The 121,896-nt window shown below is 34.3% G+C and overlaps 7 protein-coding genes, 1 long non-coding RNA gene and 2 other non-coding genes across 10 annotated transcripts; 1 reads left to right on the top strand and 9 right to left on the bottom strand.

The window, feature by feature from the left end:
• Nucleotides 1-1,007: 1,007 nt before the first annotated feature.
• LOC128202967 (carboxylesterase 5A-like) lies at nucleotides 1,008-4,063 on the bottom strand. Its single transcript, XM_052904174.1, has 2 exons — nucleotides 2,371-4,063; nucleotides 1,008-1,613 (listed from the first exon to the last, which is right to left on the bottom strand). Exons 1-2 carry the CDS (start codon nucleotides 3,945-3,947, stop codon nucleotides 1,400-1,402), a joined length of 1,791 nt encoding a protein of 596 aa, XP_052760134.1. The 5' UTR covers nucleotides 3,948-4,063; the 3' UTR covers nucleotides 1,008-1,399.
• Nucleotides 4,064-17,835: 13,772 nt separating this feature from the next.
• Nucleotides 17,836-21,049, bottom strand: LOC128245353 (putative inactive carboxylesterase 4). Its single transcript, XM_052963488.1, has 2 exons — nucleotides 19,142-21,049; nucleotides 17,836-18,394 (listed from the first exon to the last, which is right to left on the bottom strand). The coding sequence occupies exon 1, from the start codon at nucleotides 20,717-20,719 to the stop codon at nucleotides 19,727-19,729; it is 993 nt and encodes a 330-aa protein (XP_052819448.1). The 5' UTR covers nucleotides 20,720-21,049; the 3' UTR covers nucleotides 17,836-18,394; nucleotides 19,142-19,726.
• Nucleotides 21,050-29,569: 8,520 nt separating this feature from the next.
• On the bottom strand, nucleotides 29,570-48,600 carry LOC128203263 (carboxylesterase 5A-like). The gene is made up of 2 exons (XM_052904597.1): nucleotides 46,993-48,600; nucleotides 29,570-30,184 (listed from the first exon to the last, which is right to left on the bottom strand). The coding sequence occupies exons 1-2, from the start codon at nucleotides 48,567-48,569 to the stop codon at nucleotides 29,899-29,901; spliced, it is 1,863 nt and encodes a 620-aa protein (XP_052760557.1). The 5' UTR covers nucleotides 48,570-48,600; the 3' UTR covers nucleotides 29,570-29,898.
• LOC128203264 (uncharacterized) lies at nucleotides 32,472-41,159 on the bottom strand. Its single transcript, XR_008255905.1, has 3 exons — nucleotides 39,987-41,159; nucleotides 34,597-34,719; nucleotides 32,472-34,184 (listed from the first exon to the last, which is right to left on the bottom strand). It is a non-coding gene; the product is annotated as an uncharacterized LOC128203264 (long non-coding RNA).
• A 14,893-nt stretch (nucleotides 48,601-63,493) lies between the features above and the next one.
• Nucleotides 63,494-66,305, bottom strand: LOC128203298 (liver carboxylesterase 1F-like). The gene is made up of 2 exons (XM_052904642.1): nucleotides 64,616-66,305; nucleotides 63,494-63,976 (listed from the first exon to the last, which is right to left on the bottom strand). Exons 1-2 carry the CDS (start codon nucleotides 66,163-66,165, stop codon nucleotides 63,694-63,696), a joined length of 1,833 nt encoding a protein of 610 aa, XP_052760602.1. The 5' UTR covers nucleotides 66,166-66,305; the 3' UTR covers nucleotides 63,494-63,693.
• Nucleotides 66,306-67,942: 1,637 nt separating this feature from the next.
• Trnah-aug (transfer RNA histidin (anticodon AUG)) lies at nucleotides 67,943-68,019 on the bottom strand. The gene has a single exon. It is a non-coding gene; the product is annotated as a tRNA-His (tRNA).
• Nucleotides 68,020-94,198: 26,179 nt separating this feature from the next.
• Nucleotides 94,199-96,871, top strand: LOC128245869 (uncharacterized). The gene is made up of 4 exons (XM_052964090.1): nucleotides 94,199-94,610; nucleotides 94,962-95,106; nucleotides 95,756-95,941; nucleotides 96,520-96,871. Exons 1-4 carry the CDS (start codon nucleotides 94,199-94,201, stop codon nucleotides 96,869-96,871), a joined length of 1,095 nt encoding a protein of 364 aa, XP_052820050.1.
• A 7,716-nt stretch (nucleotides 96,872-104,587) lies between these two features.
• Nucleotides 104,588-108,404, bottom strand: LOC128202941 (liver carboxylesterase 1F-like). Its single transcript, XM_052904137.1, has 2 exons — nucleotides 106,754-108,404; nucleotides 104,588-106,112 (listed from the first exon to the last, which is right to left on the bottom strand). Exons 1-2 carry the CDS (start codon nucleotides 108,286-108,288, stop codon nucleotides 105,830-105,832), a joined length of 1,818 nt encoding a protein of 605 aa, XP_052760097.1. The 5' UTR covers nucleotides 108,289-108,404; the 3' UTR covers nucleotides 104,588-105,829.
• Nucleotides 108,405-108,916: 512 nt separating this feature from the next.
• LOC128203514 (liver carboxylesterase B-1-like) lies at nucleotides 108,917-112,099 on the bottom strand. Its single transcript, XM_052904959.1, has 2 exons — nucleotides 110,480-112,099; nucleotides 108,917-109,493 (listed from the first exon to the last, which is right to left on the bottom strand). Exon 1 carries the CDS (start codon nucleotides 112,053-112,055, stop codon nucleotides 111,105-111,107), a length of 951 nt encoding a protein of 316 aa, XP_052760919.1. The 5' UTR covers nucleotides 112,056-112,099; the 3' UTR covers nucleotides 108,917-109,493; nucleotides 110,480-111,104.
• Trnah-gug (transfer RNA histidin (anticodon GUG)) lies at nucleotides 109,873-109,949 on the bottom strand. The gene has a single exon. It is a non-coding gene; the product is annotated as a tRNA-His (tRNA).
• Nucleotides 112,100-121,896: the final 9,797 nt, after the last annotated feature.

The following is a 121,896-nucleotide window of genomic DNA, read 5'->3' as shown; positions in this document are numbered from 1 at the left end:
CAAGGACTTGTATCCGTGGATTTGTACCATCATCGGGGTCCTTTTGACCATGCTACCGACGTCGGTCACATGTTAAAGGTCATTTAGTGGTATGAAACGCATAAAGAACTAATTGCGAACAACAATGACGTCTGACAGGCTGACGTCGTTAGCCCTGATCCACGTACACAAGAACATGAACATTGATGTTGACCAAGTGATCAACGTGTTTGCCTCAGAGAAATGCAGAAAATTATACTTTTTTCTAAATTGACGTTGGATTATTGTTACTTTGACATTGACTTGAAACGCATTTAGATGTTGAAAGTTGATATCGCTAGTTTTTCCTCTTGTCTTTTACAATAATTACTAAATATTTTATGAATTTAAAAAAAAAACATTTATAAGTTATACAAAATACTCGACGGTTAAAACATATTGTTTAACATAACGGCATAGCATATATTTAAGTCATCAATATAATTATGTGTATGCAGAAAACAAACCTCAAGTGGAAAATAGCCAGCAATTAGTGTATTAATTAACAATATAAAATCAACGTTTAGTTGCTGGCAAATTCATTATAGTCACGAGACTTAAATCTAAGTAATATTTTATGATATAAATGGTCTATGAAACATTATTTTTTTGTACCAAATATACGTTAAAATGAACCTCTGACATTCTAGGGTGAAATAAAATCGGGGGGGGGGATGCGTCCAGCCCCCTCGAATTCGGCCTACACATTGATTCCATCCAAGCTACGCCCCTGATTCAGGTAGATATACTTACCCTAAAATTAACCTCCGACTCTAACAATTGTTTTGCTAAAAACAATTATTTTAAGGCACATATTTTTTGAGAAGGAAATTAACCAAAACAGCAATAATTTTTTTTATTTGCATACAAAATGAGCGGTGTCATGACGTGGGCATAGAAACTGTACTCCAACAATGGCAGTAGTAATCTTACTTCAATCATACCCATCCATTAAACTGGCGGGTTGTTAAAAGAAAAGAGTAAACAAATTTTTATCAACCGATTTATTGCAAATATTTTGTTAAAGCAAATGAGATCAAGAAGTAAGATTAATGCAATTGCTGCGGTTAATCATAAGCTTTAAATTTTCTTGAACACTGAATATACGCTTTAATCTAATAAGCAGCAGTAAAAAGACCATGATTTTATTACAATGACTTGTGCTACCATTCATAACGGCTTTAATACATGATTTGTACATGAATTCACCTTAACATATAGTCATAAAAAAATTCTCTTCCGATTACCTATGTTTTCAAGTTGTGTCATAAGTTGTTTTTAACATATCAAACGAGGACATTTTTAAACCACATTAGATATATATGTATACAAAGATAATGGCATTGCTTAGCAGCAATATATCCATGTTGCTCTTGTGCATTCAGGCAGATGTACCCGACTGATTTCCCGCCATTTCCATATTGTCGAATGCCTTGATAAGATCAGGGAACACCTTAAGCCAGAAGCTGGTTTCACCGGAATAAAGGTGTTTCTTGAGGGAATGCGGACCCATATCCTGGCTGAATTCGAGATAAATTTCCTGACTGTCATTATACGGAACCCATTTTGGAATGCTGTCGACTTGATTCGGTGACCTTTAAAATACAGAAGATACTCATTAGTTATTTGTTCAACTTTTTTATCTTGATATTATTGGAAAACCACAATAAGGTCAAAAGTGTTTGAAAAGGAAATATAAATTTCGAATAGAAATTAAAAGAAAAAACATAAAAAACTATCATCTTCTTCATAGCAAAGGCTTTTGAAATAAAAGCTTGTATCAACATTAAAAAGTAAGAATACATCTTTTCTTCTGAAAACAACTTGAATTATTATTTTTTTTCATAGTTTCTTTCATTTCATTTCGTTTTTATATGAATACATTTCTTTGATTGATTACAATTGCCATGCTCTTATGTCTTTCATTCGTTATCGTTATGTAATTGTATACAAATTGGATGTAATAAAAACTGTGTTCTGAGTTGATTACAAGAAGTATTTCATATTAACAAACTATGTATATACATAATGCAAACTTTACATCGTAGATAATTCACACGTTTTATACAGCATTATATAGATGTTATCAACAACGCCATTACTATGTATATCCTAAAATGATATTGAAAATAGTGTGGCTCATTGCCGAACATGTTCGAACTTGTGTTTTAAAGATTGAATTAAACTTTGCATTAAAAGTCTAGTTTGACAAACTTGTTTATACAAATAAAAATTAAAAAACAAAAACAAAATGAAAACAAACGCATAAATCGGACTTTGCATCGGAATTTAAACGCTCTGAAAAAGAACGTCTACTTCAACCATATTAATATAAATATTAAAATTACGTACCCGGTTTTCGCAAAGTTAGCCCAATATGTCATCATTGATACCGACAGTTGTCGCTGCCAGTCTGAGTAGTTGTCAAAGTTGTCCATTTCTACCAGAAATAATAGGTCGTCTGCATGAGTGGCACCCTTTATCCATGAGGGAGTTTCCATGACATGAACGGGTGGCTCAGCTACAAAGTGATAAAGGTAGTTTCCGGATCCGGTATCATACTCGTGCTTGAAGTGTTCACGGGCAGCACGAACTGCGGGAACATTGTATGCGACATCGCCGAGGAATTGGAGTAGTTGTTCCCGAACTGTTTCTGGACTTAACGGGTCATCCCAATTCGTATACCTATTCAAAACCAACTGTTTAATTTCGTTTGGAAACCTTCGTTTGAAAATGGATTTAATCAGTGAAGGATTAAGCCAGTTTTCGATAGTTTCCGAACGTGGCTGAGGTTTATATAAATCATTAATGTCATTTTGTATAATATGCATAAATGAAACACCCTCCCACTTCGTGATTCCATTAAGAAAATCTAATGATCCAAAAAAATGAAGACCATCGTTATTTCTAGTTTCTAACTGTTTCTGATCTCTCGGATCAACTTTTATTAAGTCGCCGTCCACAACTGGCAAGAATTCTGGTAATCCTCTGACTTGGTCTTTGTTCCTTATTGTAATCATAACGTCTTTTATTTTTTGCACGTCTGTTTTTTTTAAACATTGTACCATGTTTGCTAGTTTGCCTTTGTTGTTTGAATCTTCTTTGCTGATTTTGCATCCGACGTTTTCCGAAACCTTTATGGCATTAAGTCGGGCATCAATAGACATATGATTTAACAAGGACATTGCACTGCCGCTCTGTGTAATCACTCTCTGAAACAAATTGCGATTTAGCTCTGCCATGGCGTGTAACGAACAGCTGACAGCACCTGCGGACTGACCAAAGATTGTTATTCTGTTGGGATCTCCACCGAAGGAATGGATGTGTTTCTTGACCCATTGAAACACGAGCCTCTGATCCCACAAACCATAATTTCCCATGGCATTTTCATCCATAGTACTAAAGAAGCCAAATATACCAATACGATAATTGAATGTAACGACGATGACATCACCAAATGCAGCTAATATCTCCATGTTGAACTGGTCGGCTGAACCGGATGTGAAGCCACCACCGTGAATCCAAACCATAACCGCGAGACTACTTGCCTTTGCAGGTTTATATATGTTCAGGTATAGACAATCTTCTGACTCGCTGGTGGAAACAGGTTTATTTACCACGGACGAAAATTGGACACATGCACTCCGGAAGTAGTTTCCGTTATACTTTGTAGAATCAGTCGTGAAATTTAAATATGGTTCCGGCTTTTTGAATCGCAGGTTGCCAACTGGAGGCTTTGCATAGGGTACACCCAGAAACAAATGAACGGTTTTTGTCGTTCCATTGACGCTAACATTCCTGTGTGCACCATTAATTCCACCTAAATCAGTTTCTAAAAATGCAAGATATCCTGCATCGGTAAATGTAAACTGACCTAACACAACCAAAATCAATTCGACGCCTATCATCCTCTCGTTCGTATGTTGCATCGAGCAGTGTTAAGTATAATTTATATCAACGTGAATCTGATTACTTTATATTCATTTTGTTGACATTTATGGGCGCCAGAATGGTCTTCAATCAAACAATAAACCAGGTTTGTGATTAAATATTTAAACCTTTTTGTCTACAAATCGTTAAAACATAATATTGAACGAAACTCAATTAACCAATGTTTGCCAATGTAAATTTATAAAAGTTGAACTACTGATATGATTGTTTCAATTGATGTTGTTAACCACTACGTAGATGTTTCGGTCATGTCACGTGTAGCTTCCAGTGTATGCATGAAAGTACAAAAAATAATTATATTTAGATAGTCGAAGACTTATGTGCCAACTTTGATAAGACAATTATCAAAACCCTTAAAGTAATAAGATCAATTACCAATGGTCGGTATTGTCTGCAATATTAAGCATAAAGCCGTCTTTAATATTTAAAGTAGCATGCACCTTTGTCATTTTAGCATTTGTTCCTGCTACAATATCAGTTTAATACCACAAGATCTTAATGAAATTGTGAGTTGGAAGCTATATGAAGCATATATACAATGAGCTTATTTTTCCTTATAATATATTAATCTATTAACTAAATTCCATGACCAGGCGGGAAAATGGGTAATTATTGATATTATTTTGGTCATTTATCATCTGTTATCATCAAGAAGTTTATTGTTCTGTTTCTTTAACTATTGATATATCTAAACATGATTTCATAATTTGTATGTTTAATGATTGAATAAATATAGAATCTAATCTGAAGCTAAGTCGGTTTAGAGCGTTTAAATCGTGACAAATTGCTGTTAGTTTGATTGATGCTTTTCTATGTTATTTTGAGCCGTGCGGCAGAAAAATATATTCACGTGGCCGTAAATATCAAAGACCAAAATTGACACGACACAACGCAATTTTTGATATTTTGTTTCCTATCAATAAACAAATTTAAAACCAAAATACTTTTTCGTACACTACTTGATATCGGACTTTCATTGATGGTGTGGAATTTAAAAAAAAAAAGCATACAAAACTGGAATCGGTAATGCACTCGACCAGACAATTTATAAAAGTACTCTAGATTGTATATGTTTCCTTTTAAAAACGTTAAACGTTAAGAAACAGTTGCAACTATCGGTTGTGTTATTGTTTCATTAAAATGAATGCTCGTGTGCTTCGCCAATTCAAAAATGTTTTCAAAACCAACAACATTCTGAAAATCAGTGAAGTAACCACATTTATGCCGAATCTGTGTTATCTTTTATTCGAATAGACTGTAGCATCACGTTTTCGTCTTCGTCAGGTATCATGTAAAAGGTTATCATGGGTACTCGTACGGCAATAAGCAAACCTAGTAGCTGATTTATCAATTTGAAAAGTTTTCGGTTTAATATACGGTTCATTATTATAATAATGTGTTGAATTAGTGAGAGTGAAAAAAGGATTTTAAATACGCTGAAAGAAATAATAGAGCAATACTTGCACAAAGTATTATAATTCAATGAATAAGAAACATATTACACCGAAATTCTAAATAAAAAAAAACATCATGTGCTGTTATAATATGTTAAAATATAAAACAAGTTAGATGGTTACTATTAAGGAAGGAAGAAATATGCATATTATCATTTTTATGTGACAAAGCTAACCAAAAAGCATACAAAACAACCCTATTACCCTAATATAATCACACTGGTTGTCTTCGTTTATCTAAAGAAATCATCGAATTTTCAAAATTACTCTTTTTTAATTACATTATCCGGCCGAAACCTATGCATTCTAGGCGGATTACAACCCACTTCAAGGCTGCATAGGAAGGGTTGGAACGTTTTGAGAAATAGTATGGTATTATTTGGCCTGTAACAATGATACCATTAATAACAACAATACACAAACTATCGTATACATTTGTCAAAATTTGCCTTTGACAAACCCCTTATCCATTCACGTTAGAGTTTACATCGACTTCGCTGCTCTATAACGTATACACAGTAATGCCTATTTGTTATAAACAACAACAACAACAACAGCCGTTTTCTCTTCTATAAAAAATAAATCAAAGGCAAGAATTGCTTCATACAAATAAATTAAACAAGATTGATCAACGAGTTCAATTTTGTTTTACTTAAGCATATTCAATTATTTTAAATATAAATCCTTAAATAATATGAAACTGGCTATGTAGCGTGTTTTCGTTTTAAAGAAACAATAGGGAAAAACATTCATTCCGCAAAACAGAATTCGTTATTGATTGCATTAATTAAGTGATTAAGTGATATAACATAAATATCTTATTCTGTTTTGTTATTCTTTTTTTCTGTTTATTGTTTTCTAGATTGCCGTTCTTCCACTGAAATCCATTACGTGATTTGAAAAATGGAATTGTATACATTACTTCCCTTTGTTTCCCATGTAAAGCGATATTTTGCATATATGTATTAACAGTTAAAAATAGTAATTGTGGTCAATGTCAATAACTGTCTTTATAACAAAACGAATGTTTCGAGAAACTATTGTAAGGTGTTTTGAACCATTTCATGATCATACATTTGATTTTCGATAAATATACTGATTTTGAGACGGGCATGTACCAATCACTATTATAAAATTGTATGTGTTATATAGTAAACAAGTAGAAACCACCCTACTTTGTCTCTTCGACCACGTAAATTCTAGCTTGTAACCGCACTTTATTTATTTCACTTTATTCTGTTTCTGGTTGTAAAACTTCTTTCACAGTGTCCTAGGCTTGAAGTCTGTCATTAGTCATATACCGCCTGATTTAAGCGAGTTAAATTGTCATCTTTATATAAACCGGAGCCTTTCGATAATGTTGTGTTTGCTGTAAATCTCCTTCCTTTTCTTTCGTAATGTTAAATGCACAATGATATCTCTATTTTCATTCACCCTCTTGTTTAAACGATCGGCAATGTCATTTTTGTCAACAACGACGTAAATTTTCATCTGCTTATTCCATGGGTGAGATCTGTTTCTCTGACGTTTGCTGTTCAGTTTTCATTTCATTATTGTCTTTAAGTCTCCTATGTTTAGATTGTTAAGCGTTTAAAATTTTGTCGTATTTGTGAATTAGATATTGGCGGAACATTTGCATTGATAATTTTTCCTCATGGAGATGTCTCAGCTTTCTCTTACTGCTAAATTCTGTTTCTCACCTCAAAAGTCTTAAATAAATAGTTTGCTTTCAATAATTTCAGTTCCGCGGAGTACTGATTCTAGCCGCTTGTCTTGCTTCCGGTAGCACCTACTTTTTCGTGTATCTCATTTTTGCTCTATTATACCTATCCATAAATGCACTTGTTAATTATCTTTAACCGTGATCTTTGGTCTCTCATTTCTAAATCACTGCTTTTTTCGTCTGTTCTGGACTTATACAGTGTTTCTTTGCACGGTATACCGTAGTGATATATCCCTTATCTATACATCTTGTTGTACAATGGCTGAGTTTATAAATCTAGTATCCGACAATTGTTTAAAGATTTTTTTTATTTACTAAATATACCCGAAAACACTGCGTCAGAAAACACCCAATACATATCAAATAAAATGTTACCTGTTTAAAAACACAAGTGAATAACTATCCTATTCTAAATCCCATGTTTCCTCATCTAAAATGATCACCCAGGTCTGTGTAAATGAAGTTCATTAAAGATATTCAAATTTTATAACACTGTTATTTTAAGTTATTAATATTGCAAGTTCCAATGAACAGCAACATGTTGTTGAACAGCTGAAAGTAATTTCTTTGACATTATTTTAACGATACTGAACATAAAGTTAATGATATTTGACCACTATATTTTATGTTGTATATGCATTGAAGAAAGAAATGTTGACATGACCTCATCTCGTATACGAGCGTATAAATGAACACACCGGAAATTGTGATTGAAAAAACAACAGTGAAACATAACCATAAATCAATGATTAGGAAACAAACAATCAGTCACATTCAAAGGTATGTCTTTAAAGAAACCCACTCTGATATGGTGATTGCAATCATTCGCCAAGAGTTAAACTTGACGGAATTTTAAACGAGGTATCAGTTATTTTAGAGATTGGTTGTGAAAGGTACAGTTACCTATAAAGGTCGTGCGCGTTTGTTTTTCATTCATTTTCTTGTACGAGTGAAATGTTTTTATTCAAAACAAAATGTTTCCTAGTGGTTTTAGTTTGTGTACACCATTAATTTAGCACAAGCCTACTCATACAAACCTACATAATTATGACGTAAAGTGCCGATTTTACATGTGTCTTGGATACTGAATAAACGCTTTAAACTGATGAGCTGCATTAAAAAGACCATTTATATTATATTGACTTATCCTACCATTCATTACGGCTTTATTGGATGATTTGTACTTAAAGTCATCTTAATATATATAGACATAACATAGATTTCATTTCCGATAACCTAGGTTGTCAAATTGTATCATATGTTGATGTTAACACATCATACGGGGACAGATTTACAAACATCTTAGATATTTATGTATACAAAGATAATGGCATTGCCTAAGAGCAATATAACCATCTTGGCCTTGCGCATTGAGGCAGATGTACCCGACTGATTTTCCGCCGTTTCCATCTTGTGGAAATCAAAAGGGGTCATCTACAGATCAGGCCCAACCTCAAAGTCAAGTTTGAGGGCCATGTGTGCAGGCATTGGTGAGCTATCACTCAAACAACATTTTTGCACTTAAGGTAACCATGACATTCGATCAGATGACTCTTGAAATCCAAGGGGTCATCTACTGGACTAGCCCAACCTTCATGTCAAGTTTGAGGGCCATGGGTTCTGGCATTGTCGAGTTATCAATCGGACAACCTTTTATCATTCAAGGTCACTGTGACCTTGACCTATGGCCTGATGACCCCTAAAATCAATAGCGGCCATCTACTAGTAAGGCCTAAACTCCAAGTCAAGTTTGAGGACCATGGGTTCAGGCATTGTCGGTTTATCACTCGGACAGCCTATTACCATTCAAGATCACTGTGAACTTGACCTTTGACCATGTGACCCCTTAAATCATTATTGGTCATCCACTGGTCAGGCCGAACCTTCGCGTAAAGTTTGATGACCATACGTATACGCACTGTTGAGATATCACTCGGAGAAGCTATGGTCTATGGACCGCATACGTTATATATTTCAACCGGCAGTGATAGTTATAATTTATACCATCATTATGTCTGATTGATAAATATTCACTGTTTTGAAACTTACGGGCGCCAGAAATGTTAATTAATCAATAAACCGGATTTTTTTATTAATCTTTTAAATAATTAATTGAGTTTTTTCTACGAATCGTAAAAACAAAACAGTAAACACAGCTCAATCAAGCCATTTTTGCCAATGTTTTATTTATCAAAATTCAACGACCAGTATGATCGTTTCAAATGATGTGGTTAACTATTACGTAGATGTTTCGGTCATGGTGTGGAAACTTCACTTGTTTTTGTACTAGTACGTGTGGCTTCCAGTTAAATGCACAAAATAAAGTTGGCTTAAATAGCTAATTGAACTTATTGTTCTAGTATGAACCCGCTGCCGTTTTTATGAAATTTAAATAAAACAAAGTTACTGTTGAATTTTCAAAATTTCTCTGCATGATGTATTTAGAGAATGAAATAATACGATGTATAATTCCCTACCAATAACTTATGCGACCAAAAAATGATAAATTAGCACGAGATCAAGCATTAAGCATACATGGCACCTCTATGCCACAGTAATAAGACCAATCAGTTGAGGACATATTAATGAATATCATTCTATTACCTCCTATAGAAAAAATACAATCAGTAAAAGAGGAACACGTAGGCGCATTTGGGACATTGAAATATCCTATTTTCTTGCGCATTTCGTTCCATCTTTGCGGACGTTTTCTATCCCTCAAAAGTCCGTCTTATTGTTATGATGAAACAATGAGGAGGCAATGAGGAGGGATGACGAGGCAATGAGGAGGTATGAGGAGGAAATGAGGAGGTATGAGGAGGAATGAGGAGGTATGAGAAGGCAATGTGGAGGGATGAGGAGGCAATGAGGAGGGATGAGGAGGCAACATAACATCAGATATCGTTACTGTTTTAAAACTTATTCATCTTTGTATGCCCTTTGTGACACGATTAATATCGCGAAATCAAGGAATGTCTCTTGAAATTTATGAGTAATCATAACTTTAAAAGAGTCGCAGTTTTAAAGTTTACATTAGAATAAAAATGAAATTATCGCCTCTTCTTTAAGCCTCAACATGATTGTACTCTGATATTCACTTCAGTGGCATACGCAATTTGCGTCATTCCAGCGTGTTATAACATTCAAAAAAGGAAACCGAGAATATCATTACGAAATTATTAAATAAGAATAATTGAATACAAAAGAGTATACGCGCGAAAACGAAATCATAAGTATCGTTGACTCATGAAAGCTTATCACGCGAATATCATTCTGAAATATCAAATAATCGATTCGAAATGAGACGTCTGATTAATGTATTATTAGTATTAACTTTAGCCTAAGATACGTTTTAAACAGCCGTATAATTATGTTCCTTTATTATACATAAACCCGGAAATAATACCCTTAGGTTAGTTTAAAACGGCTGTTTAGATTCCACTATTATACATTGCATTTTCCTTCGTTAAACGGGAAACAATCGCTTATATTTTAACATGAAAATTAATTTATAATAACTCGTTCAATATCTTTCAACCGAATCTGTTTTATCAATGAGTAAAGAAACTTAACACTGTTTAGTGTTGAAAACCAAGGTAAACGTAACCGCAGAAAGTAGTATGAATAGATAACATGAAAACTGGGTCAATACACATTTTACAAAGTATGACAAATACTCAAATTACTATCTCATATTCTTAAACCCTTGGCTATTGCATGACTTCGTATGAAAAAAGTATCGCATCATCGCCCTCGTTGCCCCTTAAAATACTTTCTTCATAGCGCTTAAAACCTCTTTTGCAATCTTCCTTTTTAGCGGTTACACCCAAAGCCTTCTCGATAGTATGTCAATTGCACACAGCAGATATCGAACGTCATCATTCTGCTCGGCTAGGTTAAACACCGACAAAAGATCTATATCTAACTGCTCACCGATGGGTGGTCCTACATTCCAAGTCACAAAGGACAGGATATAGAAAAGCGTTTTCATTTCAAATACTTTTTAAAGTAGTTCATTTATGTGGGTGTAAACTAGAACGCGGTCATAGATCACCTTATTTCGACTCATATATTCACTGCCACTGTATACATGGTAAAAATGACGCATCTTTGTATGCCCTTTGTGACACGATGACATTGTAAAATCAAGGAATGCCTTTGATATTGTTTTTTTTCTAAATAAAATATAATTATAAATATAAACTTTTGTTTATCTAAACGAATTGGAAAATAGTTGTCTGTGAGAACGTTTTTTGGAAATAACAGTTAATATACACTCATGGATTAAGTACACTTAGTTATAAACATATTTAAGTTTATACTGCGTTAATACATTTAACCGAGTTCATAAGCTATATGATCTAAGATAAGCGACTCTACTAGGTGTTAAACAAAATCGGAGTACGCAGTTAGCTCTCCTGGTATTACGCTCGTCACGTATGACAATATACATCCCCACCTCTAGGGTTAAGGTCGAGGTTAAGGACTCGAGTAAGGGTTAGCTCGACTACGTCACAGGTGGCTTTTAGCCCCCAGGTGGCTTTTGGCCCCAAGTGGTTTTTGGCCCCAAGTGGTTTTAGGCCCCCAAGTGTTTTTTGGCCCCAAGTGGTTTTTGGCCCCAAGTGGTTTTTGGCCCCAAGTGGTTTTTGGCCCCAGGTGGTTTCTACCCCCCCCATTCCTACACTACTTATAGAAATGCGATAATTCGTGGTTGTCATGGATATGCGCGCAGTGATTCTGAGTATGTTAATAGTTCAATCGGTCTTTAAATAGTTCTAAGGCGAGTGAATCATTATTTATTGAAAGGTGCGTGAAAACTGTTTTATTTTGACATTTGAATCGAGAAATAATTAATAAACGTCCTAAATAAGACAAGATTTACATGATGCTACAGACGACAGTCTTCAACAAGGGAGGTTATTACAATGTGGTGACTATTAAGTTCCATACGGGCATTTTATCTTCGCCCGTGGGCGAGATAATAATTTCTTGAATGGTAAAATTATTGGATCTACTTATCTGAGGTGGGAGAAAACCCCATCTTTTTGGGGAAAACTCATAAATCTCCGCCCATTTGACATTCCTATTGACAGGAATTTTCTAATACTACTAGATGTCGGGCCTCATTACCCGTAAGCTCCATAAAAATAACATTTGGAGAACAAATCAAATTATATGGTTTATATGTACGTGCGATATCGAATTTATATTGTATCGCTCTTCGAAGACAGGTAGAAACAATTTTGATAATTCATATGATGAACATATTTTGCAAAGAATAACAATCAATTAAATCGATGACAATGTATCGGTTCCCAAAAGCTGAACGCATTTACATGAAACGGGCATATAACGCCACCAGGCAGTAATTACGTCAGAAACAAGGGAGATCAATTTTTCTCCAAAGTAGAAGATTATATAGCTCTATGCAATACAGGTAAAAAAAGGTGGCAAAATAATGCGCGATTTCATACACCAGTGCGTGCAAAATTAATCACAATATTATAAATGCATGCGTCAATTTGTAGAGTTAGATAGGATTTCACTTTTAATAATGTATGTTATATATCACGCTCATATGACTGGTTGCATAGGTGCTCGGTACTGGGTGAGTACCTAATTATGGAACACCCGTTATAAAAGCGTTTTCCGATCGCGATCGGTTTATTTACGTTTTTAATCAATAAAGACGCTTGCCTTAGATACAAGTTCTAAAGAACACGATATTCCGGTAAATATTTCAAATGCTGCTTTCATTTAACGTTTTTCATATCAATACATGCCACGCGGGGGAATACCGTTCATGCTTGCCACAATCACAGCATATTGGTACAGTCTGTATTGTTTTACTTAAATCGCCAAATTTACTGACAAAAAGGACAAAAAAACAAGCTGGAAATAAAATAAACTATCTATTTTACTAAAGCAAAACATATAGCAATAATTTTAAAAAGATACATAAAAATAAATAACGAATTAAACATGTTACATATGTATGTACTCCGAAGACAAAAAAGTAAAATAAAATAAATTATCAATTTACTAAAACAAAACGTGAAGCAGTAATTTTAAAATGATAAATAAAAATAAATAACGAATTAAACCTGTTCCATATTTAGGTACTCCGAGAACAAAATAATGGCAGTCCTTGAATGTGCGATTAATAAAGTACTTTCCATGCAGATTAGTAGTATCTTGGAAAATACCATATATAAACCAATTGGTCTTGAATAATGTTAAGCTGATGGAAAATTTTGCAGTTGAGGGACAAGTATGTTCCGATTAATGTACTCGAGCAATACAATTAATCATCTAGATATTTAGTCAAAAACAAATTTCCGTTCAAATTACCTATGTGATTAAGTGGTGTGATATACTGTTGCAAACATATCGAATGAGGACTATTCTATCCAAACACATTAGATATATATGTATACAAAGATAATGGCATTGATTAACAACAATATATCCATGTTGACCTTTTGAATTAAGGCAGATGTACGTGAGCGATTTCCCGCAATTTCCATATTGTCGAATGCTTTAATTAGATCAGGGAACACCTTTAGCCAGAAGTTGGTTTCACCGGAATAGAGTTGTTTCTTTAGGGAATCTGGACCCATATCCTGGCTGAATTCGAGATATATTTCCTGACTGTCATTACACGGAACCCATTTTGGATTGCCTTCGACTTGATTCGGTGACCTTTTAAATACAGAAAAAATAATTTGTTATTTGTTAAACATTTTCATATTTATTTCATTGAAAAACCACACTGAGGTCAAATGTATTTAAAAAGAAGAATAGAAATAAAAAAAAAACATACAAAAATATCATGGTCTACATAGTCAAAGGCTTTTGATATATAAAACTCAACATTAAAAAAGTAAGAATACGTCCTTCTTCAAACACAACATGTATTTTGATATTTTCATAGTTTCACTCTTTCAGTTGCAATATCAATACATTTCATTGCTTGGTTACAATTGCCATGCTTTATGTATTTCATTCGTCATCGTTTTTGTATTTTTATGCAAACTGAAGGTAAAACAATCTGGATGTAACAAAACACTGCGTTCTGAGTTGTTTACAAGAAGTCTTTCGCATTAACAAACTATGTAAATTAGTAATACAAACTATATATGTAGAAGGTTACAGGGAAAATCCAGTGATCCAAAGAATTGTAGACCTTCGTTATTTTCAGTTCCGAACTTTTTCTCATCTCTCGGATTAACCTTTATTAAGTCCCCGTCGACAACTGGCCAGAATACTAGTAAACCCTCGTCTTTGTCTTTATTCCCTGTTAATTTCATTGTGTCCTCTATTTTTGTACGTCCATGTTTCTTACACATTTTACAATGTCTGCTAATTTGCCTTTGTTGTTACAATCTTCTTTTCTGATTTCGCTTCTGACGTCTTCTGCGATATTTATGGCGTTGCGTCGGGCAACAACAGACATATTGTTTAACACGGATATTGCACTACCGCTATTTGTGATCGCTCTCTGAAACAAATTTCGATTAATCTCTGCATGTAAAGAACAGCCGACAGCACCTGCGGACTGACCAAAGACTGTTATTCTGTAAGATCTCCACCGAAGGAATGGGTGAATTTCTTGACCCATTGAAACACTTATCTTCGATCCCACAAACCATTATTCCCCATAGCATGTTCATCCATATTACTTAGGAAGCCAAATATACCAACACGATAATTGAATGTAACGACGACGGCATTACCAAATGCAGAAGCTAATATTTTTATGTTGAACTTGTCGGCTGAACCAGAAGTTAAGCCACCGCCGTGAATCATAACCGCGAGACCACTTCTATTTTTAGGTTTGTAGATATTCAAGTATAGACAATCTTCTGATTCGATGGTGAAAACAGGTATACTGACCACGGAAAAAATGGACACACGCACTCCGGAATTAGTTTCCGTTATACTTGGTAGAAATTGAAAAATGGTTCCGACTTTTTGAAGCGCAGATCGCAAACCCGAGGCTTTGCATAAGAGACCCCCAGACACACATGCACGGTTTTTGTCGTTCCATTGGCGATAACATTCATGCGTGCACCAGTAATCCCACCTAAATCACTTTGTTCAAACGCACTGTATCCTGCATCGGTAAATACAAACTGGCTTATCTCAACCGAAATTAATTCGACGCCTATCATCTTCACATACGTAATATGATGCCGAGATAATTATAACTTATATCAACGTGAGATCAGATTCCTTTTTATTTATTTTGTTGACATTTAAGGGCCCGCGAAAGGTTTTCAGTCAAGCATAAACCTGTTTTATTAATATCTTCTACGAATCGTTAAAACAAAATAGTAAACAAAACTCAGTGAACCAATGTTTGCCAATGTTTTATTTATAACTACCAATTATTGTTCAATTGATGTAATTAACCATTACGTTGATGTTATGCTTTTGATTGTAAACTTGGTCGAATACTAATGTCATATCACAGAAACATCTTAAATTTTAAGTACTGGATCAGATTAGCTACTTGAAACCAGATCTCTATAATATTTAAAACTATTGCTAGTTGATTCTGTTTCATATGCTAATATTTTTCTTAGTGTTTTAAATCAGCATATACTGGATTATTATCCACAGAGATGATATTCATCAATTTATAACTCTGGACACCTTAAAGTGTATAGTCTTTTTTTTAAAGAAAGTCATCTTGACATTTTAGAATACTTAAAGTTTTGAATTGTTTTCTAAATTTAGGATGACATCACACGATTGACATACTGAACGTGGTCGGTACATAAAAAATGTGCATTTACACTTTATTTTCTGTACGATTAAAGTTGCGTTTATTTTGCATGAACCGGTCGAACTATCTTTGCAGGCGTAGTTTCGCAAAAAAGCAACGTTCTTTGTGAACGCTGGTGAGGCACCGCGCGTTCAGATCATTCTATGATATACTTTATTTATCAATGCAGCAACGCACATGTACAGTAAACTGCGCGTTTACAGCTTGTGCGATTCATGGATTTGCACAATTCCAAACGAGCGTTCAGGTTGCATGAAAGCCATCAAAAAAGAATAATCCTTAAATATTCCGAGACCTCAAAGATTATGTGCCAACTGTTATCAAAGATTGAGATTATCAAAACAAGTTATTAGATCAATTACCATTGGTCGGTATTGTCTGAAATTATAAATCATAAGGCCGTCTTAAATATTTAAATGTGCATGCAACTGTGTCATGATGTCATTTGTTTCTGCTAAAACATCAGTTTCATGGCAGCAGATCATAATGAAAAGGTTTCAAGCTATATGAAGGCCGCCTTTCCCATGAGCTTATCTGTCCTTATAATCCTTGAATCTATTAAATAAATTCCAAGACAAGGCGGGACGGGATGGGTAATTATTAATAGATATTGAAGCTCTCTTAAACTGTCTAGTAACCCAAAAGTCTACATGTCTAGAGGGAATAGGATTATTTGTTTATTTGTTTGTGTTGTTAATGTTAAAATATGGGGGTGGGGGTAAAAAAGGCTTGTTGATTAGCATTTATAATATGTTATCATAAAGGAGTTTGTTGTTTTATTTTTCAAAATATTGATAAATCTAATCCTGATTTCTAACTTTGTATGTTTAAATATTGGCTAAATATATCATTTTAGCTGAAATTAGTGTGCATTCAAAACTTTATCTTACATGCCACCTTTAATGCGACCGTAATAAAAAACAATCATATAATAATAAAAGAAATAGGTATTCATTACTGCAGTACACAAATAAACGCTGTATAGACAGAAAGGGGCCGAAGTAATGTACCCTTTAATTAACAAATGCATGCTTAGTTGATTTCAGTATAATAAATGCATGCATCAATTTGAAAGGACTAAATAGAAGGAATCTGTCAATGATTTATGCTACTAGTCATCCTCATATGACTAATTTAATATATGCTCTGTACATGTAGTCATCTAGATATTAAGTCATCAAACTTATTTTCTGTTCAGATTACGTATGCGTTTAAGTTGTGTGATATTCTGTTGCAAACATATGAAACGAAGCAATATTTTACAAACATATTAGAGATATATGAATTTATAAAAACACATTGACATTGCTCAACAGCAAAATATTGCTGTTGAAATAGGAGCTTAATTTTCTTCAAGTGAATGTTCATTTGGATTTTTAATCAATAAAAGAAACAATAAAAAAAGTTAAAACAATCAATCTGTGATAGTGCAGCTTTATCAATTTCAACAGTTTATATCCTGTCTTTTGAGCCTTATGAGTTGTCTGGCAATCAAAGAATCTCGGATAAAAAGATAAAACAATGAAAATACCTGTTGATATTTCTCGACACCAGGTTAAAACATTGGTAAATTCAATACATTTCATAATTACAGTTTAAAATGTTGAGATAGGGCTTTGATACTCTAAATTATGACAATTATTTGAATATATTTTAAAGTAAATACATATATGTGATTCAGGTAGATATACTTACCTTAAAATCAACCTCCGACCCTAACAATTGTTTTGCTAAGAACAATTATTTTGAGGAACACATTTTTTGAGAAGGAAATTAACCAAAACAACAATAGTATTTTTATTTGCTTACACAATTAGCGAAGTCAAGACGTGGCAATAATCTCACTTCAATCATAGTCATCCATTAAACTGGTGGGTTGTTAAAAGAAAAGAGTAAACAAATTTCTATCAACCGATTTATTGCAAATGTTTTCTTAAAGCAAATGAAATAAAAAAGTAAGATTGATGCAATTGCTGCGGTTAATCATAAGCTTTAATGTTTCTTGAACACTGAATATACGCTTTAATCTAATAAGCAGCAGTAAAAAGGCCATGATTCTATTACAATGACTTGTGCTACCATTCATGACGGCTTTAATATATGATTTGTACATGAATTCACCTTAACATATAGTCATAAAATAGATTTCTCACGAGGACATTTTTCCAATCAAATTAGACATATATGTATACAAAGATAATGGTATTGCTTAACAGCAATATATCAATGTTGCTCTTGCGCATTGCGGCAGATGTACACGACTGATTTTGCGCAATTTCCATATTGTCGAATGCCTTGATAAGATCAGGGAACACCTTTAGCCAGAAGTTGGTTTCACCGGAATAAAGGTGTTTCTTGAGGGAATCTGGACCCATATCCTGGCTGAATTCGAGATAAATTTCCTGACTGTCATTATACGGCACCCATTTTGGAATGCTGTCGACTTGATTCGGTGACCTTTAAAATACAGAAGAAACTCATTAGTTATTTGTTCAACTTTTTATCTTAATATTATTGGAAAACCACAATAAGGTCAAAAGTGTTTGAAAAGGAAATATAAATTTCGAATAGAAATTTTAAATAAACAGACAAAACTATCATCTTCTTCATATCAAAGGCTTTTGAAATAAAAGCATGTATCAAAATTAAAAAGTAAGAATACGTCTTTTCTTCTGAAAACAACTTGAATTATTATTTTTTCATAGTTTCTTTCATTTCATTTAGTTTTTATATGAATGCATTTCTTTGATTGATTACAATTGCCATGCTCACGAGTATGTCTTTCATTCGTTATCGTTATGTAACTGTGTACAAATTGGATGTAACAAAAACTGTGTTCTGAGTTATTACAAGAAGTATTTCATATTAACAAACTATGTATATACATAATGCAAACTATACATCGTAGACAATTCACACGTTTTATACAGCATTATATAGATGTTATCAACAACGGCATTACTAGGTATATCCTAAAATGATATTGAAAATATTGTGGCTCATTGCCGAACATGTTCGAACTTGTGTTTTAAAGATCGAATTAAACTTTGCATTAAAAGTCTAGTTTGACAAACTTGTTTATACAAATAAAAAAAAATAAAAAAAATACAGAATGAAAACAAATCAGACTTTGCATCGGAATTTAAACGCTCTGAAAAAGAACGTCTACTTCAACCATATTAATATAAATATTACAATACGTACCCGGTTTTCGCAAAGTTAGCCCAATATGTCATCATTGATACCGACAGTTGTCGCTGCCAGTCTGAGTAGTTGTCAAAGTTGTCCATTTCTACCAGAAACAATAGGTCTTCTGCATGAGTGGCACCCTTTATCCATGAGGGAGTTTCCATGACATGAACGGGTGGCTCAGCTACAAAGTGATAAAGGTAGTTTCCGGATCCGGTATCATACTCGTGCTTGAAGTGTTCACGGGTAGCACGAACTGCGGGAACATTGTATGCGACATCGCCGAGGAATTGAAGTAGTTGTTCCCGAACTGTTTCTGGACTTAACGGGTCATCCCAATTTGTATACCTATTCAAAACCAGCTGTTTAATTTCGTTTGGAAACCTTCGTTTGAAAATGGATTTAATCAGTGAAGGATTAAGCCAGTTTTCGATAGTTTCCGAACGTGGCTGAGGTTTATATAAATCATTAATGTCATTTTGTATAATATGCATAAATGAAACACCCTCCCACTTCGTGATTCCATTAAGAAAATCTAGTGATCCAAAAAAATGAAGACCATCGTTATTTCTAGTTTCTAACTGTTTCTGATCTCTCGGATCAACTTTTATTAAGTCGCCGTCCACAACTGGCAAGAATTCTGGTAATCCCCTGACTTGGTCTTTGTTCCTTATTGTAATCATAACGTCTTTTATTTTTTGCACGTCCGTTTTTTTTTAAACATTGTACCATGTTTGCTAGTTTGCTTTTGTTGTTTGAATCTTCTTTGCTGATTTTGCATCCGACGTTTTCCGAAACCTTTATGGCATTAAGTCGGGCATCAATAGACATATGATTTAACACGGACATTGCACTGCCGCTCTGTGTAATCACTCTCTGAAACAAATTGCGATTTAGCTCTGCCATGGCGTGTAACGAACAGCTGACAGCACCTGCGGACTGACCAAAGATTGTTATTCTGTTGGGATCTCCACCGAAGGAATGGATGTGTTTCTTGACCCATTGAAACACGAGCCTCTGATCCCACAAACCATAATTCCCCATGGCATTTTCATCCATAGTACTAAAGAAGCCAAATATACCAACACGATAATTGAATGTAACGACGATGACATCACCAAATGCAGCTAATATCTCCATGGTGAACTGGTCGGCTGAACCGGATGTGAAGCCACCACCGTGAATCCAAACCATAACCGCGAGACTACTTGCCTTTGCAGGTTTATATATGTTCAGGTATAGACAATCTTCTGACTCGCTGGTGGAAACAGGTTTTTTTACCACGGACGAAAATTGGACACATGCACTCCGGAAGTAGTTTCCGTTATACTTGGTAGAATCAGTCGTGAAATTTAAATAAGGTTCCGGCTTTTTGAATCGCAGGTTGCCAACTGGAGGCTTTGCATAGGGGACCCCCAGAAACAAATGCACGGTTTTTGTCGTTCCATTGACGCTAACATTCTTGTGTGCACCAGTAATCCCACCCAAATCACTTTGTACAAATGCCGAAAATCCCGCATCTGTAAATGTAAACTGACCTAACACAACCAAAACCAATTCGACGCCTATCATCCTCTCGTTGGTATGTTGCATCGAGCAGTGTTAAGTATAATTTATATCAACGTGAGATCTGATTACTTTATATTCATTTTGTTGACATTTATGGGCGCCAGAATGGTCTTCAATCAAACAATAAACCAGGTTTGTGATTACATATTTAAACCTTTTTCAACAAATCGTTAAAACATAATAGTGAACGAAACTCAATTTTCTCTTCTATAAAAAATAAATCAAAGACAAGAATTGCTTCATACAAATAAATTAAACAAGATTGATCAACGAGTTCAATTTTGTTTTACTTAAGCATATTCAATTATTTTAAATATAAATCCTTTAATAATATGAAACTGGCTATGTAGCGTGTTTTAGGTTTGTCTAAGATTACATATGATTTCAAGATAATAATCATAATGTTTTCGTTTTAAAGAAACAATAGGGAAAAACATTCATTCCGCAAAACAGAATTCGTTATTGATTGCATTAATTAAGTGATTAAGTGATATAACATAAATATCATATTCTGTTTTGTTATTCTTTTTTCTGTTTATTGTTTTCTAGATTGCCGTTCTTCCACTGCAATCCATTACGTGATTTGAAATATGGATTTGTATACATTACTTCCCTTTGTTTCCCATGTAAAGCGATATTTTGCATATATGTATTAACAGTTAAAAATAGTAATTGTGGTCAATGTCAATAACTGTCTTTATAACAATACGAATGTTTCGAGAAACTATTGTAAGGTGTTTTGAACCATTTCATGATCATACATTTGATTTTCGATAAATATACTGATTTTGAGATGGGCATGTACTAATCACTATTATAAAATTGTGTGTGTTATATAGTAAACAAGTAGAAACCACCCTACTTTGTCTCTTCGACCACGTAAGTTCTAGCTTGTAACCGCACTTTACTTATTTCACCTTATTCTGTTTCTGGTTGTCAAACTTCTTTCACAGTGTCCTAGGCTTGAAGTCTGTCATTAGTCATATACTGCCTGATTTAAGCGAGTTAAATTGTCATCTTTATATAAACCAGAGCCTTTCGATAATGTTGTGTTTGCTGTAAATCTTCCTTCCTTTTCTTTCGTAATGTAAAATGCACAATGATATCTCTATTTTCATTCACCCTCTTGTTTAAACGATCGGCAATGTCATTTTTGTCAACAACGACGTAAATTTTCATCTGCTTATTCCATGGGTGAGATCTGTTTCTCTGACGTTTGCTGTTCAGTTTTCATTTCATTGTCGTCTTTAAGTCTCCTATGTTTAGATTGTTAAAATTTTGTCGTATTTGTGAATTAGATATTGGCGGAACATTTGCATTGATAATTTTTCCTCATGGAGATGTCTCAGCTTTCTCTTACTGCTAAATTCTGTTTCTCACTTCAAAAGTCTTAAATAAATAGTTTGCTTTCAATAATTTCAGTTCCGCGGAGTACTGATTCTAGCCGCTTGTCTTGCTTCGGGTAGCACCTACTTTTTCGTGTATCTCATCTTTGCTCTATTATACCTATCCATAAATGCACTTGTTAATTATCTTTAACCGTGATCTTTGGTCTCTCATTTCTAAATCACTGCTTTTTTCGTCTGTTCTGGACTTATACAGTGTTTCTTTGCACGGTATACCGTAGTGATATATCCCTTATCTATACATCTTGTTGTACAATGGCTGAGTTTATAAATCTAGTATCCGACAATTGTTTAAAGATTTTTTTATTAACTAAATGTACCCGAAAACACTGCGTCAGAAAACACCCAATACATATCAAATAAAATGTTACCTGTTTAAAAACACAAGTGAAAAACTATCCTATTCTAAATCCCATGTTTCCTCATCTAAAATGATCACCCAGGTCTGTGTAAATGAAGTTCATTAAAGATATTCAAATTTTATAACACTGTTATTTTAAGTTATTTATATTGCAAGTTCCAATGAACAGCAACATGTTGTTGAACAGCTGAAAGTAATTTCTTTGACATTATTTTAAAGATATTGAACATTAAGTTAATGATATTTGACCACTATATTTTATGTTGTATATGCATTAAAGAAAGAAATGTTGACATGACCTCATCTCGTATACGAGCGTATAAATGAACACACCGGAAAATTGTGATTGAAAAAACAACAGTGAAACATAACCATAAATCAATGATTAGGAAACAAACAATCAGTCACATTCAAAGGTATGTCTTTAAAGAAACCCACTCTGATATGGTGATTGCAATCATTCGCCAAGAGTTAAACTTGACAGAATTTTAAACGAGGTATCAGTTATTTTAGAGATTGGTTGTGAAAGGTACAGTTTCCTATAAAGGTCGTGCGCGTTTGTTTTTCATTCATTTTCTTGTACGAGTGAAATGTTTTATTCAAAACAAAATGTTTCCTAGTGGTTTTAGTTTGTGTACACCATTAATTTAGCACAAGCCTACTCATACAAACCTACATAATTATGACGTAAAGTGCAGATTTTACATGTGTCTTGGATACTGAATAAACGCTTTAAACTAATGAGCTGCATTAAAAAGACCATGACATTATTATATTGACTTATCCTACCATTCTTGACGGCTTTATTGGATGACTGGTACTTAAAGTCATCTTAATATATATAGACATAAAATAGATTTCATTTCCGATAACCTAGGTTGTCAAATTGTATCATATGTTGTTTACACATCATACGGGGACAGATTTACAAACAACTTAGATATTTATGTATACAAAGATAATGGCATTGCCTAAGAGCAATATAACCATCTTGGCCTTGCTCATTGAGGCAGATGTACCCGACTGATTTTCCGCCGTTTCCATCTTGTGGAAATCAAAAGGGGTCATCTACAGATCAGGTCCAACCTGAAAGTCAAGTTTGAGGGCCATGTGTGCAAGCATTGGTGAGCTATCACTCAAACAACATTTTCGCACTTAAGGTAACCGTGACCATGACATTCGATTAGATGACTCTTGAAATCCAAGGGGTCATCTACTGGACTGGCCTTTTATCATTCAAGGTCACTGTGACCTTGACCTATGGCCTGATGACCCCTAAAATCAATAGCGGCCATCTACTAGTAAGGCCTAAACTCCAAGTCAAGTTTGAGGACCATGGGTTCAGGCATTGTCGGGTTATCACTCGGACAGCCTATTACCATTCAAGATCACAGTGAACTTGACCTTTGACCATGTGACCCCTTAAATCAATATTGGTCATCCACTGGTCAGGCCCAACCTTCGCGTAAAGTTTGATGACCATACGTATACGCACTGTTGAGATATCACTCGGAGAAGCTATGGTCTATGGACCACATACGTTATATAATTCAACCGGCAGTGATAGTTATAATTTATACCATCATTATGTCTGATTGATAAATATTCACTGTTTTGAAACTAACGGGCGCCAGAAATGTTAATTAATCAATAAACCGGATTTTTTATTAATCTTTTAAATAACTAATTGAGTTTTTTCTACGAATCGTAAAAACAAAACAGTAAACACAGCTCAATCAAGCCATTTTTGCCAATGTTTTATTTATCAAAATTGAACGACCAGTATGATCGTTTCAAATGATGTGGTTAACTATTACGTAGATGTTTCGGTCATGGTTTGGAAACTTCACTTGTTTTTGTACTAGTACGTGTGGCTTCCAGTTAAATGCACAAAATAAAGTTGGCTTCAAAGGCTGTTTGCCATGGGGTTTTTTACATTTACATTTATGAGTCGTTTGGCATATTTTGTTATTAAACGCTGTATAATAGAAATAGCACAGTACCACATATATATGACAAATGCTTGCTACAGAGCATTGTAACAACTATTGCTCCGAACTAATAAATAGCTAATTGAACTTATTGTTCTAGTATGAACCCGCTGCCGTTTTTATGAAATTTAAATAAAACAAAGTTACTGTTGAATTTTCAAAATTTCTCTGCATGATGTATATAGAGAATGAAATAATACGATGTATAATTCCCTACCAATAACTTATGCGACCAACAAATGATAAATTAGCACGAGATCAAGCATTAAGCATACATGGCACCTCTATGCCACAGTAATAAGACCAATCAGTTGAGGACATATTAATCTCATGAATATCATTCTATTACCCCCCTATAGAAAAAATACAATCAGTAACATATCAATGTTATTTTTAGGAAAACTCGGAGAAACAGTTGGGGAACCGATGGCATGCTTGCCAGAAATTGAGCATGCATACAGACGTGGTCGACTGGCTGATGAATTATAAGTATCTTCAATGGCCGAGCGGGTAAGGTAGGTTCATTCCGACCCGAGCGTAGTGTGTTTTGCGGAAAGGAGGTTTATCGAGTTTCTGCATAACACCCTGCACGAGGATCGGGATGAACCTATCTTTCACGAGCGGCTATGGCAGATGCTTTTTCTCCCACCTCAGTTAAACAAAATTAAATAAACATGTATTTTTTGCTAGTACTCTTTTGTGCTTAGCGACAATATTTGCGTATAGAAATGCGATAATTCGTGGTTGTCATGGATATGCGCGCAGTGATTCTGATTATGTTAATGGTCCAATCGGTCTTTAAATAGTTCTAAGGCGAGTGAATCATTATTTATTGAAAGGTGCGTGAAAACTGTTTTATAGTGACATTTGAATCGAGAAATAATTAATAAACGTCCTAAATAAGACAAGATTTACATGATGCTACAGACGACAGTCTTCAACAAGGGAGGTTATTACAATGTGGTGACTATTATGTTCCATACGGGCATTTTATCTTCGCCCGTGGGCAAGATAATAATTTTTTGAATGGTAAAATTATTGGATCTACTTATCTGAGGTGGGAGAAAACCCCATCATTTTGGGGAAAACTCATAAATCTCCGCCCATTTGACATTCCTATTGACAGGATTTTTTCTAATACTACTAGATGTCGGGCCTCATTACCCGTAAGCTCCATAAAAATAATATTTGGAGAACAAATCAAATTATATGGTTTATATATACGTGCGATATCGAATTTATATTGTATCTCTCTTCAAAGACAAGTAGAAACAATTTTGATAATTCATATGATGAACATATTTTGCAAAGAATAACAATCAATTAAATCGATGACAATGTATCGGTTCCCAAAAGCTGAACGCATTTACATGAATCGGGCATAAAACGTCACCAGGCAGTAATTACGTCAGAAACAAGGGAGATCAATTTTTCTCCAAAGTAGAAGATTATATAGCTCTATGCAATACAGGTAAAAAGGTGGCAAAATAATGCGCGATTTCATACACCAGTGCGTGCAAAATTAATCACAATATTATAAATGCATGCGTCAATTTGTAGAGTTAGACAGGATTTCACTTTTAATAATGTATGTTATATGTCACGCTCATATGACTGGTTGCATAGGTGCTCTGTACTGGGTGAGTACTTAATTATGGAACACCCGTTATAAAAGCGTTTTCCGGTCACGATCGGTTTATTTACGTTTTTAATTAATAAATACGCTTGCCATAGATACAAGTTCCAAAGAACACGATACTCCGGCAAGTATTTCAAATGCTGCTATCAATCAAAGATTTTCATTTATATATGCCAATACATGGCACACGGTTAAATAACGTTCATGCTTGCCACAATGACAGCATATAGTTACAGCCTGTACTTTTAAGGATTGATTCTATTTTGGGGAGCGTTCATGCAGTATGAACGCTCGGCCGCGATTTTGCATATGCATAAACCGTGCTAGCGGTTATTGCAAAATATGCAAAATCGCGGCCGAGAGTTCATACTGCATGAACGCACAAAAGATAAGGATCAATACTTATATTTACATTTTCCCTTATTATTTGTTGTTGTTTTTTCGACATATTAGTGATTGAGAATAAGTCTTTAATTACAACAAAGGGGAACAAAACATGAAGAGCGAATGTAAATGGTAAGAGCACTTGTCGCCCTTGGTGTTTTAGCTGGGCGTTCTTTTTATCCTCCGCATAATAAATAGTCCATAAGTAATTTGCAGAAATAAATAAATATCATTTGGTAGTTTCTGTAAAATATTTGGATGAAATAATGTTTTTGTTGTAATACGTTCATTTTAATCAAGAGAACTTTCGATAGATTTTAACTCATGTTTACCATATGCATGACCCATGTGAGTGGGCATAAAAAATATGGTCATGGTGATTTCATGGATAACTTCCAGTTCAAGGTAACTATAGCGTCATAATTTCATTTTTTGTTGTCTTTTAACATTCGCAAAGATATTGAAATGTTGTGATGTGCTAGTCTTCTCGAATTGTCAATATTAAGATGTTTGATCTAACAAATACATTTGTCCTAGAATGAAATCGCCGAATTTAGAATCAACAGCCATGTTTGTTTTCACAGTTGTTACAGACGAACCGTAGTTAAAACCGTGTCAATTTTAATTTGTCTTTATTATTTGTTCAATGCGTGTTCTTTGGTTATCAAATGCAAAATAAAGCATTTTCCAATTGATATTTCTAGAAAATAATTGCTTTCATTTAAATTCTTCGTAAAACATCGAAAGAAACATGTAAACAACCCGGCATTCAACAGAACATTTTAGCAATAAAGATCACTACCCCCAATCAGAGCGTTGCTTTGTTGCCAAACTCCGCCTACAAAGGTCACAGTTACTTGGTATTTGGACTGCATTTTTTGGCCAGTCGAGCGATTGGTCCTTAGGGTGATCTCTTGGACTGAGAATCATAAAAATGTGTTTTAGTACTCTATGATACACATATTAAACAAATAATCAATTTTTTGTCGTTTATTTTTACATATTAAATATTTTACAATTTCATACAATCTTTATTATTCACATGTTATGAAGGTTAGCAGATTTCGGGTTGAGACATATGTGTTGAAATGAGCTCAGATATACAAGAATTTTTCGAAAAAATAACTGTATATGTCGCATGCATGTTCGGAAGGAAGTTATCTTAAGGAAGTTAACCTTCGTTATTTTCTGTTTCTAACTTTTTCTCATCTCTCGGATCAACCTTAATTAAGTCGCCGTCGACAACTGGCAGGAATACTGGTAAACCCTCGACGTTTTCTTTGTTCCATGTTAATATCATTACGTCCTTTATTTTACGTACGTATACGTGATATAATCTTCTTTACTAATTTGGCATCCAACGTCTTCTGCAACCTTTATGGCGCTAAGTCGGGCATCAACAGACATATTGTTTAACACTGATATTTATCAAAACATACCATTGATAATCTATTGAATAGATAATACAAGTATTTGAACTTTCACCTTAACTTTACTTTTCCACGGGTACCATTGGGCAGATTAAATCACCCAGAAGAGCAAAAAGACTTTCAAACTGTTCTTACATTTCAATCGGCTGAGCTGTGAAAAAATATTAGGCTTAGATAACCTATTCGTAATTTAAAAATTAAAGGGACTGTACACCATGGCCAGATTGGCACCAAAACAGTCTTTTTTTCTGTAACGAATCTCAGGACAATTATTTAATAGAATGTGTTATGCTGTGGTATGATAACTGTAAAAAAAGTACCAAAATGTAAAAATAAATGTGTCGGAAACCGGGTTCGAAACCGTGTCGCCAAAATTGCAATCCAGCGTCGTATCCACTGAGCTACGACGGCTTACTCAATCCGGTTACATAATTAATCTATACACCTAACTCGGTGATATCACGTGATAACACCGACTAGCCAATCACGCATACGGAATGAATAACTGCTTAACTCAAATAAATTGTAAACTATGTGGTACTTAAGTTAGTAAGTTTCAATGCATTGTACACATTAATACCAAGTTTATGACTGTTTTCGACAATTTTCTTTTTTGTTGCAAATTGATAATCTGATGCACAATTGCTTCAATATAAAATTATGTTTCTTAAGAGAATACCAAAATATTATGTGAAAAATAATACACCAATAATTCTTCTTGTGTATCAATTCGTATGATCAAGTGAAACAATCTTACCCCATTGTTTCTAGTCAAAACTAACAAAAGCAGTTTAACATTAATTTTGCTGAGTTCTATATTTATGCTGAAATTAATTTTCATTGTGCAAGGTGCAATCAAACAAATTTATGCAGTGTGGATATAATAAAACTTTATTAATAAATAGTATTTGAATGTTAGAACAAAAACAAAATCTACTTAAAGTCCCAGTCTATTTCAGTAATGTATTTTTATGTATATCTAAATGACTTTTATTAACCTTTTTTTGACATTTCTGTACCCTCATGGTTAAAAAAAAATCCATTTATTGCAACTACGAAATGCAACAAAGCCGAACACAGTAATAATCAAAATTTAGAGCGCACAACGTCATTCTGAAATTTACATCTCACATGACGTTCTTATTGAAAAACAAATTGTTTTATTATATACTAAAGGTTTCCATTTTCGGGGATTGTCTGGCAATCAAAGAATCTCGGATAGAATGACACGAGCAGTCAAAACAATCTAAGAATTTGTTGATATTTCCCGGCACCGGGTTAAAACATTGGTAGATTCAGAATATATCATAATTACAGCTTAAAACTTTAAGAATCTATTTGATAGGGCTTTGATACTCTAAATACAAGTAAACAATTCTTTGAATATATTTTAAAGTCAATACATATTTTCGATTCAGGTAGATATACTTACCCTAAAATTAACCTCCGACTCTAACAATTGTTTTGCTAAAAACAATTATTTTAAGGCACATATTTTTTGAGAAGGAAATTAACCAAAACAGCAATATATTTTTTATTTGCATACAAAATGAGCGGAGTCATGACGTAGGCATAGAAACTGTACTCCAACAATGGCAGTAGTAATCTTACTTCAATCATAGCCATCCATTAAACTGGCGGGTTGTTAAAAGAAAAGAGTAAACAAATTTCTATCAACCGATTTATTGCAAATATTTTGTTAAAGCAAATGAAATAAAGAAGTAAGATTAATGCAATTGCTGCGGTTAATCATAAGCTTTAAATTTTCTTGAACACTGAATATACGCTTTAATCTAATAAGCAGCAGTAAAAAGACCATGACTTTATTACAATGACTTGTGCTACCATTCATAACGGCTTTAATACATGATTTGTACATGAATTCACCTTAACATATAGACATAAAAAAGATTTGTCTTCCGATTACCTATGTTTTCAAGTTGTGTCATAAGTTGTTTTTAACATATCAAACGAGGACATTTTTAAACCACATTAGATATATATGTATAAAAAAAAAATAATGGCATTGCTTAGCAGCAATATATCCATGTTGCTCTTGTGCATTGAGGCAGATGTACCCGACTGATTTTCCGCCATTTCCATATTGTCGAATGCCTTGATAAGATCAGGGAACACCTTAAGCCAGAAGTTGGTTTCACCGGAATAAAGGTGTTTCTTGAGGGAATGCGGACCCATATCCTGGCTGAATTCGAGATAAATTTCCTGTCTGTCATTATACGGAACCCATTTTGGAATGCTGTCGATTTGATTCGGTGACCTTTAAAATACAGAAGAAACTCATTCGTTATTTGTTCAACTTTTTTATCTTGCTATTATTGGAAAACCACAATAAGGTCAAAAGTGTTTGAATCGGAAATATAAATTTCGAATAGAAATTGAAAAAAAAAACAGACAGAACTATCATCTTCTTCATATCAAAGGCTTTTGAAATAAAACCTTGTATCAACATTAAAAAGTAAGAAGACGTCTTTTCTTCTGAAAACAACTTGAATTATTATTTTTTCATAGTTTCTTTCATTTCATTTGTTTCAGTTTTTATATGAATACATTTCTTTGATTGATTACAATTGCCATGGTCTTATGTCTTTCATTCGTTATCGTTATGTAATTGTATACAAATTGGATGTAACAAAAACTGTGTTCTGAGTTGATTACAAAACAGCATCCGGATTAAGTTTTCAAATCCGGAATTTTCGCAAACTTATTTTTTTTTATTTTTCACCCAATGTTTTTTTTTATTTTTGTATTTTTAAAATGTGTTAGGTAATACTAATAAGAGATATGTTTTGTTTCCTGAAATTTAATTTAGAAATATGTTTTTTTTTTGCATTTAAAGTCAACTTTTCCAATGGGAATCCCATTGGAAATGATTATGTTCATATATTTACACAAATTATAAAGGAGTCGGAGAGGTGATAGAGATCTATTGTATGAAAAGGCTTAATTTATGGCATTTATGGGTAAAAATAGTGAAGGAACGACTCGCCATACTGTCATTATTTCATGTACATTGTGCTATATGAAATTATTCTCGTTCACCAGAGTGATGGTGCCCTGCGTTCCACATTTGATTTATCACTATCATACCTCTTGTAAATGAGAATGGGTGAATATGGTGTTGATAAATCAATTAATGGTTTAGAAAATAAACATTTTGAATTTTGAAAATAAGAAGCCTGAACTTGAAGAATACTGCCATGACTAATGAGATGCAATGTGCCAGGCCGCAAAAGTTTTATCAGTGAACATATTAACAGACAATTAAGATATTACATTCAAACAGGGAAAAAGTAATATGAAAACCTATCGCTGTCGCTAAAGTAATGCACCAGTCAATGGTAAGCATCCCCACCCCCACCACCAGGTCCGGGGGGACAGTCGGTGGTTTTGTGTTCGCGCCAAAATAGCGGGGAATTGGCCCTGGACGAACTGTGTAGCTCAAGGAATTTGGTCGAAGCACTAGCGGTTTAAGCGCCCGGCGTGCGCCACCTCTAAATTAATCGAAGTTTACTGTTTTCATCAATATCGGAGAAACAAAGGTAATAAAATAAGCTCATAATGCACCATTTCCGACTACATACATGAGGGAGTAACCCCAAATTCCCGTAAAACAGACTATGCCATATACTTTCGGTTCTGAGGGAGGAACACATGTCAAAAGTTGCGCCCCTAAGTTACTACCCCTCTAACATCAATTCCTGTATCCGCACCTGCGATGTGCCATGTTTCCGCAACCTGGGAGATTTAATAAAAACGCTTCTGTTTCTGGGGCTGTGATTACGAAGTTCGTAATCACTGCTTCTGCTGTAATAAATCAAGATGATACTTGACTTCTACTACTACAAGTTACCTAGATTCACGTGCATTATTTAGCACGTTATTGCTATGTGTTTCACAAGATTTATACCCTGTGTACTTCTAATATTTAGCATTCTCAAACATTTATTGTTGAATAAGATTTTAGCTGATAGCTATTTTGAGTATTTTCTATTTGTCTGAAGATGATGAAAAACATAATTTTATAAATTCAACCTCAAGTCAGTTTCCTAGTCTGAATTTTGAGAGGATACAAAAAGTATTCCTGGTGGATACAACCTTTAAGGTAAAAGACAGACACAAATACATGCATGCCATATTTTTGAGATGCTTTGCAGTGGATTTTAGTCTGAATTCCAGGGAATATTGGTCTAAAGTCCAGCGGATTTTGGTCTTAATTTCAGGGGATTTTGATATTAGACCAAGGGATTTAATGAAACTAAGCGCAATATCAACATTTATTGACTAAATACAGAAATTTGAATGCATATTTACTTATATTTATTTAATGATCTAGAATACATACAATAAAAGAATAAATAATATATTATGAAATTATAATGAATTGTCAATGCATATGATAAATAAATAATACATAAAAAACAAGACAGAATTTTTACAAATTTTACTCAGCACATTTACTTATTAATTAATTATAGCACTGCGCATAGTAATATACTTATTCATTATTAATTTATAAGGCTGGGGATTCCCCCCCCCCCCCGGGAATATATGGCATACACAAACCAAACTTATACTCTCAATTGTTTCAAATGAACATTATTATTTATTAACTATTTTGATTCAATTACCATTCACATTTAGTCAAGTCACCATGATTTGCATTTGAATTTTTGCTATTTGTATCATTAGACATACCTTATATACTTCATTTGTACCAAAATCAAACAAATAACGATCAGTATTATAAGATAGCACTATTTGAAAAAAAAGAGAAAAAAAATGCTTTTATTACTTAATTAATTGCTTAAACAATAAACATACATTTTTCCATCCTTTTCTTTTATGAAATTCAAAAGCCATTGCATTACTCTTCATATTGACAAACAAGAAATAAAAATAGTTCATGTATGTAATCATCTATTTTATTTTATTTAAACAATCATTTGATATCATTATAACTTAGTTCTTACAAATCATGTAAGTAATTTCACTTTCAATAAATTGAGAGTTAATAAACAGTCACATGGCAAATTCCTTTTATTGGATCTTCTATGTCAGATGGAAAGCTATTATTAAGGACCCAAGTGATGTTTGTTCCTGCATCTGAACTGCCTAAATGCAGCCAATTAGAAATTTTGCATTGAATGTTACATATTTGGGTTAATTAAGGGCTATAATCCCTGTCCCGTCAATTTTGAAGATAGAACTTAAGAAAAGTTATTGACTGGCTAAAAGAAAAATATAAATTGAGGAATATAGGCAATGTGATGCAGATATACAAAAATGATTTACAGATACATATTTAGACTTATCGACATTTTACTTAATATCAAAAGGTTCTTACAAATTATTTATAATATTATTCTTCATATACATACACATTATTTAGTAAACAGTACTGTTTCAACAATTCAAACAAATACATAGTTACAAATCAAATGTTGCTGTATTATGGCAAACACTTGGTGTTCCATCAGTACTTTAACTGAACTGGAACCTCAGATCAACCCATAATATAAAGAAATGGAGTCTAGTAACTTCACACTCGCCTGCCTCTTGGAACATCTGGGCCATGATTTTACCAGTTACCAGTAAGTGTTCATTTAGACCATCATGTTGGTCAAAAATGTAATCAAACAAATCAAGACTGTCCGTAACTGGAAATCGGAGCAGTTTCAATACATAGGCCACACTTTTTTATCCAACTCCTTCCACATGATGGGTAGTGACATGGACATTCCTCAATCTAACTTCTGCAGTGACTTCATTCATTCCTTTAGTCAAATACGGACAGTGTGAGCTGTTGAGATAGACAGCTCCTGTGACATCACATTTTATTGTGAAGAATGTCCAGCATAGTTGGCTTGTCATCTAATGTAGCTAATATGTCCGCCCGGTCAGCTCAATCGGTAGAGTGCTGGACTCTGAATTGGACAACCCGGGTTCGATTCCCGGGCGGACCAGGTCACCTCTGTTGTGATTGGTTATGAAATCTTTTCTACGACCATTCGAACTGTACCACTGCACCTGGCATGTACAGAAGTTGTCAGTTACTTGCAGAGGTGAAGACACCTAGTACTGGTTCTGCCCAGGACAGGTGTGCGGTGGTTGAACTGTCACTCTGGGACCCTTCAATGTGCTCATGCCGGGACCCGGAGTATAAACTACTAACACCAACACCTGGCAGCCTGCTCTGAAGCTTGTCCATAGCCCCATATGTGTGGCCAGTCATCCATTATCCCCATTTTAATGATAATCTGAAAATAATCCCCAGCACATTTATATGCATATTTATTATATCATATCCGCTTCTATACACTTATCTTCTCTAGGATGTTCAAACAGACTTGATGTGACAATACAAAATGTGAAGACAAATAAACAGTGAGATACAACAAGTATATTGAATTTTCTGTCTGATTTAAAATGATTTGTAATATAAACAGGACAGGTGAAACTTCCTATTCGACAAATATCTTTTTTTTTGTCATTTCCAAGCATTTTTTTATGATTAGATTATTTAATATTTCACAACTTAAATGCTATCAGGAAGTCTATATATATAATAAATCATATATATATATATATATATATATATATATATATATTTAATACATAAAAACAAGTCATTATACAATTGATATACACAAATTAAAAAGGTATTTATACATCTGAAACACTGTTGCACAAGCCACTGGGCACAAAGAGGTTAATGAAGGTTTTCCTGATGCCCTTTGAGGTTTCCCCACAATAATGAGAAAGATGACCTCTGAGAGAGATGGTGGTTATTTCCTGAAACATGAAAATTTATACATGTTGTATATAATTTTAAAAAAGGACACTTGACAATATACAGAATGCTGTACATAAAATTCATAAGTCCTATAAATAAATGCTTTGGAAAAGTTCCAGAACGTATAAACAGCAAAACCCAAAACCTCTTGATTTTGTTCTCAATTGGCCAACAGAGGAAGTTTTTTTTTTCAACAATCCATGAAAACCAGTGATATAAAATTGCTGACAAAAAATTAGATCATGCATTTTCTTTAACTGTTAGTAATAGTTTAACCCACAAAACATTGGCTTTCAAACGAAAATATGCAAATCTGCGATATGATCTATGTCAGCAGTCTTTAACATTGGTTTGCAGATACTAACCCAAAAATTTGCTCTTTCCAAGACAAAAAAAAAATAAAAAAGTTGTAAAAACGGTAAATTTGTGAGAGTGCAGCTTTAATAATAATTAATATATTCTTGTAATGAAGCTGTTATGTGCTAAAAATAGAACCCGGTGAAAAATAAGCATATCCAAATAAGCCTAGCTTTATATGAAGTATTTACTGAATCAAATAGACATATAGGCAAATGACTGAAAAGCTTCCATAGTTAAAGCTGCACTCTCACAGATTAAACATTTCGACAACTTTTTAATTTTTGTCTTGGAACAAGCCAATTTTTGCTACAATCCATGGAAACCAGTTAATAAGACTGCTGACAAAAAATTAGATCGCGGATTTTTATATTTAAGTTCATAAATTGATGTTTTATGCATTTTTCTTAAACCCTTAGTAAGGGTTTAAGCTCTAAAACATTTTCGAAAATATGAAAATCTAAGATCTGTTTTTATCAACAATCTTACATCAATGGGTTGCAGATATTTACGCAAAAATTTGCTCTTTCCATGGCCAAAATAAAAAAGTTGTAAAAATGGTAAATCTGTGAGAATGCAGCGTTAAGAGTATTTTTTAAACTTATAATGAAAGTCATTTGCATTTATTTTATATAAGCATGAAAACTAATGTGTTATTTATTCTGAACTCCTTTATAAAAATGTAGGACAAAACATCCCATGTCATTTTTGACTAAGGGGACAAAACAAGTCCAACCCATTTAGACAGGGTTGACAAAACAACCCAGATCATTTTGACATGGTGGACAAAATAACCAGGAAAATATTGGCAGTTCAAAAAGTTAAGACCCCCCCCCCCCTCCCATCCTACCAACACTTGAAAGATTAAAACTAATTGGCCATTATCAAGATGTGTTTTATTACCCCCAATAAACACCCTTTTTCACTTAATTTATTAGGTTTAGAAATGTTACTATGGAGATCTTTATCACAGCATAAGGAAGACACAGTGACTTTAATCATAAGGATTTGCTACAAAGCTACAGTATATAATATTCAGTTCAGCATTATGATAATCCTTACTTCAAAACACTCTTCTTAAAAAGGTGTTCAAGGCCAAAATCTAATATTCATATTCATTACAGGCTGCTTTGCATGACAATTATTAATTTCAGATATTTGCTTAAAGCAATTTATCTTTAATTATAAAAACACTTTCTCATAGTTTTCAGTTTTCATCTTCTTTTTGATATTGACATGTTAATATTAAAGGGGCCTCTTGTGTTTTTAATATTTACGTTAGTCTTATATTAAAGCTGCAACCTCACAGATTGAACGTTTTGACAACTTTTTTTTTAAATTTTTGTCTTCGAACAAGCGAATTTTTGCGTAAATATCTGCAAACCAGCGATAAAAGACTGCTGACAAAATATCAGATTGCAGCTTTTCATACTTCCATCCAAAATTGATGTTTTATGCATTTTTCTTAAACTGTTAGTAACAGTTTAAGCTGTAAAACATTAAATTTGGAAAGGAAATATCAAAATCTGAAATCTAATCTTTAGTCAGCAGTCTTTTATCACATAAGCAGGTATTTACGCAAAGAAATTCTAATAAATAAAGTTTAAACAAAAAATAAAAAAGTTGGAAATCAATACGTACACAAGTTGACTAACATATATTTTGAATAATAAACCTTAAATTACTTTCCAAAGAATGCATTTAAGGAAAAGTTACCTACTGAAAACAAGACTGTAACAATGCATGTATTTTAAAGTGAAAACGCATATATATTATGTATTTTAAAAATGAAATCCTTTATACTTTTTACTCTTTCTGTTTTTAAAAAGGATGTAACCCTAACCAAATCATTTTATTTTTGGCCCTACTATAACACAATCAAGAATTTAGCCCCACATTCCAGAATGCAGGGCTTAAATTGTGTTATCATTTTGATCACTGACATGACATCATTGACAAAATAAGGATTCAAAAATCTTTTTTTACGCCCAACTGACCCTATTTTTATCCTTCTGATCCTTTTTTGTTTTTGGTGTTTTGATCAATATGTGCTTGTTTAGTAAAGACCTTAATAATTCCCTGATATAGGTCAGTTTGCCAAAGAAACATGGTCCTCAAAAAAAACAGTTACCGTATGCCTACCCTATTTGATATTTAAATGGAAACTATAAATACTTTTTTTGGTCTAAGCAACAATTTTTGTTTGAAGCCAGATGTGCATACTGTGTATTTTTTTACTTAATTACATTGTATTGTCTGTGAATTACCAATATCAAATCCATTGTCCTATTTAACAGGATAATGGTTTTGATATTGGTCTCATGTATTATCATTATAAGAAGTGTAGGAATTTTATTCAATACCATTTGCAAGATGTGTCATGTTTGGTGTCAATATTATGCTTGAATTATCATATTTTATATTTGTCATTGTTAGATATTTAATTTGTATAAGAAAATGAGCAGTAATAAAACCTCTAAAGTTTTTTCCTCAGTTGGTAAGAATTACACCTGTTGTTGTTGTTGGTTAATAAAAGTCTGCTTGCCTATGGCTCCATTATGGCTTGACCCTGTCACAACCCCTAGTGTGACTGAAACATATTTGTGAGGCCAAAGGGGGATTTATCTTCATTGAATGTCAGTATTTATTTTAGCTCCACCCCTTTTACTTGACCTAGCATCGCCCCTTTCACTGAATCTGACATCTGATTGGCTGAATGAATATGCCTTTTAAAGGTTTCCTTATGACTGACAGCCCCCACCCCCACAGAGAAAGACTGGTCATATGAGACAATCACAATCATATTTTGAAAAGGGGGCTATATGCATGACTATGAATTGGCTTGTAATTGATTTAGGATAATGATCCTTATCTGCAGTTATGCACTTAAATTCATAAAAAATTCATGTTCCTTATACTATGAAAATTTTGGAAGAAATACATGACTGTCAATTTAGAATTGAACTTAATTTCCATGTAAATATCCTTAAATTGTATAACATGTCGAAGGCAAAATGTAGATTTTCACAGATTGATACAATTTCTAAAAGGCATGTTAATTTTTTCAAGATAATGACATTAATAGAAGGTTTCTACTTTGTGTAAGGTTTTCTGAATTTAAACATTTTTTCGTCTTCAAGTCTCTTAACATTACCAAATAAAAAGAAACTGTCCTCCAGTTTGTATTATGTAGAATAAGATGTAATTTGGAAGTAACTGTAATTTGTTACAAAGATGGTTTAACCAAAACTTAATGAAAATCCCACATTGATTTCGTGCATTTATATATATATTATATATAGCCCGGAATAGTTGTAGCCCGGAATTATAGCTATTCTGTTTTTTCCGACCTAATCCTCCGGTACAAACAAAATTAAACCGTTGTAATATACGCACATTACTTCAGAAACAATAGAGTCATTGGACTGTTACACGAATTTCAATAGCTCGAAATTCACCTTTTATTTGTACCGGCATGGGAAAACCCAATGTTAATTCCGGGCTATATGTATTAACATAACAGGGTTTTCCCATGCCGGTACAAATAAAAGGTGAATTTCGAGCTATTGAAATTCGTGTAACAGTCCAATGACCCTATTGTTTCCTACGTATAATTCCGGGCTACAACTATTAAGAGCATATACTATCACACTCATCTAATATATTGGGGATTAAATTTATGAACCAGTACATTATCTTACAGAATGATAGTGATAGTCATTATCAAATTATTATCCTGATTAATAAGTAAGTTGTTGAGTGAAAACTATTTTTAAATCGAGAAAATAAGGTGGATGACATGTTTAGTTATTGAAAGCTTTGAAGATTTTATACAAAAGTTATAAGTTGTCTCAATTTATGATTTCGAAAACCATTAAATTGGCAGGCCTAGCATCATGAGCCACTCACAGACTTTGATGGAATTGGTAAAAGCCAAAAAATAAATATTTACTTTCTTAGTGTTGCAATGCAAAAGATACTGGGCCTATTATCTATCGAGTAAAACATTCTTAATATATAAAGCTTTTTTTCCATTTGCCAAATAATGGAAAATTATTTGAACTTGATTTTGAAAAATAATTATTTTTTATCCTGACTAAATAATTATTCAGTCTTTAAAACAGACTCTCTTCCTTTTAAACTCTAAAATATCTTTAAAAATAAAATAAAATACATTTAAACCCATTAAGATTTAATTAATTATTTAAACAGCCAGTCTGCACTGCTTTTTCAGTAAGAACTTTAGTCAAAATCATATCTTCGTAAGAACAATACAGTACACCATAGGTAATTATGACCCCACCCCCATAATTATGCATATTATGCATATTTGTATACATGTATTAGCTAGACAATATACAACCATAAGTGTATTGTATATATTAGTGAACAAATAAATGCATTAATAAATAGATAAATAAATTCAGATTTATACCAGTAAATAGATTTATAAATATAAATATTTTAGGAAAGATAAACATTAGATAAAAAATATTATCAAAGCCTTTTTAGCCATATTGTATTGGCTGCATGGTGGGTTACTCAAAATTACCGTGCATGATCCACTTACAACCAATTAAATATTTTCAATAGCTCTGAGAATGATTCATACAATCTTTGATATGATGTCAGTTATTTTACATGGCATGGCTTGACTTGATCAATATAAATTTTATATTATATGACTTGCACAATTCACATGACTTTTCATATATACTTTAGGTTTAGTGTGATAATAGATCTTTGATCTAAATTTGTGATTCAAAACTTAAAAAGATATATATATATATATATATATATATATATATATATATATATATATATATATATAATATATATATATATATATATACTGCTTCGGAATCACACTTTACACACAAGACATGTTAAGATAGATTATTGTACTCACTGTCTTTTTAATTTAAGTTTATTCATCAAACTCTGTCACTCTAGCTGTCTCTGTATTATCAGCATCACACATCAACTAAAAAAATAAATAATAAGAATTATAACAAGAAAGGTTCGAGTAGTTAAAAAATATATGGGCTGTCATTGGACATAATATAACAATTTACCATGATTCCATGAAATATTTTTACAAACTAGCAAACCCGAACTCTTTAGTATTTTTTTACATCTTTGTGAGATTTTGCATAAAGCATCTATCTCATTCTTTGTTAATTTACCACATTAAAATTAAGATATATTGATTAACTGTACTTTTATTTATTTTATAAATATCTTATATGTTTTGCACCAGTCAATTGTAACCACGGCGCCCCCAGGTCCGGGGAATAGCTGGGACTTTGACTTTCGGTCCAGCCAACCCTGGGTCTAATCCCCCTCCCCGGCGGGGACGAACTGATGGTAAAACCCCGGCCAAATGCCCCCGCCCACCAGAGACTCTATATAAGGCCCAATCTCGGCTAAATTTGGCTCAAAGACAAAACTACTGCGGTCACCCGGCCCTGCGTGGCCACATAGAAAGTAAAAACACGGCCCATTTCCCCGACTATTCCCAGTATACCCCCGGACCGGGGGGGCGTGGTTACAATTGACTGGTGCATTGGTTATAATAACTGAGAGGCCTCAAAGATGCTCACATGACTGTGACTTTTTGACCTTTTAACAGATTCGAACAAAAAAAGGATTTTTAAGAAATATACTCAATGAAATAGAGTGAAACTTAATTCAGGGGCTATACACCGTCTGATGGAATAGCGAAAGAAGAGAAAATTGTCGAAAACTGACATGAATTGGTATCAATGTGTACAATGCATTGAAACTAACTAACTGAAGTACCACATAGTTTACAATTAATTCATTTTTCACATTTTTTCCATTAAAAAAGATTACTAGGTGGGCATACCTAGTATAATTAATTTTTAATATAAATAATTTTTTAACTGTTTTAATGTGTGATTGGCTAGTCGATGTTATCAATTAATGTTTGTAACCAAGGTATATATTAAATCAAATAAACAAATGTAAACTTTCATAGCAGTGGATACAACACTGGACTGCAATTTTGGCGACCACAGTTTGAACCCGGTCTCTGTTATTTTTTCTTTACATTTTGATATCTTTTTTAACAATTATGATATCAAAAGGATAAATATTTTATTGAATAATTGTCCTGTATACTGGGACTGACCCTACTGTTTGTTAAAGAAAATTGGTTAAAGAAAATAGATTAAAAAAGAGAAAAAAATAATTAGTAAAGTAAAGTGTGTGTTTAAGATAGAACTACCCTAATGAAAACCTCCACTTGAAATGCTTCATTTTAATGCTTTATCCTTTATTGTTAAGCACATACCTACACATCTTTTGTGGGTTCATGTGAGCAGTTCAACTTCAAAGCAACCCAGAAGCTGTCAGCTTCTGGGTTGCTTTGAAGATGAACTGCTCACATGAATATTATGAAATGGAAAATAAAAAGATGCTTCAAGCATCTTTTTATTTTCCATTTCATTAGCTTACATTTTTCAACAATAGTTTTATTAGAAAATAGTTATTTTCTTATACCGAAGGTAAAACATAATGTTTGTTTTTTGCATAATGTTCCTAAAAGTTTAAAGATATTTCATATTGATAAGGAACAGGTCATGAGTATTTTTTGAACTTGTTGATTTCGCTGTAAAATGACATTCACAAGGACTCATTTTTATGCTGTCAAAACATTGTGTTAAAATTTTAATTACTATTTAAGTACAGTTTGATTATATTTGTTAATTTGACAGTAAAATTCTTCTAAATTTATAATCAGGAAATGGTACACATAATAATAAGAAATTATCAAGCTGATCATAGTTTGAAATGATGCCCATAAGAGGCATTCTACCTTTATATATACATGCAGTTTAAAAAACCTTAAAAGCTTAGTAAAGATATTACTTAAACGTTGTTCCTCAATGCTGTTATTACATATGCCTAACAAAAAGTAAAACAGCTTTCCTTGTTTTAGGTGCGGGGGATAGCAGCGACTTTGTCTGAAATAGCTCATTTTGAACTAGTTTAATACTCTTTAGTCAACTATATTAAATTATTAAATAAGTAAATCCTTACACAATTTTAGTGGGAAATGCGCCATCTCTATCCCCCTTGCTACAATAATGCACCAGTCAATTGTAACCATGCCCCCCCCCTCAAGGTCCGGGAATAGCGGGGACTTTTACTTTCGGTCCAGCCAACCCAGCTAAATCTTAATAGACCAAAGAATTGTACGTTTACGGATTTTTGTATGTTTTTTGATATGGCAAATCCTTCACATACAAATTATTTAGTATCAAAAGTGGGTAGTTATTCCGATCGGGATTCCGGGTTAAAGCATTTAACATCTCAAAAATATCATTAAACAAGAAATATTACCAGATTATGTTATTTTATATCACTTCCATACATAAAAATGTCATATCCTATGAATAATTATAAGTTTGACGTGTTTTTTTTTCATTTCTTGCTGTCAAAACATAGCGATATATACATGAAGGGCACCTGCAAGGCTTCAGGGCACAATTTTTAAACAATTGGAACATTTCGGCCATGGCTGAGTTGTTACGATTGTATTTACGAGGTCTATCATGAAGCTTGTCAGTGGTGGCCGAGTTATTACGATTGGGTCGAGTTGTTCCGCTTGGCATAATTGTTGTCTGTGTCAGTCAACTTTTGTTTTATTGGAAAGGCAAATAATGTGTTTTAATGCAAAATTACTTTTCACTTACATGGTAAAGTAGGAATATAAACCTTTATGATCATTTTAAACGATAAAATACTTCACTTAATACAATTTCAATATTTTTCAAAACACCCCCGGTTTTGGCACAAACCCGTTTAGACGTTACTGGCTAAGGTCACAAATCCGAACACTTTCTGATGTTTTTTACAATTATCTTGGAGAGTTTATGTTGTAGTAAGTTAAACTTTCGTATGAAACATCTTTGGTTCACGTGAAAACAGCTGTCAAAGTACAGATTCACGATCTCGTCAATATTATGTCGAAAATCGTTCAATTTTATGGACAGTAAATCACCCTTCCAATTACGCTATGGAGGGCACAAATACCGAACACTTGAAAAGCGAAAATACATGGTCATACAATTATAATTAAAATGTATGCTATATTAAATAAATGGCATTTTTTAGAAAAATATCTAACAAAACAAGATGAAACTTCGCAAGTGTGACTAAGGCAAGCCTCTGTATTGATCTAGATCATCGAATAATCGATTACGGTAAACAAACGCGTGTTTTAGCAGGTGTTCAGGATTTGTGCCCTGTTCGGAAATGTACCGTCAACCAGTAAGGATGGGAAGAATGTATTACACGTCTATAATTTTAGACTGGGGGGGGGGTAGCTACAATAATGAGCGATTAGGGATACTTTTTTATTATTTTGACATTTCATGTGTATCCCTGTAACTGCCATAGTCTTAAAATCGTCAAAAGACTCATTGACGGTCATTTAGGTGGACTATGGGGGGGGGGCATGGTTACAATTGACTGGTGTAACCACTGGGACACCATTTTTTATTATTTTGATATTTCTTAAAATACTCGTTGACGGCTATTTAGGCAGAGTAGCCCCACTCCCTGTCGAAGTGTGGATAAGAAAATGCCTGTTTCAAGTGAACGTTCTTTACGAGATGTCCTACTTATTGACTGTTTATATGTTCAAAAATTAAATGGAAAAAATAAATGACTTACCAATGGGTGTTTGAGATATCAATTTGGCACCACCTTAGTGTCATTCATCGCTCTTCAAAGCTCCATTAAACAAAATCATTCGTCTAACACATACCCGACATCTTAACGCAGATGGTATTGATTACGGTGACATGTTTGTGTTAAACCGGTTTGAAAGGTACATTTACTCGAGTAATAAAGTCAAAGATGCACTCTTAAGTACTGCCAGATAAGGTTTACCACAATTAATAATATTGTTTCAATATTCCTAAAAGAATGAATAAATGTCGAAAACAATGGTTCTTATGAAGGATATCGAGTTAAATTTGAAAGAAATGAGAATTACACACGGTATTTCTACCTTATGAGACTATAGTAGACCACAATAAATCTTTTAGCATTTACTAATCATTTAATATTTTTTGCGCTTTCTGCTATTTAAAACACGGTTACAATCTTGTTATCAGTAATAAATATTTTCAATAGATGCATTATTTAGTATGTAGTTAAAGGATTATCAGTCACAATTGATGTTTGTTATATATGTGTATGTATTGATTTTGAATAACAATGTCACTAAACAAAAATTAAACAAATTTACGCAATTTCACAACCTTTTTTCCAGTTCTTCTGGATTACCCTGTATCCCCTACCTCGAAACGAAAAGTTAACTTGGACGACATCGGTACGTTGTGGTTGGTGGGGGGGGGTCCCCCCCCCTCCTTCTGGCCACTAGTGCAATTGCAAAATTAATTTTGATGCGTGAGGGATATACTTAAGCGACGATATTAACCATTGCTTCAATATTTATGCATGCATATGTACTTGTTGGCATTTTGGGTGCCTCATTTCTACACCAAAAATGCTCAACCAGGTATGAGTTTATTGTATAAGTTATAGCTCGTAGTTTGTAAAATGTGGTTCTTTAGCAAATTTGTTTTAAATACGAAATAAATGGTGTTGCTTCCAAGGTATGCATGATCAAAATATCCATAAATTATGTACGAGTCCCTTTTGCTGAGTGGTTATGCTATTTATGTGTCCATGACGTAAAAAGGGTAGGTTCACCCCTGATTAAAACAAGACTTTATTTTCATACTTTCATTGTATTTTGTTCTGCAATTTCAGTATCAAAGAGTTAACTAATTATTTCAGACACATTCCCTGTAAAATGATTATTTGGTGCCAATGAGGTACGAGTCCCTTTAAGAATGACAAAGTGTTTTTACAATCAGCTAGATAACAAGTTCATTTTTTCCACATATACAAGATGATTTACAAGTAATCATCATATGTGTATTTTTGCTTCACTGCTATCTTGTAGGATGACTGGCTTATATACTACTACCGGGTATGTAGTAAAGTGACAACATGGCATTAATTACCAATAGCGTTTATTTTGTAATGCAAAATTCACCAGCTTTATATTTCTGTACAGTTCGATATTTTTTTCTCAAACATATACTAGTATTACTGTTTGAGGAAGGCATTTCATTGGCACATGATGCATGTTAACATTCTAAAATGCCTTCCAGCATTTTTAATGGTGTTAAGCTTGGACCAGCTCAAAACCAAATAATAGGGGTTGGAAAGTCTTTGGTTTAGGAGTTAAAACGTCTTTAATATGGTTATTAAAATAATTCAACTAGGGGTTGAAAAGTATTTGATATAGGAGCTAAAAAGTCCAAATAGGTAGGGGTTGAAAAGTCTTTGACATAGGGGTTTAAAAGTCTAAGGGTTGAAAACTGAAAAGTGTTCTTTTTTAGAAGGGTTGAAAAGCCTCTTGGGGTTGAAAGGTCCTGCTCCCCTGCAGAACAGTGTGTATGAAATAAACTATTATCTTAGGTAAAACATTTCATATGGATTTCCATCAATTAATTACATCTTCATTAAAAATCAAGAAAATGGTACATTTTTGTGTAAAGGTACTGACAACCGAAATAACATTTTCAAACGTAAAAGTGAGTATAGCTTTGGTCTCAAAATTAATCAGTTCTTAGTCGTTTGTAACCACAACTTAATCGATTAAAAATGGCGTCTGAGGAGATGAAACTAGTGTAAAGATATTTAAAAATTGGAATTTGTGTCACTGGTTGAGTAAGAATACTTCAGGTAATTTTTGATATGATTTATTGCATTCAAATTCATCAAAAGATGCTTAAATCTTATCGCTAAGATATCAGCACAAAAGTATTAGCTTGGAAATGGATGGATATAATGTCAGGACACAGGTAAACAATAAAACAAAACTTCAAATATATTCCTAAATAAATAAATAGGTATTCTTTAAAGAGATTTAGGAAAGTTGAAATATTTTCCCATTAAAATTTATTGCCAGAACCTCCAATTGGATTAAACCCATTGCCAATGTTACCAATTGGAAGATTCCAATGGGACAATGTTCCAATTGGAGTTTTCCAATTTCCTGAATTTTCCCATATTGAATTGTGGGAAATATCCAATTGGAAAAAATGGTCGACGGGATTTTTTTACAAACAATGATAAAAAGTACTATAAACACACTTTTTCTAGATAACATTTTAACCATTAATGATAATGATTGTTATTAATCTCTAATTCCTTTTTTGAAAATGTGGGAGAATTTTCCAACAAAAAATGTTGGGCTGATTCTCCAATTGGAAAAACCATTTTTCCAATGGGAAGGCCATTTTCCAATGCGAATCCCATTGGAAAAAAATACTTTAAATGCAGAAAAAAAATATTTCTAAATTAAATTTCAGGAAACAAAAAATATCTCTTATTAGTATTACCTAACACATTTTAAAAATACAAAAATAAAAAACATTTGGTGAAAAACAAAGAAAATAAGTTTGCAAAAATTCCGGATTTGCAAACTTAATCCGGATTCTGTTACAAGAAGTATTTCATATTAACAAACTATGTATATACATAATGCAAACTATACATCGTAGACAATTCACACGTTTTATACAGCATTATATAGATGTTATCAACAACGGCATTACTAGGTATTTCCTAAAATGATATTGGAAATATTGTGGCTCATTGCCGAACATGTTCGAACTTGTGTTTTAAAGATTGAATTAAACTTTGCATTAAAAGTCTAGTTTGACAAACTTGTTTATACAAATAAAAAAAATAAAAAAACAGAATGAAAACAAACGGATTAATCAGACTATGCATCGGAATTTAAATGCTCTGAAAAAGAACGTCTACTTCAACCATATTAATATAAATATTACAATACGTACCCGGTTTTCGCAAAGTTAGCCCAATATGTCATCATTGATACCGACAGTTGTCGCTGCCAGTCTGAGTAGTTGTCAAAGTTGTCCATTTCTACCAGAAACAATAGTTCGTCTGCATGAGTGGCACCCTTTATCCATGAGGGAGTTTCCATGACATGAACGGGTGGCTCAGCTACAAAGTGATAAAGGTAGTTTCCGGATCCGGTATCATACTCGTGCTTGAAGTGTTCGCGGGCAGCACGAACTGCGGGAACATTGTATGCGACATCGCCGAGGAATTGAAGTACTTGTTCCCGAACTGTTTCTGGACTTAACGGGTCATCCCAATTCGTATACCTATTCAAAACCAACTGTTGAATTTCGTTTGGAAACCTTCGTTTGAAAATGGATTTAATCAGTGAACGATTAAGCCAGTTTTCGATAGTTTCCGAACGTGGCTGAGGTTTATATAAATCATTAATGTCATTTTGTATAATATGCATAAATGAAACACCCTCCCACTTCGTGATTCCATTAAGAAAATCTAGTGATCCAAAAAAATGAAGACCATCATTATTTCTAGTTTCTAACTGTTTCTGATCTCTCGGATCAACTTTTATTAAGTCGCCGTCCACAACTGGCAAGAATTCTGGTAATCCCCTGCCTTGGTCTTTGTTCCTTATTGTAATCATAACGTCTTTTATTTTTTGCACGTCCGTTTTTTTTAAACATTGTACCATGTTTGCTAGTTTGCTTTTGTTGTTTGAATCTTCTTTGCTGATTTTGCATCCGACGTTTTCCGAAACCTTTATGGCATTAAGTCGGGCATCAATAGACATATGATTTAACACGGACATTGCACTGCCGCTCTGTGTAATCACTCTCTGAAACAAATTGCGATTTAGCTCTGCCATGGCGTGTAACGAACAGCTGACAGCACCTGCGGACTGACCAAAGATTGTTATTCTGTTGGGATCTCCACCGAAGGAATGGATGTGTTTCTTGACCCATTGAAACACGAGCCTCTGATCCCACAAACCATAATTCCCCATGGCATTTTCATCCATAGTACTAAAGAAGCCAAATATACCAACACGATAATTGAATGTAACGACGATGACATCACCAAATGCAGCTAATATCTCCATGGTGAACTGGTCGGCTGAACCGGATGTGAAGCCACCACCGTGAATCCAAACCATAACCGCGAGACTACTTGCCTTTGCAGGTTTATATATGTTCAGGTATAGACAATCTTCTGACTCGCTGGTGAAAACAGGATTTTTTACCACGGATGAAAATTGGACACATGCACTCCGGAAGTAGTTTCCGTTATACTTGGTAGAATCAGTCGTGAAATTTAAATATGGTTCCGGCTTTTTGAATCGCAGGTTGCCAACTGGAGGCTTTGCATAGGGGACCCCCAGAAACAAATGCACGGTTTTTGTCGTTCCATTGACGCTAACATTCTTGTGTGCACCATTAATTCCACCTAAATCAGTTTGTAAAAATGCATGAAATCCTGCATCGGTAAATGTAAACTGACCTAACACAACCAAAACGAATTCGACGCCTATCATCCTCTCGTTCGTATGTTGCATCGAGCAGTGTTAAGTATAATTTATATCAACGTGAGATCTGATTACTTTATATTCATTTTGTTGACATGTATGGGCGCCAGAATGGTCTTCAATCAAACAATAAACCAGGTTTGTGGTTACATATTTAAACTTTTTTTCTACAAATCGTTAAAACATAATTGTGAACGAAACTCAATTAACCAATTTTTGCCAATGTATAACATTGATAAAAGTTGAACTACTGCTATGATTGTTTCAATTGATGTTGTTAACCATTACGTAGAAGTTTCGGTCATGTCATGTGTAGCTTCCAGTATATGCATGAAAGCAAAACAAATAATTATATTTAGATAGTCGAAGACTTCTGTGCCAACTTTGGTAAGACAATTATCAAAACATGCACCTTTGTCATTTTGTCATTTGTTCCTGCTACAATATCAGTTTAATACCACAAGATCTTAATGAAATTGTGAGTTGGAAGCTATATGAAGGCCGCTTTACAATGAGCTTATATTTCCTTATAATATATTAATCTATTAACTAAATTCCATGACCAGGCGGGGAATTGTGTAATTATTGATATTATTTTGGTCATTTTTCATCTGTTATCATCAAGAAGTTTATTGTTCTGTTTCTTTAACTATTGATGTATCTAAACATGATTTCATAATTTGTATGTTTAATGATTGAATAAATATAGAATTTAATCTGAAGCTAAGTGGGTTTTGCGCGTTTAAATCGTGACAAATTGCTGTTAGTTTGATTGATGCTTTTCTATGTTATTTTGAGCCGTGCGGCAGAAAAATATATTCACGTGGCCGTAAATATCAAAGACCAAGGTAAAATTGACACGACACAACGCAATGTTTGATATTTTGTTTCTTAACAATAAACAAATTTAAAAACAACATACTTTTTCGTACACTACTTGATATCGGACTTTCATTGATGGTGTGGAATTTAAAAAAAAAAAAACATACAAAACTGGAATCGGTAATGCACTCGACCAGACAATTTGTAAAAGTACTCTAGATTGTATATGTTTCCTTTTAAAAACGTTAAACGTTAAGAAACAGTTGCAACTATCGGCTGTGTTATTTTTTCATTAAAATGAATGCTCGTGTGCTTCGCCAATTCAAAAATGTTGTTTTCAAAACCAACAACATTCTGAAAATCAGTGAAATAACCACATTTATGCCGAATCTATTTTTTATTCGATTAGACTGTAGCATCACGTTTTCGTCTTCGTCAGGTATCATGTAAAAGGTTAACATGGGTACTCGTATGGCAATAAGCAAACCTAGTAGCTGATTTATCAATTTGAAAAGTTTTCGGTTTAATATACGGTTCATTGTTATAATAATGTGCTGAATTAGTGAGAGTAAAAAAAAAAGATTTTAACTACGCTGAAAGAAATAATAAAGCAATAATTGCACAAAGTATTATGAGTCAATGCCAAATAAAAAACACATCATGTGCTGTTATAATATGTTAAAATATAAAACAAGTTAGATGGTTACTATTAAGAAAGGAAGAAATATGCATATTATCATTTTTATGTGACAAAGCTAACCAAAAAGCATACAAAACAACCCTATTACCCTAGTATAATCACACTGGTTGTCTTCGTTTATCTAAAGAAATCATCGAATTTTCAAAATTACTCTTTTTTAATTACATTATCCGGCCGAAACCTATGCATTCTAGGAGGATTACAACCCACTTCAAGGCTGCAAAGGAAGGATTGGAACGTTTTGAGAAATAGTATGGTATTATTTGGCCTGTAACAATGATACCATTAATAAAAACAATACACAAACTATCGTATACATTTGTCAAAATTTGCCTTTGACAAACCCCTTATCCATTAACGTTAGAGTTTACATCGACTTCGCAACTCTATCACGTGTACACATTAATGCCTATTGGTTATAAACAACAACAACAACAGCCGTTTTCTCTTCTATAAAAATAAATCAAAGGCAAGAATTGCTTCATACATATAAATTAAACAAGATTGATCAACGAGTTCAATTTTGTTTTACTTAAGCATATTCAATTATTTTAAATATAAATCCTTTAATAATATGAAACTGGTTCAAGATTACATATGATTTCAAGATAATAATCATCATGTTTTCGTTTTAAAGAAACAATAGGGAAAAACATTCATTCCGCAAAACAGTATTCGTTATTGATTGCATTAAATAAGTGATTAAGTGATATAACATGCATATCTTATTCTGTTTTGTTATTCTTTTTTCTGTTTATTGTTTTCTAGATTGCCGTTCTTCCACTGCAATCCATTACGTGATTTGAAAAATGGATTTGTATACATTACTTCCCTTTGTTTCCCATGTAAATATATATGTATATATTTTGCATGTATGTATTAACAGTTAAAAATAGTAATTGTGGTCAATGTCAATAACTGTCTTTATAACAATACGAATGTTTCGAGAAACTATTGTAAGGTGTTTTGAACCATTTAATGGTTATACATTTGATTTTCGATAAATATACTGATTTTGAGATGGGCATGTACTAATCACTATTATAAAATTGTGTGTGTTATATAGTAAACAAGTTGAAACCACCCTACTTTGTCTCTTCGACCACGGAAGTTCTAGCTTGTAACCGCACTTTACTTATTTCACCTTATTCTGTTTCTGGTTGTAAAACGCATTCCCGTCTTGAGCCCACACTTCTTTCACAGTGTCCTAGGCTTGAAGTCAGTCATTAGTCATATACCGCCTGATTTAAGCGAGTTAAATTGTCATCTTTATATACCCCGGAGCCTTTCGACAATGTTGTGTTTGCTGTAAATCTCCTTCCTTTCCTTTCGTAATGTAAAATGCACAATGATATCTCTATTTTCATTCACCCTCTTGTTTAAACGATGGGCAATGTCATTTTTTGTCAACAACGACGTAAATTTTCATCTGCTTATTCCATGGGTGAGATCTGTTTCTCTGACGTTTGTTGTTCAGTTTTCATTTCATTATTGTCTTTAAGTCTCCTATGTTTAGATTGTTAAGCGTACTTCATTGTTCCGATTCGTGTAAAATTTTGTCGTATTTGTGAATTAGATATTGGCGGAACATTTGCATTGATAATTCTTCCTCATGGAGATGTCTCAGCTTTCTCTTACTGCTAAATTCTGTTTCTCACCTCAAAAATCTTAAATAAATAGTTTGCTTTCAATTATTTCAGTCCCGCGGAGTACTGATTATAGGCGCTTGTCTTGCTTCCAGCAACACCTCTTTTTTCGTGTATCTCATCTTTGCTCTATTATACCTATCCATAAATGCACTTCTTAATTACCTTTAACCGTGATCTTTTGTCTCTCATTTCTAAATCACTGCTTTTTTCGTCTGTTCTATACTTATACAGTGTTTCTTTGCACGGTATACCGCAGTGATATATCCCTTATCTATACATCTTGTTGTACAATGGCTGAGTTTATAAAACAAGTATCCGACAAGTGTTTAAAGATTTTTTATTTACTAAATGTACCCGAAAACACTGCGTCAGAAAACACCCAATACATATCAAATAAAATGTTACCTGTTTAAAAACACAAGTGAATAACTATCCTATTCTAAATCCCATGTTTCCTCATCTAAAATGATCACCCAGGTCTGTGTAAATGAAGTTCATTAAAGATATTCAAATTTTATAACACTGTTATTTTAAATAACGTATTTATATTGCAAGTTCCAATGAACAGCAACATGTTGTTGAACAGCTGAAAGTAATTTCTTTGACATTATTTTAACGATACTGAACATAAAGTTAATGATATTTGACCACTATATTTTATGTTGTATATGCATTGAAGAAAGAAATGTTGACATGACCTCATCTCGTATACGAGCGTATAAATGAACAAACCGGAAAAGTTGTGATTGAAAAAACAACAGTGAAACATAACCATAAATCAATGATTAGGAAACAAACAATCAGTCACATTCAAAGTTATGTCTTTAAAGAAACCCACTCTGATATGGTGATTGCAATCATTCGCCAAGTGTTAAATTGACGGAATTTTAAACGAGGTATCAGTTATTTAAGAGATTGGTTGTGAAAGGTACAGTTTCCTATAAAGGTCGTGCGCGTTTGTTTTTCATTCATTTTCTTGTACGAGTGAATTTTTTTTATACAAAACAAAATGTTTCTTAGTGGTTTTAGTTTGTGTACACCATTAATTTAGCACAAGCCTACTCATACAAACCTACATAATTATGACGTAAAGTGCAGATTTTACATGTGTCTTGAATACTGAATAAACGCTTTAAACTAATGAGCTGCCTTAAAAAGACCATGACATTATTATATTGACTTATCCTACCATTCTTGACGGCTTTATTGGATGATTTGTACTTAAAGTCATCTTAATATATATAGACATAAAATAGATTTCACTTCCGATAACCTAGGTTGTCAAATTGTAGCATATGTTGTTGTTAACACATCATACGGGGACAGATTTACAAACATCTTAGATATTTTTGTATACAAAGATAATGGCATTGCCTAAGAGCAATATAACTATCTTGGCCTTGCGCATTGAGGCAGATGTACCCGACTGATTTTCCGCCGTTTCCATCTTGTGGGCCCATATCCTGGCTATATTCAAGATATATTTCCTGAATGTCATTATACGGAACCATTTGGGAATGTTGTCTTATTGATTCGGTGACCTTTTACGGGAAAAACTCATTAGTTATTCGTTCAAGGTTTTTATATTAATATTATTGAAAAACCATAATGAGGTCAAAGGTGTTTAAAAAGGAAATATTACTTCCGAATAGAAATGAAAAAAATAAACATACAAAACTATCATCTTCATATAAAAGGCTTTTGATATAAAACAAATCAACATTAAAAGTATGCATACGTCTTTTCTTCTGAAAAAAAACTTGATTCATTATATTTTCATCGGTTCATTCATTTCGTTTTTATATAAATACATTTCTCTGCTTGATTACAAATGCCATGCTTGATGGTTTTAATTCCATTTCGTCATGTAATTGTATACAAATTGGATGTAACAAACACTGTGTTCTGAGTTGATAACAAAAAGTAGTTCATATTAGCAAACTATATATGTCAATAACATATGCAAACTGTACATCGTAAAAATACACATATGGGCAGATTTCATTTTTTGTCAAATCAGTTACGAATAATAGTGTACCAACCAGAGAGTAAACGAACACATTAATCGGAATTTGCCTGGACATTTAAACGTTCTGGTTAAGGACGACTACATGTACCATGTTTAATATAAATGTTACAATTCGTACCCGGTTTTTGCAAGGTTCACCCAATACGTCATTATGGAGACCGACAGACCGCTGCAAGTCTGTGTAGTTATCGAAGTTGTCGATTTCTACTAAACCCAATAAGTCATCTGCATGAGTGGCACCATTTATCAATGAGGGAGTTTCCACAGCATGGTTGGGTGGCTCAGCTACAAAGTGATAAAGGTAGTTTCCAGATCCGGTATCATACTCGTGTTTGAAGTGTAGAAGGGCAGCACGAATGTTGGAAACATTGTATGAGACATTGCCGAGTAATTGTAGTATTTGTTCCCGAACTATTTCAGGACTAAACGGGTCATCCCAATTCGTATATCTGTTCAAAACCAACTGTTGAATTTCTTTAGGAAACCTTTGTTTGAAAACAAAGATTTAATCAATAATGGAGTAAGCCAATTGTCGATGGTTTCCGAAAGTGGTTGAGGTTTGTATAAATCATTAATGTCATTTTGTATAACATGCGTCAATGAAAAACCCTCCCAATTCGTGATTCCACTCAGAAAATCCAGTGATCCAAAGAATTGAAGACCTTCCATTCTTTAGTTTTTCTTATCTTTCGGATCAACCTTTATTAAGTCGCTGTCGACAACTGGCAAGAATAACTGTAATCCCCCGACTTGGTCTTTGTTTCCTGTTGTGATCATTACGTCTTTTATTTTTTGCACGTCCATATTTCTTACACACTTTACCATGTTTGCTAGTTTGCCTTTATCGTTGTAATCGTCTTTGCTAATTTGGCAACCGACTTCTTCTGCAACCTTTACGGTGTTAAGTCTGGCATCAATAGTCATATGGTTTAACTCGGACATTGCACTACCGCTCTGTGTGATTACTCTCTGAAACAAATTGCGATTTATCCTTGCCATGGTGTGTAAAGAACAGCTGACAGCACCTGCGGACTGACCAAATATTGTTATTCTGTTGGGATCTCCACCAAAGGAATGGATGTATTTCTTGACCCATTTAAACACTAATCTTTGATTCCACAAACCATAATTCCCCATGGCATTTTCATTCATAGTACTTAAGAAGCCAAATACACCAACACGATAATTGAATGTAACGACGATGACATTACCAAATGCAGCTAATATCTCCATGTTGAACTGGTCGGCTGAACCGGAAGAGAAGCCACCGCCGTGAATGAATCAAAATCATAACCGCGAGACTACTTCCATTTTGTGGTATGTAAATATTCAAGTATAGACAATATTCTGACTCTTTGGTGAAATTAGGTTTTCTGACAACGGAAGAAAACTGGACAAATGCACTCCGGAAGTTATTTCTGTTGTATTTCCTTTAATCAGTCGTGAACTTTAAAATTGGTTTCGGCCTCTTGAAGTACAGGTCGCCAACCGGAGGCTTTACATAATGGATCCATAGAAATAACTACACTGTTTTTGTCGTTTCATTGAAGCTAACATTCTTGCGTGCAACAGTAATGCCACCGAATGTCACAAACGCATAGTATCCCGCTTCAGTAAATGCAAACTTGCCAAAACAAGAGATTTTAGTCAAACATTATTGCCCCCCCCCCCCCCCTCCTGAGCGTCATGTTGTCAGGATTATTTGGACAATTGAATGAAATATGCATGGACTAAAATTACAGCTGATTTGTCATTTGCATTGGATTCATTTGAGGCAGTTTTAAGACTATGACCATTAAACGTCTGAGGATAGTAGGTACAGCTTTACTCATATGCAGATGGTGAATGATATTTGCATATTAAATGTTTCCTCTTAACAGCAGGGAATAAGTAAGTATGACAAAACTTTAATGATGAATATGAGTTATGACCTTGACCTTTGACTGTATGACCTCAAAATCCTAGGGGTCATCAATTGTTCCACCTAAACATAAATGTTAAAATTGAGGGCCATGGGTGCAGGAATTGTCAAGTTATCACACAGATAATCATTTTGCTTACAAGGTGACTGTGACCGTGACCTTTGACCCGATTACCCCAAAAATCAAAAGGGGTCATCTACAGATCAGGCCCAACCTCAAAGTCAAGTTTGAGTACCATGTGTGCAGGCATTGGTGAGCTATCACTCAAACAACATTTTCGCACTTAAGGTAACCGTGACCATGACCTTCGATCAGATGACTCTTGAAATCCAAGGGGTCATCTACTGGACTGGCCCAACCTTCATGTCAAGTTTGAGGGCCATGGGTTCTGGCATTGTCGAGTTATCAATCGGACAACCTTTTATCATTCAAGGTCACTGTGACCTTGACCTATGGCCTGATGACCCCTAACATCAATAGCGGCCATCTACTAGTAAGGCCTAAACTCCAAGCCAAGTTTGAGGACCATGGGTTCAGGCATTGTCGGGTTATCACTCGGACAACCTATTACCATTCAAGATCACTGTGAACTTGACTTTTGACCATGTGACCCTTTAAATCAATATTGGTCATCCACTGGTCAGGCCCAACCTTCGTGTAAAGTTTGATGACCATAAGTATACGCACTGTTGAGATATCACTCGGAGAAGCTATGGTCTATGGACCACATACGTTATATAATTCAACCGGCAGTGATTGTTATAATTGATACAATCATTATGTCTGATTGATAAATATTCACTGTTTTGAAACTAACGGGCGCCAGAAATGTTAATTAATTAATAAACCGGATTTTTTATTAATCTTTTAAATAATTAATTGAGTTTTTTCTACGAATCGTAAAAACAAAACAGTAAACACAGCTCAATCAAGCCATTTTTGCCAATGTTTTATTTATCAAAATTGAACGACCAGTATGATCGTTTCAAATGATGTGGTTAACTATTACGTAGATGTTTCTGTCATGGTTTGGAAACTTCACTTGTTTTTGTACTAGTACGTGTGGCTTCCAGTTAAATGCACAAAATAAAGTAAATAGCTAATTGAACTTATTGTTCTAGTATGAACCCGCTGCCGTTTTTATTAAATTTCAATAAAACAAAGTTACTGTTAAATTTTCAAAATTTCTCTGCATAATGTTTTTAGAAAATGAAATAATACGATGTATAATTCCCTACCAATAACTTAAGCGACCAAAAAAATGATAAATTAGCACGAGATCAAGCATTAAGCATACATGGCACCTCTATGCCACAGTAATAAGACCAATCAGTTGAGGACATATTAATCTCATGAATATCATTCTATTACCTCCTGTAGAAAAAATACAATCAGTAACATATCAATGTTATTTTTAGGAGAACTCGGAGAAACAGTTGGGAAACCGATGGCATGCTTGCCAGAAATTGAGCATGCATACAGACGTGGTCGACTGGCTGATGAATTATAAGTATCTTCAATGGCCGAGCGTGTAAGATAGGTTCATTCCGACCCGAGCGTAGGGTGTTTTGCGGAAACGAGGTTTATCGAGTTTCTGCACAACACCCTGCGCGAGGATCGGGATGAACCTATCTTTCACGAGCGGCTATGGTAGATGCTTTTTCTCCCACCTCAGTTAAACAAAATTAAATAAACATGTATTTTTTTCTAGTACTCTTTTGTGCTTAGCGACAATATTTGTGTATAGAAATGCGATAATTCGTGGTTGTCATGGATATGCGCGCAGTGATTCTGATTATGTTAATGGTCCAATCGGTCTTTAAATAGTTCTAAGGCGAGTGAATCATTATTTATTGAAAGGTGCGTGAAAACTGTTTTATTTTGACATTTGAATCGAGAAATAATTAATAAACGTCCTAAATAAGACAAGATTTACATGATGCTACAGACGACAGTCTTCAACAAGGGAGGTTATTACAATGTGGTGACTATTAAGTTCCATACGGGCATTTTATCTTCGCCCGTGGGCAAGATACTAATTTTTTGAATGGTAAAATTATTGGATCTACTTATCTGAGGTGGGAGAAAACCCCATCTTTTTGGGATAAATCTCCGCCCATTTGACATTCCTATTGACAGGCTTTTTCTAATACTACTATATGTCGGGCCCCATTACCCGTAAGCTTCATAAAAATAATATTTGGAGAACAAATCAAATTAATATATATGATTTATATATACGTGCGATATCAAATTTATATTGTATCGCTCTTCGAAGACAAGTAGAAACAATTTTGATAATTCATGTGATGAACATATTTTGCAAAGAATAACAATCAATTAAATCGATTGCAATGTATCGGTTCCCAAAAACTGAACGCATTTACATGAAACGGGCATATAACGCCACCAGGCAGTAATTACGTCGGAAACAAGGGAGGTCAATTTTTCTCCAAAGTAGTAGATTATATAGCTCTATGCAATACAGGTAAAAAATGGTGGCAAAATAATGCGCGATTTCATACACCAGTGCGTGCAAAATTAATCACAGTATTATAAATGCATGCGTCAATTTGTAGAGTTAGATAGGATTTCACTTTTAATAATGTATGTTATATATCACGCTCATATGACTGGTTGCATAGGTGCTCGGTACTGGGTGAGTACCTAATTATGGAACACCAGTTATAAAAGCGTTTTCCGATCGCGATCGGTTTATTTACGTTTTTAATCAATAAAGACGCTTGCCTTAGATACAAGTTCTAAAGAACACGATATTCCGGTAAATATATTCAAATGCTGCTTTCATTTAACGTTTTTCATATCAATACATGCCACGCGGGGGAATACCGTTCATGCTTGCCACAATCACAGCATATTGGTACAGTCTGTATTGTTTTACTTAAATCGCCAAATTTACTGACAAAAAGGACAAAAAACAAGCTGGAAATAAAATAAGCTATTTATTTTACTAAAGCAAAACATGTAGCAATAATTTTAAAAAGATATATTAAAATAAATAACGAATTAAACCTGTTATATATGTATGTACTCCGAAGACAAAAAAGTAAAATAAAATAAATTATCAATTTACTTAAACAAAACGTGAAGCAGTAATTTTAAAATGACAAATAAAAATAAATAACGAATTAAACCTGTTCCATATTTAGGTACTCCGAGAACAAAATAATGGCAGTCCTTGAATGTGCGATTAATAAAGTACTTTCCATGAAGATTAGTAGTATCTTGGAAAATACCACATATAAACCAATTGGTCTTGAATACTGGTAAGCTAATGGAAAATTTTGCAGTTGAGGGACAAGTATGTTCCGATTAAGGTACTCGAGCAGTACAATTAATCATCTAAATATTTAGTCAAAAACAATTTCCGTTCAAATTACCTATGTGATTAAGTGGTGTGATATACTGTTGCAAACATATCGAACGAGAACTATTCTATCCAAACACATTAGATATATATGTATACAAAGATAATGGCATTGATTAACAACAATATATCCATGTTGCCCTTTTGAATTGAGGCAGATGTACGTGAGCGATTTCCCGCAATTTCCATATTGTCGAATGCTTTAATTAGATCAGGGAACACCTTTAGCCAGAAGTTGGTTTCACCGGAATAGAGGTGTTTCTTTAGGGAATCTGGACCCATATCCTGGCTGAATTCGAGATATATTTCCTGACTGTCATTACACGGAGCCCATTTTGGATTGCCTACGACTTGATTCGGCGACCTTTTAAATACAGAAAAAAAAAAGTTATTTGTTAAACATTTTCATATTTATATCATTGAAAAACCACACTGAGGTCAAATGTATTTAAAAGGAAATATTAATTTCGAATAGAAATAAAAAAACGTACAAAAATATCATGGTCTACATAGTCAGAGGCTTTTGATATATAAAACTCAACATTAAAAAAGTAAGAATACGTCCTTCTTCGAACACAACATGTATTTTGATATTTTCATAGTTTCACTCTTTCAGTTGCAATATCAATACATTTCATTGCTTGGTTACAGTTGCCATGCTTTATGTATTTCATTCGTCATCGTTTTTGTATTTTTATGCAAACTGAAGGTAAAACAATCTGGATGTAACAAAACACTGCGTTCTGAGTTGTTTACAAGAAGTCTTTCGCATAAACAAACTATGTAAATAAGTAATACAAACTATATATGTAGAAGGTTACAGGGAAAATCCAGTGATCCAAAGAATTGTAGACCTTCGTTATTTTCAGTTCCGAACTTTTTCTCATCTCTCGGATTAACTTTTATTAAGTCCCCGTCGACAACTGGCCAGAATACTAGTAAACCCTCGTCTTTGTCTTTATTCCCTGTTAATTTCATTGTGTCCTCTATTTTTGTACGTCCATGTTTCTTACACATTTTACAATGTCTGCTAATTTGCCTTTGTTGTTACAATCTTCTTTTCTGATTTCGCTTCTGACGTCTTCTGCGATATTTATGGCGTTGCGTCGGGCAACAACAGACATATTGTTTAACACGGATATTGCACTACCGCTATTTGTGATCGCTCTCTGAAACAAATTTCGATTAATCTCTGCATGTAAAGAACAGCCGACAGCACCTGCGTACTGACCAAAGACTGTTATTCTGTAAGATCTCCACCGAAGGGATGGGTGAATTTCTTGACCCATTGAAACACTTATCTTCGATCCCACAAACCATTATTCCCCATAGCATGTTCATCCATATTACTTAGGAAGCCAAATATACCAACACGATAATTGAATGTAACGACGACGGCATTACCAAATGCAGAAGCTAATATTTTTATGTTGAACTTGTCGGCTGAACCAGAAGTTAAGCCACCGCCGTGAATCATAACCGCGAGACCACTTCTATTTTTAGGTTTGTAGATATTCAAGTATAGACAATCTTCTGATTCGATGGTGAAAACAGGTATACTGACCACGGAAAAAAATGGACACACGCACTCCGGAATTAGTTTCCGTTATACTTGGTAGAAATTGAAAAATGGTTCCGACTTTTTGAAGCGCAGATCGCAAACCCGAGGCTTTGCATAAGAGACCCCCAGACACACATGCACGGTTTTTGTCGTTCCATTGGCGATAACATTCCTGCGTGCACCAGTAATCCCACCTAAATCACTTTGTTCAAACGCACTGTATCCTGCATCGGTAAATACAAACTGGCTTATCTCAACCGAAATTAATTCGACGCCTATCATCTTCACATACGTAATATGATGCCGAGATAATTATAACTTATATCAACGTGAGATCAGATTCCTTTTTATTTATTTTGTTGACATTTAAGGGCCCGCGAAAGGTTTTCAGTCAAGCATAAACCTGTTTTATTAATATCTTCTACGAATCGTTAAAACAAAATAGTAAACAAAACTCAGTGAACCAATGTTTGCCAATGTTTTATTTATAACTACCAATTATTGTTCAATTGATGTAATTAACCATTACGTTGATGTTATGCTTTTGATTGTAAACTTGGTCGAATACTAATGTCATATCACAGAAACATCTTAAATTTTAAGTACTGGATCAGATTAGCTACTTGAAACCAGATCTCTATATTATTTAAAACTATTGCTAGTTGATTCTGTTTCATATGCTAATATTTTTCTTAGTGTTTTAAATCAGCATATACTGGATTATTATCCACAGAGATGATATTCATCAATTTATAACTCTGGACACCTTAAAGTGTATAGTCTTTTTTTTAAAGAAAGTCATCTTGACATTTTAGAATACTTAAAGTTTTGAATTGTTTTCTAAATTTAGGATGACATCACACGATTGACATACTGAACGTGGTCGGTACATGAAAAATGTGCATTTACACTTTATTTTCTGTACGATTAAAGTTGCGTTTATTTTGCATGAACCGGTCGAACTATCTTTGCAGGCGTAGTTTCGCAAAAAAGCAACGTTCTTTGTGAACGCTGGTGAGGCACCGCGCGTTCAGATCTTTCTATGATATACTTTATTTATCAATGCAGCAACGCACATGTACAGTAAACTGCGCGTTTACAGCTTGTGCGATTCATGGATTTGCACAATTCCATACGAGCGTTCAGGTTGCATGAAAGCCATCAAAAAAGAATAATCCTTAAATATTCCGAGACCTCAAAGATTATGTGCCAACTGTTATCAAAGATTGAGATTATCAAAACAAGTTATTAGATCAATTACCATTGGTCGGTATTGTCTGAAATTATAAATCATAACGCCGTCTTAAATATTTAAATGTGCATGCAACTGTGTCATGTTGTCATTTGTTTCTGCTAAAACATCAGTTTCATGGCAGCAGATCATAATGAAAAGGTGAGTTTCAAGCTATATGAAGGCCGCCTTTCCCATGAGCTTATCTGTCCTTATAATCCTTGAATCTATTAAATAAATTCCAAGACAAGGCGGGACGGGACGGGTAATTATTGATAAATATTGAAGCTCTCTTAAACTGTCTAGTAACCCAAATGTCTACATGTCTAGAGAGAATAGGATTATTTGTTTATTTGTTTGTGTTGTTAATGTTAAAGTATTGGGGGGGGGGTGTAAAAAAGGCTTGATCATTAGCATTTATAATATGTTATCATAAAGGAGTTTTTTGTTGTTTTATTTTTCAAAATATTGATAAATCTAATCCTGATTTTTTACTTTGTATGTTTAAATATTGGCTAAATATATCATTTTAGTTGAAATTAGTGTGCATTCAAAACTTTATCTTACATGCCACCTTTAATGCCACCGTAATAAAAAAAACAATCATATAATAATATAAGAAATATGTATTCATTACTGCAATACAAAAATAAACGCTGTATAGACAGAAAGGGGCCGAAGTAATGTACCCTTTAATTAACAAATGCATGCTAAGTTGATTTCAGTATAATAAATGCATGCATCAATTTGAAAGGACTAAATAGAAGGAATCTGTCAATGATTTATGCTACTAGTCATCCTCATATGACTAATTTAATATATGCTCTGTACATGTAGTCATCTAGATATTAAGTCATCAAACTTATTTTCTGTTCAGATTACGTATGCGTTTAAGTTGTGTGATATTCTGTTGAAAACATATGAAACGAAGCAATATTTTACAAACATATTAGATATATATGTATGTATAAAAACACAATGACATTGCTCAACAGCAAAATATTGCTGTTGAAATAGGAGCTTAATTTTCTTCAAGTGAATGTTCATTTGGATTTTTAATCAATAAAAGAAACAATAGAAAAGTTAAACCAATCAATCTGTGATAGTGCAGCTTTATCGATTTCAACAGTTTATATCCTGTCTTTTGAGCCTTATGAGTTGTCTGGCAATCAAAGAATCTCGGACAGAAAGATAAAACAATGAAAATACCTGTTGATATTTCTCGACACCAGGTTAAAACATTGGTAAATTCAATACATTTCATAATTACAGTTTAAAATGTTGAGATAGGGCTTTGATACTCTAAATTATGACAATTATTTGAATATATTTTAAAGTAAATACATATATGGGATTCAGGTAGATATACTTACCTTAAAATCAACCTCCGACCCTAACAATTGTTTTGCTAAGAACAATTATTTTGAGGAACACATTTTTTGAGAAGGATATTAACCAAAACAACAATAGTATTTTTATTTGCTTACACAATTAGCGTCAAGACGTGGCAGTAGTAATCTCACTTCAATCATAGTCATCCATTAAACTGGCGGGTTGTTCAAAGAAAAGAGTAAACAAATTATTATCAACTAATTTATTGCAAATGTTTTCTTAAAGCAAATGAAATAAAAAAGTAAGATTGATGCAATTGCTGCGGTTAATCATAAGCTTTAATGTTTCTTGAACACTGAATATACGCTTTAATCTAATAAGCAGCAGTAAAAAGGCCATGATTCTATTACAATGACTTGTGCTACCATTCATGACGGCTTTAATATATGATTTGTACATGAATTCACCTTAACATATAGTCATAAAATAGATTGCTCACGAGGACATTTTTCCAATCAAATTAGACATATATGTATACAAAGATAATGGCATTGATTAACAGCAATATATCAATGTTGCTCTTGCGCATTGCGGCAGATGTACCCGACTGATTTTCCGCAATTTCCATATTGTCGAATGCCTTGATAAGATCAGGGAACACCTTTAGCCAGAAGTAGGTTTCACCGGAATAGAGGTGTTTCTTGAGGGAATGCTGACCCATATCCTGGCTGAATTCGAGATAAATTTCCTGACTGTCATTATACGGAACCCATTTTGGAATGCTGTCGACTTGATTCGGTGACCTTTAAAATACAGAAGAAACTCATTAGTTATTTGTTTAACTTTTTTATCTTGATATTATTGGAAACCCACAATAAGGTCAAAAGTGTTTGAAAAGGAAATATAAATTTCGAATAGAAGTTATAAAAAAACCATACAAAAACTATCATCTTCATATCAAAGGCTTTTGAAATAAAAGCATGTATCAAAATTAAAAAGTAAGAATACGTCTTTTCTTCTGAAAACAACTTGAATTATTATTTTTTCATAGTTTCTTTCATTTCGTTTTTATATGAATACATTTCTTTGATTGATTAACAAACTATGTATATACATAATGCAAACTATACATCGTAGACAATTCACACGTTTTATACAGCATTACATAGATGTTATCAACAACGGCATTACTAGGTATTAAAGGGAGGGGGTCTAAAATGATATTGAAAATATTGTGGCTCATTGCCGAACATGTTGTGTTTTAAAGATTGAGTTAAACTTTACATTAAAAGTCTCGTTTGACAAACTTGTTTATACAAATAAAAATTTAAAAAAGAAAAGAATGAAAACAAACGCATTAATCGGACTTTGCATCGGAATTTAAACGCTCTGAAAAAGAATGTCTACTTCAACCATATTAATATAACTATTACAATACGTACCCGGTTTTCGCAAAGTTAGCCCAATATGTCATCATTGATACCGACAGTTGTCGCTGCCAGTCTGAGTAGTTGTCAAAGTTGTCCATTTCTACCAGAAACAATAGGTCGTCTGCATGAGTAGCACCCTGTATCCAGAGGGGAGTTTCCATGACATGAACAGGTGGCTCAGCTACAAAGTGATAAAGGTAGTTCCCGGATCCGGTATCATACTCATGTTTGAAGTGTTCACGGGCAGCACGAACTGCGGGAACATTGTGTGCGACATCGCCGAGGAATTGGAATAGTTGTTTCCGAACTGTTTCTGGACTTAACGGGTCATCCCAATTCGTATACCTGTTCCAAACCACCTGTTGAATTTCTTTTGGAAACTTTCGTTTGAAAATATATTCAATCAATGATGGATTAAGCCAGTTTTCAATGGTTTCCGAACGTGGTTGAGGTTTAAATAAATCATTAATGTCATTTTGTATTATATGCATAAATGAAACACCCTCCCAACTCGTGATTCCGTTAAGAAAATCCAGTGATCCAAAAAATTGAAGACCTTCGTTATTTTCAGTTTCTAACTTTTTCTGGTCTCTCGGATCAACCTTTATTAAGTCGCCGTCGACAACTGGCAAGAATACAGGTAAACCCTCAACTTGGTCTTTGTTTCTTGTTGTTATCATTACGTCCTTTATTGTTTGTACGTCCATATTCCTTACACATTGTACCATGTCTGCAAGTTTGCCTTTGTTGTTGTAATCTTCGTTTGTGATTTGGCATCCGACTTCTTCTGCAACATGTATGGCGTTAAGTCGGGCATCAACAGATATATTGTTTAACACGGACATTGCACTACCGCTCTGTGTAATCACTCTCTGAAATAAATTGCGATTCATTTCTGCCATGGCGTGTAAAGAACAGCTGACAGCACCTTCGGACTGACCAAAGATTGTTATTCTGTTTGGATCTCCACCGAAGGAATGGATGTATTTCTTAACCCATTGAAACACAAGTCTTTGATCCCACAAACCATAATTTCCCATGGCATTTTCATCCATAGTACTAAAAAAGCCAAATACACCAAGACGATAATTAAATGTTATGACAATGACATTACCGAATGCAGCCAAGTACTCCATGTTGAGCTGGTCACCTGAACCGGAAGTAAAGCCGCCGCCATGAATCCAAATCATTACCGCGAGATTACTTGCCTTTGCAGGTTTGTATATATTCAAGTATAGACAATCTTCTGACTGGTTTGTGAAAACATGTTTTCTGACCACGGATTGGACGCATGCGCTCCGGAAGTAGTTTCCATTGTACTTGGTAAAATCAGTCGTGAAATTTAAAAATGGTTCCGGCCTCTGAAAGCGCAGCCGGCCAACCGGAGGCTTTGCATAAGGGACTCCAAGAAACAGATGCACGGTTTTTATCGTTCCATTGACGCTCACATTCTTGTGCGCACCACGAATGCCACCTAAATCACTTTGTATAAATGCATCGTATCCTGCATCATTGAAATCAAACTGCCCAATCACAATTAAAATTATTCCGACGTAAATCATACTCGCAAACGCATTATCAAATAATAATAATGCAGTGTTAAACAACTGATTATTTCTATAAACGTTTCAGTCAACCTTGAATTAACATTCAGTTGATTAGCATTTACGGGTGCTACAAACTTTATAAGTCAAGCGGAAAGAACAGTTCGTATTTATACAAATGTTTTGGCAGTATTTGTTAAATTAGTTGTAATAACAGTAGTCGTATTATTACAAGTAAAAGTGGAAGTAGTAGTAGTAGTAGTAGTAGTAGTAGTAGTAGTAATAGTAGTAGTAGTAGTAGTAGTAGTAGTAGCCGTAGTAGTCGTAGTAGTCGTAGTAGTCGTAGTAGTAGTAGTAGTAGTAGTAGTAGTAGTAGTAGTAGTAGTAGTAGTAGTAGTAGTAGTAGTAGTAGTAGTAGTAGTAGTAGTAGTCGTAGTAGTAGTCGTAGTAGTAGTAGTAGTAGTAGTAGTAGTAGTAGTAGTAGTAGTAGTAGTAGTAGTAGTAGTAGTAGTAGTAGTAGTAGTAGTAGTAGTAGTAGTAGTAGTAGTAGTAGTAGTAGTCGTCGTAGTAGTAGTAGTAGTCGTAGTAGTCGTAGTCGTAGTAGTAGTAGTAGTAGTAGTAGTAGTAGTAGTAGTAGTAGTAGTAGTAGTAGTAGTTGTTGTAGTCGTAGTAGTAGTAGTAGTAGTAGTAGTAGTTGTAGTCGTAGTAGTCGTAGTAGTAGTAGTAGTAGTAGTAAGTAGTAAGAATAAGAAGTTTACTTAAATACTGCACAATATAAATAGGACAAAAAGATATGTATAGTTTACCTGACCAAAGAACAAAGTGAGAAAACTGCTGTTTTCAAGGCTGTAATATATATACATTCGTAGCGATGAATACAGTTTCAATAGAAAAATGAAAGGAAAAAAAAAGAACACGGGATAATTCATATCAGGATTTAAATAGACAAGTATAAAAACAGTGTAATATATACACATAGGAAAATATCAATGACAGTTTATCACGTTTAATCCTGTTTGTCATAGTATACAACGCATAAAATCATCTAAATTTGCATATTTTGTTTTGAATCATATTACCTTTCTGTCAAAGTTGTGGGATATATATTTTTGAAAATCTTCCAATTGTAACAAACACATTAGAAAGTAATGTATAAAATACAGACTGACAATGCTTAACAGCATTATATCCATTTAGCCCTTGTTGTTCCCGACTGATTTCCCGCAGTTTCCATATTGTCGAATGCCTTGACAAGATAAGGGAAAACCTTTAGCCAGAAGTTGGTTTCACCATAATAGAGCTGTTTCTTGAGAGAATGTGGACCCATATCCTGGCTGAATTCGAGATATGTTTCCTGACTGTCATTATACGGAACCCATTTTGAAATGCTGTTTACATGATTCGGTGACCTTTAAAAAATAGAATGAACTTATTAGTTATTGGTTCAACGTAAATTAAGAAAGTAAGAATACGCCCTTCTTCTGAAAACAACTTGTGTTTTTATATTTTCATTGTTTCACTAATTTCGTATTGTTGTTTTTTATTAATACCATTCTTTGCTTAATGGGTGGTGTTAGTAGTTTATACTCTGGGTCCCGGCGTGAGCACATTGAAGGGTCCCAGAGTGACAGTTCAACCACCGCACATCTATCCTGGGCAGACTATCAGGCGGTTAATCAGTACTAAGTGCCTTCACCTCTGCAAGGAACTGACAACTTCTGTACATGCCAGGGGCAGTGGTACAGTGCGAATGATCGTAGAAAGGATTTTATAACCAAGCACAACAGAAGTGACTTGGTCCGCCCGGGAATCGAACCCGGATTGTCCGATTCATAGTCCAACGCTCTACCGATTGAGCTAACCGGGCGGACCCTTCTTTGCTTAATTACTATTGCCATGCTTTATATCTTCATTCTTCATCATTTTCGTGACGTAAAAAAACTGTCACATTTACAAAATATCTTCATAAATAATGCAAATTATAAACCGTAGTCATTCACACGTTACATACAGCTTTTACAAAGATCTTATCACCATAGGCATTACCAGATTTTAAAAGTAGAGTGCCTAAAATGATTTTGAAAAAAATCGTGGCTCATTGCCTAACATGATAGAACGTGATTTTAAAGATCATGTAAATCTAATAAATAGAATAAATGTTAAAGGTGCACAAATTGTGTATACGATTTATGGGGAATAATTATGTTGAACATTATAACGTACAATATAGCATGTATATAAACACATATGGGCAAATTGTATTGTTGTCAAATCATTTATCATTCTTAGTGCTCCAAGATGAGTGAATACAAACGCATTAATCGGACCTTGCATTGGCATTTAAACGCCCTGGTTAAGGACGTCTGCTAGTACCATATTTGAAATAAACATTACAATTCTTACCCGGTTTTCGCAAAGTTCGCCCAATATGTCATTATGTCATTATGGAGACAGACAGTTGTCGCTGCCAGTCTGTGTAGTTGTCAAAGTTGTCCATTTCTACTAAAAACAATAGGTCGTCTGCATGAGTGCACCTTCTATCCAGGAGGGAGTTTCCATGACATGAACGGGTGGTTCAGCTACAAAATGATAAAGGATTCCGGATCCGGTATCATACTCGTGTTTGAAGTGTTCATGGGCAGCACGAAAACTGCGGGAACATTGTATGCGACATCGCCGAGAAATTGAAGTACTTGTTCCAGAACCCTTTCTGGACTTAACGGGTCATCCCAATTCGTATACCTGTTGCAAACCAACTGTTGAATTTCTTTCAAATATTTTCGTTTGAAAATAGATTCAAACAATGATGGATTTAGCCAGTTTTCAAAGGTTTCCGAAAGTGATTGAGATTTGTTGAAATCATTAATGTCATTCTGTATATTATGCATAAATGAAACACCATCCCACTTCGTGATTACGTTAAGAAAATCCAGTGATCCAAAAAATTGAAGACCTTCGTTATTTTGAGTTTGTATCTTTTCCTCATCTCCCGGATCAACCTTTATTAAGTCCCCGTCGACAACTGGCAAAAATACTGGTAATCCCTCGACTTTGTCTTTTTCCCCTGTTAAGTTCTTTATGTCCTTTAATTTTTGCACGTCCACATTCCTTACACATTCTACCATGTCTGCAAGTTTGCCTTTGTTTTTGTAATCTTCTTTGCTGATTTTGCATTCCACGTTTTCTGCGATATATGGCGTTAAGTCGGGGATCAACAGACATATTGTATAATGCGGACATTTCACTACCGCTCTGTGAAACAAATTGCGATTCATCTCTGCCATGGCGTGTAAAGAACAACTGACAGCACCTGCGGAATGACCAAAGATTGTTATTCTGTTGGGATCTCCACTAAATGAATTGATGTATTTCTTGACCCATTGGAACACAAGTCTTTGATCTCACAAACCATAATTCCCTATTGCATTTTCATCCATAGTACTGAAAAAGCCAAATATACTAACACGATAATTGAATGTAACGACGATGACATTACCAAATGCAGCCAAGTACTCCATGTTGAACTGGTCGGCTGGGCCGGAAGTGAAGTCGCTGTTAATTTCATGTTCTACAACTCTATTTTAAGTTGAATGAATGAATGAATGAATGTAAATATTTGTATAGCGCATTATACAAGCGCTGCACACGCGAATTAAAAGGTTAAAAAGTTCACATCATTTCACTGATACGCCAATTTAAATAGATGAGTTTTTAAAGCCTAAGTTAGAATACTCTTCCATAAGAAACAACATTAGGTGACGTCATTGTGACGTCATGACGTCATGAACTTGCTAAGCTACATCAGTGTGAAATATATTATTGTGAAGTCTGAATAAAGTGTTGTTGGTATATAATATCTGGATTAAGATTAACAATGGTAGCCGAGGCGTATTAAAGAATCCTCCGAGGATATCAATGTAGTGTGGTGTGATTTTGGAAATTCAGCAGAAAATTAAGCTTCCAAGTAGGGAATTCAGCATGACAACTAGGATAAATCCCCCAGTATTTGGAAAAGGAAAGAACTATGAAAGATTTAAGCTAGAGCTTTAGGCATGGAAAGAAATCACAGATTTAAGCAAAGAAAAACAAGGCATTGTTGTGGCATTAACACTTCCTGAAAATGATGAATCACAAATTCGGGAAAAAGTTTTTGACCAACTTATATTGGATGAATTAAAAGGGTATGACGGTTTAAATGTTCGAATTAATTTCCTGGATCAGCATCTTGTTAAGGATGACCTAACTGACAGTCTGGAGAAATTTGAGAACTTTGAAGACTTAAAAAGGTTAGAAGGACAATCTATCAATGAATTTGTGGCTATGTTTGACTCTAAGTATCGAAAGATAGAAAAGAAGAATATGACACTGCCTACTGAGATACTGGCTTTCAAGCTACTAAGGAAGGCTAACATTTCAATGGAGGAGAAGTTTCTAGTACTAACTGGTATGAACTATGACAATAACAAGACACTTTATGAGGAAGCCAAGAAGTCTCTTAAGAAATTCAAGGGCAATGAAAATGAATCATTAAACAGCCACGCAAGTATCAAGCTAGAACCAGCATTTCTGGCAGCCAACGAAGAGGCTCTGCTTGCAGCCGGGTATTCAAAAACTCGGAGTGGCTATAAATGCTATTAGGCTAATTACAGTAGTGAGAGAGAAAGCATTTGGCAGCGAGGAAAACTCGGAAAATCCAATGGGAGAGAGAACCATAGGGGAGAGTTTGCCACGGAAAATAGAAAGAAGGGATTGATAAAGAGCATGAATCCCACAGGACCAGATGGTAGACCATTGACATGCAAATCATGTGGGTCTTTTGGACATTTATTGCCTGCATGCCCAGATAGTTGGGAAAATATGAAGAGAGTTCATGCGGTTGAAGAAGAACACGCTGTTCTATTTACAGGGTATGATAAAAACGAGGTCAGACGCCTGGGGATTGGTGCTCGAAACTGTGCAGTCCTATATAGTGCTTGTAGCAGTACGGTATGTGGAAGCAGTTGGATGGACAACTATATAGCATCTTTGGACAAGACAGACATAGAGAAAGTGTTGCAATTAGAAGGTCAGAGAATGTTTAAATTCGGAGGGGGGACCTGCCTAAAATCAAAAGGTGAGTTTAGAATACCTGCTGTAATTGCTGGAAAGGCGGTCACCATAAAAACTGTCGTAGAGTCAGACATTCCTCTACTACTCTCCCGCACTGCAATGAAGACAGCAGCCATAAAAATGGATCTTGGGACAGGAGGTAGCGCTGAACTTAACAACATCAGGTTATTACCGCATTCCGATAGATAAAACAGTGGAAGTCCTGGTAGAAAAGAAAGTGTTTGCAGTCAAGCTCAAGAATTCGAACACACAGGAGAGACACAAAACTCTTCTGAAACTGCATCGACAATTTGCACATCCTCCAAAGAAAAGGTTGACAGCACTTTTGAAGGATGCTGGGATATGGAAAAACGATTAGGAAGAAGATCTTGACCAAATTGAAAACAGATGTAAACTTTGCAAAGTATATGCCAAGACTCCTTCAAGGCCAGTAGAAGGTATGCCAATGGCCTCCAAGTTCAACGAAAAGGTTGCAATGGACCTAAAACAATGGAATGGGCGGTGGATTTTACACATCATAGACATGTGGTCAAGATATACTTTGTCTATTTTTGTAGACAGAAAGAAGCCGTGTAATAGCATAGACGCATTTATGAAGGAATGGGTTGGGAAATTTGGAGTGATGGGATCTTTGATGACAGACATTGGGGGGGGGGGGGAATTCAACTCGGACGACTTAAGGGAAATTACATCCATAATGAACATTCAGTTATGTACCACGTCAGCTGATAGTCCGTTTCAAAATGGTTTGTGTGAAAGAGTGCATGCAATTACTGATATGATGTTGACCAAGCTTCATGCAGATAACACAAAGGTAAATTTGCAGACACTCCTATCATAGGCAAACATGGTGAGGAACTCTTTGCAAATGTGGAACGGTTACAGCAGCCATCAACTTGTCTTTGGCCAGAACCCCAAAATTCCAAACATCATGAGTGACATGAGTGAGAATTTGCTAGCATTACAAGGATCCACAAGAAGTGAAGAGTTTGCAAAGCATTTGAATGTATTGCATGCAACTCCGAGGGCTTTTATACAGTCTGATGCTGATGAAAGAGTAAGAAGAGCACTCAGAAATAAGGTAAGAGCTTCGGAACAGTTGTTTGAACATGGAGACCGTGTATTTTACCAGAGAGAGGGTCGAGAACGTTGGCTTTGACCATGAAAAGTAGTTTTCCAAGATGTGAAAGTGGTGTTTGTGCGACATGGAGCAGTGTTTGTACGTGTATCTCCCAATAGACTACAAAAGGTGAACATTTTTTTGGACAGTGGAGGAGAAAATGATGTCAGTGAGAATCAAAGTTTAGATGCAGGACGAAACAATGCTCAGCCAGAAATGAAGATCACAAGTGATCAACGAATGATTTCTGAAGAATTACCATCCGAACAATTGAATGATGACATATAAACAAGGTTAGAGGAGACACCAATAGTGTTAGCAGAGAAAGACAGACACAAGATACCAGACAGGATAGAAAAATATTGAAACCCAATGATAATATTCAGTATAAAGAACCAGACACTGATGTATAAATCCATGCAAAGGTTCTTGGGAGGGCAGGAAAGGCCACAGGGAATAACAAACACTGGTACAACATTATGGAAGATGATAGTAAAGAGAAAAAGAGTATCAATTTGGATCAAGTTGAATGGGGACATCTGACTGATGATGTGCATCTAGTGTTGAAAAACAGTAATGTTAATGATAATGTCTCAGAGGCAAAAATTGCAGAGTTACAGAAATTGAGACAATTCAGCACATATGAGGAGGTAAAAGATTGTGGCCAAAGTACTTTATCAACTAGGTGGGTCATAACTACAAAGAATTAACAGACAAAAGCTCGCCTTGTTGTTAGGGGCTTCGAAGAAGAATTTTCAATGGAATGGAGCCATGAGAACATTTCTTGCTCTTGCGTCCATTAATAACTGGATTGTTAAGACCACCGACATTAAATCAGCATTTTTACAAGGTCAATGAGATAAAGAGAGATGTTTACATAAAGCCGCCAAAGGGACTGCGAAAATGCTGATGGAATTATCTGGAAGTTACGTCATGGATTGTATGGACTTAAGGATGGTGCAAGACAGTTTTATTTGAGTGTAAAGGAAGAAGTACTGAAACTCGGATGCAAAATTTCTAAAATGGATCCTGCAATGTTCCTTCTGCATACAAATGGAAAGTTGAGCGGAATCATATGTTGCCACGTTGACGATTTTTTTGCATGCTGGAGATGAATGCCTTGAAAGAATTATGACAAGTCTGCGAAAAAGATTTATAGTGGGAAAAGTAGAGGAAGGAAGTCTTAATCATATTGGATTCAAAGTCATGCAACAGTCCAGGGAAATTTTTCTTGACCAATCAAGGTATGTAGGAAATAAAAAGAGCCAAACTTTAAATATAAAGCGGGTGCAGCAGAAAGAAGATTTTCTTACAGCTGAAGAACAAACTAGTTACAGACAAATTATTGGTCAGATCAACTGGGCTGTACAGGGAACTAGACCGGACATGGCATTTGAACTCATAGATTTGATTACCAAGTTAAAACAAGCAACTGTAGGTGATTTGTCAAGGGCTGTAAAAACAGTCAACAGATTGAAAGATGTAAGATCGATTATTTCATTCCCAAGACTTAGCAGAAATGTCGGTGACTGGAGAATCGTGGTATTCACAGATACTTCTCTGTGTAACATCAACAACGGGACTGGAAGTACTGCAGCCTTTGTTGTGTGGTTAGCTGACAACCAGCGAACATGTTGCCCACTTGATTGGCGTACAAACAAGATTAAAAGGGTTGTTCGGTCAACAATTGCTGCTGAGGCACTCAGTCTGCAAGAAGGTCTTGAATGTGGCTATTACTATAGACAGATGCTAGAGGACATTATGAAGCTTCAAAGAAACACTATACCAATAATTGCTCATGTTGACAACAAGAGTGTCATTGATTCCACCAAGTTAGTTGATGACAAGCGCCTGCGTGTCGACATAGCGGCCATCAGTGAATCTCTGTCCAGGAATGAAGTAATGGAGATAAGTTGGTGTCCGGGTAAATACCACCTTGCAGACTGCATGACCAAACGAGGAGCTTCCGATTTCAATCTGTTAGAAGTGTTCCATGGAGGGCGATTTTCAGAAGAATTTACATAGACTGTGTTAATATTCATTTTATCATATTAATTTGAATTTGAATTAATTCTAAAATATTTATTTCTGATAATTAAATAGATACAAATCAGAAAGAAGAAAAGAAAAGAAGATATAATGAATGTTAATTTCATGTTCTACAACTCTGTTTTAAGTTAGAATACTCTTCCTTTAGAAACAACATTAGATGACGCCATTGTGACGTCATGAACTTGCTAAGCTACATCAGTGTGAAATATATCTGCGTGACTACTTATTGTGAAGTCTTAATAAAGTGTAAACTATCCAGTGGTGTTGGTGTTTAATATTTGGATTAAGATTAACAGTCGCCGCCGTGAATCCAAATCAAAACCGGGAGACTACTTGTATTTTTAGGTTTGTAGATATTCAAGTATAGACAATTTTCTGACTCGTTGTAGGAAACATGTTTATTGACCACGGAGGAAAATTGGTCACAAGCGCTCCGGAAGTAATTTCCGTTAAACGTTGTAGAATCACTCGTGAAATTTAGAAAAGGTTCCGGCTTCTTGAAACGTAGATCGCCAACCGGAGGCTTTGCATAAGGCAGCCCCAGAAACAAATGCACTGTTTTTGTTGTTCCATTAACGCTAACATTCTTGTGTGCACCAGTAATCCCACCCAAATCACTTTGTACAAATGCATGGTATCCCGCATCGGTAAATGCAAAAAGGCCTAACACGACAAAAATCCATTTGACTCCAAACATCCTCACGTACGTAGAATGATGCATCGTGAAGTGATACTTATAATTTAAATCAACGTGAGGTCTGACTGATTCACAGATGGTTTAAATTTACGTGCGCTGGATAGGTCTTCGCTCAAGCGATAAACCGGGCTTTTTTATCAATCTATTATGAAATAAGACACTGCCTTTGACGGGATCTGTGTATGTTATCAACTACAGGTGCAAGTAAGATATAGGCAATGCAAAATAAGTTATATATTTTAATGGTTGAGAAAACTCATAAATACAGACACAATATTATTTTACCAAATATTGAATATCATACAAGCACGTAATTGTAAAAAAATAATGATTCCTACTTAAAACATAACAAGGTAAATACAACAGATTGAATTTACTTAGAATTAATTATCACAGACTCTACAATTATCTGACAATCATCCTGTACTTGACTCTTTTAATATGTAAAACAGCATTGTTTATATTTTAGATTTTCAAGTTTCTGCAAATAACCTGGAAAATTAGTTTGACCCCCTCAGTTAAAAATGAATATAAATCCCATGTAGATGACATTGTTAACGTCATTCAATCATTGGATATAACAATGTATGCGAAAAGTATGAGCATTTAATTATCTAAAGTATGAGACTTCAAAGTGACTTATAAACGTTGAACAACAATATTTTTGAATACATCTATAACATTTAAATTACTAATTAGCACATAAATTAGTGCGTTAAACATTAGTTATTGATATTAATATATAAAATATGTTGTAAAATATTATAACATTAGCTCATTCTGTTTAATACTATATCCTTTGAAATACCAATGCAAGGTGAACTGGTGTGTGCATATACACTAAATTGTTCAGAACGTACTAGGCTAACTCATGTTAGTTCCAGCATAATATATAGCGCTTTCACATTATTTTAAACGACTCTCTCAAAAATGAACATTCAATTACTTGATTTTTGTGCCAATATACAAATTGAACATATATCTATTGAATTTGTAAATATAATGGAATATGGACCAGATTTATCAGCTAAAGAAGATATAGTACAAAAACATGACATGGTAATTCTACAATACTGACAAATAACATTTGTGCCCGATGTTTAAAAACTTCTTTTAAATAATTTATAATAAATAAGCATAACTGCAGACTGAAGATTTGTGATTTAAAGGAAATAAATATCTTCTTACAAACACTTGCAATAAAACAACACTAGTGTTTAAATGGAGTTTTTTTTATAGCATTTAAACAATTTACTTTTAAATTAAAATTAAAAAGATATTTATTACAGTTTATTATACTCTTTTGAGAACACTTTGTGGTGCATATGCAATTATTATCTAATAGAATGTGTTACGCTTTGATATCATAATTGTAAAAATAAAGTACTAACATGTAAACAAAATTGTGTCGGAGACCAGGTTCGAACCCGCGTCGCCAAAATTGAAGTCCAGCGTCTCACTCACTGAGCTTCAAAGGCTTATATTAATAGCGTTACATAATTAAGCTATACACCTACCTCGGTAATATCACGTGATAACACCGACTAGCCAATCACGCATAAGGAATGAATTCTACCTGGTAGACATACCCAGTAATCTTTTTTAATGAAAAAAATACGATATAACTGCTTAACTCAAATAATTGTAATTTTAATTATGACTGACAATACAACAAATCGGAAAGTTTTGACGTTAAACGAACCTGTCGCGTGTATTAAATTATTAGAAAACGGTCGTACTGCAAGAAGAACGGTGGACGGACTCAAATCAATTTCTTGCTTATGCTTACAATTCAAATCCAAACACTAAAAGACAGAGAAAAATCATAGGCAACGAGGAACTCATTTAACTTGTGTATTCATGGTTTTTGACTCACAGAGTGACATGCTTGGCATGATTATGTCGGCTAAATTAGAGACGAAAACGAAAATGACGGAATACTTTTTTTACTCATTTTAGGTATTTTTTATGCTATGTATCATTTTTTATATTATCTATTGCATTATTTTTGTAAATTTGCAATTTGTTTTTCTACATTTATATTTAGTTTTCAACTTTCTTTAATGGTACTGATGATACAGAATGTGGTGTGAGGTGGTGCTTAAAATACATGATCGACCTCTGTTTGAACAAAGCCAAAGTGTCAGGAAAGTCCAACCTGGACTAAGTAACCACCTGTATTAAGCAGCAACTTTTACCTTTTTCCAAAGGTGGCCACTTAAAACAGGATTGACTGTATTCACTCTTTTCATATTAACGGGCGCCAGAAAATTTAACCGACATGTGCAAAGCAATTTCCCCTCTTCTTCGAAGGGGGGCATTAATAATTTGACGCCTATTAACATCATATAGGTAATATGATTCACCGGGCTGTGACAGTTATAATTTGTATTATCTTTATGTCCACTTGATAAATATTCGCTCTTTTCATATTAACGGGCGCCAGAAAAATTTAATTAAGCAATTCAACTGGTTTTTTTATTAATCTTTTAATATTTAATTGAGTTTTTTCTACGAATCGTAAAAACAAAGCAGTAAACAAAGCTCAATCAAGCCATTTTTGCCAATGTTTTATTTATCAAAGTTAAACGACAAGTATGATTGTTTCAATTGATGTGGTTAACTATTACGTAGATGTTTCGGTCATGGTTTGAAACGTCACGTGTTTTTGTACTTGTGGCTTCCAGTAAAATGCACAAAATACAATTAGCTTCAAAGGCCAAGTGTTTTTCATTTACATTTATGAATCGTTTGGCATATTTTGTAATTATACCTCACTTATATTCTCTATGTTAAAATCCCTATTCCCGAGCGGTCAATATTTTTTAATGTTGCCCGGTAATGTTGACTGGCAGAGTAATATCACATGCGCAGAAAAGATGCGCATGCGCTTTAGAATTTTTAATGGCCGCATTAATAATAAGAGTTGATGCCCGCACAATAAATAAAATTGCATATAAAACTGTTCAAGTTATCGACTACGATATGAAAAAAAAATAAAGAAAAAAATTCAGGACATCAGAGGCAGTGGAAAATGAATTCTTAACCTTTTGCTTCTCATACGGAGGCCGATGGAAATACATTAGTTGATTCTATAAAGATTCCAAAAGTACAAAAAGGTCTAAAAATAGGCATGTTTTGGTTTTGCAAGGCTGAGGTGGTAAGCGCTTATTAAAATGTGTTGTTAATCTGGTTACAACCGGTATTTGCATAATTTCTAAATGTCATTTCCAACAAAATGACAGTTAACAATGTAAACAAACAATGATTACAGAATAAATTGATTAAATTTGAAAGTTGTGTAAAGGTAAAATTCTTATATATGTAAATACATGTAACTGTGTTCGGTATAATAAAATAAATATTGCATGGCTTCCAGTGTGACAGTACATATTGTCAACATTCGGGTAAATACTGTTACCCTCTGCTTCGCCTCGTGAAACAGTATTTCCCTCATGTTGACAATATGAACTGTCACACTGGAAGCCATGCACTATTTATATATGATTAAACGCAGTAAACCTCGTGGTTTGTGTCGTTTGTAAAGTGCATGTGACACGAGCCTTCTCATACATATGACTTGTACTTCTCACTCTATAGTGTGTTTTACCGTTTACAACAACTTAGATACCCTTAACCGTAACAGAATTGAATGGTCTGACTCGCTTTTTCTACCAACTTCAAACCATCGTGCAATAATAAAGGGCAACCATGAAGGACCGGAGAATCGAATCTAATTTGTTTAACTCCAAAGTAGAAGATTATATAGACATATGCAATACATGTATAAAAAAGGTGGCAAAATAATGCGCGATTTCATACACCAGTGCGTGCAAAATTAATCACAATATAATAAATTCAAGCGTCATTTTGTAGAATTAGATAGGAATTCACTTTTAATGTTGTATCATATCTGCCATGTTCAAATGACTGGTTTCATAGGTGCTCTGTTCTGGGTGAGTACCTAAATCGGGACAATACCTTAATATGGAACACCCGTTATAAAAGCGTTTTTCGATCACGATCGGTTTATTTACATTTTTAATCAATAAAGACGCCTGCCTTAGATACAAGTTCCAAATAACACGATACTCATGCAGATTGGTAGTTTCTTGAAAATACCATTTTTATAAACCTATTAATCTTGAATCCTGGTATGCTGATGGATTTTTTTGTAGATAAGGGACAAGTCTAAATATAAATATTCAAAACTATAGTGCCGAAAGTGTTCCGATTTAGGTATTCAACCAGTACATGAAGTCATCTAGTTATTTGGTCAAAAACAGTTTTCTGTTCAGATTATTTATGTGATAAAGTTGTGTGGTATAATGGTGCAAACATATCGAACGAGGACAATTTTATGCAAACACATTAGATATATATGTATACAAAGATAATGGCATTGATTTACAGCAATACATCCATGTTTCCCAAGTGCATTGAGACAGATGTCTCCGACCGATTTCCTGGCTGAATTCGAGATATATTTCCTCACTGTCATTATACGGAACCCGTTTTGGAATGCTGTCGACTTGACTCGGTGACCTATTAAATGATTGAAAAAAACAACAATGTATTCAAAGTGTTTAGAAAGGAAGTATACATGTGAAAGAAATAAAAACCGTACAAAACTATCATTTTCTGTATAGTGAAAGGCTTTTAATATATACAAATCAACATTTAAAAAGTAAGAATACATCCTTCTTCTAAATTCAACATGTAGTTTTATATTTTCATAGTTTCACTCATTTAGTTGCTATATGAATACATTTATTTGCTTGATTACAGTTGCAATGCTATATGTCATTCATTCGGCATCGTTTTATTTTGTATTTGAATACAAAATTGATGTAAAACAAACTGGATGTAACAAATACAAGTAGTATTTCAAACAAACAAACTATGTAAATACCAAAGGCAAACTATACATCGTAAAAAAACACGTTACATACAGCATTTACAAAGATTTAATCAACATAGGTATTACCCGGTGTAAAAGGGACAGGTTCTTAAATGCTATTGGAAAAATTCGTGGCTCATTGCTGAACATGTTCGAACGTGTTTTTTAAAGATTGAGTTAAACTTTGCATTGATATTCTCGTTTGACATACTTGTTTATACAAATAAAAATTATATATGTTAAAAGTGTCACAAATTGTGTATACGGTTAATTAGGAATGATTTTGTTGAACATTATAACGTCTTTTTATGAACACATATGGGCAAATTGCATTTTTGTCACATCAGCTACCAATCTAAGTGTTACAACCATAGCCAATACAAACTCATAAATCGGACATTGTCTGGACATTTAAAGGCTCTGATTAAGGACGTCTACTTGTACAATATTTAATATAAACATTACAAGTCGTACCCGGTGTTGGCAAAGTTTGCCCAGTACGTCATCATCGAGACCAACAGTTGCCGCTGCCAGTCTTCGTAGTTGTTGAAATTGTCCATTTCAACTAAAAACAATAGGTCGTCTGCATGAGTAGCACCCTCTATCCACGAAGGAGTTTCCATGACATGATTGGGAGGCTCAGCTACAAAGTGATAGAGGTGGTTTCCAGATCCGGTATCATACTCGTGTTTGAAGTGTTCAAGGGCAGCACGCACGGCAGGAACATTGTATCCCACATCGCTCAGAAATTGAAGCATTTGTTCCCGAACTGTTTTTGGACTGTGTGGGTCATCCCAATTCGTATACCTGTTCAATACCAACTATTCAATTTCTTTTGGAAACCTTTGTTTGCATATATATTTCACCAACGATTGAGTAAGCCAACTTTCTATGGCTTTGATTTGTATGCACCATAAATGTCATTTCGTAGATTGTGCATCAACAAAATACCTTCCCATTGTGTGATACCGTTCAGAAAATCCAGAGATCCCAAAAATTGTATACCTTCGTTATTTTCTGTTTCTAACTTTTTCTCATCTCTCGGATCAACCTTAATTAAGTCGCCGTCGACAACTGGCAGGAATACTGGTAAACCCTCGACGTTGTCTTTGTTCCATGTTAACATCATAACGTCCTTTATTTTTTGTACGGCCATATTTCTTATACACTGTACCATGTCTGCTAGTGTGCCTTTGTTGATATAATCTTCTTTACTAATTTGGCATCCAACCTTTATGGCGCTAAGTCGGGCATCAACATATTGTTTAACACGGACATTGCACTGCCGCTCTGTGTAATCACTCTCTGAAACAAACCGCGATTCATCTCTGCCATGGCGTGTAAAGAACAACTGACAGCACCTGCGGACTGACCAAAGATTGTTATTCTGTTGGGATCTCCACCGAAGGCATTGATGTGTTTCTTGACCCATTAAAACACTAATCTTTGATCCCACAAACCATAATTCCCCATGACATTTTCATCCATAGTACTGAAGAAGCCAAATATACCAACACGATAATTGAATGTAACGACGATGACATTACCAAATGCAGCTAATATCTCCATGTTAAACTGGTCGGCTGAATCGGAAATAAAGCCTCCGCCGTGAATCCAAATCATAACCGCGAGGCTACTTCCATTTTTAGGTTTGTAGATATTCAAGTATAGACAATCTTCTGACTCGTTGGAGAAAACAGGTTTACTGATCACGGATGAAAATTGGACACATGCACTTCGGAAGTAGTTTCCGTTATACTTGGTACAATTAGTCGTGAAAATTAAAAATTGTTCCGGCTTCTTGATGCGCAGATTGCCAACCGGAGGCTTTGCATAAGGGACTCCAAGAAACAAATGCACTGTTTTTGTCGTTCCATTGAAGCTTTCATTCTTATGTGCACCAGTAATCCCACCAAAATCACTTTGTACAAATGCATTGAACCCTGTATCGGTAAATACAAACTGGCCTAAATCTAAAACTAAAATCAATTTGACGCCTATCATCCTCACATACGTAATATGATGCACCGTGCAGTGCTAATTATTATTTATATTTCAAGTAAGGTCTGATTTCTTTACATTAAATTGGTCTATATTTATGGGCGCTAGACAGCTCTTCAGTCAAGCAATACACCGGTGTTTTATCAATCTTTGAAATATTTACTTTAAAATTTTCTCTGAATGGTAAAAACGAAAGAGTAAACAAACCTCAATCAACCGATTTATCGCCAATGTTTTTTTTTAATACAATGCAAATGATCAAAATGATAGTTACCATTGATGCGGTTATCTATTACGTATCTTTTGAAGTCATGGTTTTGAAATGTCACTTGAACGAATACATGCGCAAAATACAGTTTGATTCCAAGGCCGTTTGTCTTTTTTTCATCAATATGTGCGAGTCGTTTGGCCTATTTTTGGATTAAACGTTATATACCTCGTGGTTTTGTGTTGTTTGCACCCTTCCTGTAATACGAGCCTAGTCATACATACATATGAAATTTGAGATGTGTCTTAAATAGTGAGTACGAGCTTTAAAGGGCATATCTGACTCTATATATATAAATCACTAGGTAACGCTTGGGCAAGATTTTGTGTAATTTTATGCATTGATTTATCAGGTCTGTCAAGGAAATGCAAGTCAACGATTTTCCTCTGCATGATTAGAAAAGCCGTCGGCTAGCTACTGTTATTCACTCTTTTTTGGGCTTTTTTTAACAACTGAGCAATTACTGACAGGTAGTTTGTATCGAGAGATGCCCCTTTAAACTTGTTACGAGTACGCATATCTGGATGACATAGTGCTCACAAAATAGCTCACGTGTACACTTACCCGTATAAGTTGTGTTTTCCAACCTTTCTATCATCAAACAATGGCATTAAATGAAAAGAAAAGAAAACCTTTTGAGTTTCAAAAACGACCGCCATACCATATATGACTTCTACATGTATGACTTAAATATTGACATGGTATGCTCGTATATGTGGGCATATGTTTAAAATGATTTACATTTATGAGTCGTTTGGTATATAGAGGATCTCAAATGAGTGTTAATTTTGTAACGAATTTATTTAACGAGTTCATTTTAAAACGATAAAAACGAGGCTCTGCCGAGTTTTCATCGTTTTTAAATGACGAGTTTAATAAATTTGATACACAATAAACACGAATTTGAGATTCTATTTATAACATAACTCATTTACGGTCCAAATCTAGGTCAATGTTTCTTCAATACACTTCTCTTGTCATAGTGTGAAGAATTTGCATTGTGTATTATAAGAATGCTTCATCCGCAGGAATGAAAATAGCCCGACATGAAAACATTTTATTAACAATACAAAACAGAAATCATGTGTTATTTATCAACTGATTTTTAAAGGTTTCACTTAAAAACAACAAAATACATATTTTAATCTATTTAAATCAAGCAAATCAATAACAATAGCAATGTCATAACTGCATAATTAATCACGCGAGTGTGTACATGTCATTTGGCGGTTGAAGTTTAAAAAGAACATAAGTCAGCGTCACAATCGCTTTTAATCGTGAATGCTGAACATTCCCTCGTGTTGATTAGGATTTATGTGGCTATCGTTGTTTATAGATGCAATGTTCTTGTGTACCGATGTTTGCATGATCTTGTTCGCAGGAACATTGTTGTCACAAGGTATTTTCTGGCGCTGTGATCAGGGAGGTGTTTGTTTGGATTAAGCCCAGCCTTCTACACCATTCGTTTCATCGTGGAACTGAGTTTATTGACACCGACATGATTTCTTTTGAACCATCGTTTCTAATGTTTGTTTACATTTTTTGACAGCGGGAAGGAATTCATTTTTCAGTGATGCGGTAACCTAATTTGCATAGTTATTACACTAGTGATATATGAAAATTATTGCATGGGGTTATATCACTCCTGACGTGTACTTCTTGCTCTATAACGTGTTTCACCGTATACAGCAACTTAGCCAACTTTACCAACTTTAAATCATCGTGCAACCATGAAGGACCGGAAAATCGAATTGTACACTCGTTCTTTGAAAATATGAAAATTGAGACGTTATTTTAATCGATACGCTTTTTATGGTAAGCGTCATCGAATACTTAAGTCAGTACACAGACAAATTTAATTATTAAGTACTGGATGAAATTAGCTACTTAAAAAGAGACATCTATAATATTTAAAACGTAAATAGCATACTAACAATGAATCTGTTATTGGACTTTTGGGGCTAAAATTAGGAATCTATAATGAAATTAATTTTCAATAAATATGGGTTTCGCTATATTTGGTTGAATCTGTTTTATAAGCTACTTGATATTATAGTTATAAAACAGTTTATGCTAGAGCTGGTCATCATCCATTAGAATATCCGGACACCTTGAAGCATATTGTATTTTAAAACATACATTTAACCTAGAAAGCTATCTTAACATTTTAAAAGACTAAACGGGTTAAGGAACTCATCACATGAAATTTCGTTACCTCTCACGGATCTTCGCAGAAAAGCAACTATTTGATTGGACGCCAGTGGGTCACAGCGCTTAAAGATCTGTTTATGGTTTACTTAATGTATAAAGCTAGCAACGCACATGTACTGTTAAAAGCTTGTTTGCATGTTTTCTTTGATGGTAGCGCGCGTCTTTGATATGCATGCGGCAAAGCGTTTATACCGACTGAACGCATGAACGATAAAAGAAAATTATCCTTGTATTTTCGAAGATCTTATGATTATTTGGGAACTGTAATCAAAGATTATCAAAACCCTTAAAGTTATCAGATCCATAACCACTGGTCATTGTTCATAATATAAAATAGAATAAATGTTAAAGGTGTCACAACAGAGTATACGATCAATTTGGAATGATTATGTTGAACATACTAAAGTCCTACCGACCGACCAACCAACCGACCGACATGTTCAAAGCAATATACCCCTCTTCGTTTGGAAAACGTATCAAATTATATGATTCATATATACGTGCGATATAGAGTTTTACAAGTTTATAACTACTATAGCGCTAGACACTGTGAAACGATTTTGATAATTCATATAAAGAACTTTCAAATTAAAGCAAGCTTTATTCATAAACAGTTTTTGCAAAGAATAACAATCAATTAAATCGATGACAATGTATCGGTTCCCAAAAGCTAAACGCATTTACATGAATCGTTCGTGCTTATAACGCCACCTGGCAGTAATTACGTTATAAACAAGGGAGATAATTGTTTTGTAAATGTGTTTAACTCCAAAGTAGAAAATTATATAAAACTATAATTGCAAAACAGGTATAAAAAGGTGACAAAATAATGCGCGATTTCATACACCAGTGCGTGCAAAATTTATCACAATATAATAAATGCATTCGTCAATTTGTAGAGTTAGATAGGAATACACTTTTAATGGTGAATGATATCTGTCACGCTCATATGACTGTTTTCATAGGTGCTCATTACCTAAATCGGAACAGTACATGAATATGGAACAACCGTATGAACACGATATTCCGTTAAGTATTTCAAATGCTGCTACCATACGTAGGCATTGTTGAGATAACACTCGGACAAGCAATGGTCTATCGACGGATCGACCGACCGACCGACATGTGCAAAGCAATATACTCCTCCTCTTCGAAGGAGGGGGGGGTGCATTATTAATTCGACGCCTATTATTCTCACATATATAATTCAACGGGCAGTGATAGTTATATCTGATTGATAAATATTCACTCTTTTGATATGAAAGGGCGCCAGAAAATTTAATTAAGCAATTCACCATTTTTTAATAAGCTTTTAAATATTTAATTGAGTGTTTTCTACGAATCGTAAAAACATAACAGTAAACAAAGCTCAATCAAGCCATTTTTGCCATTGTTTCATTTATCAAAGTTGAACGACCAGTATAATTTTTTCAATTAATGTGGTTAACTATTACGTAGATGTTTCGGTCAAAGTTTGGAAACGCCACGTGTTCTTGTACTTGTACGTGTGGCTTCCAGTAAAATGCACAAAATACAGTTGGCTTCAAAGGTCGTTTGCCAATTGTTTTTCATTTACCTGTACGTGTCGTTTGGCAGTTTTTGCTATTAAACGTTAAATACCTCGTGCTTTGTGTTGTGTGTAAAGTTCAAGTAACATGAGCCTACACATACGTATGAACTATACTTGAAATTTAAAATATATCCTGGTGTCTGCAAATACGCTTCGTACATCTAGAAAGTACGCATACCTCGATGCCAATGTTGTCACAAAATTGCTCACAAGTACAAGTTTTGTTTTGCTGCCTTTCTATTATTTTTGACTAAAATATCGACGTGGTTTATTTGTTCCAAATATTTGAGAGGGCATTTGTTTAAAACTTATATCAAACTTAACATGCAGGGATGTCACTCCATATTCTGTATACGGTTTACAATAATTTAGATATCTATATCTCTAAAACAATTGAATTAACCCTTTGACTGGCTTGTTTTAACAACGCTTATGATGCAAATATATGAGGAACCATGAAAGACGAGACTTTCGAAATATAAACTCGAAATTTTGTCGGAAAATATTAGCTATTAAGCTTTTGATTGTGAACTTGGTCGAATTCCAATGTCATATCACAGAAAAAACTTTATTAGGTACTGGATCAGAATTGCTTCTTAAAACGAGTCCTCTATAATATTTAAAACTATTTCTTGTTGAATTTTGTAAATTTCAAGAGAAAAATCCGTCAAAAATTACGTAATTTGAGATCGACAAAACCTAAGAACTATTGGAATTATGTCAACAGCCTAAATAAGAAACAAAATAGCCCTGTTGTTGATATGTCTGTATTTTACGATTTTTATAAAGAGCTCAATTCTGATAATATTAATCAGAATGATGAACCATTTTCAGATTTTCCAAATATTGATTTACCAAAATGTCTTAATGACGAAATTACTTTAGATGAAATACTTAAAGCTGTACGTTGTCTAAAGAACGGCAAGGCGTCCGGGTTTGACCTACTCATAAATGAATATATTAAAAACAGTATAGACATGGTACTGCAATTATATCATAAATTATTCACTATTGTGTTGATAACTGGTTATCTTCCAGACTCATGGACTGTAGGTTGTATAGTACCAATATATAAAAATAAAGGGGATATTCAATTACCTGAAAATTATCGCCCAATTACATTGTTAAGTTGCATGGGTAAATTGTTCACTTGTATTTTAAATAATAGACTGACTCAGTTTGTAGAAAATTATGATTTACTGATTGTTAACCAAGCGGGTTTCCGGAAACACTATTCTACCATTGATAATATATTTGTTCTGCATATGTTGGCGAATTACCTTAAATTCAAAAAGAAGAAATTATTCTGCGCTTTTGTTGATTTCCAAAAAGCTTTTGACTTTGTGTGGAGAATAGGTTTATGGTCAAAATTGGTAAAATACAATATATCCGGAAACTGCTTGAATGTCATAAAAAATATGTATAGTTCCATTAAGACATGTTTATCGTTAGACGATGAATATTCGAACATTTTGGCATGTAACAGAGGACTTCGCCAAGGAGAAAATTTATCTCCTTTACTGTTCTCGATTTATCTTAATGATTTAGAACACTATATGGTAACAAGAAATGACAAAAGTTTAGTGGTAAACGATGTGAACTTAGATATGTTTATTAGACTGCTTGTTTTATTATATGCCGATGACACAGTGGTGTTTACCACCTCTGAGGATAACCTTAAATCTGTATTCAATACATTTTTATCTTTTTGTTGTGAGTGGAACCTAAATATCAATTTTAATAAGACAAAGGTTATGGTATTTGGCGATAAAAAGAAAAGAGATATTAAAATAAATGATTGTACAATAGTAGTCGTTGATCATTTCAAATATCTAGAAGTTCTGTTCTCGAAAAACAGACATTTTGCTTTAGCTAATAAACATGTACCAGAGCAAGCTCGTAAAACAATGTTTAGTTTATATAGAAAAAAATAGGAATTTAGACCTCTCCATTTACTGCCAACTTCAATTATTTTACCACACCATTGTACCAATTTTGACATATGGTTGTGAGATCTGGGGCTATGGTGACCTGTCCCTTATTGAAAAAGTACACACTGACTTCCTAAAACATTTTCTCGGAGTCATGTTATGTTATATGGTGATCTTGGTCGCTATCCATTGTCGATTTTAATTAAGTAACGTATGGTTTGATTCTGGCATAATTTAGTTACATCGACAGAAGGCAAATTGTCTACAAAGCTTTATAAAGTAGTATATACCCATTTAAACGACAATGATTTTCATTTCAAGTGGCTGCATCATGTTAAACATATTTTTGACGAATGTGGAATTAGTTATGTATGGAATAATCAATAGTTTAATGGTACAAAACAACTGCTATTAACTAGAATCAATCAAATACTTTCTGATCAATATATACAAAGACATCTGATGTTAATTCATTCTCCAAATGTTTATATTATAGAATGTTTAAGGATGCGTTTGGTTGTGAATGCTATTTTGACAATGTTCCTATTTGCAATATTTGATAAGATTTCGAATGTGTAATCATCACCTCCCTATTGAAAAGGGGCGATGGTTTAATATTGAACGTAATAATAGGAAATGTCATCTTTGTCAATCAAACGATGTCGGTGACGAATTTCATTATCGTTTTAAATGTACTCACTTTTTTGGTGCAAGAAAACGACTGCTACCTCATATTAAAGGTGATAACTGTAACTCAATTATGTATAAAAAAAATTGATGAATGAAACAGATGAAAAGAAATTGATATATTTAGCGAAGTTTTTTAAGATTAAACTGGAGTATTTTATTAATACACCAGGCTAACTAGCGCTTACCTCAATTTTTACTATAAATTGTTACAAATTAATATAAATATATTTATTATATTTGTTTTAGTTGACTCCAGAAGATAGAAAATAGCGTTCTTCTTCTTTTCCTTAGTACCTACACAGCTTGACCGATTTATTTTGTGTATGTTTATTTGTTGTAAACCTCGTATCACATGTATTATATGTGCAGAGTGTACAATAAACTTTGAAACTTTGAATCTGTTACATATGCTAGTAATATAGTTTATTGTTATAAATCAGTATAAATTGGATTATTTTCACGGAGCTCATATTCATCAATTAATAATTCCAGACACCTTAAAGCATATAGTCTATTCAAATACAACATTTAACGTAGAAAACTATCTTAACATTTTAGAATACTTAAAGTTTTGAATTTGTTTGTACATTTAAGAACTCATCACATGATTTACACATTGAACGTGGTCGATAAATACAAAATCCATATACACATTACTATTGTACGATGAACGTTGCGTTCATTTCGCATGAACGGGTCAAATTTGTGTGACCTTTATAGGCGGAGTTTCGCAAGAAAGCATCGCTCTTATTTGACGCTGGTGAAGCACCGCGTGTTGAGATCTTTCTATGATATACTCTATTTATCAATACAGCAACGCTCATGTACAGTAAACTGCTTGTTTACATGTTACGCGCTTCATGGATTTGCACAATCCCTGTTGAGCGCTTATACTGCATGAAACACAAAAAAATCATAAGCAGCATCCTTAAATAGTCCAAGACCATTGGTCGGTATTGTTTAGAATTATAAATCATTACGCCGTCTTAAATATAGAAAGCAGTATACAAATTTTTCATGTTTTCTTTTGTTTCAGCTATAATATCAATTGCATAACACAAGATCATAAGAAAGGATGAGTTCGAAGCAATATGAAGACCCCCTTTCCAGTGAGCTTATCTGTCCTTATTATCTATGAATCTATTATCTAATTAGTTTGTTGTTTTGTTTTTCAAAAACATGATACGTCTTATCATGATTTGTATGTTTAATAATTGGTTAAATATATCATTTAGCTGAAATTAAAGTGCGTTTAGCGCGTTTCAATCATGATAATTTGCATTAAGTTTGATTGATGCTTTTATGTGTTATTACCTTACTTAAGGGAGGAAAAAAGTCACGTCGCCGTAAAAAGGAATCACCAAGGTCAAATTGACACAATAAAACACAGTTTTTGATATGTCGTTTCTTAACGATGAACGAATTAAAAAAATTACATACTTCACTACTTGATATCGATTTTCATGCGGTATATTGTCTTTCATTCCTGGTGTAGTACTTATTGAGAGCATTAACAAACAAAAGTGACATCGGTAATGCACTCGACCGCACGTTTTGTAACAGTTCTCTAGGTTGTATATGTAAGCCTTTAGACATGTTTAACGTAAGGAAACTGTTCGAATATCAGTTGTGTAATTATCAAATGTCTGGCCGTGTACTTTGCCGATTCGAATCTAATGCTTGCAAAACGTACAACATTCTGAAAGTTATTAAAATAACCATATGAATCCCGAAACGAGAAGCTACGTTTCCTTATTTGATTAGATTTAAGCATTACGTCTTCGTCTTCGACAGTTTTTGTGTAAAAGGTTCCCATGAGTTCTCGTACGGCAATAAGCAAACAACGCAGATGATCGATTATCATTTTTGAAAAGGTTTCGGTTCAATACCCGGTTCAATATTCAAATCCGAAAGAGAATTAAAGAAAAAGTCAAGACTATTTCGCCGAACAAATAGATAGCCATTGCACTCAGTGCCCTAGAATAGCATAACCCCACTTGAGTTCTTATGTCATTTAATAAAAACATAGTAAATATCGAATTTTCCAAATTTCTCTGTATTTTGAGAATGAAATAAAACGGTGTATAATCCCCAACGGGATACAAGTAACTAATGCGACCAACAAATAAGAAAACAAAAAATAGATCAAACATTTATCTTACATGCCACCTTTATGCCACCGAAATTAAAATCAATCAATTGAAGAAATATGTATTTATTATTGCAATACAAATATAATCGCTATATAGACAGAAAGGGGCCGAAATAATGTATCCTTTTATTTGCAAGTGCATGCTAAGTTGATTTCAATATAATAATGCATGCATCAATTTGAGGGGCTAAATAGAACGAAATTGTGAAAGATTTATGCTACTAGTCATGCTCATATGATTGATTTAATATATGCTCTATACATGTTGTCATCAAGATATTAAGCCATCTAACCATTTTTCTGTTTAGATTTCATATGTATTTAAGCTGTGTGATATTATGATGCAAACATATGAAACGAAGCAATTTTTCTACAAACACATTAGATATATATATGTATGTACAAAAACACAATGACATTGCTCAACAATAAAATATTCCTGTTGCCTATGCACAATTATCCAGCGATGCCTGTCTGATTTCCCGTCGTTTACATATTGTCGAATGCCCTAATAAGATCAGGGAACACGTCTAACCAGAAGTTGGCTTCACCGGAATAAATGTGTTTTTTGAGGGAATGTCAACCCACATCCCGGCTGAATTCAAGATATATTTCCAATATAAATTTCCTCGGTGTCATTATACGGAACCCATATTGGATTGCTGTCTACTTGATTCGGTGACCTTAAAAATACAGAAAAAAACTCTTAAAAGGGAAATATAAATTTCGACTAGAAATAAATAACCGACATATAAAACTATCATCCTTTGCATAGTCAAATGCTTTTGATGTAAGAAATCAATATTAAAAAGTAAAGATACGTCTTTCTTTTGAATACAACTCGTATTCTCATAGTTATTTTCTTATTTTCACTTATTTTTTATTTATATGAATACATATATTTTGCTTCATTACAATTGCCATGCGTTATGACTTTAATTTTCATCGTTTAAGTGATTTAACAAAAACTGTCACAGTGACAACTATGTACATACAAAATGCAAACTATACACACGTTATCAACAGCATTAACAAAAATGTTATCAACATAGGTATTACCAGGTGTTAAAGGGAGAGGGCCTAAACTGTCATTGGAAAGATTCGTGGCTCATTGCCGAACATGTTCGAACGTGTGTTTTAAAGATTGAGTTAAACTTTGCATTAATATTCTCATTTGACATACTTGTTTATACAAAGAAAAAAATGTTAAAGGTGTCACAAATGGTGTATACGGTTAATTTAGGAATGATTCTGTTGAACATACTAACGTACAATATCGCATGTATGTGAACACATATGGGCAAATTGCATTCTTTGGCAGATCAGTTACAATGTTAGTGTTACAACAAGAGTGAATTCGAACGCATGAATCGGTCTTTGCATGGACATCTAAACGCTCTGAATAAGAACGACTACTTGTCCCATGTTTAATATAAACGTTACAAGACGTACCAGGTTTTAGCAAAGTTCGCCCAGTAGGTCATCATGGAGACAGATAGTTGCCGCTGCCAGTCTGTGTAGTTGTCGAAGTTGTCCATTTCTACTAAAAACAATAGGTCGTCTGCATGAGTGGCACCCTTTATCCATGAGGGAGTTTCCATGACATGAACGGGTGGCTCAGCTACAAAGTGATAAAGGTAGTTTCCGGATCCGGGATCATACTCGTGTTTGAAGTGTTCACGGGCAGCACGAACTGCGGGAACATTGTATGCGACATCGCCGAGGAATTTGAGTATTTAATTTCGTTTTGAAACATTCGTTTGAAACTGGATTTAATCAGTGAAGGATTAAGCCAGTTTTCGATAGTTTCCGAACGTGGCTGAGATTTATATAAATCATTAACGTCATTTTGTATAATATGCATAAATGAAACACCCTCCCACTTCGTGATTCCATTAAGAAAATCTAGTGATCCAAAAAAATGAAGACCATCGTTATTTCTAGTTTCTAACTGTTTCTGAACTCTCGGATCAACTTTTATTAAGTCGCCGTCCACAACTGGCAAGAATTCTGGTAATCCCCTGACTTGGTCTTTGTTCCTTATTGTAATCATAACGTCTTTTATTTTTTGCACGTCCGTTTTTTTAAACATTGTACCATGTTTTCTGTTTGCTTTTGTTGTTTAGTTTAAACATATATATTTTACAACGATTGTGAAACAAGTTATTGCAACATTATATTAATCACTCTCGTTAGCACGATTTTACGCGAGAGTGTGGTCTTGTGTTGTGGGGGAAACCGGAGAACCCGGAGAAAACCCACTTGTCCGGCTTGGTGACCACATACCAAACTCACATGCGCCCAAGCCGGGAATCGAACCCGGGTCGCCTAGGTGAGAAGCGAGTGCGCATAGTATCCCCTAAGATCACTGTGAACTTGACCTTTGACCATGTGACCCCTTAAATCAATATTGGTCATCCACTGGTCAGGCCCAACCTTCGTGTAAAGTTTGATGACCATCGTATACGCACTGTTGAGATATCACTCGAAGAAGCTATGGTCTATGGACCACATACGTTATATAATTCAACCGGCAGTGATTGTTATAATTGATACAATCATTATGTCTGATTGATAAATATTCACTGTTTTGAAACTAACGGGCGCCAGAAATGTTAATTAATTAATAAACCGGATTTTTTATTAATCTTTTAAATAATGAATTGAGTTTTTTCCACGAATCGTAAAAACAAAACAGTAAACACAGCTCAATCAAGCCATTTTTGCCAATGTTTTATTTATCAAAATTGAACGACCAGTATGATCGTTTCAAATGATGTGGTTAACTATTACGTAGATGTTTCGGTCATGGTTTGGAAGCTTTACTTGTTTTTGTACTAGTACGTGTGGCTTCCAGTTAAATGCACAAAAAAAGTTGGCTTAAATAGCTAATTGAACTTATTGTTCTAGTATGAACCCGCTGCCGTTTTTATGAAATTTAAATAAAACAAAGTTACTGTTAAATTTTCAAAATTTCTCTGCATGATGTATTTAGAGAATGAAATAATACGATGTATAATTCCCTACCAATAACTAAAGCGACCAAAAAAATGATAAATTAGCACGAGATCAAGCATTAAGCATACATGGCACCTCTATGCCACAGTAATAAGACCATTCAGTTGAGGACATATTAATCTCATGAATATTATTCTATTACCTCCTGTAGAAAAAAATACAATCAGTAACATATCAATGTTATTTTTAGTAAAACTCGGAGAAACAGTTGGGAAACCGATGGCATGCTTGCCAGAAATAGTCGTGACCCGGAAATGACTCACTTGGGGGTTTTCCAATAATTTGGTCACGTGATGCCGGTACAAATACAAGCGCCATTTGCATTCATCGAAATGAGTACTGTTCTGTTTCGTAGCAGATCTGTTGCCGACTTACAGCGTTATTTGAGAGAAAGGGGTGTCACATTTAGTGATTCTAGGAAACCTGCGTTAGTAGAAGTCTGTAGTTTGGCAGAAGAGCTGAGGATTGAGGTTGATCCCGACGGATTATTAGAAGATCGGCCTGAAGTCGTCTGTCAGAAGCTGATGCTGAGTGACATGTGCCTTGTGTCTCCACAACGGCTGTCTGGGACTAGCGATCTGTCTATCGTGCCAGTTCTGTCAATTTTTGACATCTACAATTACTTAATAACTTTCAATAACTATGATCACGCCTCCCTATGGGCATATCACCAGCTTGAGGGATATTCTATGTTCCGAGATGGCTATACACGAGGTATTAAGACGGTGCCATATCCCAATACTGGTAAGACTCTGTCAGTATGTAGTTTTAAATACTATAATTTGATGATGATGATGATGATGATGATGATGATGATGATGATGATGATGATGATGATGATGATGATGATGATGATAAAAATATTGTCATTATGCATGTACATTTACCACCATTTTGAAACAAATAATGTTTTAAATAGCACACAAATTTCATGTGTGCATATAAATTTATATCATGAAGTTTAACAGGAAAGGTTATTTTTCAATTGTTTTATCAGACGCTTAATTAATTGTTATGCTATCATTGCAAGTAAAAACAATTCAGCAGCATCTTGAATTATGATGCATAAAATGTATGTTTTATTCTTTGTTGCAGCCTTTGTTGCTGTGAAAGCCAATGTGAAACCGCGGACGAATGATAAAGATGCAGTATCCAAGATAGGCTACTACAGCTGTTGGATCATGATGAAGAACAGTGACGAGGGATCCATTCAATCTGCTTATTGCAGTTGCAAAGGAGGGTAATGGTCTAATTTACTCTTCTTTAACTACACTTCATGTTTAATACTTGTCACAGATCTATGCAGAAAAGTATGTGGCCTGTCCTGGGAATCGAACCAGGGACCTGTTCTTGGAAGTTGCATGCTCTACCAACTGAGCTAATCAGCCCTGGATAACTGATATAATCAATTAATAGAACTGAGACATAGATTCCCTCTAACTTGCTGGACCATATATCCACTGGCTATATTTGTTAAACTGCAGTGCAGTCTCACTGACATGCAGGGTACTGGCCACGGTCCCTTGTTGGACACAATTTCTCACATACTCAGAAAAGTTTGAAGCCCGTCTGGAGATTGAACCCAGGACATCCTGTGCACAAAAAATTATCTACCAACTTAGATAACCGGCCCTGGATAACTTGTATTCCCTGATCTGTATAACAGTTCAGTACCATGAACTTGAGTTATACAAAAAACATCCATAGATATAATCTAATATTTAGTTTGTTATTTTAGATCATATTTTATCATAGCTTACTTATTGATACTCTTATATAAACCCATTCCAAATTATAAGATATAATTTGATGCCACATATTTATCTATAAGTTTGTTTAGGCATGGATGTTTTGTGGCTGCTCATCTTAATACCATTGCTTTTTGATAGCATTGATGGATGCTGTCGACATGTTGTGGCAACCCTCTTCGAAGTCCTTGACTTTGTACAAGACTTCAAGAAGACCAGCTGTACTTCAGGGCCATGTATGTGGGTTCGGCGTGCTTCTCAGGCCGATCAACTAGGCAAACCTATTCCTGCCTCACAACTTGAGACTTCAATTATGGTGGAGCCCAGGTATATTTCATTTGTCTTTAGTTAATTTACTTTAAGATAAGTTCTATATTTAGCACCCACCATATGAAATTGAATCAGAGGTAATAGGTGAACTAAATGTTTTCTAAAAATAACCAGGCTGTGTCTGTATTAGTGATGAGCACAGGCTAAGTACCTATTTTGAGTTAATATAAGAATTGGAAAAAATAATTTCTCCTGCATTGTATGTTTTTTGATAAACATGTGTGCACATAAATTATTTTTTCCAATACTTATATTAACCCAAAATTATCTGCATGATACTACATGTACCAAAAAGTGCAAAAAAAACCTATTAACTGGAAACTGATGTACTGTGATTTTTGTAACATGTTTTAATGAAATATTAAAGGCTATAAAATATTAGATTAAAATCCCTCACCCCTGTCTGAAACCCAATCAATAAGTTATATATATATTTGTATATGTATAAATAGATGTATTTTTAAAGATGAAAATAAACTGCCAACAAGCCTCATCTTAAGACAATAACCTTAACATTTCATACTCTGGCCTTTTCTTACTTGCCTACAGTTAAGGTTTTTGTTTCCTGTTTGCAGCACACAGACAGCAATGCCACTGTATTCGCCATTGTCTGATGAGTATCCAGTGCCAGATCCTAACGATTTCCTTGAAAAAGTGAAAACTCTTCAACCAACAGCCTGCGGATTACGAGCCATGTATGACTGCTCATATAAAAAGAATTGTACTTCATCACCTCTGAGCGTCAAAACACCAATGGAAAGAGCTGAACAATTTATGAAGGAACATATATGTGAAAATTTATCTTGTAACTGTTCTAATATATTTATGTATTATTATCTTACTTATTCAGAGAATGAATGTGAGCAAATTGAACAATTAACAAGAGGTCAATCAAAAAATAATAACTGGCATCGGATGAGAAAATGACTATTTACTGCATCCAATTTTCATAAAATGCCTTGTCTGTGTTCATCTCATGTAGACAGCATAACAGTTTTATTACAACTGTTATTTAGAACATATGTTAAAAGAATTGTTGCTCTTGTGAGATCAATTTATATCTTTAAGGTATATGGTGCACAAATGGCATTCCTGTATTTTTCCATTCATTTGATATTGATGCCTTGTGATACCATTATTTTGGTATAATTTGTACACCAAGTATATTGCTTTCCTGATATTCAAACATGAAAACCATGAAAGGCAATATATCTACAATATTCAATAGGATGGTCCAAGGAAAACAATCACAATATTGCAATATGCTGACCTGCTTTTTATGACAAATGTTACACACTGGCAAAGTTATTGCTAAATATTGTTTTGTTCTATATTTCAAATACAATTGGAGCAATCTTTAAATGAACAAAATTCATATTTGTATTAATGTGTTATTGAATAACATATACATATTGAAACATACAAGTCTCTCTGCATGAGATTTTGTACCATAATTGATGTATAAATACCATTAAACATTGTTCAATGTTTGCATCTGTTGTATAGTCCATCTATCTTCTGATATGATAAAAAAGCAAGTTATTAAATGAGGGAGTAATTAATCCAGTTGTTTTTGTGTACTTGTACCCAACTTTACCTACAAGATGTAGGTTTTAATGCTCGAGTGGAAATTCAAAATTCAGGATCAAGAATGTAATCACACATTTATTACCAAATATAAGTATTGTACATACATGATATTGATTTCATACTTCCACTTTGGGTTTTGGTTTTATACAAAAGTATACATTATTCCCTGACATAAGAACACATGTACATAAAAATGCTTAATTTTTATACATAAAAAGGATGTATACTCATAAACCTATTTGGCAAAAAAGAGAATGTGGCATATGCTTTAGGCAAGACATGGCTGTTAGTTGCTAACAACTGCAACAATTGTTGTAATTTGCCTCAACAGAAATCGAAACTTCAATGGAATTATGCCTGACAAAATTTTAAAGGTCTTCATTCTTCGGATAGCTCTTTCAACATGAATTCTAACAGAGGCAATAGATCTTGAACGTTTAATTGCTTTACTGCTGAGGCATTTTCCATGTGTAAATGCCGGTATATTTAGTGTAGCTTTCTTTGGAAGTAACAAGTGCCTTATATTAAAACCACGATCAGCCATTATATCATCGCCTTCTTCAATATTGTCCATAAATCCTGAAACTTGTACAATTTTGGCATCACTTATAGAACCAGGGTAAATGTTAGATATAAATGTAATAGCCCCAGATGGAGATATACCAATTAATTGTTTGAATGTATTTGAATGCTTATAATTTGACCATGTTGCCTTTTGAGCAGCTGGTCTCAATGGCTTTTGTACAAAATACTCAGTACAATCAATAATTGCACGTGTTCTTGGATATCTAGCAAATGATTGGGGTAAGTTTACTTTGACTATTTCTTTTGAAGGTCATATAATTAAAGCCTTTAAACACTGGTGTAACAAATTGGTCCAAGAGATAAAAATTCTACTGACATGACTATTAGATACACCAAACAGGTATGACAAGTGTTTGTTTCCAAATCCCATTCGAATTTTAACTAAACAGAGTAACATTTCTATAAATAATGATTGTGATGTTCTTTTTCTCCCTCGGGTTTGGTTGGAACGTGGAGTTTTCTTGTATTTACCATCCCAAAGCTTAGTATTTTGAGCTGAAGGCAATATCCAGTCAAAAAGCCAGTGAAGAAGTGCTACTGTTGGGAAACCAGTATATTGAAAACATGTAGCATTTGTTTTTAGAATATAGTGAATAAAGTCAACCGAACTTTTATCAGATGTCTGTGTTCCAAGGTCTTTTGTGCTACTAATACTCTCTATTTTAACATCTGGGCTATTTTCACACTGAATGATATCCTGAAACACAGGTAGGTTTAAATTGCATAGAAAGATATTTTCATGTCTGCTGTTATCAGTGCTAAAATTATCACGGTTGGAATATGTTAATTTAGACTTTTTCGACTGCTGTTGAGGTGTTCTCCTATCTGTAGGTCGTTTGCGACTTTAAGTGGCAATGGGTGTTGAGGTGTGGGTGGGGTAGGTGGCAGGTATTGGATCTATGGCTCCCTCAAGGAAGTACTGAAAATAAATAAACTCATTGTTGTATCAGCTACAAAGTATTTAAGTTTTTACCAAAATACATTGACAAATAAAATTAACGACAGTGTGCTGGTCTTATAGAGTTAATACTCATAAAAAGTAATATCAAGCAACCACTCTCAATAATATAGGCCTGCAAACTGCACTTCCGATACGAATTCTTCATTTAACTAATATTTAGTCTTACATCAGGACATTACAAACAAACATTCGAGCATACGAAATGATGTTTTCCAATTTTCTCAACCGATAGATCCTGATGTGGCCTGCCACAATTTTTGATCCACTGTTTACAACGGTCGTGGCTCTTTGTTGGTTTAGGAAATGGCTTAAAATAAACGTCTTTCATGTGTGGCTTGTCTTTATACCGACTGTCACTTTTGCAAGTTCCCCAACTGCAGCGTTTTGTAACCATGTTGTGTTTATTTACTCTTAAATTACGATTGTTTTGCTAAAAACAGCGTTTAAATTTGGCGCTATCGATTGACTTTGTTTGTACCGGTGTCACGTGACGTAAATATTGGAAAAACCCACATACGGATTTCCGGGCTTGAACTATTGAGCATGCATACAGACGTGGTCGACTGGCTGATGAATTATAAGTATCTTCAATGGCCGAGCGTGTAAGATAGGTTCATTCCGACCCGAGCGTAGGGTGTTTTGCGGAAAGGAGGGTTATCGAGTTTCTGCAAAACACCCTGCGCGAGGATCGGGATGAACCTATCTTTCACGAGCGGCTATGGCAGATGCTTTTTCTCCCAACTCAGTTAAACAAAATTAAATTAACATGTATTTTTTGCTAGTACTCTTTTGTGCTTAGCGACAATATTTGCGTATAGAAATGCGATAATTCGTGGTTGTCATGGATATGCGCGCAGTGATTCTGAGTATGTTAATAGTTCAATCGGTCTTTAAATAGTTCTAAGGAGAGTGAATCATTATTTATTGAAAGGTGCGTGAAAACTATTTTATTTTGACATTTGAATCGAGAAATAATTAATAAACGTCCTAAATAAGACAAGATTTACATGATGCTACAGACGACAGTCTTCAACAAGGGAGGTTATTACAATGTGGTGACTATTAAGTTCCATACGGGCATTTTATCTTCGCCCGTGGGCGAGATAATAATTTCTTTAATGGTGAAATTATTGGATCTACTTATCTGAGGTGGGAGAAAAACCCATCTTTTTGGGGAAAACTCATAAATCTCCGCCCATTTGACATTCCTATTGACAGGATTTTTCTAATACTACTAGATGTCGGGCCTCAAATTATATGATTTATATATACGTGCGATATCGAATTTATATTGTATCGCTCTTCGAAGACAAGTAGAAACAATTTTGATAATTCATATGATGAACATATTTTGCAAAGAATAACAATCAATTAAATCGATGACAATGTATCGGTTCCCAAAAGCTGAACGCATTTACATGAAACGGGCATATAACGCCACCAGGCAGTAATTACGTCAGAAACAAGGGAGATCAATTTTTCTCCAAAGTAGAAGATTATATAGCTCTATGCAATACAGGTAAAAAAAAGGTGGCAAAATAATGCGCGATTTCATACACCAGTGCGTGCAAAATTAATCACAATATTATAAATGCATGCGTCAATTTGTAGAGTTAGATAGGATTTCACTTTTAATAATGTATGTATATATCACGCTCAAATGACTGGTTGCATAGGTGCTCGGTACTGGGTGAGTACCTAATTATGGAACACCCGTTATAAAAGCGTTTTCCGATCGCGATCGGTTTATTTACGTTTTTAATCAATAAAGACGCTTGCCTTAGATACAAGTTCTAAAGAACACGATATTCCGGTAAATATTTCAAATGCTGCTTTCATTTAACGTTTTTCATATCAATACATGCCACGCGGGGGAATACCGTTCATGCTTGCCACAATCAAAGCATATTGGTACAGTTTGTATTGTTTTACTTAAATCGCCAAATTTACTGACAAAAAGGACAAAAAAACAAGCTGGAAATAAAATAAACTATCTATTTTACTAAAGCAAAACATATAGCAATAATTTTAAAAAGATACAAAAAATAAATAACGAATTAAACATGTTATATGTTATATGTACTCCGAAGACAAAAAAAAGTAAAATAAAATAAATTATCAATTTACTAAAACAAAACGTGAAGCAGTAATTTTAAAATGATAAATAAAAAATAAATAACGAATTAAACCTGTTCCATATTTAGGTACTCCGAGAACAAAATAATGGCAGTCCTTGAACGTGCGATTAATAAAGTACTTTCCATGCAGACTAGTAGTATCTTGGAAAATACCACATATAAACCAATTGGTCTTGAATACTGTTAAGCTGATGGGAAATTTTGCAGTTGAGGGACAAGTATGTTCCGATTAATGTACTCGAGCAATACAATTAATCATCTAGATATTTAGTCAAAAACAAATTTCCGTTCAAATTACCTATGTGATTAAGTGGTGTGATATACTGTTGCAAACATATCGAACGAGGACTATTCTATCCAAACACATTAGATATATATATTTTGGATTGCCTTCGACTTGATTCGATGACCTTTTAAATACAGAAAAAAATAATTAGCTATTTGTTAAACATTTTCATATTTATTTTATTGAAAAACCACACTGAGGTCAAATGTATTTAAAAAGAAGAATATAAATAAAAAAAACATACAAAAATATCAGGGTCTACATAGTCAAAGGCTTTTGATATAAACTCAACATTAAAAAAGTAAGAATACGTCCTTCTTCGAACACAACATGTATTTTGATATTTTCATAGTTTCACTCTTTCAGTTGCAATAGCAATACATTTCATTGCTTGGTTACAATTGCCTTGCTTTATGTATTTCATTCGTCATCGTTTTTGTATTTTTATGCAAACTGAAGGTAAAACAATCTGGATGTAAAAAAACACTGCGTTCTGGGTTGTTTACAAGAAGTCTTTCGCATTAACAAACTATGTAAATAAGAAATACAAACTATATATGTAGAAGGTTACAGGGAAAATCCAGTGATCCAAAGAATTGTAGACCTTCGTTATTTTCAGTTCCGAACTTTTTCTCATCTCTCGGATTAACCTTTATTAAGTCCCCATCGACAACTGGCCAGAATACTAGTAAACCCTCGTCTTTGTCTTTATTCCCTGTTGATTTCATTGTGTCCTCTATTTTTGTACGTCCATGTTTCTTACACATTTTACAATGTCTGCTAATTTGCCTTTGTTGTTACAATCTTCTTTTCTGATTTCGCTTCTGACGTCTTCTGCGATATTTATGGCGTTGCGTCGGGCAACAACAGACATATTGTTTAACACGGATATTGAACTACCGCTATTTGTGATCGCTCTCTGAAACAAATTTCGATTAATCTCTGCATGTAAAGAACAGCCGACAGCACCTGCGGACTGACCAAAGATTGTTATTCTGTAAGATCTCCACCGAAGGAATGGGTGAATTTCTTGACCCATTGAAACACTAATCTTCGATCCCACAAACCATTATTCCCCATAGCATGTTCATCCATATTACTTAAGAAGCCAAATATACCAACACGATAATTGAATGTAACGACGATGGCATTACCAAATGCAGAAGCTAATATTTTTATGTTGAACTTGTCGGCTGAACCAGAAGTTAAGCCACCGCCGTGAATCATAACCGCGAGACCACTTCTATTTTTAGGTTTGTAGATATTCAAGTATAGACAATCTTCTGATTCGATGGTGAAAACAGGTATACTGACCACGGAAAAAAATGGACACATGCACTCCGGAATTAGTTTCCGTTATACTTGGTAGAAATTGAAAAATGGTTCCGACTTTTTGAAGCGCAGATCGCAAACCCGAGGCTTTGCATAAGAGACCCCCAGACACACATGCACGGTTTTTGTCGTTCCATTGGCGATAACATTCCTGCGTGCACCAGTAATCCCACCTAAATCACTTTGTTCAAACGCACTGTATCCTGCATCGGTAAATACAAACTGGCTTAACTCAACAGAAATTAATTCGACGCCTATCATCTTCACATACGTAATATGATGCCGAGATAATTATAACTTATATCAACGTGAGATCAGATTCCTTTTTATTTATTTTGTTGACATTTAAGGGCCCGCGAAAGGTTTTCAGTCAAGCATAAACCTGTTTTATTAATATCTTCTACGAATCGTTAAAACAAAATAGTAAACAAAACTCAGTGAACCAATGTTTGCCAATGTTTTATTTATAACTACCAATTATTGTTCAATTGATGTAATTAACCATTACGTTAATGTTATGCTTTTGATTGTAAACTTGGTCGAATACTAATCTATAATATTTAAAACTATTGCTAGTTGATTCTGTTTCATATGCTAATATTTTTCTTAGTGTTATAAATCAGCATATACTGGATTATTATCCACAGAGATGATATTCATCAATTTATAACTCTGGACACCTTAAAGTGTATAGTCTTTTTTTTGTTAAAGAAAGTCATCTTGACATTTTAGAATACTTAAAATTTTGAATTGTTTTCTAAATTTAGGAAGACATCACACGATTGACATACTGAACGTGGTCGGTACATGAAAAATGTGCATTTACACTTTATTTTCTGTACGATTAAAGTTGCGTTTATTTTGCATGAACCGATCGAACTATCTTTGCAGGCGTAGTTTCGCAAAAAAACAACGTTCTTTGTGAACGCTGGTGAGGCACCGCGCGTTCAAATCTTTCTATGATATACTTTATTTATCAATGCAGCAACGCACATGTACAGTAAACTGCGCGTTTACAGCTTGTGCGATTCATGGATTTGCACAATTCCAAACGAGCGTTCAGGTTGCATGAAAGCCATCAAAAAAGAATAATCCTTAAATATTCCGAGACCTCAAAGATTATGTGCCAACTGTTATCAAAGATTGAGATTATCAAAACAAGTTATTAGATCAATTACCATTGGTCGGTATTGTCTGAAATTATAAATCATAAGGCCGTCTTAAATATTTAAATGTGCATGCAACTGTGTCATGTTGTCATTTGTTTCTGCTAAAACATCAGTTTCATGGCAGCAGATCATAATGAAACGGTGAGTTTTAAGCTATATAAAGGCCGCCTTTCCCATGAGCTTATCTGTCCTTATAATCCTTGAATCTATTAAATAAATTCCAAGACAAGGCGGGACGGGACGGGTAATTATTAATAGATATTGAAGCTCTCTTAAACTGTCTAGTAACCCAAAAGTCTACATGTCTAGAGGGAATGGGATTATTTGTTTATTTGTTTGTGTTGTTAATGTTAAAATATGGGGGTGGGGGTAAAAAAGGCTTGTTGATTAGCATTTATAATATGTTATCATAAGGGAGTTTGTTGTTTTATTTTTCAAAATATTGATAAATCTAATCCTGATTTCTAACTTTGTATGTTTAAATATTGGCTAAATATATCATTTTAGCTGAAATTAGTGTGCATTCAAAACTTTATCTTACATGCCACCGTTAATGCCACCGTAATAAAAACAACCATATAATAATATAAGAAATATGTATTCATTACTGCAGTACACAAATAAACGCTGTATAGACAGAAAGGGGCCGAAGTAATGTACCCTTTAATTAACAAATGCATGCTAAGTTGATTTCAGTATAATAAATGCATGCATCAATTTGAAAGGACTAAATAGAAGAAATCTGTCAATGATTTATGCTACTAGTCATCCTCATATGACTAATTTAATATATGCTCTGTACATGTAGTCATCTAGATATTAAGTCATCAAACTTATTTTCTGTTCAGATTACGTATGCGTTTAAGTTGTGATATTCTGTTGAAAACATATGAAACGAAGCAATATTTTACAAACATATTAGATATATATGTATGTATAAAAACACAATGACATTGCTCAACAGCAAAATATTGCTGTTGAAATAGGAGCTTAATTTTCTTCAAGTGAATGTTCATTTTGATTTTTAATCAATAAAAGAAACAATAAAAAAGTTAAAACAATCAATCTGTGATAGTGCAGCTTTATCAATTTCAACAGTTTATATCCTGTCTTTTGAGCCTTATGAGTTGTCTGGCAATCAAAGAATCTCGGATAGAAAGATAAAACAATGAAAATACCTGTTGATATTTCTCGACACCAGGTTAAAACATTGGTAAATTCAATACAATTCATAATTACAGTTTAAAATGTTGAGATAGGGCTTTGATACTCTAAATTATGACAATTATTTGAATATATTTTAAAGTAAATACATATATGGGATTCAGGTAGATATACTTACCTTAAAATCAACCTCCGACCCTAACAATTGTTTTGCTAAGAACAATTATTTTGAGGAACACATTTTTTGAGAAGGATATTAACCAAAACAACAATAGTATTTTTATTTGCTTACACAATTAGCGAAGTCAAGACGTGGCAGTAGTAATCTCACTTCAATCATAGTCATCCATTAAACTGGCGGGTTGTTCAAAGAAAAGAGTAAACAAATTTCTATCAACTGATTTATTGCAAATGTTTTCTTAAAGCAAATGAAATAAAAAAGTAAGATTGATGCAATTGCTGCGGTTAACCATAAGCTTTAATGTTTCTTGAACACTGAATATACGCTTTAATCTAATAAGCAGCAGTAAAAAGGCCATGATTCTATTACAATGACTTGTGCTACCATTCATGACGGCTTTAATATATGATTTGTACATGAATTCACCTTAACATATAGTCATAAAATAGATTGCTCACGAGGACATTTTTCCAATCAAATTAGACATATATGTATACAAAGATAATGGCATTGATTAACAGCAATATATCAATGTTGCTCTTGCGCATTGCGGCAGATGTACACGACTGATTTTCCGCAATTTCCATATTGTCGAATGCCTTGATAAGATCAGGGAACACCTTTAGCCAGAAGTTGGTTTCACCGGAATAAAGGTGTTTCTTGAGGGAATGCGGACCCATATCCTGGCTGAATTCGAGATAAATTTCCTGACTGTCATTATACGGAACCCATTTTGGAATGCTGTCGACTTGATTCGGTGACCTTTAAAATACAGAAGAAACTCATTAGTTATTTGTTTAACTTTTTTATCTTGATATCATTGGAAAACCACAATAAGGTCAAAAGTGTTTGAAAAGGAAATATAAATTTCGAATAGAAGTTAAAAAAAAAACATACAAAAACTATCATCTTCATATCAAAGGCTTTTGAAATAAAAGCATGTATCAAAATTAAAAAGTAAGAATACGTCTTTTCTTCTGAAAACAACTTGAATTATTATTTTTTCATAGTTTCTTTCATTTCGTTTTTATATGAATACATTTCTTTGATTGATTAACAAACTATGTATATACATAATGCAAACTATACATCGTAGACAATTCACACGTTTTATACAGCATTACATAGATGTTATCAACAACGGCATTACTAGGTATTAAAGGGAGGGGGTCTAAAATGATATTGAAAATATTGTGGCTCATTGCCGAACATGTTGTGTTTTAAAGATTGAATTAAACTTTGCATTAAAAGTCTCGTTTGACAAACTTGTTTATACAAATAAAAATTAAAAAAAAAAAACAGAATCAAAACAAACGCATTAATCGGACTTTGCATCGGAATTTAAACGCTCTGAAAAAGAATGTCTACTTCAACCATATTAATATAACTATTACAATACGTACCCGGTTTTCGCAAAGTTAGCCCAATATGTCATCATTGATACCGACAGTTGTCGCTGCCAGTCTGAGTAGTTGTCAAAGTTGTCCATTTCTACCAGAAACAATAGGTCGTCTGCATGAGTAGCACCCTCTATCCAGAGGGGAGTTTCCATGACATGAACAGGTGGCTCAGCTACAAAGTGATAAAGGTAGTTCCCGGATCCGGTATCATACTCACGTTTGAAGTGTTCACGGGCAGCACGAACTGCGGGAACATTGTATGCGACATCGCCGAGGAATTGGAGTAGTTGTTTCCGAACTGTTTCTGGACTTAACGGGTTATCCCAATTCGTATACCTGTTCCAAACCACCTGTTGAATTTCTTTTGGAAACTTTCGTTTGAAAATAGATTCAATCAATGATGGATTAAGCCAGTTGTCAATGGTTTCCGAACGTGGTTGAGGTTTAAATAAATCATTAATGTCATTTTGTATTATATGCATAAATGAAACACCCTCCCAACTCGTGATTCCGTTAAGAAAATCCAGTGATCCAAAAAATTGAAGACCTTCGTTATTTTCAGTTTCTAACTTTTTCTGGTCTCTCGGATCAACCTTTATTAAGTCGCCGTCGACAACTGGCAAGAATACAGGTAAACCCTCAACTTGGTCTTTGTTTCTTGTTGTTATCATTACGTCCTTTATTGTTTGTACGTCCATATTCCTTACACATTGTACCATGTCTGCAAGTTTGCTTTTGTTGTTGTAATCTTCGTTTGTGATTTGGCATCCGACTTCTTCTGCAACATGTATGGCGTTAAGTCGGGCATCAACAGATATATTGTTTAACACGGACATTGCACTACCGCTCTGTGTAATCACTCTCTGAAATAAATTGCGATTCATTTCTGCCATGGCGTGTAAAGAACAGCTGACAGCACCTTCGGACTGACCAAAGATTGTTATTCTGTTTGGATCTCCACCGAAGGAATGGATGTATTTCTTAACCCATTGAAACACAAGTCTTTGATCCCACAAACCATAATTTCCCATGGCATTTTCATCCATAGTACTAAAAAAGCCAAATACACCAAGACGATAATTAAATGTTATGACAATGACATTACCGAATGCAGCCAAGTACTCCATGTTGAGCTGGTCACCTGAACCGGAAGTAAAACCGCCGCCGTGAATCCAAATCATTATCGCGAGATTACTTGCCTTTGCAGGTTTGTATATATTCAAGTATAGACAATCTTCTGACTGGTTTGTGAAAACCGGTTTTCTGACCACGGATTGGACGCAAGCGCTCCGGAAGTAGTTTCCGTTGTACTTGGTAGAATCAGTCGTGAAATTTAAAAATGGTTCCGGCCTCTGAAAGCGCAGCCGGCCAACCGGAGGCTTTGCATAAGGAACTCCAAGAAACAGATGTACGGTTTTTATCGTTCCATTGACGCTCACATTCTTGTGCGCACCACGAATGCCACCTAAATCTCTTTGTACAAATGCATCGAATCCTGCATCATTGAAATCAAACTGCCCAATCACAATTAAAATCATCCGACGTAAATCATACTCGCAAACGCATTATCAAATAATAATAATGCAGTGTTAAACAACTGATTATTTCTATAAACGTTTCAGTCAACCTTGAATTAACATTCAGTTGATTAGCATTTACGGGCGCTACAAACTTTATAAGTCAAGCGAAAAGAACAGTTCGTATTTATACAAATGTTTTGGCAGTATTTGTTAAATTAGTTGTAATAACAGTAGTCGTATTATTACAAGTAAAAGTGGAAGTAGTAGTAGTAGTAGTAGTAGTAGTAGTAGTAGTAGTAGTAGTAGTCGTAGTCGTAGTCGTAGTAGTCGAAGTAGTCGAAGTAGTAGTAGTAGTAGTAGTAGTAGTAGTAGTAGTAGTAGTAGTAGTAGTAGTCGTAGTAGTCGTAGTCGTGGTAGTAGTAGTAGTAGTAGTAGTAGTAGTAGTAGTAGTAGTAGTAGTAGTAGTAGTAGTAGTAGTAGTAGTAGTAGTAGTTGTAGTCGTAGTCGTAGTAGTCGTAGTAGTAGTAGTAGTAGTAGTAAGTAGTAAGAATAAGAAGTATACTTAAATACTGCACAATATAAATAGGACAAAAAGATATGTATAGTTTACCTGACCAAAGAACAAAGTGAGAAAACTGCAGTTTTCAAGGCTGTAATATATACATTCGTAGCGATGAATACAGTTTCAATAGAAAAATGAAAAGAAAAAAAAGAACACGGGATAATTCATATCAGGATTTAAATAGACAAGTATAAAAACAGTGTAATATATACACATAGGAAAATATCAATGACAGTTTATCACGTTTAATCCTGTTTGTCATTCGTATACAACGCATAAAATCATCTAAATTTGCATATTTTGTTTTGAATCATATTACCTTTCTGTCAAAGTTGTGGGATATATATTTTTGAAAATCTTTCAATTGTAACAAACACATTAGAAAGTAATGTATAAAAACAGACTGACAATGCTTAACAGCATTATATCCATTTTGCCCTTGTGCATTGAGGCAGATGTTCCCGACTGATTTCCCGCAGTTTCCATAGTGCCGAATGCCTTGACAAGATCAGGAAAAACCTTTAGCCAGAAGTTGGTTTCACCAGAATGGAGGTGTTTCTTGAGAGAATGTGGACCCATATCATTGCTGAATTCGAGATATGTTTCCTGACTGTCATTATACGGAACCCATTTGTAAATGCTGTTTACTTGATTCGGTGACCTTTAAAAAACAGAATAAACTCATTAGTTATTGGTTCAACGTAAATTAAGAAAGTAAGAATACGCCCTTCTTCTGAAAACAACTTGTATTTTTATATTTTCATTGTTTCACTAATTTTGTTTTCATATGAATACCATTCTTTGTTTAATGGGTGGTGTTAGTAGTTTATACTCCGGGTCCCGGCGTAAGCACATTGAAGGGTCCCAGAGTGACAGTTCAACCACCGCACATCTATCCTGGGCAGACTATCAGGCGGTTTATCAGTACTAAGTGCCTTCACCTCTGCAAGGAACTGACAACTTCTGTACATGCCAGGGGCAGTGGTACAGTGCGAATGGTCGTAGAAAGGATTTCATAACCAAGCACAACAGAAGTGACCTGGTCCGCCCGGGAATCGAACCCGGATTGTCCGATTCACAGTCCAACGCTCTACCGATTGAGCTAACCGGGCGGACCCTTCTTTGCTTAATTACTATTGCCATGCTTTATATCTTCATTCTTCATCGTTTTTGTGACGTAACAAAACTGTCACATTTACAAAATATCTTCATAAAAAATGCAAATTATACACAGTAGACATTCACACGTTACATACAGCTTTTACAAAGATCTTATCACCATAGGCATTACCAGATTTTAAAAGGAGCGTGCCTAAAATGATTTTGAAAAAATCGTGGCTCATTGCCTAACATGATAGAACGTTATTTTAAAGATCATGTAATCAAATAAAATAGAATAAATGTTAAAGGTGCACAAATTGTGTATACGATTTATGGGGAATAATTATGTTGAACATTATAACGTACAATATCGCATGTATATGAACACATATGGGCAAATTGTATTGTTGTCAAATCAGTTATCATTTTTAGTGCTCCAAGAAGTCTGAATACAAACGCATGAATCGGACTTTGCATTGGCATTTAAACGCCCTGGTTAAGGACGTCTACTAGTACCATATTTGAAATAAACGTTACAATTCTTACCCGGTTTTCGCAAAGTTCGCCCAATATGTCATTATGGAGACCGACAGTTGTCGCTGCCAGTCTGTGTAGTTGTTAAAGTTGTCCATTTCTACTAAAAACAATAGGTCGTCTGCATGAGTGGCACCTTCTATCCAAGAGGGAGTTTCCATGACACGGGTGGTTCAGCTACAAAATGATAGAGGTAGTTTCCGGATCCGGTATCATACTCGTGCTTTAAGTGTTCACGGGCAGCACGAACTGCGGGAACATTGTATGCGACATCGCCGAGAAATTGAAGTACTTGTTCCCGAACCCTTTCTGGACTTAACGGGTCATCCCAATTCGTATACCTGTTCCAAACCAACTGTTGAATTTCTTTCAAATATTTTCGTTTGAAAATAGATTCAAACAATGATGGATTTAGCCAGTTTTCAAGGGTTTCCGAAAGTGATTGAGATTTGTTTAAATCATTAACGTCATTTTGTATTATATGCATAAATGAAACACCATCCCACTTCGTGATTCCGTTAAGAAAATCCAGTGATCCAAAAAATTGAAGACCTTCATTATTTTCAGTTTGTATCTTTTCCTCATCTCCCGGATCAACCTTTATTAAATCCCCGTCGACAACTGGCAAAAATACTGGTTATCCCTCGACTTTGTCTTTGTTCCCTGTTAAGTTCATAATGTCCTTTAATTTTTGTACGTCCACATTCCTTACACATTCTACCATGTCTGCAAGTTTGCCTTTGTTTTTGTAATCTTTTTTGCTGATTTTGCATCCCACGTTTTCTGCGATATATATGGCGTTAAGTCGGGCATCAACAGACATATTGTATAATACGGACATTGAACTACCGCTCTGTGTGATCACTCTCTGAAACAAATTGCGATTCACCTCTGCCATGGCGTGTAAAGAACAGCTGACAGCACCTGCGGACTGACCAAAGATTGTTATTCTGTTGGGATCTCCACCGAAGGAATTGATGTGTTTCTTGACCCATTGGAACACAAGTCTTTGATCCCACAAACCATAATTCCCTATTGCATTTTCATCCATAGTACTGAAGAAGCCAAATATACCAACACGATAATTGAATGTAACGACGATGACATTACCAAAAGCTGCCAAGTACTCCATGTTGAACTGGTCGGCTGAGCCGGAAGTGAAGTCGCCGCCGTGAATCCAAATCATAACCGGGAGACTACTTGCATTTTTAGGTTTGTAGATATTCAAGTATAGACAATTTTCTGACTCGTTGTAGGAAACATGCTTATTGACCACGGAAGAAAATTGGACACAAGCGCTCCGGAAGTAATTTCCGTTAAACGTTGTAGAATCACTCGTGAAATTTAGAAAAGGTTCCGGCTTCTTGAAACGTAGATCGCCAACCGGAGGCTTTGCATAAGGCACCCCCAGAAACAAATGCACTGTTTTTGTTATTTCATTGACGCTAACATTCTTGTGTGCACCAGTAATCCCACCCAAATCACTTTGTACAAATGCACGGAATCCTGCATCGGTAAATGCAAAAAGGCCTAACACGACAAAAATCAATTTGACTCCAAACATCCTCACGTACGTAGAATGATGCATCGTGAAGTGATACTTATAATTTATATCAACGTGAGGTCTGACTGATTCACAGATGGTTTAAATTTACGTGCGCTGGATAGGTCTTCGCTCAAGCCATAAACCGGGCTTTTTTATCAATCTATTATGAAATAAGACACTGCCTATGACGGGCCCTGGGTATGTTATCAACTACAGGTGCAAGTAAGATATAGGCAATGCAAAAGAAATTATATATTTTAATGGTCGAGAAAACTCATAAATACAGACACAATACTAATTTACCAAATATTGAATATCATACAAGCACGTAATTGTAAAAAATATTGATTCCTACTTAAAACATAACAAGGTAAATACAACAGATTGAATTTATTTAGAATTAATTATCACAGACTCTACAATTATCTGACAATCAACCTGTACTTAACTCTTTTAATATGTAAAACAGCATTGTTTATATTTTAGATTTTTAAGCTTCTGCAAATAACCTGGAAAATTAGTTTGACCCCCTCAGCAGTTAAAAATGAATATGAATCCCATGTAGATGACATTGTTAATGTCATTTAATCATTGGATATAACAATGTATGCGAAAAGTATGAGCATTTAATTATCTAAAGTATGAGACTTCAAACTGACTTATAAACGTTGAACAACAATATTTTTGAATACATCTTTAACATTTAAATTACTAATTAGCACATAAATTAGTGCATTCAACATTAGTTATTGATATTAATATATAAAATATGTTGTAAAATATTATATCATTAGCTCATTCTGTTTAATACTATATCCTTTGAAATACCAATGCAAGGTGAACTGTTGTGTGCATATACACTAAATTGTTCAGAACGTACTAGGCTAACTCATGTTAGTTCCAGCATAATATACAGCGCTTTCACATTATTTTAAACGACTCTCCCAAAAATGAACATTCAATTACTTGATTTTTGTGCCAATATACAAATTGAACATATATCTATTGAATTTGTAAATATAATGGAATATGGACCAGATTTATCAGCTAAAGAAGATATAGTACAAAAACATGACAGGGTAATTCTACAATACTGACAAATAACATTTGTGCCCGATGTTTAAAAACTTGTTTTAAATAATTTTTAATAAATAAGCATAACTGCAGACTGAAGATTTGTGATTTAAAGGAAATAAATATCTTCTTACAAACACTTTCAATAAAACAACACTAGTGTTTGAATGGAGTTTTTTTACAGCTTTTAAACAATTACAGTTTATTATACTCTTTCGGGAACACTTTGTGGTGCATATGCAATTATTATCTAACAGAATGTGTTACGCTTTGATATCATAATTGTAAAAATAAAGAACTAACATGTAAACAAAATTGTGTCGGAGACCGGGTTCGAACCCGTGTCGCCATAATTGAAGTCCAGCGTCTCAATCACTGAGCTTCAAAGGCTTATATTAATCGCGTAACCTTTTAAATACAGATAAAAATAGTTGTTATTTGTTTAACATTTCCATATTTATATTATTGAAAAAACAACCATGGGGTCAAAGTGTTTAAAAAGGAAGTACGATTTTCCAAGAAATAAAAACAAACGTACAAAACTATCATTTTCTGCATAGAAAGGCTTTTAATATATAAAAATCAACATTAAAACCGTAAGAATACGTCCTTCTTCTTAATTCAACATGTATTTTTATATTTTCATAGTTTCACTCATATAGTTGCTATATGGATAGATTTCTTTGCTTGATTACAGTTGCAACGCTTTATGTCATTCAGTCGGCATCGTTTTATTTTGTATTTGAATACAAAATTGATGTAAAACAAACTTGATGTAACAAAAACTGCGTTCTGAGTTGATTACAAGAAGTATTTCAATTAAACAAACTGTTAATACAAAAGGTAAACTATACATCGTAAAAAACACGTTACATACACCATTAACAAAGATATCAACATAGGTGTTACCAGATGTTAAAGGGACAGGTTCTAAAATGCTATTGGAAAAATTCGTGGCTCATTGCTGAACATGTTCGAAAGTGTGTTTTGAAGATTGAGTTAAACTTTGCATTTATATTCTCGTTTGACATACTTGTTTATACAAATACAAAAAATAAATGTTAAAAGTGTAACAAATTGTGTATACGGTTTATGGGGAATGATTTTGTTGAACATTATAACGTACAATATCGCATGTATATGAACACATATGGGCAAATTGTATTTTTGTCAAATCAGTTACCAATCTTAGTGTTACAACCATATCGAATACGAACGCATTACTCGGACTTTGTCTGGACAATTAAACTCTCTGATTAAGGACGTCTAGTTGTACCATATTTAATATAAACGTTACAATTCGTACCCGGTTTTGGCAAAGTTCGCCCAGTACGTCATTATCGAGACCGACAGTTGCCGCTTCCAGTCTTCGTAGTTGTCGAAATTGTCCATTTCAACCAAAAACAATAGGTCGTCTGCATGAGTAGCACCCTCTATCCACGAGGGAGTTTCCATGACATGATTGGGTGGCTCAGCTACATAGTGATAAAGGTAGATTCCAGATCCGGTATTCTACTCGTGTTTGAAGTGTTCACGGGCAGCACGAACGGCAGGAATATTGTATGCCACATCGCTGAGGAATTGGAGCATTTGTTCCTGAACTGTTTCTGGACTGTGCGGGTCATCCCAATTCGTATACCTGTTCAATACCAACTGTTGAATTTCTTTTGGAAACCTTCGTTTGCATATATATTTCACCAATGATTGAATAAGCCAACTTTCCATGGTTTCCGAAGGTGGCTTTGATTTGTATGCACTATAAATGTCATTTCGTAGAGTGTGCATTAACAAAATACCTTCCCACTGATCCAGAGATCCAAAAAATAATAAACCTTTGTTATTTTCTGTTTCTAACTTTTTCTCATCTCTCGGATCAACTTTTATTAAGTCGCCGTCGACAACTGGCAGGAATACTGGTAAACCCTCGACGTTGTCTTTGTTCCCTGTTAATATCATAACGTCCTTTATTTTTTGTACGTCCATATTTCTTATACACTGTACCATGTCTGCTAGTGTGCCTTTGTTGATATAATCTTCTTTACTGATTTGGCATCCAACGTCTTCTGCAACCTTAATGGCGCTAAGTCGGGCATCAGCAGACATATTGTTTAACACGGACATTGCACTTCCGCTCTGTGTAATCACTCTCTGAAACAAATTGCGATTTAGCTCTGCCATGGCGTGTAAAGAACAACTGACAACACCTGCGGACTGACCAAAGATTGTTATTTTGTTAGGATCTCCACCGAAGGAATGGATGTGTTTCTTGACCCATTGACACACTAATCTTTGATCCCACAAACCATAATTCCCTAATGCATTTTTATCCATTGTACTGAAGAAGCCAAATATACCAACACGATAATTGAATGTAACGACGATGACATTACCTTACCAAATGCAGCTAATATCTCCATGGTGAACTGGTCGGCTGAACCGGAAGTGAAGCCACCGCCGTAAATCCAAATCATAACCGCGAGACTACTTCCATTTTTAGGTTTGTAGATAGTCAAGTATAGACAATCTTCTGATTTGTTGGTGGAAACAGATTTTCTGACCACGGAAGAAAATTGGACACATGCGTTCCAGAAGTAGTTTCCGTTATACTTGGTAGAATCAGTCGTGAAATTTAAAATTGGTTCCGGCTTTTTTAACCGCAGATTGCCTACGGGAGGCTTTGCATAAGGGACCCCAAGAAACAAATGCACGGTTTTTGTCGTTCCATTGACGCTCACATTCTTGTGTGCACCAGTTATCCCACCCAAATCACTTTGTACAAATGCACGGTATCCCCCATCGTTTATTACAAACTGCCCAAAAGTAACCAAAATGCATCAGACGCTTAACATCCTTATAAACGTAATTTAATACAGCGTGTATTTTTTATTCTCACTTATGTCAAAGTAGGTCCTATTAGTTTTAATTCAGTTGGTTTACATTTACGGGCGCAAAACAGCTCTTCAATCACAAACGGGAATTTTAATGAACCTGTCAACTATGTAGTTTAATATTTTCTTCTGATCGTTAAAACAAAAGATAAGATAAATTGTATTTGATTGCATAATATATACACTTGTGATATAAATCATTTCGACAAACAATATTGTTATACAATTGGATTGGGCCACAAGTCAAACCAACATAAGAAATTGGCCCTCCCAGCAATGCATCAGACTATCGTTAAGTTTTATAGGTGATGATAATATCAATGTGCATGTGAATGAATAAAAACAAACATTTCATGATAGTATTTCTTTGCCTACGAATTAGTACGAGTTGTTTTACTTAAGGTATAAGGTAACGGAAGAAAGAGAGAGAGAAACAGGGAGAAAGATCAGACACGCATCCTTCTGAACTTCAATTTTCTCAAATCTTTTAGATGCAACAATCTATGTATGCACTCTTTTTGAAAAATGATTATATTCTGTTTATCAATACTGTAGTAGGGGACGTTGCGATATGATTATTGTTAAGAACAAATTGAACTTGCTTCAATTATTTCGCATTCGGGCATGCTGGACTAAAGCGGATCTTTCACCTTCGATATAAAAAGAGACTTTTGGAACACAATATATAATTTTCGTTTAAAAAGCGGGCAGTGATACTGCATATTATACGGAGGTATCAATACTGTGCATAAGATTTAGTTCTTCTTGGGAAACGTTTGAAAGTTTCTGAGTATACGTGTTGTTACTAATTGTTTTCATACATAATGTCAGCTTTTGAATTGTTCTTCATTTTGTCAGGGACAGCCAGCTAAATTTGTTTAGTGCATCGTTTATCAATACGGATCGTGTGAGACCGGATACTATTCGAGCAGCTTTACATTGTATCTTAGATGCGGACGAAGATATGACAAGTATATATGGTGAAGTGTTTTTCTGTGTTGTTAAATTTTATCATTTCCAAATTACCAGGAATTATTGACTCTGTTGTACTGATATTAGTTAATTGTAGGTGCTAAACCCATCTTAACTGAGTGTTAAACCAAGATGCTTGTGGTGATCAACAAATTGAACAACGGTGTTATCGAAGAAAATGATGGACAATTTCTTTGACAATATGTCAGAAACATTGACTCTGTTTTAGCGGGATGAAAATTAACCATCCATTGATTAGACCGTGCTAGGATAGAATATAGATTATGGTTTATCTTTCTTCTATCATATTTACGTCACGTGAAGAAACAGCTAAACAATTGTCGTCTGCGAAAAAACTAGTTATGCTAAGTAGAGAATATGCCATTTCATTTTCATAGGCAAAAACAAGTAGAGTACCTAACACGGATCACTGAAGGACACCAACTCCTAACACTTTTGATTCGAAAAAAGATGATTTTTCTAAAACGTTTTGACTTCGGCCTTTTAAGAAATCTGTTAGCCAATACAATCAATTCATATTAAAACCATTTTGTTTTAGTGTAACAATTGAGACCTTTCTGACACACTCTATCAAATGCCTTGAATATGTCGCTTAAAACAATACATGTTGATTCTTTGTCATCAATTGCTTTACGAATATGTTTATTAATGTTAACTAGCCCTAGTGAGTTAAACGACCTGGCAAAAATATATTGCGTATTAGGTCATGAACATGAAGTAGTTATAAATATTTCTAAACATAATTATTTCCATGACTATATAAACATAGCTATTTAGGAGATCGGTCTATAGTTTGAAGGTTCGAGTGGTATACCCATTTTAAAAAGAGGCATTACATTAGCAGTTTTCCAATACTCGGGATATTTTATTTCTACCAAAGACTTGTTGAATAATAAAAACAGGAGGTAGTTAAACGTTTTGATGTTGCTTTCATCATTTTGGGGCTTATTCCGTCCGGGCCAATAGCTTTGTTAATATTTAGGTTTTCTAAAACATCAAGCACATCCTGTTCTGTAAAAACAATATAAGATAACCGTAAGTGTGTCTTATTAGTAGACAAAAGGAGAAAGACATTTGAATTGTCAACGTTTGATATTGATACAAAAAAACGTTATAATTTGCTCTTTTCAAAGTAGAAATGACATATGTTTGTTGACAGTCGTTCTTAACTAAAGGTTTTGCAGTTTTTCAATACTTCTTAGGATGTATTGTGTTTAAATCATTTTAAGATGTACAAATGCTAAAATAATAATTTAATTGCTTAGCATATGTGTTCATATTATCAACTTTATTCCAAAATGCAAGGTTTGCCAGATCGTTTACCCGAAAGTATTGCATTTTGTCTACGTTGTCCGTTTAGTCATATTGTAAACGAACCCTGACAGTATTGTTAAAAGATGATATGGCTTACGAGGTTTACGTGAAAATTTGACAGATTTGACGTTCTTGTTGTAAGCTATACACATTTAAAAAACATGTATTAGAAAACAAGAAAGTTTTTAACAGTTAAAGAAGTTAGATCTATTGCATGGGGATTAAAAAGGAATATTATTTTTCCGATGACACAATAAAGTGTTATTCATTTCATTTTGTAATTAACAACAAATAACAGTTTTCAAAAGTTAATGAGAGTATTTTTTATCTCTTTCCATTCAGTTATTCATTTTTTTTTCAAATAGGATTATAAATAGCATCAGTATTAAAAATAAACACAGTATCTTGCTTATTTCATCTTCAGGTAAAATTCTAACTTATTTAAACGGTTTATATTTGGATAACACGAACATGAAAGTCTTGATATAGAGTTGCAAAATAATTTGGCACGACATATTAACATCAGACAGTTAGTTTCATCAAGATTTTGGGATTAGCTTAAAGGGGCTATTCCATCTCTCACAGACTGAATTTCCTCCATGTCACGGATGTGAACTTTATGCATTCAATTGCGAACGGCGAACCATTAGACCCCATACTTTCAAGAGTATGATAGAGTGGCTAAGAAACATCGAGCGTGCGTGTACTTGTACGTGTAGCAGCCCGTTCACGCACACATTACAGTTGGCTTCAAAGGTCGTTTGCACTTTTTTATTTACATGCACGAGTCGATTGGCCTATTTTTGGATTAAACGTTGTATAACACGTGGCATGTACTTCAAATTTGAGATGTTGTCTGCATACTGAATACACGCTTTAAACTTGTAAAAATACTCATAAATTGATGCCATAGTGCTCACAAAGTAGCTCACACGTACACGTATCCATAGAAGTTGTGTTTCTATTATCAAACTCCGGCATTGAATGCAAATGAAAAACAAGTAATGAGTTTCAAAAATGACCGCAGTATTTTCATATGACTTCTATATATATCTTCTATATATTATTATAATATTGACGTGGTTTGTTCGTTCAAATATTTGGGAGTACATTGTATAAAACTTAAAGTTGCATCGTGCTCAACAAGGAGTTGCTCAGCATGCATCGTTCTCACTCCATATGTTTTACCGTTAAGGCCACAACAAACTGATCATTTGTTCTACGGATTTTGCCCAAAAAAAGTAGGAGCGAGCGAGCGAGCGAAAAAAAAATTAAAATACTTTTTTTTTAAAATTTAAGGCAATTCAGAGGCGAGCGCAAGGCGAAAAATAAAATAAAAATTAAAAAGTCTATTTCTTACTAAATTTATCATGCAATATGTCAAGAAATGTTTTTTAATTGCAAACATAGGTTCTTAGTTTAAATATAAATGAAACGGTTTTGATTGACTTGTATCACATGAAAATCTGTCTCAATATATAACAAATGGCAATAAGATCCAGTGCTTGACTATTACTTAAGACACTGCCGATTAAATTGCGGGACAACACAATTGAAGCAGTATTAAACAAATCTGCAAATGTGGCACCGGTCATTATATTAGAGCAGGTGGTGGAATAAAGATGTTTCCCTTTCAAGACCTCGCCTTTACCACGAACCAATGGTTTATAGGTCCGTGCCTTGAAAAAAAAATCATGACACCCTCCATAGCTTCAATGCCCGTAAGAAACAGGCCACTTTAATAACAGGCCACTTTATAACAAATCGATCAAAGAAAACAAATGGATAAGAACAAAGAATTGAGAAAATTAAAACAGTCATTTTACTTATAAAAGGTTTTATTTTCTAATGTTACTGATGTTATTTTTATACTGTACATGTACATGTATGTGTAATGCACTAGTCAATTGTAACCACGACCCCCATGGTCCGGGGAATAGCGGGGACTTTGACTTTCGGTCCAGCCAACCCCGGGTAAAACCAACGGCACTGCGGGGCCACCTGGAAGGTGAAAACACGGCCCATTTCACCGGCTATCTCCGGTATACCCCCGGTCCTGGGGGGGGGGGATGGTTACAATTGAATGGTGCATAAATACAGACTGTTTCTGAAACATTTACAAGTCCTTCTATTTTTATCAATTACGAGTATAAAACTGAGAAATGCATTTTAGAATTTAAAAAATAACTCACGAAAACATGTTCATTAGTTGTAAGTCGAGTGTCCGTGTATTTTAATATAAGTTTTGCACTCAAAATCTGATTTAGTTATTATTTAACACTAAATTTTGAGTACAAAACAATGAATTACTTAAAACACACATAAATAATTATTGCCTTCGACGCTGTGAAACTGTTGTTGTTTACTGAAGACTATAATCCATTGACTATGACACTGATTTTCAATTAAAAATGTGTATTTTACATTTACGAAAACTGAAAGTATCCTGCAAATTAATACCGGAAGTAGATAACAACGGTGCGTCCTGCAAAATATTCCCGACAAAAAAGACTGTCAACAAATATCGGCTGTTTTGCGGTTACCCGGACCTGATTTTGTCCTGACACGAGGAAAGTTTGCTCGCGGAGAATGTAAAGCATGGCAATACCTTCAAAAAAGGCGAAGTCGACGTTGCAGGTTCAAATTTTAAGTAAAAAAACTTCAGAAAATAGAGGAAATTCAGAAGTAAAAAAATATAAATAATATGCGCGGCCAAATAGTAAGTGCGGGCGCAAAAAAAAAGTTTGTTTTAGTTTTTTTCGTTTTTCGAATTTTAGGTGCGGCAAATCCGACGAACAAATTATCAATTTGTTGTGGCCTAACACTACTTTAGATGGTCTTATCTGTAACCGAATTGAGTTGTTTCACTCGCTTGTTCTACCAACGCTAAATTATTGTGTAAAGATATGGGGTTACCATTGAGGACCGAAATGGACACTCACAATTTTGTCGGAAAATATAAGCTATGAAACACGTTGAGTCAAAATGTCTGTTCAAACATTCATTCAAACATGGTGCATGAACGCACAATATAACTCTAACATTTCAAGTTGTTGGTTTCTTTACCATTGGTCTTTGTTGTCTGCAATTTTTCATCATAGCTATTTAAGATTATATGCATTTATGTCATGTTGTCATTTGTTTCAGCTAAGAAATAAATGAACACATCAGATCATGACGTCACTAAAATTGTTTGTAACCAGTTGAAAAGTGTCTATGGTTTAAGGGGACAGGATTATTAGTTCATTTGTTAGTGTTGTGTATGTTAAAATATGTCTCGTTTGCCTCTTTTAATATGTATAGGTGTTTGGGGCGTTAGAAACAGGTTGGTGATTAGCATTTATCATATTTTATCATTAAGGAATAATTTGTTTTGTTTTTCAGTATATCGATAAATCATACCACAAAGTCATTGCCTTACTTGGTATGTTTATTAAGTAATGAAATAGATCAATTTAGCTGACATTTAAGAGCGTTTAGGGCGTTTCAAAAATTATCAATTGCCTCAGTTTTGTGTGTTAAGAGAGCAAAACAATCACTTTAGTATCAATGTCAAGGGTGAAATTCGATGCTTTCCATCCAAGGTAAAATGCAATTTTCGAGTGTCTTTACAT

The sequence above is a fragment of the Mya arenaria genome, chromosome 9 (genome assembly GCF_026914265.1).
Source record: "Mya arenaria isolate MELC-2E11 chromosome 9, ASM2691426v1".
Lineage (NCBI taxonomy): Eukaryota > Metazoa > Mollusca > Bivalvia > Myida > Myidae > Mya > Mya arenaria.
This window is presented reverse-complemented; position numbering and strand designations above follow the sequence as displayed.

What these genes read in the sequence shown, in the direction of transcription:
- LOC128202967 (XM_052904174.1), bottom strand. Translation starts at nt 3,947, where the DNA reads ATGCAACATACGAACGAGAGGATGATAGGCGTCGAATTGATTTTGGTT. An exon ending in GCTAACTTTGCGAAAACCGG is followed by an intron (nt 1,614 to 2,370) that starts GTACGTAATTTT and finishes TGTATTTTAAAG; the next exon opens with GTCACCGAATCAAGTCGACA.
- LOC128245353 (XM_052963488.1), bottom strand. Translation starts at nt 20,719, where the DNA reads ATGCAACATACCAACGAGAGGATGATAGGCGTCGAATTGGTTTTGGTT.
- LOC128203263 (XM_052904597.1), bottom strand. Translation starts at nt 48,569, where the DNA reads ATGCAACATACGAACGAGAGGATGATAGGCGTCGAATTCGTTTTGGTT. An exon ending in GCTAACTTTGCGAAAACCGG is followed by an intron (nt 30,185 to 46,992) that starts GTACGTATTGTA and finishes TGTATTTTAAAG; the next exon opens with GTCACCGAATCAAATCGACA.
- LOC128203298 (XM_052904642.1), bottom strand. Translation starts at nt 66,165, where the DNA reads ATGATTTACGTCGGAATAATTTTAATTGTGATTGGGCAGTTTGATTTC. An exon ending in GCTAACTTTGCGAAAACCGG is followed by an intron (nt 63,977 to 64,615) that starts GTACGTATTGTA and finishes TGTATTTTAAAG; the next exon opens with GTCACCGAATCAAGTCGACA.
- LOC128245869 (XM_052964090.1), top strand. Translation starts at nt 94,199, where the DNA reads ATGAGTACTGTTCTGTTTCGTAGCAGATCTGTTGCCGACTTACAGCGT. An exon ending in GGTGCCATATCCCAATACTG is followed by an intron (nt 94,611 to 94,961) that starts GTAAGACTCTGT and finishes TCTTTGTTGCAG; the next exon opens with CCTTTGTTGCTGTGAAAGCC. An exon ending in TCAATTATGGTGGAGCCCAG is followed by an intron (nt 95,942 to 96,519) that starts GTATATTTCATT and finishes TCCTGTTTGCAG; the next exon opens with CACACAGACAGCAATGCCAC.
- LOC128202941 (XM_052904137.1), bottom strand. Translation starts at nt 108,288, where the DNA reads ATGATTTTAATTGTGATTGGGCAGTTTGATTTCAATGATGCAGGATTC. An exon ending in GCTAACTTTGCGAAAACCGG is followed by an intron (nt 106,113 to 106,753) that starts GTACGTATTGTA and finishes TGTATTTTAAAG; the next exon opens with GTCACCGAATCAAGTCGACA.
- LOC128203514 (XM_052904959.1), bottom strand. Translation starts at nt 112,055, where the DNA reads ATGCATCATTCTACGTACGTGAGGATGTTTGGAGTCAAATTGATTTTT.